Raw genomic sequence first — 144179 nt, 5'->3', positions numbered from 1 at the left:
GGATTCCTGTTTCTCCAGGAGCTTAACCAAACCCATGACTGTTTTCCTGGTGTCTGGAGACCTTCAGTAGGCAACACAGCTCAAGAGGAAATAACCTTTCTGGCATGAAGTTAACAACCTAAAAATATGGCATAATGGTATGTTATACTCCCACTCTCAGACATCTTTGCTCTTCCTGTTATTCTGGCAACTTCTTTTTCTTCAATTCAGGTGGATAGCAGTGCGGGAAGCTGGCGTCTGGAATCACCATGGTGACTTTGATTTCTAGCTCTGAGGAAGAACATGCCCACGTGGCCATTTCTCTAGCACCATGATATCTATGGGCACAGAAGATATCTGCAGAGATCATGGGGGCAGGATCCGGGAGCATCCACACGGGATGCTGGACACTTCCTGCCAGTGCATTCTAGGGAGAGCTGGCCTCTAGCATCCTCTGTAGTGACCAACAGAAATGAGTTATGTCTCCTCTGAAGAACAATTACTTTTCAATTTGGAGAGGGGACAGGTTCACTGTTAAGTGAATGTGGGAGTTTTAAAGACTAAAATATCATAAATAAAAGCAGCAGAGCAGAGAGGGCATGAATAGGCTTTGGAATCAGACAGCCCTGAGCTTAAATCTAGGCTTCCTCAATCACTAGCAGAGTCACATATAACTTGTCACAAAATTATGAGACCCGAATTTGGAGACACAAAGTTCGCAATGAGTTAGATCCCTAAAAATTCAGTTTTTTTTTTTTTTTTTTTGCCAATTTCTAAAATCTTGTAGCTCTTCCTGCACACCCCAATCCATTGTAATAATATTTTCAACCTCTAAATCATTTTTGTATTTACCATCTATGCAAACCATTTGGTTATTAATATAAATTAGTGAGGATTTGCTAAGGACAGAACCAACCAGGTATATATAGGAAGAGATTTATTGTAAGGAAATTGGCTGAGAAGTCCCACAATCCACAATCTGCAAGCGAGAGACCCAGGAAAGCCAGTGGTGACATTCGGTCTGAGTACCACGGGGTACCAATGGCAGAACGAGATTAATATGGCAGCTCAAGCAATGGGGCGGGAGAAGCCAGATTCTTCCAGATTCTTCCTTCCTCGGCCTTTTTGTTCTATTCAGGTTCTCAGCAGATTGGGCGATGCCCTCCCACGTTGAGGAAGGGGCCCACTTACTGAGTCCACTGATTCGGATACTGATTTGATCTGGAAATACCCTCACAGACATACCCAGAAATGATGTTTAGCCAAATACTCCCGGCCTCCCTGTGATCCAATCAAATTGACCATAAAATTAATCATCACATAATATATATCCTGTTGGTACACTTTCATATTTAGTACTTTCCCCTTTTCCAGGATTAAACAATAAACTCCATAAGGGCAGATAGAGAAGACTGTATCTTATATCTCGTTATGTTCTCTTCAGCAAAGAAGATCCCTCCACTTTTGGGACTCTTTTGATTAGTCCTGGATGTGTAACATCTCTGAACCTCAACACCAAATACTAATTACTATTAGTCATGGTGACCACAAAAATGCTGTTGCAGGGGTGCCTGGGTGGCTCAGTCAGTTAAGTGTCCAACTCTTGGTTTTGGCTCAGATCAGAATCTCAGAGTTCATGGACTGGGAACCCACATTGGGCTCTGCACTAACAGCATAGGGCCTGCTTGAGATTCTCTCTCTCCCTCTATCTCTGCCCCTTCCCAGCTCACACTCTGAGTCTCTCTCTCAAAATAATTTTTAAAAAATTATATTAAAAAATGCTGTTACCAATTCCCAAAGCTCCTCATAAGGATGGTACAACCTTTGACTGAAAAGCACTACAGTGTCAAATATATTGTAAATATGTGTCCGGCAAACTTAAGTTTATTTGCTCAGCATTTTGATTGTTTCATTAGTGGCAGTAGGGGGATTTCAGTAAAAAATCCATTACTTTTACAGCAAAAAAAAAGAAAAAAAAAAGAAAAAAAAAAGAACCCAAGAAATCAGTTCATTCAATATTCTTTCAATTGTGGTTCTACCCACTAATCTTTGTGTATGAAGAGACCTGTGATTGTGTGTTGCAGCTTACATTCTCTGAAACGCAGATCTGAGGAAGACACTGCATAGCGTGTGTGTGTGTGTGTGTGTGTGTGTGTGTGTGTGTGTGTGTTTAAATTAGGGAGTTCTTTTGGGATCGGTTGTAGAGGGAAAGGAAGAAAGTAGGATTAAGCAGAGGGAGAAGTTAGCAGATGTGATTCAGATTCAAGAAAGGCCTGAGCCAACTTCACAGGGGGCTCTGCAACTGAGATAGCCCTTCCCAGTGGTCCCAAGCTGGAGCAAGGGAGCCAGACTCTGTCTCCTATGCCAACCTGTGCTCCGGTGTAGAAGGGACACGAGCTGGGTTATGGCAGCTCTTTTCAAATTTTATTTTATTTTATTTTATTTTATTTTTTAGAAAGAGCAAGCGAGAGGGAAGGAAGGAGGGAGACAGAGACTCCTAAGCAGGCTCCGTGCTCAGCACAGTAGTATTGCTCATAGTATTGAGCCAACGTGGGGCTCATGACCTGAGCCGAAATCGAGAGTCGGACACTTAACTGACTGAGCCACCCAGGCGCCCCAAGGTAGCTCTTTTCAGCAGAAGGCTAGTCTCAAAGACTGCTGAGAGCTCAGGGCTCTTTGTGGGCCTTCATGGTGCTGGAGACCAAAAGTCCAACATCAAGGTGTCAGCAAGGCTCTGTTTCCTCTCAAAGCTTTAAGGTTGAAGCTTCTGATGGCTCTTCTCATTCCTTGGCTTATTGGGAGCAGAACTCCAATCTCTGCCTGTTGTTACATGGCCTTCTCTTCTTATTTGTGTCTTCTCTTCTATAAGGGCATTCGTCATTGGATTTAGGGCCCCACTTTTATGATCCAGAATGGTCTCGGCTCAAATTCTTTAATTACATCTGTCAAGATCCTTTTTCCAAATAAGTTCACATTCACAGGTTCCAGAAGGTAGAACATTCACGTACCTTTTTGGGAGCCACCATTAACCCCTTACAAATGGTTAACCGTAAATGTTCCAGCTTTCTCATATACGGCAAATAGACTAATTATCAAAGGGAAAGAACTTTGACGTGGAATGTAATGTCACATAGGGGGGAGTTTAGGAAATTGGGAATTAGGACGATTGGAGACACTACTGGTACAGTGGGTGAGGGTTTGGGACGCTCATCACTTTGCCCTGTGTGGGAACCTCTTGAATGAAAAAGGGCTGACCCATGTGCTATATACAACTTTGCAAAATCCTACCCAACTTGCATATGTCCCCTAGGACATTGATGTAGGTGAAAAACCTGTGTATCATTATCTGGGGCTAGAACTTATCTCCATTTTACAAACCACCAGGAGGTTATATCATCTGTAAATTTTATTTCGGAGTAGTGAGAGGGACATTATGAAATATTTATTATAAAAGGGGACTATAGGGTCCGATAAGGTACAAAATCACTTACAAAAAAAAAAAAAATTCCCCTAAGGTGTTTTTCTCGAATCTTTTAAGTGCATTTTCCAGCTGGTAGTATTTTATTGTCATTTCCTAAAGTAATTACAACTGTCAGCTCTCCCTGAGTGATGTGTACTTGGATCCAACCGCTCATGCAGCTCATACTTTGAAACCATCTAGAGCTCCTAGTGTGGGAAGCAGAGTTCTCTGTATTGAGACCTCTTCCACAGTCCTGTTGGGTGACACTGGAATGGTAACCAGCCCTCCCCGAAACTTAATTTTATTATCTTTCAAATAGAAATGTCATACATCAAGTGATTGTTGTCTGAAGATTAATCTAATGAATCTGACTAATCAAATTATCCGCAAATAGTTTTTAGAACGTACCTAAAAACTAATGAGGACCTGAGAAGTAGGAACCCTCTGAACAGAAGTACAGCTCATCAAGGCTGATGTCTCTCTCTGTTCCATGAACTACCAGTGCAGGCATTTGGAGATAAGAAAGTGGGAGAGGATAATAATCCATACCTCAAAATCAAACTCTCCAGTGGCGCTCCTATAATTGACTCCATTAATGGTAGACTATGACCTGTTTTTAACATCTGTTCTCCTGCTCTCAGATTGAAGATCAAAACAATACCTGTTGAAAGAATTGGCAAAGGAATACAAGAGGACCTGACACCCGGATGATGCAGCTCCTGGTGGACAGAGGTCTTCAGATGGAATCCCTACCATGACCTAAAAAACTCTACAAAATCTGGCTTCGGCTCTACACGCATTCCCCTCTGTCCTCAGTGTCTTTGTTCTGGCTCTTGAAATGTCAGCCATGGTTTATGGTCTGTGTATCCCCTTGAGACTGTCTTCTCCCAGATATTTTTTCATGCTTTGTGCTTTGTACACCGCGTACCCTTTTCTGATTTCTTTTTATAAAATAGCATCCCCTAACCAATAATGTTTCTTGACCTTACTTAATTTTTCATCTTAACCTCTGACATCGTATTACATAATTATTTGATCATTTATTTCTTGCTCTTGTCTCCACTGAAATGGAAGACCCACCAGGGCAGGGACATTACCTACTTCGTTGCTTTATCCTTCATGCCTAGAACAGAATGGCATATAGTCCTAGAATTCTAAATTGATGCTCATTCATGTGTTCCTCCTGCATGTTTTCTTTGTGATTTAAATTATGTCTTTCTGCTGGGACAAGAGCTTTGCCTTCTATTTTTGTTTTATTTCCTGAATTTCCTTTGGATAATTAATAAATAGCTTTGATCCGCCTTTATTATTTCCATTCAACCAATTTGTTTGTCATGGCTTAAAGAACTAGTTAGAAATTTGGCTATGGAGAGGTAAGCCAGATTTTGAAGGCCTCTAAACATGACTCAGCCGATTCATTATGTAAACTTTGCAACCATAGACCGTTGAACGTGGGCAAGACTAAGAGAATTTTGTAAGGGGATTTAGAGCAGATGATGGGAGGGTGGACTCCCTGATTTGTTTATTATTTATGCTGTACTAGGAAAAACAATGGTTACTGGTTATCATAGTCTAATTACTGGTTATTAGACTATAGACTATAAGTCCATGAGGGTAGAGATCTTGCTCTCTTGCTCACCTGTATTCAGGACCTAGAATAGTGTCTAGTATATAGTTGGGGTTCAACAGATGTTTTGAATGAATAACCAAATGAAAGAAGGAGTATTGCCATTGGGGGAGGGGGCAGGAGGATACTCTGAAAAGTAATACCGGTAGTATTTCTTATGCATATGCCTTTTTTTCACACTTCTGTTATCAGCAGAATAAATCAGAGTCCTATCACCACATTCTTAGAGTCACTGATGTATTTTATCCTATATTTAGTAAACTTAGGTATGAGTACCAATCATCAACTAAAAACAAGGATGAACTCTTCAAATGTTGCTTTTGAAATTCTTTCCTCACAAGATTTTGTGCTAGAACAATAAACGTATTCTTTGTTGTGTCATCAAGTTTTGTAACATGATCACTGTAAGAGGTTGAATGGTGGACCCCAAGATATGTTTCTATGTCTTAATCCCTAGAACCTATAGATTTTTTTTAAGTTTATGTATTTATTTTGAGAGAGAGCAAGTGGGGGAGGGGCAGAGAATGAGAGAGAGAGAGAGAGAGAGAGAGAGAATCCCAAGGAGGATCCTCGATGTCAGCATGGAGCCCAATGCGGGGCTTGAACCCACGAACTGTGAGATCATGACCTGAGCCAAAAACAAGAGTCAGGCACTCAATGGACTGAGCTACTCAGGCACCCCTGGTGCCCCCTTTCATGGCAGGGAATGGCTTACTTACTCATGAAGGGGACTTCAGATATGTATTTTTTGCAAAAAAACCCCTGAAGTATGACAGTGGCTTCGGAAAACCTATAAAGGCAGATGAGAAAATCCCTTCCTGGGGAAAAAGAATATACATCCACAAAACACCCAGGGACCCATGAGGATGTACAGCACAGTTTCCAAGATGTAATGGCGATCGGCCTGATCTAAGTGGGAGAGGGAGAGTAACCATTTTAGACATGAAAAACCAAGACTCGAGAAAGTTACGAGTCACATATCTAGAAAATGAAATTGACCAGGACTTGACCTAGATTTTTGACTCTGGCATCCAATGCTGTGTCCAAATGTGGGGAAATCAGGTTCAATTTATATCAACTTAACTGACAGGCTATCCTAGGAATGCACCTACAAAATAGATGAAAGGGCTATGCTATCAATTTGTTATGTTGGGTCAGGACCCTGGTGCCTGCTTCCGGTGGCAGAGCACAGCTGAGTTCAGTAGGTGGAGGGAACAGAACATGCCATTTAGCCTGCCTGCAGATCAAAACTGGGTTTGCCCTTGTCACTTCCTTTCTGGGAAGGCAATTAAGTGGCGCCCATCTGCCACCCTGCAGGTGCTCAGAAAGAGATGGGTAAACAGAGTGAAAATGTGGGCTGGAAGCTCCTCCCAGACCTGCTTCTTCTGCTTTTGATTCTGTCTGCATCACCAAAGCCCAAGTGAGCCTCCTACCCTTAGCCATAGCTTGATTGAGTAAGGCATTTCATGGCAACCTACCAAGTAAAGTTGGCAAGGGAAGTGGCTCAGATCTTAAACCACTTACGGCCTAGAATGCCCTTTTTCAATTCCCTCTCTCCCTAATGCAACCCCTGGCCCATCATTTAGGACACAGGCCAAGTATTTCTTTGTGGACGTTTCTGATTATTCTACGGAGCCCACGTTGATCTTTCCTTACAAGATAAGTCCTCTATTCCGAGTCTCCATTTATGAGTTGGGCCAGGAGAGCAAAAGTGGTCATAATTTGGCAGTATTTACTAAAGAGTGGATCATTCTATAAATATATATCGTTATATAAAATTAATCTCCACCTAATCACCCACCTCACTGATAGGAAAGTGCTTACATCATAAGCGAAGCCCTTGGTAAACAGGATCTGGCAGGGCGCCACTGGTTTACAATGGAAGAAAGAAAGATCAACATTAATGACAGGATTAAACTGTCAAGAAATGGATCAGAATGCCAAAGGATTAGGAAAGGCCCTTAGGAAAATTGACGGCAACTCAATTACTTCTTATTTTTATTTATTTTTAAATTAAGAAAAATTTGTAAATGTTTGTTTATATTTTGAGAGAGAGAGAGAGAGAGAGAGAGAGAGACAGAGTGCGAGCAGGGGAGGGGCAGAGAGAGAGGGAGACACAGAATCCAAAGCAGGCTCCAGGCTCTGAGCTGTCAGCACAGAGCCCAACACAGGGCTCGAACTCATAAGCCATGAGATCATGACCTGAGCCGAAGTCAGAGGCTCAACCAGCTGAGCCACCCAGGCCTTCCTACAGCTGCTGTAATAAATCACCACAAGGGAGGTGGCTTAACTACAGAAATTTATTTTCCTACAGTTCTATAGGCAAAAACCCCGAATCAAGATCTCAGCAAGGCCACACTCCCTCCAGTGTTTCGAGGAGAGAATTCCTTTTTTGCCTCTTCCAGTTTTGAGTAGGTTGTTGGCATTTCTTGTCACTTGTTGCCACCTGCTCTCCTGGATATCTCCTGCTCTGTGTTTCTCTCTTATGAGGTATGCATGTGACTGCATTCAGGGTGCACTTGGAAAATGCAAGATAAGCTCCCCTCTTAAGGCCCTTAACTTAATCACATATTTTGCGGTAAAAGATAATAATCTACACGCTCCAGGGGTGCCTGGGTGGCTCAGTGGGTTGAGCGTCCAACTCTTGATTTCAGCTCAGGTCATGACCTCACAGTTCATGAGTTTGAGCCCCGCATGGGGCTCTGTGCTGACAGCGTGGAGTCTGCTTGGGGTTCCTCCCCTCTTGCTCTCTATCTTTCTCTCAAAATAAATAAAAATAAACTTTGTAAAAGAAAAAAAAAAAAGAAAGAAAGAAAGGGAGCGCTGAATCACATTAGCTACATCTTGGACAGTCCGGGTAGAAAACATTCATGTAGCCTAGATAATTTGTCCCTCTGGAAAGTTGTGAAATGTACCTCTAGATGTCACGTTTTGGAGTGCTGACATTATCTCAAAAATAATCTATGCGAACAGGTGCTAATGATGAGGCAATGGGAAAAACCACTAGGCTTTTTCCCACCTATTTGTTTTGAGTGCGTCTGGTTCTTTCTCTAGTCCTCTGTTTGTCCAATCTATGAAATGGGTGTGTGAACGCCACACCTTCCCGAAGGACTATAACTTTGACGTCAGCTTCATTAAGCTGCTGTTTGCCTAACCAAAGAGAACATAGGAGAGGTGGAAAGTGTTTTTTAATTAGCTGTCTGCTCACATGCCAGGTGCCAGTCACCCAGTGTTCAAACTGAGATTGGCATCAAATGGCCCAGCTAAGCAACGAAGCATGGAACCGGGGAAACAAAAAAGCAGGAAAGGAGCCCAAGAGAGGCTGCTGAGTAGCAGAGCTTTGGTCTGGGTCCTGTGTTTCAGGATGGTGTGATCGAGCCATCACATGTTTGGAGGCTAGGCAGGCTCAGATTGAAATCCCAGATGAGGGTCTTTCTGTAAGTTACTTAAATGATCAAGCCTTATTTCCAAGACTAAAATAGGGATCGCCATACAAACAGTCTAGAACTAGAATTGGAAACCTGTATGTAAACCAAAACTCTGTCGTACCGCTCAGTAATTACTAGCTGATACTGTTTCTGACACTCTGGGGAGAGAGCAGGTTAAGTGTGATAAGTCCTGTTGTACGTTCAGGTGGAAGAAAGTTGCCAATTTTTTCTCTTATGTGCTGGGAGAAACTATTATCCACCAGTTAAACTGGGAAATAGATTTTGAAGATGAAATTTTGCTTCAAAAATAGTCCCTTGCCTATCGGTTTCATTTGGTTTTGCTTTTCTCCTGAAACATCTTTCATGTCGACTCACCCTTGGTTACAGTTGAGCTTACTGGAAATGCATTAAAAATGAAATGTAGGGGCGCCTGGGTGGCGCAGTCGGTTAAGCGTCCGACTTCAGCTCAGGTCACGATCCTGCGGTCCATGAGTTTGAGCCCCGCGTCAGGCTCTGGGCTGATGGCTCAGAGCCTGGAGCCTGCTTCCGATTCTGTGTCTCCTTCTCTCTCTGCCCCTCCCCCCTTCATGCTCTGTCTCTCTCTGTCTCAAAAATAAATAAACGTTAAAAAAAAAAATGAAATGTAAGCTTGTGTCCTCCTGAGGGGTTTCTCTTCTCATGCCATGCACATTGGTGATGTTGTCTTATTCCACACGTCTCCTGCTCACATGGGCATTGATTATGGACGCAAGCCTACAGAAGGATGTTCTAGAACCAGAATGACCACACAGGTACTTTTATTTGCCGGCCTTGAGAGCTTCTCACCTCAGCCTCCCTGAGCCTTCTGTTCAGTGGAATCCCTAGAATATTTTAGAAGAACATCTAAAGTTCCTCGGAGCAAGACTGCTGCTGCTATCAGAATCTTCTGCGAGACAAGCTGGTCTTGGGCAGCTGGCATAGAAGTGAAGTCCACGTAAAAATAAAATTCTTCCAAAGGCCAGGAATGGAGAACCCAAAATATGTATGGAGAGAGTTGAGAAGTAAAGGAGAAGGAGGGGGGTTCGCCATTGGCTTGGCTAAGATACCATCCCATACATTAGCAAGCAACCTTGGGCATGTTACTTCACCAAAGTCTTATTTTCCACAGCTTTGACGTGGGGGGATAATGAGTATCGGCCTCAAATGTTTATTGCCACGATTAAGCAAGATAATGTTGGTGAAGCACCTTGGAGATGGCCCAGTATTTAGCAGGTACTAAAAAAGCATCAGCTGCCACATCCTTCCCACAAATCCTCTGTCTCATATAGTGATGTGTTGGGAGTCGACTCACACCGGAGCTGGGGTGAGTTGCATGCGTCGCTTCCCCTTTATGTTGAGGGACGTACTGTTGGTGGCTTGGAATTTGCTGCGGTGGGATTATTTACACCGTGGAAACTGACAAATGCTCTCAGTCAGGGCTTTCTCATCTACTTCTCTCCCTAGAAAGTTTGTTGCTAAATAATGTGTCAGCACAACACTGGGTATTGATCGGGGAACTTGACATCTTTGAGCCTCAGTTTCTTCACCTTTAGGGGAGGGAGCATAAACACATTCTACCCATGTCACAGGGACTTTGTGTCACATAACATAATGAAAAACTGAAAGTGGCTGAGAGTAGTGATGATTAATATTAATGTTAGCCAGAGAAGGTGCTAATGGCATTTCTTCCAGGGAAGGACTCCCCAGTCCCGATTTTCTGAGTACCCTGAGGCAGTGAAGACCACACAGGTGAAAATCTCAAGTAGAATGAGACTTGCTTTTCCTTATGACCGTCCACACCCTCCATCCTTGATTCCCTAGTTCCTTGCTCAGTTCTTTTTTTTTTTATGTTTTTTTTTCTTTTTTTAAAGTTTATTTTTGAAAGAGAGAGAGACACAGAAGCTCCCGCTAGAGAGGGAGACACGGAATCTGAAGCAGGCTCCAGGCTCTGAGTTCTCAGTGCATTACTTACTTATGCTTAGGAAGTACACTTACTTTCTAGCCAAATACACTCAACAAACACATAGGCTCCGTACCAAACGCCAAAGATATAACAGCCCTGAGATGGTCTCTGCCTTCAGAGGGCTATAGCCCAAGAGGGGATAGGCTAGGAGAGCAGAATAACAATCCTGCGTGATAGGTGGTATGAGGAGGGTGAGCGTAGGTTGCTCTAGAAATACGTAGTCTCATGTAGCAGCCACTAACCACATGTGGCTAGTGAGTATTTGAATTGTGGTTATCCAAACTGAGATGTGCTATGAATATAACCCACACCCAATTTTTTTAAATTTTTTTTTAACGTTTATTTATTTTTGAGACAGAGAGAGAGAGAGAGAGAAAGAGAATGAATGGGGGAGGGTCAGAGAGAGAGGGAGACACAGAATCTGAAACAGGCTCCAGGCTCTGAGCGGTCAGCACAGAGCCCGACGCAGGGCTCGAACTCACAGACCGTGAGATCATGTCCTGAGCTGAAGTCGGCCGCTTAACTGAGCCACCCAGGCGCCCCTAGCCCACACCCAATTTTGAAGACTTAGTAGAAAAAACAGAAAACAAAAAAACAGTAAGCTAACTCATAAATAACTGTATTATATTAATTACATGTCAAAATATTAATATTTTGGACATATGGACTTAAATGAAATATATTATTAAAGTTAACCTCAAATAGTTTCTTTTTATCTATTTTACTGTATTTATTATTGTTGTTATTATTTCAATTTAAATCCAAGCTAGTTAACATAGTGTAATAATGGTTTCAGGAATAGAATTTAGTGATTCATCCCTTACACGCCCAGAGCTCATCCCAACAAGTGCCCTCCTTAATGCCCATCACCCATCCTCCCCCCCAATACCCCCCCCACCGCCCCAGCAACCCTCAGTTTGTTCTCTGTATTTAAGAAACTCTTATGGTTTGCCTCCCTCTCTGTTTTTATCTTATTTTTCCTTCCCTTCCCCTATGTTCATCTGCTTTCTTTCTTAAGTTCCACATATGAGTGAAATCATGATGTCTGTCTTTCTCTGACTGGCTTATTTCACTTTCTTTTTACCTTTTTTAATGTTACTGTTAAGAAATTTAAAATTACATCTGCGTTCATATATTAAAAAAATTGTTTAATGTTTATTTTTGAGAGACAGAGAGGCACAGTGTCTCTTGGCCATCCGTATATCTTTGGAGAAATGTCTATTCAAATTGTTTGCCCATGTTTAAATTGTGTTGTTTGTCTTTTTGTTGTTAAATTATAAGTGTTCTTTATTATTCTGGATATAGACTTTTATCAGATCCAATGATTTGAAAATATTTTCTCTGTGCCTTTGCACTTTTTCAGTAGTTTCCTTTTCTTTAAAAAAATTTTTTTTAATGTTTATTTTTGAGAGAGAGAGGGAGACAGAGTGTGAGTGGGGGAGGGGCAAAGGGAGAGGGAGACACAGAATCTGAAGCAGACTTCAGGCCGAATTCTCAGCACAGAGCCCAATGTGGGGCTGGAACTCACAAACCATGAATGAGATCATGACCTGAGCCAAAGTCGGACACTTAACTGACTGAGCCACCCAGGCGCCCCGTAGTCTCCTTTTCAAGATTATTTTTAGCTGTTCTGGGTCCTTTGCATTTCCATGTGAGGTTTTTGGTTTTATTTTTCCATTTTTTTAAAGTAATCTCTACACACAACGTGGGGCTCAAACTCATGACCCCAAGATCAAGAGTTGCATGCTCTTCTAACTGAGCCAACCAGGTGAATTTTAAGATCAACTTGTCCATTTCTACAAAAAAGGCAGCTGAAATTGTAGGGCTTGCATTGGTCTACAGATCAGACTATTGGTCAATATTGCTGTCTTAACAATAGCAAGTCTTCCAATCCATGAAGATTTATTTAGGGCTTCTTTAATTTAATTCTGTAATGTTTTGTACCTTTCACTGTACACAAAAAGTTGGTTAAACATTTTCCTAAGAACTTTATTTTATTGATACTATTGTAAATGAAATTGTCACACCTGGGATGATAGTGATTTCATTGGGACTCGCTTTGAACCCTCCCCCTGATCTCCCTGTTAAGCTGTCTGCCTCTGGGGGGTTCACACCCAGATTTCCCACTCCTCTCATTGCTGGTTGATTGCTCTATTGCTTAGACACCCTGGTTGCTAACTTGCTGTCTTTCAGAGCCAGCTAAATTTGAATCCTTCACAGAGATAGTTTTTGAGGCAATTCTTCGAGGTTTGTTTTGACCCCTGGAGGGCTCTCCTTAACTCTATGCTTTCCTGGTTCTCTTTGATGGACTAGCTGATCTGTGGTTTAAGATGTTACTCCAATGGAATTACCAACTTCCCTCTTAACTGCTACCCCCAAAATCTCTAATGTTTTGAAGAGTGAATGTAAGCCTAAGCTTCCCCATAATCTGTTTTAAATAAAATCGGTTCCTTTGGGAGTAGCCTTGGAACTTTCTGTTCTTAGGAACTGCCTCTCCCCCTTTTCAAAATCTCTGAGCTCCTGCTTTTGATATAGAAACAGTGGCTCATGTCTCTTGTAACGATATTGCTCCCTAACAAGCAAGGCACTGGATGGAGGTAATAGCTTCTGGTCTTCTCCATTTGCTTTTCCCAGCATGGAATCTCTGCCCTATGAGTGAGGTGGAGCAAGGGTGGTCAGGGCCTCAATATTGTCCACCTGACACATCTTGGGCCAAGTCTGTGCCCTTGTAAGTGTGAGATGGATGGAGGAAGGGACTCCCCTATGTTTTGGTCACACTCACCAAGAATTTAAGTTCAGCAACTTGTAGCTGGAGGGAAATGAGAAATGATGATGTTTTGCTCCTTCTGGTAAGGTACTGTATTCCTTGATGGGAAGCTGGGAGGAAAGGGAGCTTTGTTTTCTTGGCCACACCCATCCGGACTGAAGCCTCTGTCTTTGCACAGAGCTACAGCTGAGGGTAGAAAGGAGCCGTGTTGGTTCAAGTGCCACAGATCCTTGGTGTTACGACTGAGATTACTTAGTAAATTTTCTTGAATAAATGCTTCTTCATTTGTTGTATGCCATTAGGACAATTTTCAGAAACTCGAAATGGCCATTTTTACATATTTTTCACCAAATTCTAATTATTTCCTGTTGAGTCTCTTCCACAGAGCTCCTCATGCTGCCATTCTGGAACTGGAAGCAGTAATGATTTTTTTTTTAAAACAAAACTAAAACCATAAAGGGGGGAATTCACTGGTGTTTACTCTATTAGAATGAAAGGTTTTTGTTCAAGAATGGATGACGTTTAAGTAGTTAACTGGTGACTACCAGATGGCAGATTATGATAGAAAAAATTTCAGAAGACATGAATAATAAAATATGGTGTATTTTTAATGGAATATACAGAATACATAGGAATTCCTGTAAATCTGCTAGAAAATGATGTGGAACCTCATAGAAAAATGGGCAATGGATGAGAATAAGTGGCTCAGAGATGGAGGAAACTCTTACAGCTAGTAAGTTCAGAACGAGAGACTTAGCCTCATTCGCAGTCCTAAAAATGCAATTAAAAATATTTACTTTAATCCAAATAATAGGGCAAATTAAGTTATTTTCTGTCAAATACTGATGAAAAATGGGGAACAGAAGCCTCACGGACTCTTGGTGAGATTAAGCTTTTGGAGAGCAATTTGGTGGTATTTAATACAATCAATTATGCATTTAGCTTATAACCCAGGAAATTTCATGCCTGGTAAATACGTTGGAAAATCTTCACAAGGAAGCTAGAAGAAGGTGATTCATGGCAGCGTTGTTATTAATATGTGTTAGAGTGAAGATTTGAAATCTGCCAAAAGTGCATCAACAGAGAATGGATGAACCCATGTGGTATATGCATGTTATCAAATAAGTGTATCAACGAAAGAGAAGGAAGTAGATATATCAGTAAAGATGGTTTACAGACGTGATATTGAGTATGAAAACTGAAAAACAAAATGAAATGTTTGGCATCATATAATTGACGTAGAACATAAAAAGATACTTTATGTTGTTCATTGTTACACAGATTTGTGAATAAAGATATGGATGGTGAAATAATATCCATGAGGCTATGTGTGGTGGAGATCAGATGGTGAATGGCAGTGGGTAAGGGAAAGGGAAGATGACAAAAAAAAAAATAATAAATAAACTCATTAAAATTAAATTAAAAATGGATTAGGCAAAGGCACAGAGGAATAAAAAAATAGACTGCTGGTAGTGCTCCAAATTATATGCTCCAAACTAAGGAGTATGATTGGCCCTATTTTTTCTTAATTTTATTTTTTTTAAATTTTGGTGGGGGAGGGGCAGAGAGCGAGAGGGAGAGAGGATCTTAAGCAGGCTCCACACTCAGGATGGAGCCTGATGTGGGGCTTGACCTCATGACTCTGAGACAACGACCTGAGCTGAAATCAAGAGTCAGTTGCTACTGACTGAGCCACCCAGGAGCCCCTGATTGGTCCTATTAGTTGGTCCTATGCAATTCTGTGTGCCCACGAGTCCCATAATATTTTTGATGATGATAAAATGAGATAATGTATGTATAAGTGATTAGATAAACATTCGAGAAACATTCGTGAAGATTCCCACGAAAACTATAGTTTGAATTACCTTTGTAAAAATTAGACATGAATTACTATTATAAAAATTACTAATGATTCGTTTTAACTGGCCTGTGGCTTAGTCAGGTAGAGAGCAACTGGGAGGGCAGAGTTTATCTTTTTTATTTTTATTTTTTAAATATGTATTTATTTTGGGGAGAGCGCAAGTGGGGGAGGGGCAGAGAGATGGGGACAGAGGATATGAAGCTGGCTCTGCACTGACAGGCTGACAGCAGTGAGCCCGATGTGGGTCTTGAACTCATGAACCGTGAGGTCATGATCTGAGCCAAAGTCGGACGCTCAACCGACTGAGCCACCCAAGTGTCCCTGGGAGGGTAGAGTTTAAAAAAAGAAAATATTTCAGTAAGGCAAGCTGTCAAGGTGCCTATGAATTATACACAGAAAATGAAACAAATTCCTGGACAAAATCTGTTAAGTCTTGGTCCAAAGGGTGCCATCTGCTCATAAAATCATGGAGAAGCTGTTGGAACTTTCCAGCACTGGGTTGAACTGTCTCCACAAAATTCTGTGGCACCAGATCATCAGGAGCATTTCTAAGGGGAGAAGGCCACTAGGATACTTTCACTCTTCTTGTCTTGTTTCTGCACAGTAATTCCCAAAGTAGAGAAAATGAGCATTTTCCTTCATAAAACACTGGTCCAAACTAAACTTACTTCTACTGAACTAAATCCAGGAGTGCCCCTGCTTGATCAACACCACCCATCCAATTCATGATCACTCTTCGAATTTCATCTCAAGTCCAAGAGAGAGTGGAACGAGCAAGGGCATTAGATACAGACAAACTTGGGTTCAAATCTAGATTCAACTTCTTATTGGCTGCGTGAACTTGGGCATAGTTTTAAATTTCACGGTGCTGCAATTTCCCGAGTAAAATGGCGGGGGTGTGGGGAATACCTAACTTTCAAGTTGTGGCAATGAAAGAATCCGAGCAGATGCTCAAATCAATACTTACACATTATTTCCCCTTCACAGGCCTTGACTACTCTTGTCCCCGTCCACCTCTCCCTTCTTGGAGTTTCCCCAACACATGTAGGTGCAACTCAATAACCTCCTGTCTTGATGGTAATCTCATTTCATGGTGTAAGTCTCATCTCACCAGGAAGAGCTTGGCATGACGGTCTTTTCCTTCTTCTCACTTTGTCCCCTGCCTCTTCTCCCTGTTTCCCGCCTCCTGTGCCTAGCAGACCTGGCACTTAGTAAACCCTTGTGGGCATGATGACGAGGATGCCTCCAGCTTTCCCAGAGGCCTCCAGGAAAACATCTCAGTCAGGGGCAACATGTCTGGACAGGTGTGAAGGGAAAGTTTATTATCAGAAAGTGAAGCAAAATGTCACTGTTGGGCACACGATCTCAATGCAGCGGGTGGTGTCAAGTACTTCTGTGTGTGCCCACAGTTAGTCCTTATAATGCCAACCTCGGGCAACCAGAGGCCTTTTCCAACTGGTTCCTCCTTTCTCCTCCCTGACGATCCCTCCCAACCTTTCCTTGCTTTGTGCTCTGCTGGACTCCCAGAGAAGCACTTTCTGGGTCTCTGTGCCCTGGGAATCATTAGTGGCTCCATCCAGAGTATCTGTAGACGTTCCCTGGGTGTGGCTGAAAGAGGCTTTACGTCCTTCGGATTCTTCAGAAGGGGGTACTTCAGAGCCATAAACAAACCTTTCTTTTGTCAGTGTAAAATGCTGCTCAGGGGATAATTTTGTCGCCCCACTCTGCTGGCAAAGCCTCCATTTCTATATTGTCTTGTAACAAAAATACCTCCCATTTACGGACCATTTATGCTTAAGCCCATGAGATATGAACTGTCATTACCTCTATTTTACAATTGAGGAAACTGAGGCACAGAGAGCTTGCATAACTTGCATAAGGTCTATCTCTACTGCCTAATCTAATCCATTGCTCCACCACCACTCATAGTTAAATAAGGAAGAAAAAATCTTATCTCGTGAGTCTTAATGCATGGGAATGCTTCCCTTAGAAGCTTCCTTCCCTCAGACTTCTAAATGGGTAAAATGGAATCTCATTCTCCATCCAGTCCTCGAAACCGGATTTGATGGGGCCAGGGATTGGCTGGCAAGGACACTTCTCCAGGGCCTGGCCCCACATGGCCTCACATGGTCAGAGGGGACCCCAGGGAATCTTAGGGGGGCGGGGTGGGGGGAGATGAGCATTTCCATAAGAGCACGTCTCAGGAAGCTTCCTAATCAGGTGAACTGGATACACCAGCCCGTGAAGGCAGGATCACAAAACTGCAACAGGCATTAAAGAGAGACGTATCTTGTCAGGGGCGCCTGGGTGGCTCAGTCGGTCAAGCGTCTGACTTCGGCTCAGATCATGATCTTGCAGTTCGTGGGTTCAAGCCCCATGTCGGGCTCTGTCCAGCTCAGGAGTCTGGAGGCTGCTTTGGATGCTGGGTCTTCCTTTCTCTCTGCCCCTCCCCCACTCACACTCTGTGTGTCTCTATCACAAAAATAAATACACATTAAAAAAGAAAAAGAAAAACCCACCTTGCCAGAAGGAAGAGGGATAGAGGAGGACTGTGTACAATCCAGCCTGTGCAAACTGCTAGGGAGTGAACCCGTTAGAATAGGAACCTGGCTGCATGTTATTATCATGAATAGATACAAACTGAGGGGGCTTTGCATTTGACTTAACATACCCCACTGGTGATCAGTGGTAGGGGAAAAAAGAGAGAGAGAAGAGGGGGGCACCAGGTGGCTCAGTTGGTTGAGTGTCTGACTCTTGATTTCAGCTCAGGTCATGATCCCAGGGTCGTGGGATCGAGCCCCCTGTCAGTCTCCTCACTGAGCGTGGAGCCTGCTTGACATTCTCATTCCCTCTGCCCCTGTCCCACTTGTGTGCTTTCTTTCTCTCTCTAAAATAAAAAATTGCGTCTTTCTTTCACCTCCACACACATAGTGGTGACTCAACTTCTCCTTATCTGCAGCCACAAAGGAAGGTGGACAATTTATTTTTTCTATGATAAATTTAAAGTAGATAATCATTCTTTTCTCCAGATAATAAGGCAGTACTCACAGTCAAAAGGCTTCTCTTTTCCTAGTTCATTTAAACTCACAATTTCCCATGGGCCTATGATATGCCAAAGCACAAAAATAGGTCACTGTCATCCCTACTGCTCCCAATCAGAAAAAAATACAGTTTAACTGGTAAGGGAAGGGAGTGATAGCTGAATTTCTTATAAAATCTTTAAGCTTTATGGATGCTTTCATGGCTATATAGTCGACGCATTTCCTCGAGATTCACCGGGAAAAGAGATGCTCCCCATTTTCCTGGGTGCAGAAAGCCAGGTGCCCTGGCTGGTGGGAATGTGCATGGGCCGCCTTTTCGGTTTCCATGTTACAGCGGTTCCCAGGAAGCCAATCACTCGGCCAGCTCCGGGCTGTCCAATTACCCAGGCTCTCCAATCAAAGGGCTTTTCTCCTCCTCACGTAGTACAGATTTCTATGAAGCACTTTGAACCCTCAAAGGAACGTAAAGTAATTCTATTTTGGCTTTAACATACAGGCCACTTATCCCATACATTTACATCAGTCCAGTTACATTTCAATTAACAACATTCATGTTTGCTGAGTGGGTACCATGAACAAAGCATTATGTAAATGCACCTGGATAGAAGTTCTCACTCACGGAGGGAATAGAAGAAGACCTGGTGAGCTTTTCTTTTCCTTGTTTCAAAACAGTTTTGTGGGGGTTTAATTCACATACTCCTAAATGTTACCCATTTTGAGCGTACGACTCAATGGCTTGTAGTACATTTGCAGAGTTGTGTGAACATTGTGGCAATTCTATTTTGGAACGTTTCCATCATGTCAGGAGCTTTGAAAAAAAAGTATGGATGCCCAGGCCACCCAGACCCAGGTAGTCAGACTTTTCGGGGTGATTTAGGCAGCTTCCCAAGTGGTTGTGAAAGGCAGCGTGTTGAGAAGGACTATTGTGGAGGATACAAACACAAGTGGTTCCTAGCACCTGCTCGTAGGGGACTCACAGTCTACAGTGTCCCACTGGGCACTACTGATGTTTTGAGCTGGATAATTCTTTCTTGGGAAGGGCTGTCCTGTGCATTGTAGGGTGTTTTTTTTTTTAAGCTTATTTATTTATTTTGAGAGAAAGAGAGAAGAGAGGGAGAGAGAGAATCCCAAGCAGGCTCTGCACTGTCAGCTCAGAGCCCGACGTGGGGATTAAGAGAAAGCTGTATAAGTAGTCATCCATCCATCCACACATCCATCCATCCACCCATCCATCCATCCATCCATCCACCCATCCACCCACTCATCCATCCATCCACCCACTCATCCATCCATCCACCCACTCATCCATCCATCCATCCATCCATCCATCTACCCATCCACCCACTCATCCATCCATCCACCCACTCATCCATCCATCCATCCATCTACCCATCCACCCACTCATCCATCCATCCACCCACTCATCCATCCATCCATCCATCTACCCATCCACCCACTCATCCATCCATCCACCCACTCATCCATCCATCCATCCATCCATCCATCCATCCATCCATCCAACATGGACTGAGAATCATCTATGTGCCAGATTCTATTCTAGCCATTGGACATACAGTCATGAATAAGACAGCAAGAGCAGTGCCCTACCAAGGTTTATATTCCAGTAGGGGAATATGACTTTTGATTCATATCTTGCAGGAAGGATAGGAGTCCACTGTGCAGGTAAGGGAGTCAAGACTTTTCCAGTAGAGAGAATAGGACATACAAAGGCACAAAGGCAAGAAATAGCAAGAGATATAATTAAAGCACTCAAAATGCTTAATATGGTTGGCTCATAGGATGCTCGGTTGGATGGCAAAGATGGAGGGAGATGAGGCGGGGCCAGTCAGGCACACAGCTGGGAGCTTGGGTATTATCCTGTGGAGAGGGGAAGGTTTGATTAATTGTGTAATGTCTCTGCCTTCCTTTTTCCCCACTGCTGTGCCCTCTCTTCCTCTCTATTCCAGTCAGCATGTGTGCTTGTCAGTCCCACCAAATGAGTCAGTGGAGATGGGAGCATTAATTTATTTGAGCAGACATGTGTCAACATCATTTGGAGAAAAGGCACCAGACCCATTACACACACTCATATAACATGATTAAGACTAGTTTGAGAGCAGCGAAACTCAGACCTTCCTAATTCAGTCCTGATCGGCTCAGCTCACTCTGCTCCTCAGCCTGTCTCCCTAGGGAATTTCTCCTTCCCTATCTCCACACCCCTCAGCCCCTTCCCCTACTACACACACACACACACACACACACACACACACACACACACTTCGTATAAGTGGGTCTCTTTCCTGTTGTCTGGTCTTGATTCTTGTTAGGGCAAGCCATAATATTCATTGGATTGCCCTAACAAGGAAGGGGTAAATTCTTAGAACCTATCTCCCTTAATGTAGGGGAAGGTACTGTAATAAAAACATGGTCTGATCCTAATCTCCTCACATCTTTATTAGATTCATGAAATTGTAAGGATCTGGACAGGATCTTAGAGGCTGTGTAATGAAATCCACCTCCTTCATTTTAGAAAAAAAAAAAGTCTCAGAGAAATTTATCTAAAGTTAACAAGGCTCTGCAGTTGAAAACAACATGAGCACTTTCTGGTTCCTTAATCAGTGGGGGATATGTGTGAGCGTGTGTGTGTGTGAGTGAGTGTGAGAGAGTGTGACTGTGGGAGTGTGTTTGTGGGAGTGTGTGTGTGTGTGTGTGTGTGTGTGTGTGTGTTGTAGAGGAGTGTGGGGTAGGAAGCCCAGGGGCTATGTGGGAAAGTGGAAAAGGTGACATGCAATCCCAACAGCCATACAGGCAGGCTTATGGCTGCTGGAACATTCTTTAGGCTCTGCAGAAGTTGAATCAGCACCGAATCCAGGCCAGCTGGCCATGCCCTCAGCATCAGGAACTCTAAGTTCCTACTTAAGGGTATGCCTTGCCATATCCCCATTCCTCCTGATCTCTGCTTTGACTATTCCAGCTGCTTCTATCACCTCATGTTAATAACTTGAAAAAAACCTCATCTGTCTTCTTTAGAGCTTATGCTGACTCTTGGCGTCTCCTGATTGTGGTTTCTGCTTGTTGGTTCCCTCTGTGGAACCTTCAGCTTGTCTGTTGCTAACTCTCTCTCCTTCTGTCTAGCCTTCAGTCTCCCTGAGAGGCACTGACTGGTTCATTTAGTCTCATAGTTATTCCTTGTGGACAAAATTCTTGTGGCAGCCCTTCTTGGAGACTGCCACCTGGCCTGTGGATCAGCTGTCCGTGGGCCTTTCCCTTGTGGCCAGGATGGCAGGAGTTTTCTTTCGTAAGACAGGATTGTGCAGGTGGCCGTGTTGAACCAACCTCCTCTCCAAGCGGACTCTCCATAAGTATTAGTGACTAAGATAGGGCTTAAATCCAGGTTCAGACTCCTAGTTCAGTGCCCTTTCTATTATGCCACGCTCGCCTGGGCTCCCAATGGTTCGTGTATTTCTTCCTTACTACCTGCCTGCCCCTTAACTTCTCATGCTGTGCATGGCCTCCTGGTGCATTCGCTCTCCCACAGAGCAAGGCCCACGGTCAGAGCCTGGAATTATTGAAAAGGACCCGATCAAGTAATTATAACTAAGAGTGGCTTAGTCTACTTCCCTGGGTATTTACATTTTAACAATGCCTTAAGCTGAGCAAATTACCCTCTAATGTGGCATTTTAGACTGCTCAAGAAGGAAAGAAGAATCTGGGAGGAAGCAAATTTTCCAGGGCGCTCCAATTACCATATAAACCGCGACTTATTTTGTATGCCGGTAAGTAGAGCTTCCAGCCTCTTCTACATCCATCATCTCCTCTGTCACCACCACCTTTATTTCACAGATGAAGATTAAGAAGTTAATAAATTTTCTGGGCACAACCCAGATTAGGGATGTTGAGACTGGCACATGTAACCACTTCTTATGCTCCAGAAGAAGCTCATGCAATACAAGGTGAAGGGAAAATGTTTCTAATTTAAAGAATTCTTGAACATTCTATTACCCATCGCACTCTCCTGCAAGGCAGAGGTACACTATCTTTCACAGACCTGGAATGAGTTCACTTGTATTCCTGGAGAGTTGTGAACCCACAATATTATCCTAATGCCTACTACGGAGTGGGTAGTATTTAAGAAATGCCAATTAGTGCACAGAACTGAGTAAGGAGCCCCCATGGAGATATCCACTGTGAGTATTTTTATTTTTACATTTATTTCATTCATGTTTCAAATAAAATTGAGAATATGTGTGTATATGCATATGTATGTATTAATATTCTATTTGTCTTAATTTCACTTTATAAGAATTTTTATGTAACTGAACATGTAGAAAGATATTATTCTCAAAAGATGTTATCCTAATAAACTACATAATATTCCACCACTTCAGTATAGCGTATAAATTAAATATTTCCCTTCTGGTGGATGTTTAAGTTGTTTTCTAGTTTTCGCTATGGCAATGATGATGCAAATATTCTTTTACGTAAATCCTTATTTGCATTAATTATTATTCCCTAAGGTAGATCCCCAGATCTAGGAATAGTGAGCCAAAAAGCATGATGATGTTTCCAGCAAAGAAAGTTCTCTTTGAGACGGAGTGGTAAAGAAGATGTGGGACCCTCTTCCCAAGTACGGGGTAAACTTGATGAGTCCACATTCAGTTTCCTCTCTCATGGGAAAGGAGCCCACTTGAGGGCCGACTTCCATTTTGTCCATCTTTTTTTTTGGAGAAATGTGTAACCAGAGTTAGGAGGACAGGTTGGTCCTTTAATATCATCGGCCACTTCTCATTCTCTGCTTGAACCGTATTCTCCTTTCAACGGACTTCTTTCTCTTAAATATTTTTTAATCTTTCATTTATTTTTGAGAGAGAGAGAGAGAGAGAGAGCATGAGTAGGCAGAGAGAGAGGGAGACACAGAATCCAAAGCGGGCTCCAGGCTCTGAGGGGTCAGCACAGAGCCCAACACGGGGCTTGAACCCATGAACTGCAAGATCATGACCTGAGCCGAAGTCGGATGCTTAACCGACTGAGCCACCCAGGTGCCCCACGATGGACTTCTGACTACTCTTAGAATGGTATCCAGGGCCTACGCTATCCACACCCTCTGTCCCCAGACTGCTTTTGCAGCCATCTTGTGACACTCTTCCCTTGCTTAACGTCCTTCTGTGGCTCAACCATGCCAGACTCTCTAAAAAGTCTTAATTAGGCCTTTTCCCTATGTCTAGAATATTCCTCTCCACACTCTTTTTGAGACGGAGAGGGGGTGGTAAGAAAACATGCAGGGGAGAGGCAGAGAGGGGGAGAGAGAGAGAATCCCAAACATTCCAGGCTCTGAGAGGGCAGAGTCCAACTCAGGGCTCAACCCACGAACCTGTGAGATCATAACCTGAGCTGAAATCAAGAGTCAGATGTTTAACTGACTGAGCCATCCCGGTGCCCCTTTTCCACACTCTTTCCATGACCTAGCTCTTTCTTTTCCTTTAGGATTCAGTTTTAAACGTTCCTCAGAGATTTCTTACCTGACCATGTCACAAAATGTTGCTACTTTTTAGAACTTGCTAAAATTTGCAAATTTTTTTTTTACTTATTGCTCTGTTACTGTTACTTGTTTTTTTTCCTCTGCTTCCCATCCATGACGGGAGAGCAGGTTCTGGGTGTACCACATGTGATCTGGAATTCCTGGAGCTTAACGCGGTGACTGGCTCGTGTTAGGGCATTGCATAACTACTTATTGTTGAATTTCTCGTGAATTTGGCCAATTGCAGCAGTGGTACAGGGTGGATAGTGAGACAAGATGTGGAATCTAAAGCCAGGTTTGAAAGGAGGGACTCGGGCTATCGGTCTGAGGTTGGGTTGATCTGCATTTCCCGATGTGGTGGTTGAATAATGGCCCCCAAACACGTGCCTGTCTTCATCTCTGGAAACTGAATGTCTCAGGATGAAATACCTTAGTTTGCTTGGCTAAACAGCTGACAAAACCATCCCAAGGTTGGGGTAGCTGTGATCCAGGTTCAAGGTCAGGGTTCTATTTATTAAGTTCCCAGCTCAGCAGAAATCCAAACTGCAACAGTCACAGCCTCCAATGAAGCCCAAATAAAATTAAGGGTGATTAAGGTACCTTCCATATAGGGCTATCATAAATATGGCATTAGATAATGCATGTAAAATAGTTATCGAAGAACCTGGTATAAGGTCAGTTGCTCAGTAAACCTGAGCATGTTGCCATGGGGGGTAGCAATGTTGAGCCCAAAGAAGCTAATGATATGGATGGTGATGGAGATTCAAGAAGACTGGCTTCCTGACTGAACTCAGGGAACACCCTGGGAGTTATCAGTGTTCAAGCAGCCCTAAGGCAGAATTCTCTTTCTCTTTCTTTCTTTCTTTCTTTCTTTCTTTCTTTCTTTCTTTCTTTTTCTTTCTTCCTTTCTTCCTTTCTTCCTTCCGGAGGTGGGGTTCAAACAACGCACATTTATTCTCTTACACTTCTGAAGTCAGAATGTTGAAATCAAATGTCAACAGTACTGGTTCCTCATGGAGGTGGTGGTGGGGCAGGGACAATCTGTTCCCCTGGCCTTTTCAGCTTCTAGAAGCAATCTTCGTTCCTGGGCTCATGGCCTTGCTCCATCTTCCGAGTGCATCACTCCAATCTCTGCTTCTGTCATCACATCGCCTTTCTTGTTTCTTTGACCTCTTGCTTCCCTCTTATAAGAATGCTAGTGATTACATTTATGACCCACTGGATAACCCAGGATAATATCCCCATCTAAAGATGCCTAACTTCTGTCTGCAGAGTCTCTTTTGCAATATAAGGCAATAGTCACAGGTCCTGGGACTTAGGATGTGGATATTTTGGTGGGGGGGAGGGGGAGATTATTCGGCCCACCACAACCATCCATCATCTGTCTCCATCTCCCCACTTCCCCAGTGTAGATTCCTGGATGGTCTGTGAGGCTCCATTGTATACTCTCTCAACACCCTTGCTCTCATTTCTGTTGTAAGCCTCATCCCTGGTTAACTCAACTTCTCCAAGCAGCAAAATGAGTCTGGAGGAAAATGCAATTTTGCCAGCAGGTCCTGCCTAATATTTTTTACCCCAAATCTGAAGTGGGCCCTCGGCATTATGGCAGAGCTCTTGACATACCCCGGGGCACAGACTGGGGTAGAGGGAGAGGTAGAATGATTCAGTTTGAGATAATTAGTAAAGGAGAGGGGAAAAAAGGTAGATGATGTTAAATAGAGATAAAACAATGCAACTGGATTAAAAAGTGAATTGTGAGGAACATTTGCCCTGACAGTGAAGAGTTTATATGTGACGCCCTCTCGGTGATGGAATTCTACAGCAGAGGGAAAGTTGTGTGGCTAACTCAAAAGAAGGGAATCTTTCCAGGTCTGCTAAGAAGCTTGGGGAAAAGGTCATGTAAGTACAGGGCTTACATTCTTATGGGGGAGACAGGAAATGAGATAGAGATAAGCATACAAATAAAGATACACATAAAGATAAAAAATAATGCCAGTTGGAGAAAAATGCTGATAAAAATAAAACAGGGAAGAGGATGGGGAATAACAGGGCTTGCTATTTTAAGTTCTTTTTTAAATTATTATTTGAGAGAGAGAGAGAGAGAGAGAGAAACAGCATGAGCAGGAGAGGAGCAGAGGGAGAGAGAGAATCCCAAGCCAGCTCTGCACTCAGCACAGAGTACCACGTGGGGCTTGATCCCAAGACCCTGGGGTCATGACATGAGCCCAAGCGAAAAGTCAGATGCTCAACAGACTGAGCCACCCAGGCACTCCAAGGGATTGCTATTTCAGAAAGAGGAATTAGAACTTCTCTGAGGTGGTGGCCTGTGAGCCCAGGATGCAGCCAGGGAGTTCACAAAGAGATGGGCAGGCAAGGAGAACAGCAAGTGTAAAACCCCTGAGGCAGGATTTGCTTGGTGAGTTTGAGGAACAGCATGAAAGTGAGTGTGGCATGGACAGGAGTGGTGGATGAAGCTGGGACGGTCTCCAGGGAGGGTCTTCTCGGAGGATTTTATGTCTTCAGCCTCTCCTCTGGTCAGGGAGACAGGTGCCCCTCTCCTCCTCTCAACTGAAGAGCTGTGCTGCCTTCAGCAGAGCCCTGTTGTCTGTCACTTCTGCTGGAAAGTCCTCTTGGATGCCCTGGAGGCATACCTGATCACAGCCTCCAGTATTCGCCCTTGACTCTTGCGTACCTCCCCTCGGGCAAGTCACTGCTTCTCAAGATCTCCGCCTCTGCATTGGACCAGCTCTACCTTTCTGTGAGAGTCGAAGTGACACATCTCTTCCCAAACTCCAACATATGAGTCACCACCACATGTCAAGATTTTTTAGAGGATTTTCTTCTTCCTGCTATATTTGAAAAGAAATGTTGCTTTCTCCTCCATTGTCTAGTTTTGTTGACCTCTCCTATGATTTCCTTTGTTACGTGATTTGCACGTTTGGCCTACGGGGTGAAGAGGGTCCCGAAAGCGTAGAAGGTGCCAGGGGGAGGTCAGAGAGGAGGTGGGAGCTTAGAAGGACAAGTTGAGAGCATACTGAAGCAAGGGTAAAGAAACAAAATAGAGCAAGGGAGAGAAGTCTGATCCCCCCTGAGAAATCAACTTCCACACCATTGCTGTTAATGCTTTCTTCCCAATCCAGGGGCTAGAGTGGATGTCCTTGACTGTTCCCACCAGCGGTGGCACAGTCCTGTCTGCCTCCTGCAGCTGAAACTTCCGAGGGCTGAGGAGCTCACCTTTGAGGATGTGGAGGAGGAAAAATGGGCGTTAGGCTTTTGCTTTGCACTTGTTTGCTTGAAGAATCATCACGGTTTTATTGATTTTATGTCGTTCCATAGGTTATCATAGGAACTAGGACCATAGCTATGTAAAGGCAGACATTCTGAACAGTGTTGCTGTAAGAAATTTAAAAAAGGAGAACAGCCAAAGGAACATTCATTTTAAATCCTTGATCTAATCTCAAATCTCTTCCAATGTTAAAACAATCTGTAAATGATATGGGAGCAAAGAGTTAGACACCATGACCTTGTCCCTTATGTTTTCTTAACACCTTTGGTACCTTGTGACATAAGTCTATTTTCAATATTTTGAGGAGCTCCATATTGGCTTTTCCACAGTGGCTGCATCAACTTACATTCCCACCAACAGTGCACGACGGTTCCCTTTTTTCCACATCCTGACCAACTCTTGTTCCCTCTTGTCTTTTTTTTTTTTATCTAATTTTTTAATGTTTATTTATTTTTGAGAGAGAGAGAGAGAGAGAGAGAGAGAGAGAGAGAGAGACTGTGTGAGTGAGGGAGGGGCAGGGATAGAGGGAGACACAGAATCCAAAGCAAGCTCCAGGCTCCGGGCTGTTAGCACAGAGCCTGAAGTGGGGCTCGAACCCACAAACCGTGAGATCATGACCCGAGTGGAAGTTGGACAGTTAACCAACTGAGCCACCTAGGAGCCCTCCTCTGCCCGTCTTCTAATTGGATTGTTTTTTGTTTTTGTTACTGAGTTGTAGGAGTTCTTTATGTATTTTTGGATGTTAGCCCCTTATTAGATATATCATTTGCAAATATTTTCCATTTGGTAGGTTGCCTTTGTGTTGGTGTCACATCCAAAAAGTCATTGCCAAAAGCAACATCAAGGAGCTTTGTGCCTGTTTGGTTCAAGATGTTTCCTGGTTTCACGTCTTGCATTCGAGTCTTCGATCCACTTTTATGGAGCTAATTTTTGCGTATGGGTAAGGTAGGGGTCCAGTTTTATTCTTTTGCCTGTGGCTATTCAGTTTTCCAAAACCCATTTACTGAAGAGACTGTCCTTTCCCCGTTGTACGTTCTTGCCTTCTCTATCGTAAATTAGTTGACCATACATGCATGGGTGTATTTCTGACCCTCTATTCTCTTCCATTGATCTATGTATCTGTTTTTGTTTCAATCACTAGAGTTTTGTAATAGCGTTTGCAATCAGGGATGTAATGCTTCCAGCTTTGTTCCTGTCTTCCAAGACTGCTTTGGCTAGTCAGGGTCTTTCGTGATTCCATACAAACTTTAGGATTGTTCTATTTTTGTGATAATGTTGTTGGAATTTTGAGAGCAATTGCACTGAATCTGTAGATTGCTTTCAGTAGTGTAAACATTTTAACAACATTAATTCTTCTAATCCATGAGCATGAATATCTTCCTATTTATTTGTGTCTTCGGTTTCTTTCATCGATGTCTTACAGCTTCCAGTATTTCTAAGTATTTTATTCTTTTTTTTTAAATTTTTTTTTTAACGTTTATTTATTTTTGAGATAGAGAGAGACAGAGCATGAATGGGGAGGGGCAGAGAGAAGGAGACACAGAGTCTGAAACAGGCTCCAGGCTCTGAGCTGTCAGCCCGGAGCCCGACGTGGGGCTCAAACTCACGGACCGTGAGATCATGACCTGAGCCGAAGCCGGCCGCTCAACCGACTGAGCCACCCAGGCGCCCCGTATTTTATTCTTTTTGATACCATTATAAATGGAATTTTTTCCTTAATTTCTCTCTCTGATAGTTTGTTACAGAAATGCAATAGATGCCTGTATATATTTGTGCCCCAGGTTTTAAAATTGTAATTTAAAATTACACTGGTCAAAATTGAGGACTGAAAAGGTGAAATCAAATATTCACAATAACAATTATAACAAAAACAAAATGGAACTTTTTTGTTTTTGACAGATCTCATGACTCTGGTACATATATATTTTTAAGTTTCGTTTTGAAAGAGAGAGAGAGAGAGAGAGAGTGTGAGGGGCAGAGAGAGAGGGAGACACAGAATCTGAAACAGGCTTCAGGCTCTGAGCTGTTAGCACAGAGCCTAATGCAGGGCTTGAACTCTGAACGGTGAGATGATGAGCTGAGCCGAAGTCGGACGCTTAACTGACTGAGCCATCCAGGCACCTGGAATCTGATATATTTCTAAAAAGAGTTCAAAGAGTAGGTTTGCAGGCCTGGGTTCAAGTCTTAATTCTGGAACTTAACAACTGTATAACTTTAGGTACATGGTTACATCTCTTCCTACAGGAGTTTTTCTTGTGTAAATGTGGATAAGAATATGTGGCTTACAAACGCATGGATTAACTACTAGCATATGTCTAGCAAGTTGCCTAACGTGTAGGTAAGGCCCACTCTCACTTCTTTTTAACTTTCCTTCCTCCCTTCCTCTCTCCACCTTTTCTTTCTGATTCTTTAAGGAGCTGTATGACATTCCAAAGATACTTAGAAAGTACAAACATACCAAAGAATTTAATAAAAATGCTGACATTTTTCTAAGGAAACGTGTCAGCGTTTATAATGGGTGTCATACCAAACTCAAAGCAATAACAAGGAGAGGGAGGAGGAGAAGAAGAAAAGGAAGGAAGGAAGAAAACAAGGCAGGAAAAGCCTACATAATTTTTCCTCTTTCCTTCCCCACCACTTCCTTTCTCTCTCCTCCCCTCTCCCCCTTTCAGAATATAAATTCCTGAAGGGCAAGTTTTGCAAACATATTTTTATATCAAGTCAAGTAATGTGGTCCAGAAAATAGATTAGATATACTGCTAATCTTGAGTTGGTTAAATAAGCAAAAGTTTTTCAAGCTTCTGTACAGAAAGCATTGTTCCAGGTGCCACGAGATGATACGAAGATGAGCAAAGAAAGGCTCTACTTTCAAGTGGTTTGCACTCTAGCTACATTCACATATAATCTTACGGGAATACAATGACCATAATGCAGTGCAGACATTCATGCATAAAAAGAGACTGAGTTAGAACCAAATCACCTAACTGTCCTTTCTCCCTGTGCTTGAGGTTTTTATAGCTACAGAAGATATGAGGATGTGGGACACAGTTGGCACTTTTGATGCCAGCCCGGGTCCGAGCTACTGCCCTTTCTAGTCTGGTTATTTCAGTAACCTCCTAGCTGGTATCCCAGCTCCCCCACGGTCTGTCCTCAACACAACATCCAGGCCGATTTGGACAAACACACATCAGATCATGAAACTCTGCTCATGGCTTCTTGATTCGCTGGGAAAAAGCCAATGTTTTATCACGGTCCTGTCCCTCTTTTCTCTCTGAGCTCTCTCTAGCAGCTCTGCAACACTTGGCTTTCTCGGGATTCCTCCAGAACAATGGGGACATTCCTGCCAGGGCTACCGTGGGTGTTGCTTCTCCCAGACACCTGCTTGGCTCCCTCCCTCCCTCCCTCCCTTTGTGTCAGATCTTTATGCAAGTATGGTCTTCCTTGATCACCTCGTTTAGAGATTGCAATCTTTCTCCGCTCTGCCTTGTCACTATCATACCGTGTAACTATATCAGTATGTTGGAGCTGCCGTAACAAAGTACCACAGACTGGCTTAACAATAGAAATTTATTTTCTCACAGTTCTGGAGGCCGGAAGTAAGAGGTCAGGGTGTCCACAGGGTCGGTCGATTCTGAGCTCTCTCTCTCTCTCTCTTTGGCTTTAAATGGCGGCCGTCTCCCTGCGTTTACACACAGTCTTCCCTCTGTACGTGTCGTGTCCTCATCTCCTTTTCTTATGAAGACGTTAGTCATGTGGGAGTAGGGCTCACTCCAATGCTTTCATTTTACCTTACATGCCTCTTAAAATACCCCATCTCCAAATATAGTCATGTTCTGAGATACTGGGGATTAGGACTTTAACATATAAGTTGGGGGGAGGGTGGGAGGGACACAATTCAGCCCCTAAAAATAACTTAAGTATTTATTTTTATCTGCTTCTTGGTAAGTTCCAAGAAGGCACGGGTAAGTGTCTGTTTTGTTTGCTGTCGGTTACCCAGAACTTAGAAAAATGGCTGGCCCATAGTGGACGATTAATCAATGTTTGAAATGAATAGATAGTAAAGGTATTGACGAGAAAGTAAAAATCTGAATACTTTGGATATATAATGGCTGGGGGCAATGTACATTGTGAATCTGGAGACCTGTCTTCAGCAAGGGGTCAACCAGTGAGGGAGAGACAGAGCTCAGATTCTTCTCTGATCTCAGCTGATCCTTAGCTGGATAGCACTGCATTTCTCAAACTGTGTCTTTGCCCCTGCCACCAACAGGTGTCCTCCCCAAGGGGCTGGGAAGGACTGTAGCGTCATCACTTGGCTATGTGAGCTTGGACCAGTTGCTTGTCTCTCTGGTAATTTGTTTCTTCATCTATAAAATATGGTTAAGGATTTTTACCTCATAGGATTCATACGAGATGATATCTGCGAAAATATCTGGCATACAGTATTCCCTCAAGCTAAAGTTGCTGACCCATGACATTTCGAGTTATAACCTTCTCAGAGCTCTACAGAGATAACACTCCATCCCTGAACCCTGCCTCTCCATCCTTCAGTTCCGTCCTCTGCCTTCCATATCCTTCCGTCACAGCTCACTGACAGAAGAATTTGAAAAAGAAGCAAGAGAAATGAGGGTGCGGTTATTTTTTTCATGGCTCGTAAACAGATAAATTATTTTTTTTTTAGGGAAACAATAATTTAATGCCTTAACATGAAACTCATTTTTACAATCACTTCAAAGAGAAAAATTGTGTAAGACAGCAACTTAGCAACCAATACAGTCATTTGCAACCCCTTTATTTTTTTTGTTTATTTTTGAGAGAGACAGAGAGAGAGAGAGACAGAGAGAGAGCATGAGTGGGGAAGGGGCAGACAGAGAGAGAGGGAGACACAGAATCCGAAGCAGGCTCCAGGCTCTGGAGCTGTCAGCACAGAGCCCGACTCGGGGCTGGAATCCACAAACCATGAGATCATGACCTGAGCCGAAGTCCGACACTCCACCAACTGAGCCACCCAGGCGCCCCTACAACCCTTTACTTTTTAAAATAGCAAACAGCTCTGTGTTAAAGACAGAGTTTAACTGATTCGTGGACGTGTAAGGAGGATGGGTTTTCAAGTAACACTGTTCATAAATCATTTGTAGAAATAAACTACTTTACAATACAAATGTCCCTTGTGCTCATCATTATGAATTCTTTATGTAGCATTAGTTTTAGTGCTGTGCAGATGGATGGCTGAAAACTGTGCAGTGACAACATTTTTGGTTCAACTAAGCTCTTTAAGTACTTTAGATATTTCAGTGAAATGATTATTTTTCCAAGCACATTCTGGTTGTCCACGTTGCTTGGGAAATGATTTCGGATTCAAGCAAATGACTTCAACTGAGCCTAACGCATAATATGTATAGGATGTCCCCATACCTTACTGTGGTTTTAAGATTTAATTGCTGGAAAAATGTATGTGTTACGAACAATAACGAATTGGTTGAAAGTGTTATTTCAATGATTTTACCTTTATGCAATTTGGTGAATTCCGAATAATCACTGCTTTATTTTAATTTTTGTGTGTGTGTCGTGGTCAATCTTTGCCATTTTCAGTTAGGTCCAAAATTCAAATTAAATGTGTATTATTCCAAAGACTAAAAAATGTAGTCGCAGTAGAAAGTTTAAAAAAATGAAGCTTTGGAATTTTTTTTGGTTACGTTTGCAACATAGACTTCTGCAAGCGTTGAAGTTTGAAACCGCACTAAGACCTGGGGGGGGCACTCTCTGTAAGAACCCTCTACCTAGTAAGTGCTGTGAGGAATAAAAGCAAAAAAGATTTAATCAGAAGGGGAAGTTTCCTCTCAAGAAAAAAAAAAAAAAAAATCCCTTTCCCTGAGATCAGTTGCTGCATGCAGGGCAGCAAAGACCAATCATCCAGAAAACCCCAAAGGCCTTTGAAGGGGTGAGGCAGGATGTGTGGGGTGGTGAATTGGAACGTGAGATCATATTACCTAAATTTCCATTGCTTAAATGACTCTGGATCCAGTTTTCTCTTGCTGATGGAGTTGTCTGTCCATTTGTCAGAGGCTTTTAATGCTGCCTTTACCATTTATAAAAGCTGAGAGAATGGCTTAAGAGAGGTGCTCCTTTTCCAAGGGATCGTCTACAACCAACAACCTACTGTTGTGAGAGAATCTGTATATTGGCTGGGCAGGTGAGCTAGGAAGCCACAAGACTTGGGTTCAAATCCTGTCTCCGCCAATGACTGGGTGTGTGACCACAGGCAAATTACAAAACCTCGGGAAGACTCCGTTTGCCCACCTGTGCAAGGGAGATGATGATTCTAATAATACGTACCCTGTTGTATGGATCAAACAAAATAATATACGTGAACGGCTTATATGGTGCCTGGTATATGGTAAATGTTCAATACATGCTGCTGACAGTTAGTGTTATTCTGATTACAGTGCCCCAAACCCTCTCTTTGCTCTCATCATAAATGGAATCAGGTTTCTTCATTTGAAGTTGGCAAAAGGGGAAAGCTGCTGTTTGCTTTGCAAAATGCCTAATTGCAAGGCAAGGTTCTCCGTGTCAAGACACAGGAAGCCAAAGGGCTGGATGTGAAAAGCAAAATATTTCTTCCCTATGATGTGTAGGTTTTTCCATGCAAAATAACGTGGGGTTCTCTTGGGAGAGACCTTAGAAAGGTTTGGGGAAGCGCAGGGAAGCTGAGAAAAGATGCTGGAAAGGACTCTGTAGAGAGGGCCGGCCCAGAAGCAAGGTGGGAATCTTCAGGACAGAGAAGGCTGCTGGCCTCCTTCTGACTCCCTTGGCTCCCTTTGACAAGCAAGCAGACTTCAGAACAACAGCATCGAATCCAACTTTGCGTGGTGCCGATGATCTTAACCACTACACTGCAGGGCCTCCCTCTCCTGGAAATCTCGCTCTTGAGGTCTTCTCAGATGTGCTCCCAGTTGAAATGAATCTTTGCTTCCTATACTCTACTACTGCACTATGTTTGCATCTCACAGAACGCTTAATCATTTAGTCATTCAGCAAACATGCATCACATCATCTGGGTGCCAGGCCCTAGCTAGGCATTTAAGGCAGAGTGTGAAACTCTGAATGCCATTTGTATGTTTCCAACATCATGTCTCTCAATGATATTGCCAGCCCCTAAAGGCAGAAGTCACCTTCATTCACCATTGTATGACTTACATTGCCTAGCCTAGCGCATTGAACATAGTCCTCAGTAAATGTTTGCTGAATTGAATGGAACTAAATAAGAGAGGTGAAATATTAAGGTGAGTCTTGACTGAGATTTCAACTGGTAGAGACTGCATGCAGAGAAAACGGACGACACAAAATCACTTAGGAAAATGCACGGTGTGTGCTAGGAATGATGAAAAGTTTTTACTCTCTATAGCTAAGGGAGTGGCAGAAGATGATGCAGAAAAGGGAGGATGAAGCCATACTGTAGAGACTTTGAAGTCCAAAACGAAATTTTCATGCTTAACTTTTCAATCAGTGGGGAACGATTGAGTGTTCTTCGGCAGGAATGATCAAACCTGTGATTTAGGAAGCAAATTTGGCCTTGGTGTGTCAGAGTGTTAGGGGAGATGAGCTAAAGACCAGGAGCCCAGTCATCAAACTAATGAATTCAGCTAAGCAGAGATGTTAACAACTTCAATGAGATTGATTATAGAGAGAAATGGAAAGACATACAAAGACACGCGAGACTTTGCTAAAGCACAGGTCTTAGCGGCAAAGTAGACGCAAGGGTTGGGAGGTGGGAGAGAGAACGCAAAGAAAAGGAGGACTCAGGGATGGTTTGGGAATCCAGAGCTGTGGATGAGAAAAATGTGGTGCCACTAAAACAAAACAAAACAAACCAACAAAAAACAGCCCCCCCCCCCCACCTCCCAGTCCTTGCAAAAAAGAGGTGTTGGTTGATTTATTTATTTTTTTTTTTTTAATTTTTTTTTTCAACGTTTATTTATTTTTGGGACAGAGAGAGACAGAGCATGAACGGGGGAGGGGCAGAGAGAGAGGGAGACACAGAATCGGAAACAGGCTCCAGGCTCTGAGCCATCAGCCCAGAGCCTGATGCGGGGCTCGAACTCACGGAGTGCGAGATCGTGACCTGGCTGAGGTCGGACGCTTAACCGACTGCGCCACCCAGGCGCCCCGGTGTTGGTTGATTTAAGAAAGAAATGGAGGGGCGCCTGGGTGGCTCAGTCGGTTAAGCGTCCAACTTCAGCTTGGGTCACGATCTCGCAGTCCGTGAGTTCGAGCCCCGCGTCGGGCTCTGGGCTGATGGCTCGGAGCCTGGAGCCTGCTTCCGATTCTGTGTCTCCCTCTCTCTCTGCCCCTCCCCCATTCATGCTCTGTCTCTCTCTGTCTCAAAAATAAATAAAACCTTAAAAAAAATAAAAAAAAAAAAGAAAGAAATGGAGAAGTGTATGGGTTTTCTTTATTTGTTTATATGTTTATTTACTTGTTCGTTTATATATTTAAGGATGAAGGTCTTTGGATATTATAGGGATGGGAAAACCAGAAAAGAGAGATTTTCTAGAGGCAGGGCGAGAAGGAGTTGTGATTTTAGAGGCAGAAGCAGTGAAGTCAAGATCCTAAAAGGAAGCGTCAGCCTAGCCAAGGACAGGTGCTTCAAGCACTGAAATGGAAGTAAAGAAAGAAAAGGAAGGGAGGGTAGAGAATGATTCAGGCTTGGGAAGAAGGGAGCAGAGGAAGCTCACAGTACATCAAGGTGATCCGATGAGGGCCAAGGGGCCCAGGTGGGAAAGAGAAGATTGGAGGGAAACAGAAGTAAAAGAAAAAAGGCTGACTGCCACCGAGTGGTGAGGACCAAGCCAGAGAATGTCCACCGTAACTACTGAGTCACTGAGCGGATGAAAGGTCCATCAGAGGAAGCAAGTGAGGAAAGGGGAGAAGCCAATGACTTGAAAATTGCCAACTTGGACGAGCATGTTGAACGTGAACCCTGAACAGAAGCTAGTTGGGCTCCACGCTTCTCGCACCCCTCCCTGCATCTGCTTCGACTTCCTCCTCCCCCAATCCTCTCTTCGTCAATCTTCTCTGCCTTCTGATTTTAAAGAACTTGAACCCCTCTCGGCCAGGAGAAAGTATGCTACGGGAGCCAATTAGAATCCTAGTAGTAGAAAGAATCATAAATGATTACTTAGTTCATATTTACCATTTTGCACACCAGGAAGCTTAAACAAACCCAAACAGATGCAGAGGAATGCAGTGAATTGTCCAAATTCGCACAACTGGCTACTGCCAGAGCCAAGACCAGAAATCAGAAGTCCCGTTGCACCTTTCTTTTTTTTTTTTTTAATTTTTTTTTAACGTTTTATTTATTTTTGGGACAGAGAGAGACAGAGCATGAACAGGGGAGGGTGAGAGAGAGAGGGAGACACAGAATCCAAAACAGGCTCCAGGCTCTGAGCTGTCAGCACAGAGCCCGATGCGGGGCTTGAACTCACGGACCGCGGCGAGATCATGACCTGAGCCGAAGTCGACCACTTAACCGACTGAGCCACCCAGGCGTCCCCCGTTGCACCTTTCTTTTTTTTTTTTTTTAATTTTTTTTTTTTTTCAACGTTTATTTATTTTTGGGACAGAGAGAGACAGAGCATGAACGGGGGAGGGGCAGAGAGAGAGGGAGACACAGAATCGGAAACAGGCTCCAGGCTCTGAGCCATCAGCCCAGAGCCTGACGCGGGGCTCGAACTCACGGACCGCAAGATCGTGACCTGGCTGAAGTCGGACGTTTAACCGACTGCGCCACCCAGGCGTCCCCCGTTGCACCTTTCTTGACACCTTTTGCATCCTACCAGAGTAAGCAATTTTTCTATTTGTCCCAACCCCAAATTCTCATGTGTCTAGGAAGAAATATTACACTCTCCAGCTTTTCTGTAGTTAGAGTAGTTTATCAAATACTGTCCTCTCAAAAGGGAACTGGAGAAGAGGAGTGGATTGATTGAGTACAAACGAAAGGACAGGCACTGTGCTGGGAATTTTACATATTTGATTCCATTTATTCCTCATATCAGCACTGTGAGATAGGTCTCACGTCTTACACATGGAGAAGCTCACACAGGTTAAGGGACTTTCTCATACCCACCCAGTGAGTAAGTACCCACTGTCTTTCGATTAAACTATTAAATGTTAAATATAAAAATATAAATATACCACACATGAAATTATTATATAAAATTACATAATGATATACTTATAAATTAAACAATTAAGTATTATATATAAAATTATTAAACTTTCTCATCAACTCTCACATGAAGTGAAAAATTATTAAGGGCCCTGAGTGAAAAAGCTTATGGCAAAATGAAAACATTACAGGCGGGGAACCCTAAAGTGCATGGATGATGGGCATTTCAAGGTGAGCCCCACCATTCCCAGCTCTACAGATTCTCTCCTTCGGGGAAGGGAACTAATTTAGTCACCTCCCTGCTCTTCGGAGTGAGACAAAGGTGTCGTCCCTTCAAAGGGCTGTCTATTTTATTTTCCAAATCATCCCTCTCTTGTCCTCCAAGAGACAAGGAAGCTTCTGGAACTGTGCCTGCTTTGCAATTCTATTCCCATTTGATCTTATCCAAGAGTGCCTTCTTTGTAGAATGTCACCATGGAGACTTGATCAAACTCATGCTCATGCACTTAATCTTGCAATCTGTTGCTGAATGGCTGATATTCCTTCTTAGGCCAAAGCACAGCAAGTTCGTAAATGAATTTTTGAAGGAAACAGAGCCTGCGGACAATATGTTTAACCCAAGTGTGGGACGCGGCCCTTTAGTAATATACAAGATTAAACCTGTTGTTGAATAACACAACTCAAGATGTTTAAATTAAGGCTTGGAAAAAGGAAACGTACAATCTGGTATGTTAACTCCTCTGCTGCTTGTCAAATTTTTCCAAGTTTGTTTCGCTCAACACATATTTACTGAGGCAGGTAAATATCTTGAACCTTGACTATGGAGATACGAAGATGACTAAGATATCAACTTTGGTCCCAAAGAGCTCAATATCTGGCTGGGGACACGGAGAAGTAAGCTAACTATATAATGTCATACATGCTATAACAAAGCTGCCTGGGGGAAAAAAAAAAATGAAAGGAAGGAATAACTAAATCTTTCAAATGAGGGTAGAGAAGGTGAAAAGAGGACATTACAGAAGGCTTCTTAGATGAAGTACCGTTTGAGGTTGGTCTTAAAGAGTGGATTCACAGGAATTCAAAAGCGGAGGAGGGGAAATGAAAACACCACCTAACAAAGGTCTGGAAGAATCACAGGGACAAGGTAGTCAGGAAACACAATGATCTAATGGGATTAGTATGTAGACCTTGGGATTCGTAGGGACTGGTAGCATCGGGGATGGAAATCTGAGCTGGATACAGGACGTAAAGGCTCTGTGTGCCATATTTGTGCCTGTTTACTCAATCTTGTAGCAGTGGTGACAGTTGAATCATAAGCAGAGTTCAGAATATGAATGGTTTTATTAGGACTCTGAACTTCAAATTGAGCCTAATGAGGGTTCTTTGTTGGGCTTTCGGCAAGGGAAGGGCATGATCAGATTTGGGTTCTACCAAGCTCCTTTTCCTTAGGGTGTGAAGAAGAGATTTATTGCAGAACAGAGGGGGTCCAGGCAAAACTAGAGGCAGAAATGCAATCAGGAGGTTTGCATAACCCCCTAGGCAAGAGGCAGAAGCTTTACAGAGGAGGAGCAAGGGGGAAATTTTCCATGTGGAACCAGATCAGACTTGACTGAGATAGGATTAGCAGGTTTTAGTGAAGTTTGAAGGGGAGGGGTGATGAATAAGTTCTAGCCAATGGGAATGTTTTTCAGAAGACACACGGGACAATTCTGCTTCGCTGAAATGTGAGACACGTGCACGCTTAGGAGCGCTGTAGGCTGGGAAAGGTCGACTCTTACTGTGGGCAGCCGCGTGACCCCTGCAGTAGGTGTGCATCTGTAATGGGGGTACAAAGCAATCTTTACCACCCACACCTGCTATACTATTATTTCTGCTGGAGACTGTGAACGCCTCAGACAGGATCACTTAGTATTGTTTTTGCAGTACCCAACAGCGCCTAACACAGAACAGATACTCGATACATGTTGCAACGAAACAATCTTGCTGTTGCTTAGACAAGTTTCCTGCTTTCTCTGAGCCTGGCTTCCTTTGATTCTTGTACCTTCCACGTGCTCACACCTATTCCTGTCAATTCCTGCCTTTCCTTCAGGGAGGATCAGCTCAGGATATTGGCCATACACTCAGGATGCAGCCCACTTCTATTTTCATTATAAAAACTGGGTGCTCGCATTTTTGGGCATGCTCACCTTTTTGAAAACTGGAATTTTATTAGAACCGCCCCAAGTGTGCAGGATAAATAACAGTTTAAGGCAAAACTCAAGGCAAGATGGTAGTTTTGGTGATTTCTCCAGCGTCCAAAAATATAATCCGGATTTAGCTAGCAAGACAAAGAAAATGGAAAAAAATATATATAGGAGGATAGAAGAAGCAGATTGACTGGAAATGTGCTAACAGAGGGGAAAGAATCAACAATGATTTTGAAACTGGAAGCCTAGAAGAAATGTGTAGCAATGGCAGAAATGTGAAAAAAAGCCCAAAGCTGGGATGTGTATAAGGAGATGGGAGTTGGAGTGTGATGTGGCAGAAATATGACAAAGCTAATCCTTACGGGTTACTGGATTTCCATCCTTTCCCAGAAAATAAACATATCTGAGTGACCATACTGAAAATGTGGCAATGAGTTACTCAATAGTTGAAGAATTTTTACGAAGTGAAATAAGATCATTCATATATTTTAATTCAAAGTAACAGTTTCACACCCCACTTAGATTCAAATTATCCATAATCCACTTATGACTCCTATAGAGGGACATTTACTTAAATATTAGTAGAAAACAGGATTGAGTGAAGTTTTCATCCCTCAAAATGGATATTTAATTTCAACTTGATGTGATCAATACCACACCGGGAAATGATAAAATTTGTGAGTGGTGAAATCACAATTCAAACTTCTTTTAAGAAGAGAGACAGTTAAGACAGGACTCCTTACACCTGCATAGTAACCCAAAACCTAAACCCGAAATTTGCCCAAGTTCACGAAGCAAATCAATCAGCTCCGGCTTTGAGCAAAGTAGGTTTAGTTGTGAGGAGTTAAATGAACTAGCTAACAAACAAGGGCTGTCACTCTCACCCATCCACCCCCATTTTTTTACACCCATGTAACTTTTTAAAAAAACATGATGATATTGACCAGTCCTTTGAGTTTTTAAATTTTTTTTTTTCAACGTTTATTTATTTTTGGGACAGAGAGAGACAGAGCATGAACGGGGGAGGGGCAGAGAGAGAGGGAGACACAGAATCGGAAACAGGCTCCAGGCTCTGAGCCATCAGCCCAGAGCCCGACGCGGGGCTCGAACTCACGGACCGCGAGATCGTGACCTGGCTGAAGTCGGACGCTTAACCGACTGCGCCACCCAGGCACCCTGAGTCCTTTGAGTTTTTAAAGAAATAGTTGAAACCGTTATATATAGAGACACAATAAATAACCCTCACTCTCTTGAACTTCTGGAAATAGCTAGAGACATTCAAATCCAAACATTACCTTCTCCCCAAACTACATATTGAGTGGTAATATTTTCTACACGTTCTTTTAATTTCACCAGAGGTTACACATTATGGTCCCCCCCTTTAATATTTATGGATAATCCTTTTCTTTACGAACAGATGTCTGAAATAAGAGATTGGAATGAATCTATCTATCATCTATCTATCTATCTATCTATCTATTTTATCATTTTCCAAGCAAGCACAGAACAATGGGCAAAGCACAAATATGTCAATCAAAAAATGAATAGTTCACACCTCTGTTTTAATAGGTTATCTTCAGGGGTACTGGGAGTCTTGAAGCAGGTGACTGAGAAAGTGTGTACCTTGAACTAGAAGGGGTCAAGGAAAGCTAGAACAAGCCCAGCACCACAGGGCTCACAAATGAGGACGACAGAGTGAAAGTGGCAGGTTCAATACAGTATTCTATGAGCAGTCAGTATCTAGACGATGGACACCATGGTACCAGACAAGGTGGTCACAGTCAGGGGACGAACTCCCTCCAAAGAAAGGGATGCTGGGTCGTATCTCACATTCAGAAATGTAGATGTTAACTATCCAAGATAACGTTCTGGCTGTTCCTACTTCTGAAGCACTGTGCTAACTAACTTCCTTTCTACCCGCCCACAACGGCATTTGAAACTCAACTACAAAATGTTAACACTTTTTTTGGGGGGGGGTGGGGCAGGGGGAAGAAATGTTTTTCATCTCGGTGATAATCTGATTCAAAACACTGGATCCTTTAATTAAAAAGATGCACCTGCCCACACATCTCAAGGATTTCCAAGGCCTCACAAAGACCACCCACGGACCCAACTCCACAGACTCTGAGTCTGGAACCCTTAGTCTGGGTTTCCTTAACTGTGCTCATCAGCCCAGAGGTTTTCGGAGTTTGCTCCAGAGTAAAATGACCTGGCGAACCTATAAAAACCCCAATGCTCGGGCCACACCCCATTTTCGATTAAATCAGAATCTCTGGGGTGGGATCAGGCATGCATACGTGTGTTTTCAACTCTTCAGGTGATTCGAAAACGCAGCCAGGTTTGAGAACCAACTCACTGGTATATTTTTGGCACGCAGTTCATCTACGTGTTCTAGGGTGCTTGGCTGTTGTTAATCACTGCGTCAAAAACCACAGATAGGCGCCTGTCGCAGAAATAATTTACTTAGAATCGTCTTAGAAAAAACAAGTAAATTTGGGCCAGGGGTGGGCATACCTTCGCCGCGGTTTCCCCGGGGTCAAAAAGCAGCTGCAGTTCCTTCAGCCAACGCCAAGGGGCACCCTCTCCCTCCCCGCTCGACCTGGAACGCCTTCCCGGTGCTGATCGCACAAAGAGCCCGGCCTCCTCCCGGGTGACATCACAAAGGGCCGATCCCCCGCCCCTTCGGCGCCACCACGTGTGTCCCCGCGCCCGGCGGCCACCCGACTCAGTCCCTCACCGGCCGGTCTGGGCAGCGGTGGAGGGTGGTTGGCAGTGGCTGGAGGCTTCGCTATGGGAAGTTGTTCCTTTGCTCTCTCGCGCCCAGCCCTCCTCCCTGGTTCTCCGCAGCCGCTGTCGGAGGAGAGCACGGGGAGGCGCGGGCTGCAGCCGCCGCTGCCTCTCCCCGCCCGGGCGGCCGCGCGGCTGGGCAGGTGCTGAGCGCCCCCGGAGCCTCCCTCGCCGCCTCCCTCCTCTGCCCGGCTGCCCGGCTGCCGCAGTGCACATGGGGTGTTGGAGGTAGATGGGCTCCCGGCCCGGGAGGCGGCGGTGGATGCGGCGCTGGGCAGAAGCAGCCGCCGACTCCAGCTGCCAGGGGGCCACGCGCCCCGGGCGCCTCTGCGAGCCCCGGGCTCAGCCATGGGGACCTCCGCGAACAGCAGCACCGCCCTCGCCTCCTGCGGCCGCGTCGCTAGAGCTACGATGATCGCGGGCTCCTTTCTCCTGGTGAGCGCGCGGGGGGACCGGGGGCGGCGGGCGCGCGGAAGCCCAAGGCGCCGCGCTCCGGGAGCGGGGCGGGTCCCCGGGCCGGGGCTGCGGGGGGCGCGGGGTCCGCCCGGCTGGGTGGGGGTGGGGGTGGGGGTGGCGGAGCGTGCAGGCCGAGGGGAAGGTACCCGGGTCGTCTGGGGGAGCCACCGGGCTCAGCCGGGACTCTGGAATGAAGGCGAACTGTTTTCCTCGCGGTCTGGCTGCGCTGGAGGAGGCGCTAGAGGTGGCCCCCCGGCTTCCTGCGCATTTCGGGGCTTTTCCCGCACCTCGGGCCCCCTGTGCCCCCTACCCCCTCCACACACCGGCACTGGCACCGGCCGCTGCGCCCTCCGCGTGGCGTGGGGCGGGGGCTACGGGGCGGGGCGCCGGGGGCGGCGGCCGCCGCTGTGCTGCAGCTGCAGTGTCGTGTCGGGATGCTACCGCAGTGGGAGAGCGGTTCCGGTGCGCCCCGGCCGCCGGAGACCTAGGTGCGTCCGCGCGGTGCCTTCCCGAGCGGCGCGCCGGCCGCCCCTCCCCCACCTCTCCTCCGCGCCTCGGGTGGGTCGCAGTTTCTGCGTGCCAAAAAAAGGACCCTTAGACCCGCTGTCGGGCGCCTCCGAAGCGCCGGCTCCCAGCCAGCCAGCGCGCTGCCACTTGAGTGGGGGGAGGGGGAGAGACCCACATAAAGGAAGATGAATTGCTCCAGCCTTTCCTATCGCTCGCTCACCTGCGGCCAGGCAGGTGACCCTGCAAAGGGGAGCAGGTTCGTTCTTCACCCGAGCCGCATTCAGCCTCCAGGGCGTGCCCTGGACCTAGTCCTCCTTCGCTTACCTGGTCAAAGCCTGAAACCACCCCTTGACCTAAAACTTATCCTCAACTTCCCCAGATCCCTTCCCCTTTCCAAATGTTGGAAGGGACGGGGCGAGTCAGGTGGAAGAAAAATTGAGATCAAGCCCTTGAGCCACCATAAGCTTCCCATGCCTGTCTTTTTGTCTCTGGAGGGAGGACAGAGATTCTTAGCTGAAACCCAAACAAAAACAAAAGACAAGAGCCTATTTTCATGGCTGGGCTGTGTAAGGGAAAGGCAGGCTCGCTGTCTCCTTCCCGAAAAGGGCTTAATGGCTGGTTAGCCAAGATCTCTTAGATCCCAGGGCATTGCAGTTGCTATGGCCTGGGAATTCATCCTACAGACGCTCTGGTTCCCTGTGTGAGTGTAGGTTTTAAGGGGAAAAGAGAGGCTAAAGAAAAGTTTGGTGCTGTCAGCATTTATAATGAGGCAAGTCCCAGTCTCCTTTCAGCGTCTTTTCTGCCCATTAATAGTAATGGCAAAGTCAAGATCTGTATCCTTGAAACAAGTGGGAGGGATGCTGAGCCTAAGGGGGTGGGGATGGGCGTCTCTTCAAGCCGTGGACCTGGGTTGACCGTGTTGGTGTGGAGAGAAACCCATCTCGGCCCATGGGAACACTGACCCTCACATCAGTGGAGTTACATCAGTCCTTGAATTTCTCCATGCTCCTCTACCCACCACATGCCTGTTGGTCCCTCTGACATATCTGATTATTACATGCCGCACACAGTCCTTGCCTCGGTTAAATCCTGAGTCCGTGTGATATTTCATTCATTTTACATTTGAGCATGAGATAGGTGTTTAAAGGAAGGTCTCCACATAACGAAAGTGTCTCCACTGCTTTGACCATCAGAGAAAGAACCATGCTCCTTTTCTGAAATCGTTAAACTCGGTTTATCTAAAAATCGTGCCCTGGATTTGTAACGAAAGACCTGAGAATTTAAGTGTAGCTGTCTTTTTTAAAAATGAGATTTATAGGGGGGCTTAGAGGCTATCTCAGGCTGTTAACTCAAGTGAGAGTCCTTATTCTCCTGGCAACTAATTTCAGTCCATGAAATGGCTTGGGGTTGACCCAGTTGTCCTGAGGGTGACCGAGAGGGTGTACCAGGGGTCACCAGGGATTTTGCTCTAACACCCAACGAGGTGATGTCTTTTATTTTTTTCCCATCCCCACTCTGCAAGCCCCAGTCCTCAGGGTAGGCATTGCTAATGTGTAAAATGATGATCTCATGATATTGGTATAGGATTATTTATCCCTTTGGAGTTCTTAGCCATGTGAAAATGGCAGACACCAGACACTGGAGCCCAGCGAACCATGGCAGGTGCTCAGAACACTCGTGGGGGAAGTGGGGAAGTTAGTGTTCTACCCACATATTTCACTTAGATTAAAAAAGAGTGAACTCGGGGCGCCTGGGTGGCTCGGTCGGTTGGGTGTCCGACTTCGGCCCAGGTCATGATCTCACAGTCCGTGAGTTCAAGCCCCGCATCGGGCTCTGTGCTGACAGCTCAGAGCCTGAAGCCTGTTTCAGACTCTGTGTCTCCCTCTCTCTCTGCCCCTCCCCTGTTCATGCTCTGTTTCTCTCTGTCTCAAAAATAAATAAGCGTTAAAAAAAAATTAAAAAAAAAAAGTGAACTCAATAAAATATTCTTTTTATTATGGCTTTCAGTTACTCTAGTTTTTCAAATATCTTCTTTTTATGACTATAATTGTTATTGTCATCATTTAAAAAATTTTTTCTAATGTTTATTTTTGAGAGAGAGACAGCGTGAGTGTGGGAGGGGTAGAGAGAGAGGGAGACAGAATTCTGAAGCAGGCTCCAGGCTCTGAGCTGTCAGCACAGAGCCCGACGCGGGGCTCGAACTCACGAGCTGTGAGATCATGACCTGAGCTGAAGTCAGCAGCCCAAATGACTGAGCCACCCAGGCACCCCATTATTGTCATCATTTTTGACACTGTTTTTTCGGGATGACAGGCTAACTGTATGAAAATCTCATATCTCTTTAATAAGCTTTAAAAAAATTTGTGATACCTACATAACATACAATATCATATATATATATATATATATATATATATATATATATATATATATATAAATCACTGTGTCCGGTGCTTTATATACCGTATCTCATTTACTCCCAACATCTCTGCAAAGCAGTGGTGTTATGCCCATTTTACAGATGAGGAAACCTAGGGCTGCAAAAACTTCATTGGTTTGTGCTGGGCCACACAGCTCGTTAGTGATGGCACTCGGGCCGGGACCCAGCAGCGCCTGACTCCTCGGCTCGTACTCTTGCTCACTCCTGTGCCACTTTACCCATTTCACAACTCCAAATTGCTAGACGATGAAGTGTAGCAACCGAAGGCTCACTGGAGGAAAGTTGAGACTGGTGGTTTGGTTTGTTGCAGAGTATTAATGAGAGTTACACGAGGGCCTTTGGAAGAAAGTGTTCCTGCTCCTTGCACTTCTGTTTCTGATGGGTTGAGGAGTCTGCATGATATTGGAAAGTAAACCAGAAACTGAGAGATGAAATGTTATGTGTTCCAGGCCGAAAGTCTGGAGAGAAGTGAGGCCTTGAAGTTTGTGCCATTGTTAAGGAATGCCCTACAAGGCTTGCCCAGTAGCAAGGACACACTCACAGGGGTCTCCTGCTCTCAGGGAGCTTGCTTTGACTGGACAGATAGAATGTTGGCAGGGAGGCAGTCAGAAGAGAAGGGAACCATAATGGATAAGGGAATGAGGTCTGAAGTTTTGGAAACTGCTATTCTGCATGTATTACGAATTCCAGATAGAGGGGCGTTCGTTCTAGGAGCCTGTTCAGCCGTGTGCCGGCCTAGAAAGTACCAAGTAATGCCAGGGTCATTGAGACTGGATGTCTAGCTTCGTGTCACCTCCTGCCCTTCGCTTATTGAAGTTAATCATCTAGCTTCTTGGCACTTGACTTTGGCTATTGGGCTAGGCATGCCTGGAGTGGTCTGGTGGGGCCTGAAGCCCTGAAGCACTTGATGGCAGGTTCAAGTAGAACTCCGAATCAGAGCTGGTATTATATCCAAAAGATTGTCTCCTTTCTTTAATATAACTTCCAAATCGTAGAGTGGGAAAGTGGCAAGGGAAAGCTGGAGGGAAGACAAGAGCCTAGATTAGGGGCATTGATTTCCTTTCCATGTTAGCAAACCTACTCTGAGCACCTGCTCTGAGAGAGGCGCTGTACTAGGCAGTGGGAACCCAGGGATGAGTTAGGATTTGGATCTTGCTCCTCAGGCACGGTTTCTGTGGTATGTAAAATGCACATGGCTATCAGTAGGGCTGATATGGAGTCCATGGATGAATGTGCTCAAAGTAATACACAACGTGTGGTTGGTGTTAAAATCTTTAGACTACTTTAAGTGACTTCGGCTTGTTTAGTTTGAAAGCCAGCAGAAGAAAAACCTTCCCAGGTCTCAGAATAACCTACATTAGCACTGGTAGGGGAAGTGACTTATAATCAGAAGAATAGGGAAGGCCGACTTGTACTGGAACGCAGGATTTCTGACTTACCCCGTGAATCTCCCATCCCCCTTGTCAAAATGTGTAGAATAGGATCGAGCTTTCTCAATCTGCACCGTTTCCAGAGGCGTATGGCTGAATCTGCCTCAGGTTCAGTCCAAAACAAACAGACAAAAATCCACTGTAAAATAAAACACACGGGCAAACCAGATCAGCAAGAAAAAAATTCCTTGTGGAAAGTACACTACCTTAAGTTAAAGGAAAAAAACCCGAGACTAAATAGACACAGATCACCAACTGGCGAAATTGTACGTGTTTTGGTGTGGCTAAATTTGCACAAAGCCTACCGAGCTGGATGTGGTCCAAACAAGTTAATGCCCTCTTTTCCAGCACAGGTTGAAGAAGGTGACTTTCTCCAGGTATGTCTTATTGGATACAGGCAAGTAGGCGTGGCTTAAGGGGCTCTCTAACAGGTGGTCTGTGTACTTTCTGCACTGTAGATCAGAATGTGGAGACATCCCACTTCAACTCTGCCTTTGAGTCCATCTGTGAAAGTGAGGGGTGAAAGTGAGTCTTTGGTGACTCCATTGACAAGCTGCGAATTGGTTTTGTACTCCACCCGCTCTTTATAACGCATAATTGGCTTGGGTAAACCTGATCGATTGATCGATTGATTGATTGATGCCAGGAAATAGATCGCCAGACTATTTAGGAGCCAATATGAATTGAGTGACTTATCACTGCATAAATGGCAACGTCTATTTTCCAGTAAGCACTAAACGCTGTTGACCCTCTTCCCCCCAAACAGGCCTGGCAAATTCTGCTGAGGCCAAGTCACTGGCAACTTCCTGGAAAACTCAGATGCTTCTGCTCTGTGACTGGAGGAGCCTAGGGTATGTCATCGCCTTTGGGCATGTGCCCGATGACCATTTGAAGCAGATTCAGTCCGGGCCATCAGGCACGGATATGTGTGTTTGATGGAATGAAAACAGAAGCCTTAATAGGGGTCAACTTGTTCCCCCAAATTGGATCCGTGTTTAGCATTAGCAGGACACTGGGCTTTGTTGCTGCCGGGGTAGCAGCTGCTGAGCTTTGATTCTTTAGGAACTGGGGAGGGGTGCTAGATCATGAATAAATACTGGCTTTGTCCGAGTGTTTGTATTTGTCAAGTACCAAAAAATAAACAAGAGTCTGAAATTGGCTTCTCTGCTGCCACCTGGCTTTCCTACCACCTCCCGTTTCCTGGCCTGAGTCCAGGGGAGAGGAGCCCAGGCAGAGGTATAACCAGGGAGGAGCTTGGCAGGTGTCAGTGAGTGTGTCCTAACCTTGGGGCTGCAGACAGGTGAGGCTCACTGATATTCAGGCTGTTGATTCAAACCCGTGGCTTCACGGATATTTACGCTTTTGACCTCACTCTTCCTGAGGGGTGGAGAGTCCTCCTGGAATGGTCCATTCTCCCTGGATTCTGGCTGTCCCCCCCCCTCCCCCCCCCCACCCCGATCAGCATCCCGGCCTTGTAGAGACCGATGCTTGCAGTGGAGGGAAAGTTTGCTCCAAGGGAGCTCAAGCAGGGTGAGAGTGGGCCGGGTGTAGGTGGGTAGTCAGGACACTGACCTCTATAGCCCCATCTCCTCTTTAGAAGATTTGGAAATTATGGGGGTGCCTCCGTGGCTCAGTTAAGCATCCAGCTTCGGCTTAGTTCACGATCTCACGTGGTTCGTGAGTTTGGGCCCCACGTTGGGCTCTGTGCTGACAGCTCAGAGCCTGAAGCCTTCTTTGGATTCTGTATCTCCTTCTCCCTCTGTCCCTCCCCCATTCATTCCCTTTCTCTCTCTCTCAAAAATAAATAAACATTAAACAAAATTTAGGAGATTTGGAAATTCTAAGGCTTTGTTGCAAAGTAAAGAACAAAACGAAAACAACAGAGAAGTAAGGGGGCTTTGTAAGCTACGTCATAGCAGGGGCTCATTCCCCGATCTTATATCATTTTCCATTTGCCTTTTCACCACCAGAACTGCTTGGTGGGTCATCTGCTTGGAGCTGTATGCAGATCTGTTTTGGGAGAAGGAACCTGAGTTTAATGAATTTAGGAGGCAGGAAAGGCTTGCATCCGTGAGTCCCGGAATCAAATGAGAGTAGCTGTGGATTCAAGAAGGCTTCTGCACCGAAAGCCCAGAGAGGAGGAATATTAATGGCTGTTCATATTAATCATTGATGTGGATATTACTAAGCTCCTATTTATTGACATTACCATTGACATCGTGTTGAATACCTTCTACAAATGATCTCAGTATATCTTACAAGTCCGTGATGTAGTAGCATTAGCCCCATATTATAAGTAAGGGATTGAGGTGTGAGAGAAGTTAATGGTCAAGCAATTGGCAAGTCGCAGAGAGAGGATTCCCATCTAGGCCATTGTGGCTTCGTACACAATGCTTTCTCGGCCAAGTTGTGGGTAGGGAACAAGTAACCTTCAGTTATTGGAATTTTGTTTCTCGTTAAGGGAATGATTTTACCTGAGAGTCGAACATTTCCCTTTCTCCCTGGCAAGCCATTCTGCCCTGTGATGGCACTAGGAAGTTTAGCCAGAACAGCTGATTATAAAGTAAGAGCACCCTGTGTGTGTGTGTGTGTGTGTGTGTGTGTGGACTGAAAGTGGACGGACGATGGTGCCGTGGTTAGGATGGAAAGATATTCTTGCAGATTGAAATGTTATAACTAGGGAATGGATGCTTTGCTTTCCTACGCCTTGGGTCATTTTGACAAATATTTGCTTAGTGAGTAACGGTGTGACAGGGGTTCTGCTTAGCAAGTAGTTTTCACTCACTTTTCCGGAGAACTTGAGGACCTGGTAGGATTTTCTTCGCTGCCAGCCTGGTTATTTGTGTAGGATTAGTGCATGGGTTTGCCTCATCTGTTACTTCAGTAACTTTGCAGGTCTCTTAGAAACTGGTTGAACTCCATGGTCTGCACGGTCCTGTAAGTCATGTGTTTGTGTGTGGTTTCTGACACTCACTTTTAGCATTCTCTTAAGCGGGCTTTTAAACATATCTCTTCCTAGATTGTAGATGCTGAGTAGACTAAAGAAAGGCCAAGGATGAGAAGAAGTTTAACCATTGGTTCTGGGAAAGAGGTTGGAATTCTGGTTTCTCAAAGAACTCTTGAGACAAGACCATTATTTGATTTCATCCTAGGTATGGCCAAGTTGGCTTCACCAGGATTAAGAGAAATGGGCCGGGGAGGGAGGAAAAGATTCAAAGGCAAATGGTAACAGGTTTCCAGAATAATTTAACTGGTTATCATTCACTTTTTGCTCTTCCTTTACTTCTAGGAGTCTAGGAACTCGCTCTAAACTAACCATTCATTCTAGACAGGCTGGAGGGTAGTTGGGTCTTGAGCTGCATCTCAACACTTTGAGCTACAACTGGAGGGTATTTGAGTTATTAACAAAGGACATTTTAAACTTAGGCGAATCGGCAGACTTGAGGAACCTAGTGGGTATGCATTTCTCTTCCCAATTCATTTTTATTCTTTGATATACACACATTTACGAGTAGTTAAAACTAATGTATACATACTTGCTTGTATTCTGCTTTCCTTCATGCATCTATCTTATCTGACAGAGATATTTTCCTTCATTTAATAAATATTTACGGCGCCTTGCTAAATTGCACTGCAAAATGTCAGGCATTGCTAGACTTTGGGTGTGACAGTAAAAGGCCTTTCGCGGCCTTTTGCTCCTTCCCTTTTGGAGTTCATAGTTTATTAGGGAAGACAGGAAGGGCGATGTCCTGAAAGAGCACAAGGAAGAGGATGCCAGTGAGAGGGAACAGCATGTGGAAGGGTCCAGAGGTAGGAAGGAGTCGACATGTTCAGAGTGTAGGCAGAACGCCATTGCAGTTGGTGCTCAGCGAGTAGGGGCAAAGGGAGTGTGGGCTGAGGTTGAAGAGGCAGGCAGGGGTCAGGTTGGACAAGCCCTTTAAAGATGTGAACGTGTCAGGGTGTCGCTGGGCATACAGTTGTAAGCAACTTTATAATATGATTTTAATGAGATTTCTTAAAAAATTTTTTAATGTTTATTTTTGAGAGAGAGAGAGAGAGAGAGAATAAGTGGAGGAGGGGCAGAGAGAGAGGGAGACACAATCTGAAGCAGGCTCCAGGCTCTGTGCTGTCAGCGCAGAGCCCGATGAGAGGCTTGAACTCACGAGCCATGAGATCATGACCTGAGCTGAAGTCAATTGCTAAACCGACTGAGCCACCCAGGCGCCCCTTAATGAGATTTCTTTTAAAGATCACTCTGGCGGTTCTGTGGAGTAAGGCTTAGGAAGGGGACCTGTAAGGGCGCCTGAGTGGCTCAGTTGGTTGGGTGTCCGACTTCGGCTCAGGTCATGATCTCACAGCTCGTGGGTTCAAGCCCCGTGTTGGGCTCTGTGCTGACAGCTGGGAGCCTGGAGCCTGCTTCGGATTCTGTGTCTCCCTCTCTCTCTGCCCCTCCCCTGCTCATGCTCTGTCTCTCTCTCTCTCTCTCTCTCAAAAATAAATAAACATAAGAAAGAAAGAAAGAAAGAAAGAAAGAAAGAAAGAAAGAGGACTTGGAGATACGGGAGGTCCAGTTGGATTCTTTTGCAGTTAGTTCAGGGGAAAGACTATGGTTTTGGGGTCGTGGCAGGGAAGATGGGGATTACTAGCTAGATTTGAAAGATTTTGGAGAGGGTTTACTGACCATGAGATGTGAGGGGGCAGGAGCTGAAGGAAAGCATGACAGCTTTCACTCGGTCATCAAGCCGGACTCCCTGGTTCCTGAGTGGAGTCTTTGTGGTCTGATTACTTTGAAGGGGAAAGCTGGGGGAGGGGTGGGTGGGCTCGGGAACCCAAAGTTTGGATGTGTGTTGGTCAGTTTGAGGTGCCTGTGGTTCATGCAGTTCAAGCCTTCCCGCCTGCCATTTTTAAATAGCCGCCTCTCCTCCAGTTGGCCATGTGTTGAGCCACCCTGCCATTGGTGGACGCTTGGGTTATTGGCATTGCTCTGCAAGCGAGCAGCACTGATGAAGTTGTCTCTGTACAGACCAACTGCTCTTTTTCCTTTTGGGTTGTTCCCAAAAGTGAGGTATATTTGGGGTGTAATCTCCAAAGTGGATTGCTGGGTCACGGGAAATGAATGAACCGTTTTATGGCTCTAGCTGCATACTGCCAGATTGTCTTTAGAAAGACTGAATTAATTTAAAGTGCCACCAGGAACTATAAATGTGCCTTCTAGCCCACAAGGCTGCCAACATTGGAGTTTATCATTTTAATTTATTTATGCGGCTTTAATATAGATATGTAAGGGTCCTTGGTTGCCCACGTTTACATTTCGGTGATTGCTAGGGTGTCATAAGTTTATCCATGTGACAGTTACCTTTGTAATTAATTACTCATGTTGTCCTCTGTCTCAGCTGTTGGGTGGAATTTATGTTAACCTCATTTGCATTCATTAGTTACATTTTTGGTTATAAGCTTTTGTTAGCTGTGTGCGGCACACATTTTTATGTTCTACTTTTAACGTTATATTTAATAACAAAAATTGAGGTGAGTAAATTCTTAAACCCCCTCTTTTTTGTGTCCGAGAGTGTCTTTGGTTGTCATTGGTTTTGTTTTAACAGTCAGAAATGGATCTCTTTACAGTCAGGCTCAACCGACTATTCTGATGGCTTTGAATTTTATGCTTGATCTTTTTAACGTCAGGTTAGCTGACTTTTTCTGGTCTCGAGCAGCACGTTGGTGGTGGAAACTGCATCAACGTGTTCTGCGGGGTGTTCATCCATCTTGCGTGAGTAAAGGATTGTATGGCCAGTTCCCAAAAAAGTTTGGGAAATGCCGGATTCAGCGAAGTCACTATTTTCTGCAGCCCTCCTGCGGAGCCTCCTGGAGCCACAGCAGGCTAATATGAATTGTGCCTCTGGGAGGGCTGCCATCAGGAGTATTTCCTAAACTTTTAGGCCAGGGGTTGGTACACTTTATCTGTAAAGAGCTAGATAGTGTTTTTTTGGCTTTGAGGGGCATGTGGTCTCTGTGGAAACCGCTCAACTCTGCTTTTGTGCTTTGAAAGCAGCTCTGGGCAATACCTAAAAGAATGGGCGTGGCTGTGTTCCAATAAACCTGGATTTGTGGACACTGAAATTTGAATTTCAAATTTTCATGTGTCACAAAATTTTATTCGTCTTTTGATTCTCACCCCAGCCACCCACCCCCACCCCCACGCCCCTACGCCCGCAACTATTTAAAATGTAAAAATCATTCTTAGCTCGTGGGCTATAAAAAAGCAGGGGACTGGCGGGAGTTTCTTCCCCCGTGTTTCAGACCCGAGAGCATGAGCATCCTGTTGGACCAGGTCAGGGAAACTCATTCTGGAACATGCTTGCTGAAATTCTGCTGCTCCGTTTGTCTGAAGTACACTTTATTGAAAGTAAATCCTTTCTCCTGTCTTGTGTTGTCTCGTTTGCTATGTATTGTTTACATGTTAAACCTTTTTTGAAGTGTCAGTTGGCCCTTGTTTGTCTCTTAACTCCTCACCGTGCACTCTGTATTTTGTTTTCTGGTTTTTGTTTTTTGTAGCATGCTCCAAGGCTAGTAGGGAATGTTTTAGGATTACAGCTTTCTAAAATCTGGTATCTTTTTAAAATTAAAAAAAATTTTTTTTGTTACATTTTATTTATTTATTTTGAGAGAGAGAGAGAGAGAGAGAGAGAGAGAGAGAGCATGAGCAGGGCAGGGGCAGAGAGGGAGAGAGAGAATCCCAAGGAGGCTCCATGCTGTCAGTGTGGAGCCCAATGTGGGATTCAAACTCCCGAACCTTGAGATCTTGACTTGAGCCGAAATCAAGAGTCGGACGCTTAACCGACTGAGCCACCCAGGCGCCTCTAAAATCTGGTGTCTTTGATGCATTTCTCAGGAACTGAACATTTGCATTTTAATTGGGGTGTTTTAGGAGACTGTCTAATCCCAAGGGAATGAAGCTACCATATAGTAATGTGATAAGCAGAAGGAGTGATGATTAAAATAACTAAAATATCCGGGGGGCTGACTTGTGTCTCGCGTGTTACACCCGCTTTATCTGTATTAACAATGAATCCTGAAAACAGTCTTGGGAGAGTAGTTCTCGCCATTATACTGATGGGGACACGGAGACACAGGTTGGGTCACTCGCCAAGATCCTACAGCCGGGACCTGGTGGAGCCAGCCTGCAGGGCACACGCCAGGCTAAAATAGGTCTTGTTTATGCTCTCCTGCCGGGACCGTTGCCCTGGCTGGTGTTGTTAGTGTTGCCTTGGTTTATATGAGGATTCTATAAATGCTCAGGGAGCGCAGAAAAGTGTTTCCCCTAAACCTTTACCACTGTCTTGTTTATAATGTGGCTTCCCCATGTAGGCGGGGGTCCTGGCCCACGGAATTAACCACTGGCCTAGATGGAAGGAGCTGAAATCTGTGGTCCAAGGACTCAGTGCTGGGTGCGGGCACTCCTCTGCATTGCAGGTTCCAGGCCAGACAGCATCTGGGTTAAGTTGTGCCTGTGTTTTTCCTTTTCCCAGTATGCCCTGAGCTCGCCTCCTTCCAGCCCTGGAGTCAGCACATTCTAGCCTCGGTGTTTCTTTATATTCGCCGACGTTAACAGCAGTCCCTGCTTTTGCCCTAGCAACAGAAGACCTTTTTAAGGCAGCGTAGATAATAGGGAATGCAAGAAGCTGACCAAATTTATATAACATACCTGGGAACAGATCTGTGTTTTGTGGAAGCTTTGTCCTTGCAGCTTTCCTCTTCATACCGTTCTTTTTCCCCTTCAAATTTGGAGAATTCCCAGCAATGTCTGCTTCTTATAAATTTGATGTGACTCTCATAATAAAACGGTCAGAAATTCTGGGGGTGCCTAGCTCTGCCTGGCTTTTGCCTTTTGAGCATCAGTTGGCAGGCTTTATGGTCACCATCTCAGGAATAACTTGCTTCCCTTGCTTGCCTTAGAATATCACAGTAACTGAGATCCCTCTTAAAATAATAGTTTGACGTGCCATTAAACATTTTCTCTAGCAAACTCAAAAGCAGTCTTCCTGCTTGCCCATTGTGAATAGGCAGAAGTCTGTCACTGCCTTGAGCTTACTCATTTTCCATGAAAAATTACTGGAATTTGATCCAGAGCAAGAATGGCATAAATACATTGTACAGGTAAACCGCAGGGAATTTTCTTTCCCGTTTGTTTGAAGGATGAGGTCATGGGATAAGACTTGTTCAAGATTTATAAACATCAGCAATCTGACCTATGTTTGCACATCTGGGTGCTTCTGGTCCTCAGTCTCATCCCAGTGCCCTAGAGGAGAAGTGGCAACAGGACCGGTGTGATGTGGGCCGCCAAGGTGAGTGTGGCAGCCTTGGGGGCCTTTACAGCTGGTCATTTTGGAGCTGCCTCTTTCCTCTTTTGCAATTTGGTTTATCCCGGGGTTTGCCTTTTGGCTACTCATTAAGCATTTATAGCACTCCCACATCCTGTACGGTGAGGGTTGGTACACTGACATTTGGTTATTTATCCATTATGGCCGGTGAAATCAGCATCCCGGATAAATGAAAATTTCCCAAGAACTGAAGTTTCGACTAGGATGGAACATAAATAGTTTCTGAAGAATAATCTCATTATACCTCTCACAAGTCCAAGTCTCACATTAGTGTGATTTTTTTTTTTTTTTTTTTTTTATAAAAGGAAGAGGGATGTTTTAAATTCTTCATGACATCTGGTTGTCATCGCAAGCGCCCCGCCCAACGTAATTCTTGTACATCAGGCATGGTTCTGTTAAAACGGTGATGTGTCCTTAGTGTCTTTGGAGGTGAAACAGACTGTGTGCCCGCCCACCGAAGGCTGCCAGACTTGGATTCTGATGGCTACATTGTGGAGGCCTTTTGGTTTTCTCACGTTGGCTCTCATACCTGTGCTCCAGCAGCCGCTTCTGTACCATCACACTGTAATTTGTTGCTTCTAATTGTTGATGGTCTGCACATCCACTCATTGAGTCAATAAACACTCGTCAGGTATGTCATGAATCGGGTACATGCCTTGAGGGCTTGCGTTAGCATCGGTATGTGAAACAGACTCTATCCTTGTCCTCATGGAGCTTGTCCAGGTGGGAAGGCACACCTAAACTTGACAGATGTACCACTGCAAAATTATGGGTTTCATAGGAAAAAAGGGGAGGGGACAACGTGAAACCTGATTTAAGTTAGGAAGAGAAGGGCAGGGATGATATTGCAGAGGAAGTCCGATCTCTGTGAAAGATTTTGCATTTCATCCTAAGTCGTATGTGAAGCCACTGAGGTTTTTTTTTTTTTTTTTTTTAAGTTTGTATATATCTGAGAGAGAGAGAGAGAGAGAGAGCATGAGCAGGGGAGGGGCAGAGAGAGAGAGGGAGACAGAGAATCCCAAGCAGGCTCTGCACTGTCATCGCAGAGCCTGATGCGGGGCTCGATCTCACAAACTGTGAGATCGTGACCTGAGCCAAAACCAAGAGTTGGCTGCTTAACTGACTGAGCTGCCAGGCGTCCCTCGAAACTATTGTTTTAAGCAGGGGATAAATGGATCAGATTTGGTGTGTGTCAACAAAGGAAGGCAAGAACTCAATACTGATTGTTAGACTGAGAAAAGGCCTGAGGGTTCCTATGAGTGGGCTCCTGGTCCCTGCGTTTTTTGACATTTCCTTTGACTTCTCAGACCAGGTATTAGTTGGCTTTTTTCCTGTAAAAGGCCAGATAGTAAATGTTTTTAAGTTTGTGGGCCATCTGGTCTCTTTTGGAATTAGCCGGCTCTGCTGTTGTAGTTGAAAGCTGCTACAGGCAATACCTCAATGAATGGCTGCATTGCAGTAAAACTTATTTACAAAAATAAGTAGCATGTGCGATTTAGTTCGCTGACCCCTGGCTCAGAGGTTGCTTTGTTTGTGATTTCCATGGTCGTTATTATTGAAGTGGTTCAGCAAGGAAGGAAATGCAATCCATGTGGTTGTCCCTGGCCTTGAGCTGCTTATAATCATTATGGGAAGATAAATATATACACTTATGAGGCCATCAACAAACATTACCAGCAAGATGTAATTAGTCACCGAAATGAAGACTAGAAACAGGAAATGTGATGAAGAGCTTGCTCATCTGCTTGGAATCCTAGACATAGGAGTAATTGTAAAGCCTTCGTGGAGGAGGTGGAACTTGACCTATAGCCGCAGACAGAGTTGAATATGATCTTGAAGGTTAGAGTTGAATAGGATCTAGTACAACGTACCTAATTTGACACACACGTGAGGCAAGGTGCAACTGATCTTAAGACAGAACCCGGACAAAAACACGTCTTCTGTTTTCTAAACCTTAGTGCACATATCCTTTCTTATTCAGGTCTGGTCTTCCCACAGGCTGACAATCCTTATATAGTAGATTCATTTTAATAGGGAATGTGAGTGGGGGGAGGGGCAGGGGAGAGACAGAGAGGGAAAGAGAATCTCAAGCAGGTTCCACACCTGCACGGAGCCTGGCTCCGGGCTCGATCTCACGACCCCGAGATCATGACCCCCCCAAAATCAGGAGTCAGACACTCAACGGACTGTCCTCCAGCTTTGTAGCTCAGATGGGTTTTTGCCATTGACTTTGGAATTGGAGGAGATCTTAGAGGTCCCTCAAGTGCAGTGATTTGCAAACTTGTTTTAGGAGTAATCCTTCCTTCAAATGAGTTCTTACTTGGAGCCCCAGCCCCCTTAGCAAATTGGTAAATGAGAGCTGCTGTGTTTGGGGCAGAAATGGGGAGCTCGGAGCCCTACCTCCTGACCTTGCCATGGCCCACAGGTGCACCCTCCTGGCTTCAGGGGCAGCCTCGAGAACGGTGCTCTCAAGTCTGATATGAAGATGATTGATTTTTTTGTCTCTCCTTCCATAGGTAATTGTTCACCAAATCTAGCTGCTCTGACCTCTCGAATCCATTGCCTTCTTCTCTTTCCATGGCCACCCCCTTAATCCCGGCCACCCCCTTAATCCCAGCCACCCCTGACTTTCACTTTGGCTTTCACCTTTTTTCATCCATTCTCCCCCCAGCCACTTTCCCCCTCTACTCTGCTGCCAGTTAACTTTTTTATTCACAAATGTGATTATATGTCCCCCCCCCCCATATGAATGCAGAGTGACTTCTCATTGCGTTTTGGATTACGATCAAAATTCAGAGCCTCTCCAAATTTGACTATGGCCACTGTGTTGCATTTGAGGTAGAGCCACCTAAACTTTTTTCGTTCTTGAGCTAAGCTTTATTCTGCTTCAGGTTTTTTTTTTAAGTTTATTTATTTATTTTGAGAGAGAGAGAGAAAGCATGCAAGCAGGGGAAGGGCAGAGAGGGAGGGAGAGAGAATCCCAAGGAGGCTCTGCACTGTCAGTGCAGAGCCCGATGTAGGGCTCGATCCCACAAACTGTGAGATCATGACCTGAGCCGAAACCGAGAGTCAGACGCTTAACCGATGGAGCCACCCAGGCGCCCCTCTGCTTCAGAATTTTGCTGTGGGGCTCGCTCTGCCTAATCCGCCCTCCCTTCCCCCTGCGCAGAATTAAATTCTGCTTCTCTGTCCTTCGGAACGACTCCAAACACTTCCATAACATCCCTGAGCTAGGAAGCATGTGATAACCTCCCCCTCACGGGACTCTGTGTTTCTCCTTAGCAGTAATCTCAATTGGAATTAAGTAATACCTGATGTAATTCGTTGTTTCTGTCCACCTTGCTTTAGAAGGTGCACTGCATGGGGCTGGAATGGAGTTCACAGGGCTCCGTTGTCAGCCGGTGGCATGGTGCCTCGTATACACATAGTAGGTCTTCACTACACGTTTGTCCAGTGCGTTCAAGATGCCTAGTTCTGCACAAATCTCATTTCTAGCGTTCAGTCCGGGTGAGATGCTGAGGCATCATTGTTAACTCCGTGTGTAGGAGCCAGAATTGCCTCCTGTAACATGAGGTAATTGAAAGGTCCATTTTTAGAGCCCCATTGTCTATAAAGTGGGTTACTTAGTATGATGCAGTTAAAGAGCCCCGAGCTTTGCTTCAGTTAGAAATCGGACAAATTATTCTAAAGAAACAGAGAACTGAAACATCTACTTAATGAGTGGCGAAGAGCGGGGGTGCAGTGGGATTTGGAAGTGGGTTTTGTGTGCCGCCGCGGGGCGGGGGAGGGGACCTCTGGTAATTCGGTAGTCAGGGGCTGATGCATCCCTGAGAAGTGTGCACCCTGGGGAGTGAAGTGAAGCTATAGAAGACAAGCTCCAACCCCATGCCTGGACACACACACACACACACACACACACACACACACACTGCTATTCACCACTATGCTTGTTCTGCAGAGCCACCCTGGAGTAGATGCCTGGCTGACTCTCTAGCCTTGCACAGGTAGGGGCCAGACTCAGAGCCCGTACGTTGCACAGCAAGGTGGTGGTTGTCCTGACCACCACTCTCTGGCCAGATCTCCTGTATGTTCTCTGATTTATCTCCTTTACAAAAGTGTAATAACCTGCCATTTGGGTTGTTTATACATCTTTCAAGCTTCCAGAACATTGTGTCCATCTAGAAGCGCTTTTGCACTTAGAAGCTTCATATAAAGGAACTTGGAGCGGGGCGCCTGGGTGGCGCAGTCGGTCAAGCGTCCGACTTCAGCCAGGTCACGATCTCGCGGTCCGTGAGTTCGAGCCCCGCATCAGGCTCTGGGCTGATGGCTCAGAGCCTGGAGCCTGTTTCCGATTCTGTGTCTCCCTCTCTCTCTGACCCTCCCCCGTTCATACTCTGTCTCTCTCTGTCCCAAAAATAAATAAACGTTGAAAAAAAAAATTAAAAAAAAAAATAAATAAAGGAACTTGGAGCAACACAGAGCAGGGCCACTTTTGCGACCTCTTGGGTCGGTCCTTAGTGTCAAGGAGATGGGGACAAGATTTGTCCTCATGTGCTTGACAAATGGAACTTGGGCTCCACACGATGGTGATGGGCTTTCTTCCCTCAATCTAATACGTCTGCAATGCTCAGAAGAGTGTGGCTGGGGCTGATTTTGCAAACAGAAAGACCAAGGAAAGGAAAGAAAGCCAGAAGCAAAAAGGGGATGATAGTAGAGAATTTATCATTATTAAGCAGGAGATTCTTTTTCTTCACAGTCCAACCTGCAGTTAAGTTTCTTACCAAGAAAAATCAACCACTAGCTCTTTTTTGTGTGTCTCAGATTAAAGAAACGATGACTAGATTCTCACAAGCTAAAAATTTGTTTTCAGTATTGTTGTTTAACTGGAGGCGGCCCTGGGAGAGAGTAAGGGATGATACTTTTGATTCAATTAGTTAAATTTTGCGGTGGAGGGGAATTGAATCTTGGGTTAAGTTGCAGGGTGCTAAGGAGACGGGAACTCTGATCAATTTTTGAAAAAATTCTGCTTTTATTCTCCTAGTTATTGGTTCTAATTTAGAAGGAAATTGCCCTGATGGGTATCTGGTAGTTTGAGGCAGCCATTATTTTCTTGACACTTGACCTTTCTCCATTTTGAGGAGGGCAGTGGGAACTTTCTTGTTGGACCCTCTCAACCTTCATTCATGCAGAAAAGCTCTCTCTTAATATTCATTCTTAAATATTTTTCTCCCCTCTCGGAAGGACCTCAAGATTTAGTACCACAAATATAATTTACTTTCTCTGAAGTTTTCAGTTTGGAAGCTAGTGTAAAATCTAGCTGGGTGAAGTTTCCGTCCTATGAATTAAATTTACATCTGTTGAGTCCCTGCTGGACCCAGCTTTGTGTTTGGACCCCCTAGGTGTCTGTAGGTCCATGCTCCCGCAACCATGGTCTTCAGAGGCTGAGCAGAACAGGATGTACATCTAAAAGCATCGACTCTATTGTTGAAAGCAAATTAAGAATGCCAAGGGCCTGCCTCTGTTTTGCAAATAAAACAAAACCAAAAAATGTCTGGCGTTGCATAGAGAAAAGCTTTGAAAAAATCATGGATTATCAGTTAACCCCATGTGGGTAATCTGGTGCCATCAGCAGAAGTAGCTTAAATAGACGCCGTCATACTTCTCAGTTGCTTTGTCCTGGTACCAAGCAATGGCAACTTAACATTTGGGCCACGAGAAGGAAGACAACTATTCAGGAAGTTAGTTTCTTCTTGCATTAGGACTTTTCACTTCTACACAGCATTTAAAAACAGTTTTTTTTTAAATTTGAAAAAAAAAGAAAATTAGGTAAGCTCTCTGCCCACCATGGGGGTTGAACTCACGACCTTGAGGTGAAGGGTTGCAAGCTCCACCAACTGAGCCAGCCCAGCGCCCCTATATAGCATTTTGAATATGAACTACAAAGTGTTTTCATGTTCATATTCTCAGTTGATTTTTTGTAATCGATTTGAGTGGTATTATCAACTTCATGTCACTACAGACAGAAAAAGAAGGAAGTTGAGGCACAGGTTACACAACAAAACCAAATCAGGCCTCAGGATGGAATCAGAGTCTTGGTCTCTTCCTACTGTGTTAAGAGGCTATGGGACTGGTTGGACCTCTAATGGGAGCGATGGTGGTTGTGGTGTTCTTTTCTTTCTTCTCCTCTGTTCCCATCTAACACCTTCTTGGTTTTTATCCCTTCTCCCTCCCCTTTTATTTCTTTCAGCTTGGATTCCTTAGCACCACCACAGCTCAGCCAGAACAGAAGGCCCCAAATCTCATTGGCAAATACCACCATGTGGACCGTGCCACTGGCCAGGTGCTAACCTGTGACAAATGTCCGGCAGGAACGTATGTGTCCGAGCACTGTACCAACACAAGCCTGCGTGTCTGTAGTAGCTGCCCTGTGGGGACCTTTACCAGGCATGAGAATGGCATAGAGAAATGCCATGACTGTAGTCAGCCATGCCCATGGCCGATGGTTGAGAAATTACCCTGTGCTGCCTTGACTGACCGAGAATGCACTTGCCCACCTGGCATGTTCCAGTTTAATGGTACCTGCACCCCCCATACGGTGTGTCCTGTGGGTTGGGGCGTGCGGAAGAAAGGGACAGAGACCGAGGACGTGCGGTGTAAGCAGTGTGCTCGGGGTACCTTCTCTGATGTGCCTTCTAGTGTGATGAAATGCAAAGCATACACAGACTGTCTGAGTCAGAACCTGGTGGTGATCAAGCCGGGGACCAAGGAAGCAGACAACGTCTGTGGCACACTTTCGTCCTCCAGCACGACCTCACCTTCCCCTGGCACAGCCATCTTTTCATACCCGGAGCACATGGAATCCCATGAAGTCCCTTCCTCCACCTATATTCCCAAAGGTAACTTAACCTCATGAGTTACTTATTTGAAAAAGGCTTTCTTTGAGCCCAGTGGAACTACCGAAAATGGGCTTGTCCGGAGGATGTTTTCTCCATTTTGTATATTCCAAAGTCACCCTTTGAGGAAGGGGCCTCCATTTCGTGGCTAATTTAATCTGGCTTCTTTGCATGTATTAGAAACATTTAGACTCAGGTTTTCTGTTGGGGGGGGGGATCAAATATCTAAAAACTAGGTCACATCAAGTTTAAAATAAGAACGAGAGAAATAAAGATAGTGTGTGGCCTTATGTAAGTCACTTCTTCAGGCCTTGGTTTCAAACTTGTTAAATACATGATGTTCAAGGTTCCATCCAGACTCAAAGTTTTCCAACATGGAATCAATCCTGGATAGACACAGCCAGAAGGAAAGAAGGAGGGATAAGGGGAGAAAATACCACGATGCCTGGAAGGGAAGGATGAATATTAGAAACAAGTTGGGGCATAAAAGGAGAAAGAAAGAAGTTTCAGGAAGCAAGCACATTTGTAGCATGTTGAACATAACTGGCATTCACATTTGGAAAATAATAAGTTTAATTTTTTTTCTTTAAAAAAAGTTTTTTAATGTTTATTTTTAAGAGAGAGCCACTGGGGGAGGGGCAGAGAGAGAGAGGGAGACAGAGAATCTGAAGCAGGCTCCACACCGTCAGCACAAAGCCTGACATGGGGCTTCAGCCCACAAACTGTGAGGTCATGACCTAAGCCAAAGTCAGACGCTCAACCAACTGAGCCACCCAGGTGTGCCTATAAGTTTAATTTTTCCAATTATTTTAACTTTATGCCCTTCATCAAGTATCCTAGTTGTTAGGACTTGGACGTCAGGCAGAATATAAAATTTATTATTTATTTCCAAGTCCTTTTTGATTAATTTTCATGAGATGATAGCCAACTTGAGTTGTGCTTTCTAGCATACTCTTTGTGTGTGATTACACTGGACCTTCATGATAACTCTGTAAGGAGGGCCTTCTCACAACCGCCATTTTGAAATGAAGAAATGGGCTCAAAGAGCTCAAATGAACTGTCCAGGTTTTCTCAGTGAAGGATGCAGTCTAGGTTCTGTCTCTTGGGACTCGAAATCCTTGGCTCTCACACCAGGAGTATGTGCAAGCTTCTCTGAAAGAAGTCCACTAAGCTGCCCAAAATTTACTAATCTGTTAATAGCCGATGCTAAGTCCTGCTTTGTTTTATTCACTGACTTTTCTCACCAGAGCTTTCCCTGGTTGGATTTGGAACTGAGTTTGAGCTCTTTTTCCCTACCTTAGTTATAGTCTCAATTTTACCATTGTATCCTGAAATGGTCAAAAGGAGGAGGAGTAAAGGAATTAGATTAGTTTTGTGAATAATCAGCACAATTAAGAGTTGACTAGAACCCTGAACATTCATGGGTCTGCTCTGCACGTGAAGCGTAGGAGAAACTGCCCTGAAGCTCAGATGTTGGGTCCCTGAGGATGCTGTTGGTTTTGCCATGAGGACGTGAGTTTAGCTGTTAGGTTTAGTTTTTACCTTCCACGTAAAAGTGCCGTTAGAGTCCTCACGAAAACGTGCGGTATAAATGACTCTTAAGCTCCAACAGTTCACATCTTGCGTTATCTGGCCTGGTTTGAAGATGAACAGGAAGAAGAGGAATATACAGATCCCCAAATATAGAAAAGCTCTCCCCCCCTCCTCTTTTCTAGGCATGAACTCAACAGCATCCAGCTCTTCTGCCTCTGTTAGACCAAAGGTACCGAGTGGCATCCAGGAAGGGACAGTCCCCAACAACACAAGCTCAGCGAGGGGTGAGGAAGGCGTGAACCAGACCTTCCCAAACCTCCAGGTAGTCAACCACCAGCAAGGCCCCCACCACAGACACATCCTGAAGCTGCTGCCATCCATGGAGGCCACTGGGGGGGAGAAGTCCAGCACGCCCATCAAAGGCCTCAAGAGGGGTCACCCCAGACAGAATTTACACAAGCATTTTGACATCAATGAACATTTGCCCTGGATGATTGTGCTTTTCCTGCTGCTGGTGCTTGTGGTGATAGTGGTATGCAGTATCCGGAAAAGCTCAAGGACTCTGAAAAAGGGGCCCCGGCAGGATCCGAGCGCCATTGTGGAAAAGGCAGGGCTGAAGAAATCCATGACCCCAACCCAGAACCGGGAGAAGTGGATCTACTACTGCAATGGCCATGGTGAGCCTTCTTTTCTCCTTGCTCACAGATCCCCATGCCTGTCCTTTCTTAGTCCTTGCTGCCTGAAGGAGTGGGAAATGCAAAGTTTCTGGAAGCTACTGTATACCATGTGCTGTTGGATCTAGTTGTGCTATGAAAAATGAGGTGGTCCGCATTTGACGTAATACATTCACAGACAATAACCACTCTGCCCTTTTCTCCCCGGCACATTTAAAGGAGAATGTTGACAAATCAGAAACCTGAGAATGACCCTTAGGGACTTTGTTCAACCGTGTCATTTAACAAGCGGGGAGATAGAGTTCAGGGAAGTTTGGCCGTGTCCTTGACCCAGGCTGGTTGTTTGTTCAGCCCAGATGGGACTGACTCCGTATCTCCTGACTGTTAGGTCCCTTGCTTCTACAATATGAGGCTGCTGGGGAAATAGAGGGCGAAAAACCCATCTTGTCTTCATTAAGTTTGCCTTTTTGAATCTGAACCTTGCTTTTAGATTCCTGTCACTTTCTCACAAGTGCTTTTCCCCTCCTTGTGTTTTGAGGATCCCATTTCTATCAGGAGGCTAGGAAAGTCTTTTAGATTATAGACACCCAAAGCTTACTCTACTGGTTATCATCCGAAGCTGGACCCTGTGTCTTCTACCGAGCGGTCAGTGTGTGCTGATACAGGCTAGAATATTTCAGTTTTTCCTTTTTTCAAAGGCTAAAAACAGCCAACAGGATGTATCCCAGCAGCTAAGTTTGATGTGACGAGTGCAGTTTTTAACTTGTGGTAGTAACTTCCCTTTCTCTGAATCCTCGGGGGCTCAATCCAGTGGGATCACAACCTGAGCCGAAATCAAGAGTCAGACGCTCAACCGACTGAGCCACCCGGGCACCCCTGTGTTGAGTCTTAAAAATGTTTATGCCCTTGGTCCCAGTAATTCAGTTTTTGTGAATCTCTCATAAAGGCATAAAGCGGAAATAGTAAAAAAAAAGATTTGAGCCCAAAGACCTTAAACTTTTAACTCAGCATGTTGTGTAATAAATAAAAATTAAAAATAATCGAAGGCCTAGTTTGAGGGAAATGAATAAGTAAATTATGGCATATCCGTGTAGTGGAATATGGTGTTGACATTGACGATTTAATGAGGTGTTGTTCTTTTTACCCGCGACATAGGGAAACGTTTACACTAGCTTAAAAGAAAAACAACAAAGCCAACCCAGGCTACGCACTTTACACAATAAAATCCTGGTTCTCTTAAAATGTTGGGAAAAGACTGAAAAGAAATACGCCAGAATAAAAATAATGTTTCTTCCAGTTTGGTGGGGTATAGTGGAATTTTTGAGTGCTGTTTTCCCCTTCTTTATTAGTTTTCTGTTCTTTTCCCCAAATTTTCTATAATAAGCTCATGCAATTTTTATAATCAGAAATTTAGGGAAAGTTAAAAAAAAAAAAAAACAAAACTCATTTTGCTTCCTTCTGCTAGTCTGAGTGAAAATCAGACTGGGGGGAACATCCTGTTTGGGATAGAGCCTGCATAGATTTGAATAAGATGTCTCTTTGCAGGCAACCCAGCTGGGGAAGGAAGGCTTCAATTAATTCTCCCCTCCTTTTTCATAAAACGTAGTTTTATTTGGACATAATTTCAGACTTATGGAAATATTGGCCATAGTACAAAGAATACCGATATACCTGTGCCCAGATCGACCGGTGGTTAACTTTTGTCCTTTTGCTTTATTATTTGCTCTTTTTATATAAAATTACATACAGACTTTGTGTTGTGACATGCGTAATAACATAGACGAGTTTGTTACATATAGCATAATGTTATATAATATATATAAAATAGTGTTACATAATACGTAGTGTATATATGCAGACTGTCCCTGACTTAATGATGGTTCAACTTCAGGTGTTTTGACATTACGACGTTGCCAAAGTGATATATACATACATTCACTCCGAATTGTACTTCAGATTGTGAATTCTGGTCTTTCTGGGCCAGTGATGTGCAGAATGATACTCTGTCATGATGCTGGGTGACAGGCATCTCTCAGACAGCCACGGGGGTGGGTCACAGGGGTGAACAACCAATACACTTATAACCCTGATGTACCCAAATAACCATGGTTTTCACTTTCAGTACAGTACAGTATGCAGTAAATTACACAAGGTACTCAACACTTTATTATAAACTAGGCTTTGTGTGAGATGATTTTGCCCAACTGTATGCTAATGTAAGTGTTCTGAGTATGTCTAAGGTAGGCTAGGCTTAGCCGTGATGTTTGATAGGTGAGGTGTATTTTTCTCTTAATTGAGAATAATGAGTTAGGTGTATTACATGCATTTTCAACTTAGTGTATTAAATGATACTTTCAACCTGCGATGGGTTTATCAGGATGTTACCCCATCACAAGTTAAGGAAGACCTATATACGTATGTACATGCATACAATAATTTTTCTGAGTCATTTCATGGCCCTTTAAGCCTAGGTACATTAGTATACATTTCTTAACAGTAAGGATAGTCTCTATATTTTTTTAATTTTTTTAAATTAACTTTTTAAATGTTTATTTTTGAGAGACAGAGAGAGACAGAGTGCGAGCAGGGGAGGGGCAGAGAGAGAGGGAGACACAGAATCTGAAGCGGTCTCCAGGCTCCGAGCTGTCAGCACAGAGCCCGATGTGGGGCTCGAACCCACAAAGGGTGAGATCGTGACCTGAGCTGAAGTTGGACGCTTAACTGACTGAGCCACCGAGGCGCCCCAAGGGTACTGTCTTTAAAAAACGTAGTCATTTTCAAACTTAATAAATTTAACATGGATACAGTATTTTTATTTTATTTAATTTATTTATTTATTTATTTTAACGTTATCAAGAGCTCCTGGGTTTATTTATTTATTTTTTTTGGATACAGTATTTTAATTCACTGCCCTTTTTCCAGTGTTGTCAGTTGACCCAGTAAAGCCCTCGATGGATAGCGTACCTTTTTCCTCTGGTCCAGGATCGGTCTAGGATCAGCTATTTCATTGAATTGCCCTTTAAATGGCCGGTCAGGACACCTGTTCTGATATATCTAATTAGGAGAACACGAGCAAAGAACATCTTGCTGGATTCCGTAAATGTCCGGAACCCTCCTCCTACTTTATTAAAAAAGTGACTCCATTCTTTAGTAGTCGCACTTACTGATTAGGTCACGGTCATAGCTGTCAGAATTCTTGAGAACACTGTGAGTTGAAGAAGTAAAACTGGTTCGGCGGTAGAAAGCAGCTTAATTCAGTGACCTTTAGGCATTCTTAGGACCACCTTGTGTCCCGTGCCCTTGTGTCCCATGCCTGTGTCCTTGAAACAATCTCCTGTCTCGTAAAAACAATGGAAGTGCCAAGTCAAATAAAACCATAACTCCTGCGTTCAAATCAGTACTTCGGGATTATGCTTTTCCAGCTAAATCACAGTAGTCTCATTCGGGTACAATGATCTCTTCCCGTATTTAAACTTTTCCCCCAGGTTTTTGCATTGCAATGTTTATATTGCAAAAAGTGTGAAGACCTAAGGAAGGTCTCTTCTTTCCAAATTGCTATTCTCAAAGGTCCAACCAGGTAAAATCCCATTACAAAGCGAGGTTCTGTTTAATAACCGTCCCAGGGGCTCAGAGAGGCCTCTAGAAACAATACCTTGTTGATCTGATTGCAGTGAGTTCTGGGCAGCAGATAATCCTGTATAATAAGATCTTTTTGTGATCCTCACCCATTTCACACTGAGTTGTTCATGAGGATGAGAGGGGATAAAATCACCTAGCCCTGGGGCGTGCTCTATAAGAGATCATGTACATGTAGGACGTCACTTATCTCTCCCTACCTTAGCAACCCTGGCTGTGATCCTGAGTGCCTCATAGACCTTTAGCACTCTGATGTGGGGCCATTGGTTCCCATCCGTTTTCCCAACAAGAGCCTCTCCTTTATTTGGCCCCACTCACCCCTCTTTACCTACTATGGACTTAGGTTAGGGGTTTTAATTTTTTTTTTTTTTAACGTTTATTTATTTTTGAAACAGAGAGAGACAGAGCATGAATGGGGGACGTCAGAGAGAGAGGGAGACACAGAATCTGAAACAGGCTCCAGGCTCTGAGCCATCAGCACAGAGCCTGACGCGGGACTTGAACTCACGAACTGTGAGATCATGACCTGAGCCGAAGTCGGACGCTTAACCGACTGAGCCACCCAGGCGCCCCAGGTTAGGGGTTTTAAAGTTGATGGGGCGCTTGGGTGGCGCAGTCGGTTGAGCGTCCGACTTCAGCCAGGTCCCGATCTCGCGGTCCGTGAGTTCGAGCCCCGCGTCGGGCTCTGGGCTGATGGCTCAGAGCCTGGAGCCTGTTTCCGATTCTGTGTCTCCCTCTCTCTCTGCCCCTCCCCCGTTCATGCTCTGTCTCTCTCTGTCCCAAAAATAAATAAACGTTGAAAAAAAAAAAAAATGAAAGTTGAATTCCTGCAAACTGCAATCCTGCTTTCACGGAATCCTAGCGTTGGAAACACCAGATGAGACGTTATATGGCCAAGAGGTTCGAAGACCGAAGGTGCTGTGGTACTCGTATACTTCCTTTTTGAAGTCGTAGCAATTTTATGTCTGGTTAATTGGGTCTGGACTGTGGTTTCCTGTAATGCATCTATTGCAGCAACAGAATTAGAAGTCCCTTCAGAATTTTAAAAAATTTATTTATTTATTTTGAGAGAGAGAGAGAACACACACGTGGGAGCGGGAGCGGGAGAGGGGCAGAGAGAGAGGGAGAGAGAGAGAGTCCCAGACAGCAGTTCACCATCAGTGCAGAGCCTGATGTGGGGCACAGTCTCACGAGCCGTGAGATCATGACCCAAGTTGAAATCAAGAGTAGGCTGCTTAACGGACTGAACCACCCAGATGCCCCAGAAGTTTTATACATAAAAATCTATGTCACTCTTTATTACTGCGTCATGAGTGTCCTCAAGATGTATGTCTGTTGTTAAAGGTCCATTTGTCATCGTTTTGTCACTTTTAAAAACGTTCCTTCTTTCTGTAGTATAACCCCAACATAATGGGTCAATGGTGGGACCAAAATGTTCCATTTAATTTAAAATGAAGAGAGGTGTGGGTTCACATTCACTGGGAGGTCACATGGGAAACAGTAGTTTTTGTTTGATCTGCTTTGTCACAAAAAGCACAAAAGCAAAGATAGTGAAATTTAGCCTGTGCACAACTGGCCATACATTGCAACGCGAGAGGCTCAAATGGTCTCAAAATAGTCTCTCTATTCCCTTCCTGGTAACCATGGAAGAGAGAGAACTGTAGCTGAGGGGATGGCTGACGACGGGAATCTGTTGCCGCTCTCTCATGGCTGTTCCTTTGTGGGCCATTTCTAGTTACCTTTCCTTCCTTTCTTCCCCTTCTCTCTCCATTCCCACTTCTCTCTCTTCTTCCTTCCTTTATTCCCCCTTCTCTTTAGCTATTTGCAAAAAGTGTGAAGTTGCGATCCCGAGCAACCTATTGTCCGAGGGATTTGGAAGGGGAAGTTTGAAAGGCAGGGCGAGGAGTGGAAGTCACCCCGAAAAATGCTTCTATGGATAAGAGAGGAGAATACAGACAAGAGGCTCTGCAAGGTGATAAAGGGAACAAAAAACGGACAGTATTTCTCCTCGATCGTATTTCCTTTCTCTCTCAGACTTCAGGATATGGAGAAAAATGAGGAATAAAAGAGTGAGAGACCAAGGAAGTGGATTTATCTCATTTAAACTGAACTTGGTTCCTGACTAGCACCTTCTGAGTTCTGTGTCTCGGGGAGACAGTAAGCATTGGCCAGGGACGGTGAGCCCTTCTGGTGTGGCTACTTCAAGCACATGACATATAAGGACAGCGGCATCTCCTAGAAATTGACTGCAAAAACAGTAGTACACGCGGCTGGTGCACTCTTTCTCAAGCAACTCTTTCGCAGCAAAAGGGGAAAGGACTCATTCTGTAGAACTAGATTCTAAGATGCTATTTCTTAACTCCTTTTGCTCTTATCGTCTGGCACTGTTTAACTGTTTGTGTCTATGTGGTTTGTCTCCCCACATTGTTTCTAAGTTCTTAGACAGCAGACACTGGGTTTTATTGTGTGTCCCCAGGCCTGGGCAATAGCCCAGGGCCCTCAGAGGGGTGGTCCGGAGTCCAGCTGGCCCATGTGGTAGCCACCTGAGCTATTTCACGTAAAGGTAAAAGTAACTAAAATAAAAAAAAAAAATCAGTACCTCGGTTGTGCCAGCCACCGTTCAGGGACTCAATAGCCACATGTAGCTAGTAATTGCCAGATTGGACAGGACAGCTCTGAAACATTTCCATCATAGAAAGTTCTTGGATAACACTGGTCGAGAGCAACCATGAACTAATTAATCTACCTAATCCTTTTCCAGGTTGCATTGTTTTCCATTCAAATATTGGATTTTTTTCCTTTGGCTTATAATCATATTTGGTGTGAGGGATTTCACATAAAGATCTTAAGGTGGCTTCTTTACACGAAATTGCCGTAGATACCAAGGGTTATTATTCGGAGCTAAAGGAAGCTTTCATGACAGTAGTGCTTTAAAATATGCAAAAACCAGCTACAAGATTTGCTGATATTCCTCCATCTGATGTGCTTCTTCAATGTGGAACACTTGGGCTCTTGGACACTGGAGAGCTGGGTGAGGTGAAGAGAGGGAATTAATTCGTGAATGCTTCGGTGCTTGTGTTTAAGCAGAATGCAAATGGCTTAGTCTTGTGGGTGCCCTCAAGCAAGGAAGCCAGTGGGAGGCGGCCCTTGGTTGGGTCGGAGGTGAGAGCAGCAGAGGCAGTGGAGGCCAGGGGTTTGGGGAGGAGAGCAACACTACACTACACCCTGGAAATGACAGCGATAAAGCTGGGTTCTAAAATTCTAGAATTGCCATTCCCTGTCCATTTCAGTGAAGACCTTTCACTTCTCTGGGCCTCTGTTTAGAAGGTTAGAAAGAAGTTGTTCTCATATGCACTTCAGAGCAAGGTCTCTGGAGTCTGGTTCCACTTAGTGGCTATGTGATCAAGATCAAGGTCCAGTTATTTAGCCCCTCGGTGCCTCATTTTCCATGTGTATAGAATCAGAATCATACTAACAGATCGTGTGTTGTGGGAGTGAAGGGAGTGTGTGCCCAGCGCTCAGTACGTGGCTGGCCATGTGGTCCGTGGTTTATAAGTAGAGATGGTAGAGAAGTGACTCGTCATCGTCACTTCTGTCCTCTCTGGTAGTCTCTCGGTTTGTTTCCTGATTCAGTCACAGAAATAATGACCACGAGTCTCCTTTATAGTGCGTGCAGCTGTGCTTACATAGCGTCAAAACTGCTACGTTAAAAGAGCTTACTGGAAATGTGGTTTTCCCTCCATGCAGGGTATGGTTCCTTCTTGGTTTACTTAATCTGCTGCTGGAGGCAGTGCTCTCTGAAATGGCAGAAAGCCTCATAGACAATCAAACAAGACTCCTTATTGGCTTTATATTTAGATATGGACTTATCCTTTCCATGGTAATATTTTCTCTACGCTCTACCGGGGTCGGCAAGCTAAGACGTATTTCAGCATTCGAAGGTTATACAGTCTATGTTGCTATACTCGGCTCTGCTTTTATGGGATGAAAACAGCCTTATAGGCAACATGTAAATGATGGACGTGGCTGAGTTCCAGGAAAACCTTATTTGTAGAAACAGGGGGCTTGTCCTACACGTTCTAGTCGGCCAGCCCCTGATGTATACCATAGCGTTGTCTTTTAGCAGCTTTTTTAAAATATTTTTTTTTAATGTTTGTTTATTTACTTTTATTTATTATTTATTTTTGAGAGACAGAGAGAGACAGAGCACAAGTGGGGGAGGGGCAGAGAGAGAAGGAGACACCGAATCCGAAGCAGGCTCTGGGCTCTGAGCTGACAGCACAGAGCCCCACGCGGGGCTCGAACTCACAAACCATGAGATCATGACCTGAGCCGAAGTCAGACGCTTAACCCACTGAGCCACCCAGGAGTCCCAAATGTTCATTTATTTTTGAGAGAGAGCGTGAGAAGGGGAGGAGCAGAGAGAGAGGGAGACACAGAATCTGAAGCAGACTCCAGGCTCTGAGCTGTCAGCACAGAGCCCCACGCGGGGCTCAAACTCACCAGCCGTGAGATCAGGACCTGAGCCGAAGTCAGACGCTCAACCAACTGAGCCACCCAGGCACCCCTCTTAGCACTTCTTTTTGTATCTTGCTTCCCGGTGCCTTGTACGGCTTGGAGAAGCAGTCTGGTTCTTCTTGGACAGCTGCTTGAATTCTAGCCTCCGTGTTCCACCTTATATTTAGCAGCAACTGTTTCCCAGTCTGATTGCTGAAGGGCTGAGTTATAAAACAGGACCATCGGATATGGGGGGGGGGGCGAGGAAAAGGTGGCAGTTACCCTGTATTTTGCTGAAAAATTACTCCAGGGTTTCTCCACCTCCTCCTGATAGATACCAGTTTTTGCCAAGAGACCTTAGTCTCACCTCGTGGGTCCACCTCACGGGGGGTACCTGCCATGCACCTGCTATATCTTGCCTCTTAGGCAAACCAGAGCCATAAAGGGAGGAGGCAGTGGTTTGGGGTGCAGTCTGGTTGCCTACATTTCGTCGTTCGCTCAGGGGACCGATGTGCTTTGCGTGGAGAGAGGGACCGAGCGAGGCAGTGGACACGCACAACCAACTATACGCTGCAGTGCGCCCCTTCTTTCCTCAGAAGCTGAGAGCGTGCACGGCTGCATTGAATATTTTCTTCGTTCAGTGTCCGAATAGTGGTGTTGAGGAGAGCTGGAAGGGAGGCATGCCGGATTGCTGCACAGAGTAAGAATATCTGAAATGCAGTCCCTTCAACAAGCATGAGCTGGTTGAGTGGAGCCATGGGCTTGTTCTTCAGAGGCTGGATCGCGGTGCCCAGAAGGCGCCACGGCAGCAGAAATGACACTGGACTGTGACACCTAAGGTCCAGATCTGGGTCTTCTACTAAAAGGCTGCTTGATCCTGGGAGGAAGACTTGCTCTCTTTGAATCTCAACTTTGAAGAATGAGGAAACTTGAACCCAACACAGCAGGGTCATCAGATTTTGGTCTGCATGATCATTTTACTGTAACTGAGGACACTGCCGTCACACTGTTGTCTGTCCCAGTGTGATCTGCCCTCATGGATCCTGCAGCGGGCTGTAGAGTGGAGTACAGGGGCTTCCGGGCCGAGATAAGAGGCCAGGCTTAACCCCAAACTGATGCCAAAGAAGGACCGCGTGCTCACTGCCACGCAGTAAAGCTTTCCCTTGCGCTTACCCTAGAGTAAGGTCAGGGCAGCGGAAATTTCCACCTAAGTCAGGACACGTGGCTGGGGAGGACCAGGGGAACGTGCGATAATCGTGCATGCTTTTGGCGAGAATGTGAGACATTTTTGTAGCATGGTTGGGACTGGCGGGGGGGAGCTACTTTTGAGTCTTTCAGTCCCTTCAGATGTGTCACCTTGATTGCCTAAGGTGAAGCTGTGTCCAAGGCTCTCATCCATTTCTGAATTATTATGCTGAGGAAGGCCTTGGTCTCCTCATATGGGCGAGGGACTCCATTCCCAAGAGAACTCCTGAGAACAGCTTTACCCTGGTGACACAGAGAGCATACCTGGTAAGTGCTTTCCTGCCTTGGAAAAGTTAGTCGATTCTCGTCCTGGCTGGAGGGTGGCCAGCAGCTCATATCCACCTGTCATATCCACCTGTCAAGGCAGCTTCCAGGATACACGTGTTGGGGCAGCACCCCCTGGCAGTCTAGCTGAGGATCAATGAATAAGTTCAGACTTCTGCTGAAACTCTCTGTAACTTTCATATATATTTTTACGAGTTCTTATTAGTTCTCAGGGAGGATTACTCTCCCTGTCAAGGGGTTCTTAAATTACACATTTAGCACAGATCCGTGCAGCTTTGTAATTTGTTGGGACTATGCTTAAAATGTTCCAGGATAATCCAAAAATAATCCTTGAGAATGAGGGAAAAAATGTCACTCATAGATCAGTGGAAGGCTGGGGTTATAGAAAGAATTTATCTCGCTTCCAGAAAGGCAATGTCCAAGTCTGGTTTCACCTGCAGGGAATAGGCGAGGCGCCCTGCCGGGTACTTCAGAGGCCCAGGCAGAGCTCTTGTCCACAGGTTTTGCCCTTCGCCTCGACAGCCAGGAATTTCTTATTTCTTCAGGGGAAAGTGCTATGAGAGACATCAGACTGGAGAGGAGCTAGTCTCCATCTCAGTTACGTATTTCTCCCTCTTTGTTGAGTCTTTTGCCGTATTATCTCCCGTGTCAGTTGTCATCCAGATGTTGACTTGTTTTCCTGAAAAGGAACTCAATGGTCAATCTGCCTGATTCTGAATTAGCTGTACTTTGGCTGAAGTAGGGGACCATAGTGTCTGAAGTCAACTCTTCCTGTTTGTAACCAGGGTCACCTTTAAGGAATCCCAAGGCAAAAAAAAAAAAAAAAAAGAGGAAATTTCAAACGTGACTCGTTATTAAACTGCTTGACTTCTGTTATTTTTCATTTAATTATGTGTGTGTGAACACCAAGGTTAAGGTACGGTCCAAGGACTAGGCTTTAGTAACGTAGAAGGTATTTGGTTTAGTTTTATTTGGGGAGAGCTTCAAGTTGGAGATCGTGGAGACGTGTGTGTGTGTGTGTGTGTGTGTGTGTGTTTGTCTAATCTACCATTTTACAGAAGCTGAAACTGAGTGCCAGACGAGAACAGTGACTTGCCCAACGTCATGTGGCCAGTAGGCTTAGAGAAGAAACTAAGGCTGAGTCTCTTGGCTCCTGGGACAGTGCTTTTTATATTTCACGTGTTGCTTCTCTGGTCAAAGGACTGCAGGGTCCTGCTCAGTTCAGAGGCTATCGGGGTTTGAAAGCAATTACTCCTGTTTCTTAAATGACAGCATGGAGAGGCTGTTTGCCTGTGAGGATACCGAAGGCTGAGGCTGGGGGAGCAAAAGAACTTAGCCCTTTGGCCACAGGGACTCAGAAGTGGACGGGGGGGGGGGGGGGGGGGAGAGACGAAGGCATGTAGGCATGTTTCAGAAGGGGACGTCTCCCTGGATTGCCTTCATGGGGATGGTGATGGTCCCTAGGTGGTCATTCATTTGGGGGGGGCTGCAGGTGGTGGCGGTGTTCCGCTACCTTTGCTGAGCCTCTTAATTGGATGATTTCCGGCTGCAGGAGGTGAAGAAGCTGGGAGCTGAAGATGAATTAGATCTTGGCTGCAGGTGAAAGTAAAGAAGTTCTTAAAGCTCTTGCAATATACACGGAACTTTCCCACCTTGACCTTGAAGAGGCAGAGGCATTCTCCTTTCATTGATCCTTTCCTTACACCCTCATGGCCTGCTTCTCAGGCACTCAAGCACCTTTCTGGCTGCTCTTGACATCCTCTCACTTTAACTCGGTTTTACTCAAAAATGTCCTTGTCTAGGATTATTCTATAAGCAAATTGCTCTAAGGGAGCCTACGTCAGGCCTTGGCATTGACACACTGGTTTGGAGGAAGGGAGAGAAAGAATACACCAGGGTTATCGGATGCTTACTGTGTGCCAGGTACTGTTCTGTGGGATTTATATGTACTTTCTCATTTAATTCTCAGAACAACCTTATAATGGCAGGACCGTGCCCATTCTACAGCATATTAAGAACGGAGGCACAGAGGATTACATGACTTGACAAAGGTCCACACGTCAGGCCAGTGGTGAGCCAGGACTGGCACTCACGCAGCTGGCCTTGGATTCCGAGCTGGTCACTAGCATGTGCCGCTGCCTCTCACACATCTCTCCATTGTTTGGAAGAGGAAGAGTGGGCAGAAGGTTGAAACCTGGGCTATCGTAAATCTATCATTGTAACCGATTTCTCCTTTATTTCCACTTGTCTCCTTTCCTGTGACCCCATGAAGGGGAGTCGGGGTTGGCGGGAGACATATTCAAAAGATTTATGTTCAGGGAAGCAACCAAGACTCAAGAAGGACAGGGTGGGTAACACTTGGCTTGGTCCCGGGAGGCGTCATGGTGCAGTGAGAGATGTGGGCTGATGGGTGGATTCACCTGCGGTTTTGACTCTCTGTTCTGACCGTGCAACTATGCCAAGCTACCGAACCTCTCCTCAGTTTTCTCATCTGTAATGTGGACATAGCTCCTATCTCATGGGGTTGTTGATGAAGACTAAATTATGAGATCATATGTAAATATTGATAAAGCTGCCAGCTCGGCTTGCTTCTCTTTCTCTCTTTCCTCACAGGAAGGTCAGGAAGTTGAGCTGTACTAAGCATTCGTGGAGAGCTGAGGCCAGGGTGGAGGGACAGTTGTATCCGATGTTCAAGACAAGTAGAACTCCATTGAGGGTGAGATTTAATGAGTCCAGTGGGTCAGAAGAAATGGCTGTAGGGAAAAAAAAAAATCTACACTAAGAACGGTGGCCATAACGTGCCTCAAAGCCCGACTGACCAGAACAAAAAGAGCTGGAAAGAAACTGACAGTGTGGCACATAGTCTGTGACTCTCAGCATTCTCGAGGGCGAGAGGAAGGAATTTTGCTCACCCAGCCTGCTCCCGTGGTCGCCTCGACAGTGCAGCCTGGGGCAAGGGGGAGGAGGGAGGAACCCACCATGCTCAGGGGACATGGGCAGTAGGACAGCATTGGCTTGGAGGGAGGCTATGCAGAGGGAAGGACCTTGTGACCTTGTGGAGCCCGGTTTTGCTCATTGGTAGGATGAAGGGCTTGGCTTCAAGTATCTCTAACATCTTCCATTCCAAAATCGTGTCCTTTGGCGCTGCAAAAACTGACCAGTGAAGTTCAGAACGACCCACGACCAAACACCAAACTGCTTCCGTGTCTCAGGCTTGAAACCTGAAGATGAAGTTCAAGTTCAAGTACAGCTCAGCTGGCTTGGTCGTTAAACCTCTTATTTGCATAACTTGATTGCATAACTTTATTTGTCTAAGATTGATATCCCAGTCTGTCTGTAAAGACTGTTCTTTGGGAAAACAGTGCTGCCTGAGAACCCGGATGTAATTTGCCAATGCACTTATTTAAAAAGTTCAGACACTGTCCTGGAACGAAGCTGTATTTTAGGAGTTGAGTTTCTGGTAATACGTGTTTTGTTTCTTCCATCCTGTTCTCTATCCTTACCCCGCTGCTCAAGCAAAGCACTACCCAGCAAATAAGTAAAACCTATCTCTTCTTTAAGTGTTACTTACGAGCATCATTCTTGATTCTAGGTCCTTATGAATCCCAACAGTAGGCTTAGGAAATGTGTTTCCTTTCTTTCCAAATTGTGGTTCCTCCTTCAGGATGGGTCAGGTATGGGAGAATGGGTCTCTACGGGGGTGGTGAAGGAAACCTGTCTCTTGGATTCCCAGCTCTCATAGCCTTCATCCTCTTTCCAGGGAAAGCAGCCAGATGCGGTCCAGTTGGGACTGTGTTTCTGGCATAAATCTTTCCCCAAGGTTGCAGTGGTTGGTAGGGGACAGAGGTTGAGTAACCGGAAGCCGTGCCCTGGATATATTTGAACAATATCAATAGACTTCTTCAGTCAGGTTTCAGGGAGCACTTAAAACATTGCAATCGAATTATGGAAACTACCATATGCAGCATTCAGAAATGATGAACAAGTGAAGTGTGTTAGGAATTTGATAATAAGTACTCGACTCATTTTTTTTTTCCCCCTAAAGTGATGTTACGGGATGTTCGTTAGTGCTGACATAGGCAAGATCGTGAAAGTAATTCTGGGGTACAACTGTGACTAGTAAATATATTTTTCTAGCCTTATAAGAAAGGCTTCTGTTACCATTAAGTTTCCATTGTTTACTTTGCTTCAACAAAGACTTACCTCATTGCTTACTGAGTGGCATATCCTGTTCTACGAATTTTGTATTTGATTTTTATTTTTTGAGAGATTTTTTGAAATTTCCCATGAATCACCTGAGGCTAGAAACTTCTAAATTTCTATGCTTGATTTTTTTTTTTATCATGCTCTATTAAGAAAATTTTATTTCCCTTAGCAAAACCCAACTTGTCTGAAATAAAACAACTACAAAATTGTCATCAATAATGAGTTTTCCTCTGTACAAGTTACACCGATTTCCTACTTTTCACTTTTCTCTTAAGCTTAGGCTTGGAGGGCTCTCATAAAAAAATAAATAAATAAGGGCCATTACAGATAAGTCAGAGGTGATGGAGTCCTGCTAATCTGAAGTCACATCTGTTGAACTTGGTGATGTTCTCAGCCCCAGACAGCAGACAGCTGCAACCAAAGAAACCTTCCTTCTTTGCCTCAAGCCTCCTTGACTAAAAATTCCAGACGGTCACCTCTCTGTCAGCCCAAATTTCCTATGGGAAGTAGACTTGAAATGTAAACACCGGGAAGCTGGGCTGAAGGGAGCAGATTGTTCCATTTTAAGAGGCCACTGTGTCCTTTGCTCCTTCCCTGGGCTGCCCCACCACAGTTATTTTACAGTGGCAGGAAGAGACGTTTTTTCCACCTCCCCCCCCTTACCCCGCTGCCTTTCCCACCTCTGCCTCCACTAATGCCATTTCCCGCCGACAGCACCTATCTGTTTAACCTCTGAGGATGTCTGAGGATTATGCAGCAGAAAGAACTGTTGCCGGAGAAAAGCCTCTTATCACTGGAGCCTAAAAAGCATTATCTCGTGCACAAAGTGGCCAGGGATGGGCTTTTGCCCTTGGGAATCCCAGGCTGCTGTCCTCCCCAGGCCCACCCGCTGATGATGCTTCCTCTGGGCTTTAAGGGGATGGTATTTAGTTTTAAGTGTATATTTTATTTTGTAATTTATCTAACTAACAGCTTTTGCATTTAAGCTCTTTGGAAAACAAATTAGTGTTTTCCCCCACAGAGGGCTAAAATCCAAATAGAAACCAAACAAAAAAAAAAAAACCAAACAAAAAAAATCCTTAAAAATCAGTGCCCTTGAATCAACCTGGTCAGGTGTTATGTAAGCAGATTTTGCAGAGGAGGAGGAATTTCTAGATTTCTGTTGGTTGTTCTTGAGTAATTGGTTTTTAACATTGCAGGGTATGCACAGAATTTGACATATTAAGTGTGGATGCTGTGTCGTATTTTAAAAAATAGGCGGGTTCAAGTTTATAAGTTAAAAAGATAATGACTCTATATTTTATCAAATCTAAGACACCATTGATGGTGACATAACATTTTTTAAAATACCACTAAGAGGGGCGCCTGGGTGGCCCAGTTGGTTAAACGGCCGACTTTGTCCCAGGTCATGATCTCGTGGTTTCTGAGTTCAAGCCCCACGTCAGGCTCTGTGCTGACAGCTCGGAGCCTGGAGCCTGCTTCAGATTCTGTCTGTCTGTCTGTCTGTCTCTCTCTCTCTCTCAAAATTAAATAAACATTAAAAATATAATACCACTAAGGAAGAAAATCCACTGTAACCAAGATATGAAAAGGCATTGACTGAAATAGGCATTCAGATGTCTTAGAATCAGTGAAATATGGCAGTATTTTAGCTACAATCTTGCATCTTTTCTGTAGAGTCTGACAACATGATTTTGTCTGTTCAGTTCAGTTTCCTCTGAATCTGCATGGCCTATTGGCAGCATTTAACATTCTTGATCCCCTTCTCCTTGAAACATTTCTTTACCTTGGCCTCTGGGACACTGTTCTCTCCTGGTTCTTCTCGCACCTTTCTGGTTATTCCTTCTCCATCTCCTTGGCTAGTTCCTCCTCTTTAACTTGACCTATAAACAGTGGACAGCCCCAGAACTCAGGACTTGCACCTCTTTCCTACCTGTACACTCTCCCTTCCTTGGTGGCTAAGGTCTTTAAATACCGTCTATCTGCTGGTGATTCCCAAGAGCATCTCGGTTCTTGAACCTGAATGTAATATACAGATATCCTCTCCCTTGCCCGATAGACCCAGATGTCTAGACGTTCGACACCTAAGACGTTTAAACTGAATCCCAAACCACACCTCCACATCAGTTACCCATTGCAGAAAGAGGCCCCTCCAGCCTTCCAGGCTGCAGCCCTCAGGCCAAAATGTTAGAGTGACTCCTTCTATCTCCCCCCGTATTCAGCAAACCCAGTAGCAAATCTCATCAGCCTCCCCTTCAAAATATATTCAGAAGTTGACCCTTTCCTATCATTTTGCCCCTCAGGCCCAAATGACTGTCCCTTCCCTGGGGAGATCGCTGTGACCTCTGACTGGTGGCTTCTATTCTAACTGTACCCCTTCCATGTATTCTTGACGGCAGCCAAAATGACACTGCTCAAATGGAAGTCAGATGGTGCCATTCCTTGGTTCAAACGTCTCCAGTGACTTTTTGTTACATTTTTCTCCCCAGCATGCCTCGCTGTCTATCACGCTAAATATCTTACTACTTTCCATGTCTCCCAGTGGAATGCAGGAAAGGCTTTTGTTATGCCCTGTACACCATAGTGTCCCCAGTGCCTATGACAGTGGCAGTTGCAGAATAAGGGCTCGATATGTTTTTGTCGAATGAATAAATGAACAGCTTCAAACACAGACTACGACCAGGAGAAAGGAGGCATCTTGGGCCTTGTGCTTTTTGTTTTCCTCCACGGAGTGAAATACAAGGTTATTAGTTTTCCCCACAGCATCAGTGGTATCTATTTCTTCCATCTGGAAAATTGTCTACTGTTTTGATAGAACTTGTCTTTGGTAGATGGCCCATCGTTAGCTTTATGAGACCTTTGCACAGTGGTTTTTTTTTTAGTAGCTTTTGAGATTCATCTGAGCTTATAGTGATTGTCCATTGAGCCTTCAACAAGATAGTGATTAATTCTGCTTCGGAAGTCACTTTTCGAGTCAAAATGAAGTTTAAGCAGTTCTTTCAACTTTTGTACTTCAACTAGAGGAAAGGAGTATTTTTAACTTGGGGCGTACTAAGCTCCCAAGTGCTGATAAAGTAGTTTCCTGTGTGATGCGTTGAGAGTGATTCCTGTTGGTATCCCATTTTTAAAACCATGCCATGACCATACTAGTTACTACCAAACACAGGTGCATGTTTTTGGTGTGTGGCTTTTATTTTATTTATTTATTTATTTATTTATTTATTTATTTATTTTTTTATTATATTTTATTATATTTTATTTTAATTTTTTGTTTTAGTTTTATTTTTGAGAGAGAGAGAGAGAGAGTATGAGTGGGGCAGGGACAGAGAGAAAGAGGGAGACACAGAATCCGAAGCAGGCTCCAGGCTCCGAGCTGTCAGCACAGAGCCCGACTCAGGGCTCGAGGTCTCGAACCACGAGATCATGACCTGAACTGCAGTCGGACACTTAACCTACTGAGTGACCCGGGCGCCCCGGGTATGTTGCTTTTAGAAGCACTTACTGTGTAATTGGGCCAGACAGACCTTGGTCTAGACAGCTTCTCTCCGCAGGAGGATTTGGCTGCAGGGGCACACAGTCTGGGAGACTTTTTCCTCTGGTGCCTGACGTGGCTGTGGCGGACCACCCTCACTGGGAAGAGGGCACTGCCAGAGGGAGAGGCTCTTGCACAAGAACTGGGTCCCCGTGCCAGGAAGCCCAGGTTCCACCCATTGTTGACCACATGAGATCTGGCACGGTTACATGACGAGGCTGTGTCAGCATGTGGCCCCTCAGGTTCTCGATGGCTGCAGTTATAGAGATTAATGAGATGATAAAAGGTGGGGGGGGGGTGTTCAGGCAAGAGGGGAAAGCTCAGAAAAAAAGGCTCCCATTCATTCATTCAAGATGTTCGTTGTAATTCCCGTTATGTGCTAGGCTCTGGCAGGTGCTGGGGATAATGGTAGTCACAGCCAACGTGAGGCTCAGGCAGAAGAAGGAGGTCAGAAAAGGCACCAATGAGGACATGACCATTGGATAGGGAAGAACATCAATTCTAGGAATGCTAAAGCCAGGCTTTTATTGAGATTTCCAACTTGCTGTACATTGCTCTGTACATACGTTGAAACATGCTGCATCCATCTTTGTCCCCGTACCTGCAGTTTGTAAGCTTGAGGTCACAGCATGTGTTGATAAAGAGTAATGTCGGGGGTGGGGGGGCAGGAATTAGGATGATCGTAGAAGGGGGATAATCTTGAGCTCATTTCTCCTGCTCGTCCTTCCTTCCTTCCTTCCTTCCTTCCTTCCTTCCTTCCTTCCTTTCCTTCTTTCTTTCCTTCTTTCTTTCATGTGTCTACATCTGTGACTGCTGTGTGTAGAGAAACCAGCATAGAGATAATTATGGCGTTATCTGTCCAGGGAGGAGGAAGTTGTGTATTAATTGCCTCTATGGGAATTTTCTCATTATTCGTCGCTCTACCTCTCTTTCTAAGAAGAATTATGAGAACAGACATTACATTTCACAAGTATGGGAGATGCAGTGGGAATGCTCGAATCTTTTAAATGATGAGAATTTGGTACCATCACAAAGCTTATAACCTACTCATCTTTTCCACGCACCCGTTCTGTTGAAGCCGGGTGCACGGCATGAAACCAGGTGCTGTGTTGTGGGTTACAGATGGCCTTTGTTTCCAACATCACTGTCCTTCATACCTCGTCCGGGGAGGCTTTAATGTGGGTTCTTAATGATGGCACTCATATCAGATATTTATCTCTAAAAGGAAAGAGCTTTAATACCTTCTCTGATTATAAAGGTCAGTTCAGGTTTTTATGAAAAGAGGTGGAACTCTTTTTTTTTTTTTTTTTGCATATTGGAGCTGACATTGGGCTTAACAAAATGAGCCTCAAATTAATGTTGTCACCCAGATGATATCTAATTCAGGATTTTAGGATGCACTAGAAAAATGCCATTGCTTCCACAATAGCTCAGTCAATGACCTCCTTCATGCCTCTGTTCTTGAGTTCCCTGGTGGCCAATCTGGGCAAGGTCAGCAGTGAGTACTGATAGGATGCCCTGCATGTTGCAGGGGCAGAAACATTTTTCTTTCACATCTGCCTTTCTGTGGATGCTGCCCTTCTGTGTGGCGGTGCCCCTTCTGGTATGTGCCAGTGAGGTTCCAAAAAGCACAGGAAGCCAGGATGCTGGTGCTCGCCTTCATTGTCAAGTAGCTATAATCCCTAGGTCTCTGCAAAACCCCTGCCATCTTTCAGGTCCTTTGTCCCGACGACCTGTCTGTGCAGAGGTGGAGGGGACAGAGGAAGCGAAACCGATGTGCACTCAGGCTCTCGGCTTGACGGTTTTACTACCCGATCCCATAAATCTCCTTACCTACCCTATGAGATCAGAGGTGGCATTGTCATTTTACTGACGTGGACCCTGAAATCTTAGGGGTGGTCATTTTGAGCCCAAGGTCACACAACTAACAAGTCATGGCATTTGAAACCGTATCTTGTGATGATGACTAAGTTCATGATCTTTCTGCTATCTGCTCCTCAAAATTCAAAAGCCGTGTCCTGGGGCCAGGGCCATCTTCTCACACACAGCCCCTAGCAACTATCTGGCAGATAAGGGCTTGTTTGACTCCGATGCTGATTTCTTTAGAAGCTTCATTCTCAGAGCTCCGGGACCTGACATCACAGGAAGAGCAAAGTTAAGCTTCACACCCTTGTCAGCACTTCCGTGGGTGGAGGGATGTGTTATTTTTCAACCTAAGGAATGAGATGTGGCATCCCTTTCAGCTAAATGAGTCCCATCTATTCAGCTCCTCTGTCTCCGGGATACATAAAAACTTGGGACTTGGATAGGACAGGTGACCAGGACCAGGGTTGGTCTCTCTTTCAGTTACCCCCATTTCACATTAATGATTGGGGCGAGAACTCTCATTGTCTTGTGTGTGTGTCGGCAGGGTGTTTCTTTTAACAAGATGTTTTTCTAAATCTTTATGCCATTTGATAATCTAGCTATGTTCCCTTTATTTTTTTTTTTAATGTTTGTTTATTTTTGAGAACGAGAGGGAGAGAGAGAAAAAGTCGGGGAGGGGCGGGGGGTTACAGAGGATCCGAAGCAGGCTCAATCATGACAGCAGAGAACCCGATGCGGGGCTCAAACTCATGAACTGTGAGATCATGACTGGAGCTGAAGTCGGACGCTTAACCGATTGAGCCACCCAGGTGCCCCCAGCTATGGTCCCTTTTAAGTGCATCTGCTTCAGGGGGTGGCAAAGTACAGTGTGTGGGCCATACATAGGCCACCCCCAGTTTTTGTAAATAAAGGTTCTAATAGGCACACTCATGTGTATCATCTATGGCTGTTTTCACGTTACAACAGAGTCGCGGAAGAGACCTCGGCCAGAGATCATGGCGGTACTCAAAACCTAATATATTTACTGTTGCCCTTTACGGAAAACCTGTGCTGACCTCCCTTTTTTAACCCTCTAAGGGCACCATAATTTTTTTTTTTTTTTAATTTTTTTTTTTTCAACATTTATTCATTTTTGGGACAGAGAGAGACAGAGTATGAACGGGGGAGGGGCAGAGAGAGAGGGAGACACAGAATCGGAAACAGGCTCCAGGCTCTGAGCCATCAGCCCAGAGCCCGACGCGGGGCTCGAACTCACGGACCGCGAGATCGTGACCTGGCTGAAGTCGGACGCTTAACCGACTGCGCCACCCAGGCGCCCCAAGGGCACCATAATTTTTAAAGAAAAGAAATAAATTTACTAGCCCCACAGAAAACTTTCCCAGCATCTGCTTGGTCAGTAATAACAGGCCAGGAAGAAGCACACACACTGTATCCAACCCCAAGTGCATTCACAATTTCAGCATATAAGGCTCCTGTCCTACACCACGTTCTCTATTAACTGCAGTAGAGGTACTACTAACTGGCTAGCTGATCTCGAACCAATAATAAAGTAACAAGATAAAAAGAGGACCCATTTCCCCGGCATCCAGTTTGACAAAGAGAACCTTGTGACTACCTCTGAAGTCCCTTCTGTTTCGTTACCCGGTAACCTCCGCCTCGCTCCCCCAGCCCCCACGTAACTATCTCAATGTGGTTTAGTTATCCTACTGCTTCTCTCTATAGTTGTATGGCTTAGTTTTGCCTGAAACTTCTTTCTAAGTAAAGAGCACTTCCAGAGCCCATCACACTTTCCATTTCATTGGCATTACTTCACTTTCTTGGCGATATCATTCTTTCTGCATTAAAATTCTGTAGGGGTCATCAGTCCAGCAAACACAGTAAGCCGCAGTGGCCGCTCAGCAAATATTCTTGAAATACTCCACAGGTTTTTCTTTCCCCTTTGTGGGGGTGGGGACCAGGGGCCGTAGGCTCTTGGGCCAGTTCAGACTGGCCCGTCTCCTGCTGTGTTGTGATCCCCTGTGGTGTGGAAAGGCTGCTCTCTCCAGTAGCTCTCTGCCATCTTTAGATCTATCCCCTGTGCAATGGGAGGGGTGGTGGTGGGGAAGAACATTGCTGACCCAGAGCAGCTCATGTGCATTGACTCTCCTTTTTTTCTCACGGTAAAAAAAAAAAAAAAAAAAAAAAAAAAAAAATGAGGGGCGCCTGCGTGGCTCAGTCCGCTAGGCGTCCGACTTGGCTCAGGTCATGATCTCACCGCTTGTGAGTTTGAGCCCTGTGTTGGGCTCTGTGCTGACATCTTGGAGCCTGGAGCCTGCTTCTGATTCTGTGTCTCCCTCTCTCTCTCCCCTTATTCACGCTCTCTCTCTCTCTCTCTCTCTTTCAAAAATAAACAAACATTAAAAAAATAATAAAGAAAGAAAAAATGAGACCTGATCTGTGGGCCTTAAATTTAGCTTCCAGTCAGTTAGTTGAAGGAAACTTTCAGTGTATCCATTCTTTGTGTTTTTCTTTTTTTCCTCCTTTTTCTTTATTTTGTGACTGAAAGTATAAATACTGGGTTTGGGGAGAGGGAACTGTTGTTAGGTTTGAGCCTTTTAGACTCTATCATTACTCTATAAAGGCTGTGTATTTGCATCAGAAATGCATTTAGTCTTAAGTTTTAGTGTTTAGTATATGGAGCATTTATAATGACAGGGTGCTTCCAAAAATAAATCAACTCTATAGAAAATGTTAATCAGCCCATCCCCAGGGACTCTAGTGAGTATCTCCATTGTACAAATGAGGAAATGGACATGACAGTTAGTGGTTTGCCCAAAGCCACACTGTCACGGGCATTATGAAGATTTAGGCAAAAGTCCCATGTACAAGAAAATGCAGTCATGTTTTCATGTAAGACACTGTGGGCCTTAGTCAAATTAACCTAAATTAAGATTCAGGGATGAACGAGCCTCTTGGTATTTGGAAGAACCTACCGCGTCAATCACAAAGAGCTGGCTGTCTTCTTAAAGTTACCTGCAGGGTTTTAAATAGGACATAGACTTTTTTTTTTTTAGGTGTCTGTTACTTGAAATCAAAAGCTCTGTATCTGGCTAAACATTGCCATGAAAATTGAAAAGCAACTAGTTCAAGTGTATTTCACACTGCCCAGGGAAAATCGCGTGGAAAGTACAGTAATGCCTCGATTTGTGGCATTCTACTCTTAGAGTTGACAAGAAAGCAACCTTCTACCAGGAACTTATTTTTAAAAGCCAGTTGCGGGTGGTTGGTTCAGGATATGTATGCAATCTTGCAGATAAATCTGCCTCTATAGGTTTGCATGGCAGAGTAAGGATTGACATCGAGGAAACACAAAGCTCTCCATTTTCAAAGAAACTTCTGGAATTAGTGTTGCTCTTTTCTTAGGCAAACATTGAGAGCTAGTTTTATAATTATTTTCCCCAAGAACTGACTGAAGCAAAAAAAAAAAAAAAAAAGACTTTTTCCCCTTGGTTAACCTCTAGTTAATTAAAAAATTCAGTTCTCGATCCCAGGAATCTTCCCTCTCTTCTCTTCTTTTCTTTTTTTTCTCCTAAGCTTCATGTGGGAGCTTGACTCCTTTTTTTTTTTTTTGAGTAGTTAGTGTTTTAAAGACATAACAGTTGACTATAATACCTCCGGTATCTGGGCATGGGAGCACGGCCTCATTCAAAGACATGGTACTGGCTGAGAGGGCTCACCCCCTGTTATGGTAAACTGCCTGCCAGGTCCCCAACTGTGAGGTTCTCTGTAATGCCGTGTATCAATTTGGGCAAAGCCAACATGTAAATGCCGAGAGAAGGTGCTGTGTACAGGAAGACACCAAAGCGTGTTGCTAAGGGAGAGCCACGCCTCACAGAGGGTCAATGTCAGGCACTCACCTCGAGCTTGCAGCTGCCGGGATTTGACTCAGCATTTCACCCTGCGTTCATCAGATCTGGGTCCCGTAGACCCACACTGACGGAGTTTACAAGTGACTGATCCGCCAGAGTGACCGTATAATACGTGATCCAGTGAGTGAGGTTCAGTTCCGACCCAGCTGCCTTTGTGCTGTTGGGCAGATTGTCTAACTTTTCTAGGTGCTGTGGTCTTATCCGTGTGGTTGGAATGTTAACGTTTTATAAAGATGTTCCAAGAGCTAGTGCCTGAGACATAAAACCGGGGAGATAATAGCTATTGTTATTATAGTCTCACTTTGGTTGTTGTCTCCCTTTTAACTGTGCAAGTCAGCTTCGGAGACTGAATAATAGATGAAAAAATTGCTTGCTGAGCATAGGATTAGAGCACAAGGAGCCAGAGGTTCTTAAGGAGTGCCTCCATCGGGCTGGAATGGCTGGGCATACCGTCAGTTGACATAAAGGACATTATTTCCAGAATCTGAACCCTGTACCCAGATGGTGCTGGATAAAGTCCACTGCGCTTTTAATCCATGGCTTACTTTTTTCTTAATTTCATGAATTTCTTAATTTCTTAATTTCACCACTTTTTTAGTCCTGGGGCCTCTGGTTACACTTTTTTTTTTTTTTAAGTTTTATTTATTTATTTTGAGAGAGAGAGAAAGGGTGTGCGGTGGAGGGGGAGAGAAAGAATCTCAAGCAGGCTTGGCACGCTCAATACGGAGCCTGATGTGGGGCTCAAACCCGTAAACCCACGCAAGATCGTGATGACCTGAGCCGAAATCAAGAGTCAGACGCGTAAGCAGCTGAGCCACTCAGGAGCCATGGATGCACTTGTTTTTAGCAGTAACAAAGGAGTCCCTGGTTCTTTTGTTTGGATTTGGCTTTCAAAACATCGTTTTGGGGGCTATTTATTGTACTTCCAGGATTGTGCCTTCTTCTGGTTCCATATTCAGGAAGTGAAATTTATAGGAGGGTACCTGGCTAGTCCCTAGGAGGGGTTGTGTATGTTAAGTGCTTATAGAAGGCACGCCACTCCCTTGGATGTTATTACAAGGGGAGAGCATGCTTCTTTTAGGTCACTAAAACAGTCGCCATATATAAAGACCTTCCCTCATGTGCCTGTGTCTGTTTTTCATTTTATTTTCTCTCTGGTTTAGGGATTGACATCCTGAAGCTCGTAGCAGCCCAAGTGGGAAGCCAGTGGAAGGATATCTATCAGTTTCTGTGCAATGCCAGTGAGCGGGAGGTGGCCGCTTTCTCGAACGGGTACACGGCCGACCACGAGCGGGCCTACGCAGCTCTGCAGCACTGGACCATCCGGGGGCCTGAGGCCAGCCTCGCCCAGCTCATCAGTGCCCTGCGCCAGCACCGGCGCAACGATGTCGTGGAGAAGATTCGGGGACTGATGGAAGATACGGCCCAGGTAATGTCCCTGGGTTGTTGGTCTTTCCAACTAACCTGTGGGTCCCTGTGTTCAGATTTTACCAGGTGTATATAATAAGGAAAAATACAGATATTGGGTGTTTGGATCACACACACTCCCCTTCTGGGACAGTGTGGTTCTCGGTGGTTGTCCGTTATGATCATCTAGAGAACTTTAAAAAATGTCTGGTACTTGGATTCCACTGTAGACTAGTCAGATCAGAATCTGTAGGTGGAGCACCACAGATCAGTATTTAAAAAAAAATTTTTTTTTTTAATTTTTTTTTTTTTTTTTTGAGAGAGAGAGAGTGTGTGAGCGGCGGAGGGGCAGAGAGAGAGGGAGACAGAATCCGAAGCAGGCTCCGGGCTCTGAGCCATCAGCACAGAGCTGACGCAGGGCTTAAACTCACAAGCCATGAGATCATGACCTGAGCTGAAGTTGGATGCTTAACCGACTGAGCTACCCAGGTGTCCCAGAAATCAGTATTTTAAAAAGCTCTCAAAATGGTGTTAATTTGGAGGCGCAGAGGTGAGAATCATCGTGTTTGGGGTATGTTCTGTCTTCAGACTATGCAGCCAGATCTCGTTATCCCATGTACGGTCTCGTTTTGCATAACACACCTGAACAAATCCAAGAAGGAGGACTTTTTTTTTCCCCCCTATTCTCCCCTTTCCCAACCCTCCCCCAGGATATTTTTTGTGATGTAGTTTAGGAGGACTCAATCTTACCTTCTGAGGTTGCACGTGGTGCTGACAGCAGTAGGTAACAGGATTGATCAAGCCTTCTTCTTGTGCTTGTTCAACCTGTACATCAGATGGGAACAGAGGGGACCCAGGAGTGTGACTTATTTATAGTCACTGGTCACTGAGTTCTGGCTTTGGAGCCAGGAAGCTCTGGATTTGAATCCTGGCTGTGACACTTATTATCTGGGTGACCAAGGGCAAGTTACTTCACCTTTCTCTATTTCTATTTTCTCATTTGTAAGCCAGCCTTATAGGGCTAATTGAGATTAGAAATAAAGTATATGGAAGTCCTGATATGTTGAAGATGTTCTACAAATGGTAGCTATGATCATAACATACCTGATTTTACTTAGCCTTTCCTTTAATCATAATATGCTTCCCTGAAAGGCCGTGAATTAAGTACAAACTTGAGTATTGACTTCTGTTTCTCACAAACTTCGATTAAAGTTTCTGAATGTATTCCCAAAGTAAAGAAAATGTTGCCACCGAGACCTGATAAAACCCACTTAAAATTTAAAAGGCCATTCTGTCGATGTTATTTTCCAGTGCTCCAAACTCATTACCTAAAGAGCTGGAGAGAGTTTTTCCCCCATCAACTCTAATTCACTACTGTTCTGTACCAAATTTTGTGTATCAAGGGACTCAATTTTATATATCCAAGAGCCCAAGTGCTTTTATTTTTTTGTACTAACAGTGTAGTCTTTCTTCACTATTGAAGGAAACAGTCAAGAGGTGGCTCTTTTATCTAAGCGAGTGGATAAAATTTATAGGTGCTAATTGGTACTGAAGGTGGTCTTTAAACTCCTGGTATATTTTTGGCTTCTTTGAAGTGTGGAATTTCAGGAAAAGTATATATTTATTTAGTGTTATTTATTTGTTTATTTTGAGAGAGAGAGTGTGTGAGTGAGCAGAGGAGGGGTAGAGAGAGGGAGAGAGAGGGAATATCCGAAGCAGGCTCTGTGCTGTCACACAGAGGCAGTACGGGACTCGAAGCCATGAACCAACCATGAGATCATGACCTGAGCTGAAATCAAGTCAGATGCTTAACTGACTGAGCCAGCGAGGTGCCCCCAGAAAAAAATATTATGAACAGATGCAGTGGTAAACATTCAAAGGCACGCAGTAATGTCTTGTGACTTCCTGAGAATGATACCAAAAGTATGGCTCACAACTAAAGCTGGCTTCGAGTTAGCTGGATCTGGGGGAAAGGAAAGGAAGATGTTTAATCTCTAGTTGGATGAAATGACTGCCGTTCGAGTAAGGGACTTGAGAGGCAAACATGAATGGGCTTCCTTGGAATATTGACTCAGGGAAAGAGCTGGCAGGGCAAGCAGGAGACTTGAGGGTTTAGATGTTGGAGAATAAGCCGCTAGGTCTTTTCGATGATTCCCTACAAGAAACGTAAATTGTGATCGATGCAATGTTAGCATTTGGTTGAGTGGAATCTTTGGTAAAGTAGAAAGATGATCATGATGAATTTTTAAGGGAAAAGAAGGTGTCTTATTAGAAAAAAAAAAAAAATGCAAGCGTAGGAAAATATAAACATAGGGAAATGAGAAAGCATTAATGTTATGTCATTAAATCCAGGTGGTACAGTGAGAAGTGAATTTTCTTGTTTATTTTTTTCTGTAATGAAAACACATTACTTTGGTGATTTAAAGTTTATTTATTTATTTAAATGGCAAATAGAATGTGACTTATTTAAGTTTTTAAAATTATATTTACTTATTTTGAGAGAGAGAGAGAGACAGTGCAAGTGGGGGAGAGGCAGAGAGAGAGGGAGACACAGAGTCTGAAGCAGACTCCAGGCTCCGAGCTGTCAGTACAGAACCTGACGCGGGGCTTGAACTCACGAGTGTGAGATCATGACCTGAGCCGAAGTTGAACGCTCAACCTACTGAGCCACCCAGGCACCCCAAATGTGACTTATTTATATTCAAGTTACCTCACATACTGATTTCATAAATCAAGTGATACCCGCTCTTCACCCCCAATCATACAATTGAAAGATGTGTCGCTGGTATAGATTTGAAGAAAGTACGTTCTGGAATCAGTCTGTGTAGAGTCCAAATTCTGGATCCTCAATTTACCCGCTGTGTGATCTGGGACAAATTACTAAACCTCTCTGGTCTCAGGTTCCCCATTAAAATATTTTTTTTTTTAATTTTTTTTCAACGTTTATTTATTTTTGGGACAGAGAGAGAGACAGAGCATGAACGGGGGAGGGGCAGAGAGAGAGGGAGACACAGAATCGGAAACAGGCTCGAGGCTCTGAGCCATCAGCCCAGAGCCTGACGCGGGGCTCGAACTCACGGACCGCGAGATTGTGACCTGGCTGAAGTCGGACGCTTAACCGACTGCGCCACCCAGGCGCCCCTAAAATATTTTTTAAATGACTGAGCTGAAAGGGCACAAGCAAAAGGGTAGGTAGGGCTTTGTTTGACTGCTGAATTGAGAGAGGGAGGCCCATCCTGTTTCAGTTTAGGGAGAGTAGACAGTGTGACCATATCTGTGTGACAGTCTTCCTTGTAAATGTTTACAAGGACTGACTTGAGGTTTGTGATGTTGGGTCAGATTTGCCAAAAAAATCGCCGAGACTTATTTCGCTTTTTGATTTCTGCAAGTCTGTCTCATTTCTCGGTGCATACTCAGCAATCACTTAGAAAACTCAGTCCTAATCTTCAGGGTAATTCTCTTTTGGGGGTGGTGGTGATGGTGGTAGGGTGTTGACTATAAAAAATGACCTTTGGATGTTTCTCTGATGATTCCGTTGAGGTCCATAAATGTTTCTTGAGCACCTACTTTATTCCAGGCACTGTCACAGGTGTTGTGAGAGGTAGGCCCCAAAGTTTCTGTGGAGGCGACCGTGTTTGTGTACCAAGGAGAGTGATTCGTAACAAAAATCACTGAGTCAGTGAATCCGAAAACAAAACAAAATACTGAATCCCAAAGTGCCAGACTCATACCCTTGAGTGCTTTTCTTCTGTCTCCTCTATATCCAACAAGATTCTAATATCTATTTTGTTATTTATTTTTTAAGGAACAGTGGCATCACGCATCCTCGCTTTCTCTGTAGTTCTGGGGTAGCCTATGTGTGAAGCCAATATGAAGCTTCTTGTTCCGTATTTTCATAATGACCATCATTGTCTAGCAACCCTGTGGACCCAGCTCTGACTCTCATTTTAAGAGCCAATGAGCATGGATTTCTGGCTGCCAGCTTTTATTAATCACACAGTATGTAATTGTCTGCAGCTTATCTCTGAGATTAGTTGAGTCAAACAAGACACAGAGTGTAGGGGGCATAATTGAGACTTATTCTTCCCACTTTATGATGGATTTGTATTCTTGCTGTATTGTGGTAACTGCTGGGGACTTGAGACTTTGCCCTAGGAGTTAATGGAAGCTTAATGTGTAAAAATGACTATGCGTGCGTATGTTGAAAAATGGTTAATAGTTTTTCCTATTCATGAACCCGAGAGCACCCACATTAGCTTCCACTCAAAGGATTAGCCTGGTGTACCTTTTAGTTACCTCTGGCAAGGACAGCTGGGCCATTATTAACCATGGTGGCCTATTAGCCATGTTTTAGTTAAACACATCCAGAGTCTGACCTAAAAAAAATTTTTTTTATGTACTAAAAAAATTACATAATAAAATTCACTTTTTGGCGTGTTCTTTTTTTTTTTTTTTTTTTAAGACTTAAGTGTTTAAGAGCAGTTGTAGGTTTAAAAGAAAATCAAGAGGGAGGTACAGAGATTTCTCATATACCTTCTCCTCCGACATATACATAGCCTCTCCCATTGTCAATATCACTCACCAGAATGCCACATTTTTTACCAAGGAGGAACCTACATTGACATACAATAATCAGCCAAAGTCCATAGTTTACCTTAGGGTTCACTAAGTGTCTATTCTACAGGTTTGGACAAGTGTATAATGATACAATACCATCATGTGGAGTATTTAGACTGCCCCTAAAATCCTCTATGCTGTGCCCGTTTATCTCTCTCTCCTACCCCACCCACCCTGGCAACCACTTTTTTTTTTTTTTTTTTTTTTTTTACTGTCTCCATGGTTTTTCCTTTTCTAGAATGTTATATAGTTGGAATCATGCAGTATGTAGCCTTCTCAGATTGGCTTCTTTGACTTAGTAATATACAGTTAAGATTCCATCGTGTCTTTCCATGACTTGATAGCTCATTTGTTTTTAGCCCGGAATAATACTCCAGTGTTTAGTTGTACCAGTTTATTAATCCATTCAGCTACCTGACTCTTTCTTTATCTAAGGTGTGAGTTGTTTTTCAGTACTCTCTTCTTGGAGTTCAACATCTAAAGCCTTCTAGAATCGGATCTATTTTTCCCTTCCAGGGCATCAGCGTTTGGTAGAAGCAGCAGTGGGGCCGTAGTTGGAAGTTATTGGGACTTTGCCAAAGCTATTTAAAAACTCCAATACAGCATTCCAAATTGTATGTTATCTCTTTTTTCCCAACCTTTTACTTTGATTTTTCCCCCCCGTGGTATTATTTAAAGAAAGTCTTATGTAAGTAGCATATATTTAAGGTTTCAAAAAATTTAGTCCGACAGCTTTTTGTCATTTAATTAGAGAATTCTAGTGTGGTTACATTTCTAATGTAATTACTCATATATTTGGGTTTAAATCTAACCATCTGATTATTTGTTTTGTATTTGTCTTGTCTCTTTTTCTCCCCCTCTTTCTTGCCTTCTTTGGGATTAATCAAGTATTTTTTATGATTCAACTTCTCTTCCTTTTTTAGCTTGCTAGTTACACATGTTTTACTGTACTTTTAATGGTAGAGATCACAACTTAAATTATGAGAGATGTTTCATAAGTGCGTACTTCTTACTATTTCTAAACAGCACAACGGCCTTAGGAGACCTTAATTCTATTTATCCTTCTCTTGCATTATGTTTTTTTATTGTCTTGAATTTTAACACCACACATTTCTTAGCCCCCAAAAGGCACAATTATTACGATTTTTCACGTCAGGATTCCCATGGGTAACACCTGCATCTTGATCTTTTCTGTTGTTCCTTGTTCCTTTCTGCAGCTTCTGCTTCTACCCGAGATCATTTTTCTTTGACCCCAAGAATACTTGGGGTAGGTTTCCGGCAATAAATTCTGTTTTTCTGTGTCTGGAAAATGCCAACTCAATAAATAAATTGCATTAGTTGCCCTTTGGTTTTGAAGGATAGCTGGAAAACAGAATTTAGTGGGACCGTTGTTTCTTTCCAGTGCTCTCATGTCTGTATGTAAGTTTCCTCTGCTAAAGAGCAAAGGAGATGATGTGATTTTGTGTTCAAATCTCTATTACCTAACAGACTAGATGTGCAGTATTATACCGGACATTTGGGGCAAATGCAAAGACCAGTCTAAGACAGAGTCAGTGCGGTCAAGGAAGCTTACGGTTGAATGGGAGAAACTTCTATATACTTAGGGAGTGTGAGGGAATAAATCCACAAGGGTGGGAGGAGGGGTTGCTGGATATACAGCTAATCAGCCGGTAAGGCTCCAGATCGGAGCCTCAGTGTGGAGATGTGTGCCAGGTGAAGTTCCTGCCCTGGCAGCACGTCGCGGGGAACCCTGGCCTCTCTGCCTCAGTTTGTTCCTGAGGAAATGGGAGCGTCATTAGTGCCTGTCCTATGAGGTGTTGTGAGAGCTAGGTGAGTGTGCCCCCACAGTAAGCACTTGGTGAATGTTTACTGTGCATGGCTGCCATTATTCCCCGGGCTCTAGAGGCAAGAGAGATGGAAAAAGTGTTCCTAAGTAGCTCCAACTCATACACATAATGGATCCTTTAAATCCATCCACTTGGTGTCGGGTGGGGAGGTACTTCCCATTCCAACACTGGTTAAAGTGGGCGGTTGAGCATCAGTTTGCCGTCTGGGTTCAGTGCCCAAGAACTGGAAATTCCACTAATGGTAAATATTTATTCCTTGCTGCCTGAGCGAATGTTCCTAGGCTGGGGATGTTTTCTCTAGCGAAGAAACAAAGGTGATGGTATGTGTGAAGATAACGGTCTGCTTTCTCAGTGGCTGTCAGAAAAAGGGAAACAAAATTGAGCAACTGAATCTCTAGATTTACTCTCACCCCTCCTCACCCCTCCCCTCCCTTCAACTTCTCTCTCTGTCCTCCCCTCTCAGACTTTTCTTTTTTTTTTTTAACTTTTATTTGCTTTTAAGAGACAGAGCATGAGTGGGGGAGGGGTGCGTGCACTTGAGCGTGCACACACGCACGCGCACACACACACACACACACACACACACAGAATCCGAAGCAGGCTCCAGGCTCTGAGTTGTCAGCACAGAGCCCAACACGGGGCTCAAACCCATGAACCATGAGATCATGACCTGAGCCAAAGTCGGATGCTTAATAGACTGAGCCACCCAAGGCCCCAGATTTTTCTATTTAAAATGGAAGATCAAGTGGTTATCAAAATTGAATGAGGTACTGTTTATTTAAACTGCAGGATGTAAGAAAGTGACATAGTAAAGCAATGCTTACTGGCTGGGTTCGACAGTAATTGTGATTGGAATTTCAGTATTCCTTTATTGTCTCAGTTTGATAAAGGATAGAAAAAGGGATTTTATGCACCTTTTACAGAATGATAATATTAAGAAGACCTGCAACAATTGAAAATAATGTAAAGTGTTACTTCAGCTGTCTGCTTTGACCAGCGATCCTCAGATGTAAAGAACTGGTGCTAATCCAGCAGGGGAGTTGGGTACCTTACCCCTCCTGCCCACCTTCCATTAGATAAGACCGATCAAAACTATGCTGTAATGTAACGAGCGGACTTGAAGCCAGTGCTGTTGTTGTGGACTGCTGGGTAATAGAATGACTCTTTGTTAGACATTCTCGATCCCTTCCAGAAACCATGCAGGAGACCTACGTCCCAGAGACAGAGTCCCCCCCTCCCCCCCACCGGCCCCCAACTATAGTCGACGCTGTTTGGACACTGGATGGCTTTGCTTTGTATAATCAACTGGGACAGTCTCTGCATTGGGGACAGCACTGGGCATTCTGATTTTGCCACTGTTTCTGTGGCGGAGGGAACTACCGTTGCTGATTTTTTTTTTTTTTTTTTGTTAACCAGCTGCAGGATGCAGCTGTCCTTACCTAAGGTCTGACTGAGACCAGCTCTTTTCAGACACTTAACATAGTCAGGGCGAGTCAAGGCGAATACCAGCTGTATGTTCAACTGTTGGCTTTTTGGCCATTCAGATTTGTCTTCGTCTTTAATTTACCAGTTGGTCATCTCTGAGAAGATAGGGATTATTATCCCAAGGCCCTAAGACGCTAGCTGAACTCAGCCTGTATCTCGCGCCTGCCCTCGGCCGGCCGTGTTACCACAGCATAGAGGGTCATTTAAGGTCAAGTCACTTAATTTGCAGGGTGTGACTGTGGAATCTGGGGAACTCCCCTGTGTGGTGACAAGGGGACTTTATAAAAGGATTGTTGCCACACGATAGGCTTAGGTACATTTCGTGGTGCTTATGTTTAGGGTGGCCATCGTGTATAAAGAAGCAAGCTCTGTGAATAAGCTTTTAGGTTTTTAATGTCATTTCAGGCCATTCTACTTATTATCACATTCCAGGGTTTCATTCAGTTGGTCAACAACCTTTTGTGGAGCACCAGCTGTGTGTCTGGTACTCTGTAAAGAAGAAAGGTGGTCTCTAGGCCTTTCAGCAGCTCGGTCACCGAGAGGGAGACTCTTGTGCAAATAATGTGCAATTCAGTGTGATAAGCAAATGTTATAACAGAAGGGTACACAGGAAATTATAAGGTTGTAGCAGAAGGCAGGGGTACTGACCTACCCCAAAATACAGAAAACAATAGTAGACGTATACTTGTCCATTTGAAAAAGTCATTTTTAGGGGCGCCTGGGTGGCTTTGTCAGTTAAGCATCTGACTCTTGATTTTGGCTCAGGTCATGATCTCATCGTTCGTGGGTTTGAGCCCCACGTTGGGCCCTGCGCTGACAGTGTGAAACCTGCTTGGGATTCTCTTTCTCTCTCTTTCTGCCCCTCCCCCACTCACACTGTCTCTTTCTCTCTCAAAATAAATAAGGAAAAAAAGGTACTCTTTTTTTTTTTTTTAATGTTTATTTATTTTGAGAGACAGAATGAGCAGGGGAGGGGCAGAGAGAGAGGGAGACAGAATCCCAAACAGGCTCTGCGAAGTCAGCACAGAGCTTGACATGGGGCTCGAACCCACCAACTGCAAGATCATGACCTGAGCTGAAATCAAGAGTCGGACGCTTAACTGACTGAGCCACCCAGGTGCCCCCCAAAAAAGGCACTCTTAAAAAAACAGACTGTAGTTTCTTTCAAGACTGGATTTTGGTCCTCTTCCCCGAGATTTTCTGTCTGGTTTCTGCTGAGGAAGCCCTATCTAATCACACTTAGGGCTTCTCACGCTTTTGACTCTGCAAAGAACACTTGCTTTACTGAGAACCTTGTTTCGTTTTGCTCCGTCGCAAGCTGTTCAGAAAGCTTTCACTGTTGCAAAATATTAAAGGTACATAAATAAGTTTCCAATGCCCCACTTCATGGAAGTGCTGAAGTTCGAACTTTGCATCTTTAAGAACTAATAGAACTAATTGGCGGATCCAACAAATTGACTTTCAGCTTCGTGAATTCATGGCTGTCTTCTAAGGATCTGGGGAAGATTGGAACCAGGGTGTGTATACTAGAGATCAGGAGTGTAAATACCCAGTCCTGCACTTGCCATTGAGTGGGGGCTCAATACAGTTTTGCTACTATCTTCTACGTTGAAATTAAATTCTGCCTTCTTCCGTTTTTAACTCAAGAGCAAATGATACCACTCTACTTTCAATAAATGCACATTAAGGAGAAAGGGAGCCAGCATTTGCTGAGTATCTGTTGTGTCCCAAATGTTGTCTGGGTGCTTTACATCTGTGATTATCTAGCAAGCTTCATCGTTCTGCAGGGTATAGGTAGGTATGAGAATTAAGACATCATTTTGTATTTAGTTCAAGGCCATGTCCATTGTAAGATGCACCATTATTGTATGTACTACCAAGGTAGCAATTAAAACACTGCCAATTATAGTTGTAAGATTTATCCCTATTTGAGAGATGTTAAAATGTGAAAAAATACATATCGTAGGATTAATCCAGTATGGTAGTTGAGCTTGAGGTGTATAGTTTATAAGGAGTTTCTTGGGGATCTTGAGATTGATACATTTTCTCTCCCAACACATGTATTTGCACATGCTTTTTCTTTTCCTTTTTAAAATTGCTTTTGAGGATAGATGGATTAACATAAACAACTTATTTAGTAAACATTAATGGAATGCCCATTATGTTTTGAGCCCTGTGTCCAACACTGGAGATACTAGATGGAAACATTTACGTAGAAGACACACATAAAACACAAAACCTGGGAATCCTCCCTCAAGTTGCTGACAGTTTTACAGGAGGGGTAGGTATTTGAGCCCCACGTTAAACGATATTCTGTAGACTTGAAGTGGGCTTTTATTTTTTTCCTGAGACACGGTGTCTCCATGTTCAGAAAAGGCAGTCTATTAGTTGATGACATTTTCCATTGCTTAATCCACACCTTCACTGGCTTTCTCAAAGAATCCACTGAAATGAAATCAGAATCAATATAGTGAAAAGAAGCTTATTTTCTCCATCAATTACCAGTGCTGGATATCATATTTTTAACTTATTTTTAAAGCCAAAACTCATATCTTGATAAAGCTTAGTAGCTTCCAATTCGGGCCCAGTTTCTCCATTTTATGTTTATGAGACTATCTCTTGCTCTGTTATAACACATGTACCAATCGCAGGTACACGTGCTGGTGAGGAATTGCATCATGGCCAGCAGTAGGTTTTATTGTATACCAGTTAATTTCAGTTCAACACTTTCAATGCTTAATTCTTCATATTTCTTTGGGAGAGGTAGCTTTCACTCCTGACGTTCCCATTAAAATTTTTTTTTTTTTTCACAGAGAAACTTTTGATTTACCCACAGTTGGACTTTGTCAGGGGACAGCCTGCAGTGAACAACCATGAACATGACTTGTCACCAAAAAAGTACTAGAAAAAAACATGGGGAAATTTTTCTTTGTTCTTATTATCCCAACAGTAGGTCAGTCTCTTTTGAGAAGGATAGAAAACACTGAAGTCACATGAGTAAGATTCAACTACTTTACAATAAATGGATAAGCCAGAAAACATCATAGGCAAATCAAAAGAATAATAACTGGGAGAAGTTGTTTGCAACATAGGGTTAACAACCTTAAAAAAAATCAAGAGCTTTTACAAATTAATGAAGAGACCAAGGACCCAAAAGAAAATTGGGCAGTCTGTGAACAAGACAGTTCACAAAAAAGGAAATCGTGAGGGTTCCTAAAGGTATACAGGTTTTTTAGCCTTGCTCGGAACAAGAAAAATTAAGATGGAAACCTGCACAGATACACAATTTTAACTTCTTAGATTGGTAAGGAGGAAAAGGTGTGACGCCATTTTTTGTGTTGTGAGAGTACAGAGAAAAAGGGATACTGTCTGTTGCCGATGTGTGTGTACGTGAGCCCAACCCTTATGGAGAGCCATCTGGTATTATCTACCAAAGTATATGGCAGTTGATGATTGACCTGGTACCTCCAGGACTATGTCCTGCGAATAGTCCCACGTGCCTCTGCCATGTGTGTAGAATGTCCCAAGTAAAGTATTCCTTGTTAACGTCATCTGTAATAAAGGAGTGGAGGCAGCATAAATGACCTTCAACAGAGAACTGGTTATAGAAGTTGTGGAACGCCCGGACAGTGGAACAGCATGCATTTGTCGAAAGGAGCGAGTATTGTGTTAAAAAAAAAAAAAAAGTAAAATAAGAAAAATAGTAACAACTAAAGAAGAGGTGGGGAAGGGTAGAGACTATATAATACCTCTTTATTGGTGTAAGTATCGACTGGGAGGAAGAACACGCGAGGAATGGGTAAGAATCACCACCCGCAGGGGAACCGAGTAGATGAGAACTGTGAGTCAGAGATTAATAAGGGAGAAGTATTTTTCACAGTAGCTCCTTTTGGAATTATGTACCAGGTATATTCCAATTCTAATGGCATGCATCCAACTAATGATTTTATTAAATAATACTAATTTAATCAAACTTAGCAAGTTCAAAACAGTTGAGTCACTGAGATGCTTGAGCCTTCTTAGCTCAAGATCATGAGTTTCCTGTGAAATTACTTTCTGTCTTCCACAATGCCTTAAGGCAAGCTTTGTCAGATTCATGCACCTCCTTCTCATGGTTAGAATTGGTCAAAGACTTTTTTGTGGGAAAGGCTTCCTCATGGGTTCTCAGTGAGTGAAATGTAGGGAAACCCACGTCATTCCCGGCAGCGTGACCTCCTCATGTGTCCACGGGGCCGAGCTCTTGTAAGGCTCAGCAGTATGTTTGGATGTGAGTGGGCTCCAGCTTGGAACCAAGAGAACCCATTTACTCTCTCTGTCGTCGCTTCCTTTTTCGAGAAAGCTAGTCAGTGAGTCAGCTCAGGGCTGCAATGTTACCGTTGATGTCAGCAGGCTGGACAGCTTGCAGACACAGCGCCAGCAGCTGGGCGGGGCTCACCCTCCCTTCCTTCTCCTTCCAGAGCCAGCTGGTTCTTCCCAGCTCTGGCAGCTTCATACAGCACTACTTGTGGCTTCCTGTGGCTTTTCCCCTCTGCCTTCAGGAGAGGAACAGTTCTCTTGCTTAGGGCAGGGATTAGCCACCTTCACTTAAATGTGGGTGGATTTGTAGCCTTTGGGATTCCCTTTTGAAATTAACTCTTAGAAATGACACATACACACAAGACTGTAGCAATTGCCTTGACTTGGGCTTGGCGTAGTTAAGGGAGAAACACACTATGGCCAGCTAACCTGGGATGCAGTTTCAATACAGCCTTAACTGAGGTTGCAGTCGATACAAAATCCTTTCATGATGCTATGCTTGGACACATCTAGGGTGGGTGTGAGGTGTCTTTTAAAATAATTTCCCGGTGGCTTTGCCATTCTTGGGCCAAGTTAATCCTATGAGCCTCCCGAGAATGAGTACTGTAGGTCCTGCTATTGGTCCCAAGACCACTCTCGGGGACAGTGCACACCTCTGTGTCCACTGAGCTCTGCTACTGCTGTGGGCTGACATCAGGCTTTCCAGGGAAGACGAGCAGGGCTTTTTGGCATCGCACTCTTGTTCCTGCTTCCATCCCATGACCTCCGGTGGCCCTAGGGGGATCTAGACAGCATGAGGCCAGCAATGCCCACTTGCCAACTGATGATTTAGATTTAAGTGTTAGCCCTGTTCCCTGCTTATGCAACGGAAGCCCCCTTTTGTCTCCCTTTCCTGGGACAGGGGCTGGGCAAGAGAAGAAAGATGGAATGACAACAGACTAAAGAATCAGAAGCCTAGGAAAAGTTTGGGGAATTTTTGTCTTATAGTTACTTGGCTCTTAGCCCTTGTTTAAAATTTATTTTCCCAATTAAGAAAATAAGGCTTATGAAACAGAGAAGTTGAAAACACAGTACAACAAATACCCATAAGCTTAACCACCTAGATTTAACAATTAACTCACATTTTAACGTCTTTGCTTTATCTATATACGTGAATGTATATTTCCAGGTCATATTCCCATTCTAAGACTTCCCTCCAAATTTCTTAACAACTGATAACACTTCTTTTAAAGGCTGAGGAATCAGCGTCTTCCCATTTCCTTTTTTTTCTTTTTGTTTGTGAAAAAAAAATTTTATAATTTTACTAGGTGTAAATTTGGATTATTCCTGCCAACACCTTTTACTCTGAGTGAATTTAATAAGAACTCACACTCACAAGAATAAAGCCATTGTCTCCCATCCATTTTTTCTCTTTTTCGTTGTTGGGATCACCACCGTATTTCATTTATTAAAGAGAGAAATTGTTGTATTTCTCAGGTTTTCTTCAGTATCTGAACTTAGGAATTGAATAGATTCAGATAAGTTTTTTGAGAGACAGCTGGTAACCATCATTGTCTGAACCTTATTTATATATGAAATCCTGGAACCACATAGATTTAGATGACAAAGGTTTCCTTATCATCTGGATTCCTGTTCTCTAAACAAAGGGACTGCATAAGATTCAGATATCTAGATGCTTATATGGGCAGGGAATATAACACTTGCTTTTATCAGAGCCCCGGCTTACATATCTACCAGACCTATAGGACGTCATGAAATCTAATTTGATTTTGATTACACGAGCAGCTGGGAGAGCAGGGGGAACAAGCTTCAGATAATATCATAATCCTCAAATAATTTTAGTTATGTATTTATTTGTGACTGTAATTCTTTTGAGATAAAACTTTAGTGGAAATTACGTGTGTTTTTTGTTTTTTTTTTAAACAGTCCCTGGTCTGTCGGATTGGAAATATTTTCAAATACAAATGCAAGTCATTGGTCCACCATTGAGGTGTCTGATATTTACAGAATCTCTCTCTCATCTTTATCTCAGGGCCGTCATCCAGCCGGAGTCTAAGCTCTGCCACTGAGTTACAGCTCCTTGCAGACCCCGCCTTTTGCTTCTTCCTTCTGGCTCAGCAGCCAGGGCACCTCCTTGTGGTCATGTGGTTGCTCATACTGAGGTTACGGGGTTTGTCATTTTTCTGTAAACGTAGTGGGTCCAGACAGAGAAGTGACATGGCTCAGCAAAGAGGGTTGCTTTGAAACTGGACAGACCTGATCTTGAATCCTGGCTCCGTGACCTTGGGCAGGGTAGTCAAACCTCTTAGAGCCTCCATTTTTTCATGTGTAAAATGAAGCCCCTAAGAGCTACCTTCACAGCAAATGGAATATGTGTATTTCACACTGAATCATTTAAGCACAGTACCGGTAATGGTTTATTTCTTAAAGTCTCTGTTGTTTGCTGGATCTGAGTGACAAGCTGGTCAACTCAGATGGAATAGCAATTAGTTTTCATTGAATTTAGCAAATGGGCTTTTAAACACCATTATTAAAGTGATGGAAAATGTCGCAAATGTGACATAAGATTCTCTCATCTTTCTAAGTGTTGGAGGAGGCCTGGAGGGAAAGTTCAGCTGAAAGGGTAGCTTTTGATTGTGAGGAGTTCTCTTCTTGAGGCTGTCGGGCATATCGGTGGGATATGAAATCTTGTGGAATCCCAACTGGCTAGTGCCAGGAGCCAAGGGGTTAAGTTGAACCATTTTAGCAGATTGGCAAGGAGCATCTAGGCTGGGTAATTAGTGCTTCATTTCAGGGGGTCATTGATGCATCAAAGTTGTGAATTTGTTTTATGACAACAGATTGTGCAACCACAGGGAGATTATAATTGGGTAGTAATTGAAAATAACTCAGTGGTAAACTTTCGTTGAGTGAACCAGTTAGGGGTAACTTGGAAGGAGAAAGGGAGTTGGGGGTGGGTGGGTTGAGGGGAGAGAAGGAAATAGCCATAGTGTGGCAAACAATAAATAAGACATAATTTCAACAGAGATGACCTAGTCTAATCTTTTTTGTTCAGAAATGAGGAAATAGGTCTAAGGAGGGAAGTGATTTCTCCAAGACCACACAGCTAGTTGGAAGTCGATTTCCTTTCCTCTCTTTCAGTGGAATTTCCAGGATGTTAATGATTTTGATGTTGAGGAGTTGACTGTGGGGCACATGAAATGCATGCTGGAAAGACAGCCTCTGAGGCTGGCGTTCTCTGGCCGATTCCTGTTGGTAGACTATATTTGGGAGTAGTCTTAGAACCTTATTTCATTTATAAACCACTTTTGCCATGACCGAGGCTTGGAAGGATTTTCCTTTACCATCCCTGGCTACGCCATCCCCAAGGCTAGTCAACAAGGAAAGCGATTTGGGGTTTGATGCTAAAACAGAAGAATTACTTCTGAGCTTCAGTTTCAGGTCGTAGTTGAGCTGAGCACCCAGAGTGGGTGCTCATTTGGATGCCATAGGATGGACGGTCTCAAAGACACAGCTGGAAATGAATGGCTCATCTCGGTGTTGCCCAAATACAAGTTGAATCACTGTTCTTACAAGGACTGCTACAAACCTCTACAGCCCTGGGATGGTCAAGCCCACCAATTTCAATCAATACCTTGGTTCCCTCATCCATTTGGATGGTACCTTGTACTCGGTGGTTCTGCTAATCAGAAAGGAAAGCAGTCAGGTCAGCAGTGGACCTTTAGGTGTGACTCAGCTGTTGAGTAGGTGAATCATTTATCTATCTCCCTTCCCCTATCACTTGGGACTAATAAACACAGTATCTGGCAGGACTAAGTGTACTTGCATAGAAACTCATCAGGAGGACATTTGGGGCTCATTTGGCGAAAGTAAATTGCACGCTCTTGAAGTTTGCACAATAGAACCGTTCTGGTTTTGGCTGCTTGGGGAGCTCTCCCCTCATTATCCCTGCTGCCTCCCCCTTCCGTGTGTCTTACCGTCTCTACCTCATTTCTCAAGTGAGTCTTCTAAGTTAGCATGGTTTGTCTCCTGGCTGTAAGGCAAAAAGAATTGTATTTTTAAAGTTTCTGCAAAAGGACTTCAAATATCTGGTGGATATATTGCCTTCATTGGCCAGATTTCTCCAGAGGCCCTTGTTTTAAGTCAAGTGTCTACCTCACTGCAGTGAATTGGAGGGTAATGTTACCCTTTTGTGCCTGTGGACACTTAACGGAAGTATAGCGAGGTGCTCAGCCAAGTAGGTGATCTTCCAAGGTGATCCTGTTCCTCGGCTACCAATATAAATAAATAAGAGCTACTGTAGCCATAATATTTCCAAGTTAGCAAATAGAAAATATACTTATCAGTGGTGACTGCTTTTATTTTATTTATTAAAATTTTTAAAAAATATTTTATTTATCTGAAAAAAAAATTTTTAACGTTTATTCATTTTTGAGAGACAGAGAGAGACAGAGCATGAGCAGGGAAGGGGCAGAGAGAGAGGGAGACACAGAATCTGAAGCAGGCTCCAGGCTCCGAGCTGTCAGCACAGAGCCTGATGCAGGGCTCGAACTCATGAACTGCGAGATCATGACCTGAGCCTAAGTTGGACCGCTCGACCGACTGAGCCACCCAGGCACCCCAGTATTTTATTTATTTTTGAGAGAGAGAGAGAGAATGGGGGAGGGGCAGAGAGAGAGGGAGACGCAGAATCCAAAGCAGACTCCAGGCTCTGAGCTGTTAGCACAGAGCGCAATGTGGGGCTTGAACCCACACACCGTGAGATCATGACCCGAGCCAAAATTGGTTGCTTAACCAACTGAGCCACCCAGGCCCCCCATTGTGGTAACTTCTTTTAAAAATAACTTGTATTGTTTTTATAGTTATAAAAGTTGATATGTCCCTGTAGAGAATTTGGAAGGCCCAAAGATGCATAAGGAAAAAATTAAGTCCCTCATAATCTATTTTGTGAATATTTGGCTAAGTGTATGCTTAAAGATTTAACAAGAGGACCCTTTTCTGGCTTTCTTGTTTACAGTGTTTGTCTTTTAGTATCTAAATCTTATTAATAAGTATTCTTTATTTGCTATCAACTCAACAATGAACATGAACTTGCTGAATTAATAAAGAATTAATTTATTCCACATATCCCGATGACTTAATTTTCTTTTTAAAAAATTTTTAAGTATTTTATTTATTTTTGAGAGAGAGAGTGAGTACGAGCAGGGGAGGGGAAGAGAGAGAGGGAGACACAGAATCTGAAGCAGGCTCCAGGCTCCGAGCTATCAGCACAGAGCCGGATGTGGGGCTCAAAGTCATGAACCGCTAGATTATGACCTGAGCTGAAGTCAGATGCTTAATTGACTAAACCGCCCAGGTGACCCCCAATGACTTAATTTCCATTTAGAGCTATCTAATAGGTATCATAGGTAATACAATGCTTGAGTTGCTGTGTTGTAACCCAGTGTTGATGGATATTGTAAATAGTAAGGTAAAGGGGCGCCTGGGTGGCGCAGTCGGTTAAGCGTCCGACTTCAGCCAGGTCACTATCTCGCGGTCCGGGAGTTCGAGCCCCGCGTCAGGCTCTGGGCTGATGGCTCAGAGCCTGGAGCCTGTTTCCGATTCTGTGTCTCCCTCTCTCTCTGCCCCTCCCCCGTTCATGCTCTGTCTCTCTCTGTCCCAAAAATAAATAAACGTTGTAAATAGTAAGGTAAAGGGAGGAAAGAAGTTAACTTTCTATGAGCAGGGTTTTTTTTTTTTTTTTTTCCTTATAGGAAAAGTGCAAATAATTTTAGAGAAATCTGGAAATCAACCAGCTGCTGTGTATCCTGCATAAAGGGAGAGATACCTATATTTAGTAGCTGAATAGATTTTCTAGAAAGATGATTGTCACATGAGCTCTGGCTTTGGCTGTGATTGTTAGCCCTACAGTGATGACGCTAAAACCACTCTTAGGGACATTTTCTTATTCGCTGGACTCATCGTTGATTATAAGAGAGCATCACTGCAGCATTCTGTCTCACTGAATTGTGTTGGAAATCACGTACTTAATTTCCACTGATAGGATCCTTTGGCAAAGGTGGGGGAAAAATAAAATATTTAAAGTTTTGAGCTAAGTTCAGGAAATAGGTGGGTGGACTCCTTAGTCTGTTGGCATATGATTTGTGGGCAGGAATTTCTTTTTTTAAGCAAGAACAGTGCACTATATTGACTGACCATGTCGTCCAATGTAATGTGGTCCCTGAGAACCAGAGTGTAGACAAGTGCTCTTTGTCTAATTGAGTGAATAAAAAATGTGTATTGGCATGAATGGCCATGTGCATTTCAGAGAGGAGGGGCACATGCCAAGGCCTATTGAATTAAAAGTGTAAAAGCAGAAACATAAAATTTTGTCTGTGGATCAGAAAGGGGGCAGCTGGGAATGCGTTATGCAAGTCTTCAGCTTGTACTGGGAAGCAGAAGCAGGGTGTGGGTGGTTGTGCAGAGGAAAACTGCTGTTGGAACAGTGGGCAGGTGCAGTAATCGGTGGTCTTTGGAATCTCCAGTCAGTTGTGAGAATTCCTCAGGCCTTACAGGTTGTAGAAGAAGCAGCTGTGTTTGCCTTGTGCGTTTTACAGCCCTTGAGCACAATACTTTGAAATGAGGGTCAGTGTCTTCCTGATTGAGGAACTTGACAGTGTTTTGCTTGTCGTGTCTGAGTGAAGTCATGAGGGTTCTAATAAGTGGTGATTAGCACTCCCTGAACCCTGCCCTGTGCGATCTGGCCACCTGGCCCCCAGATTTTCATCCATGCCAGAAGAGCCAATAAAAAGATTCAAGTCAATGGACTAAGAGATGCCACAAATGCCTGCCAGAGTTCTAAAGCAGAGTGTCAGATGACAAGCTAAGTAGAGGTATTAAGCAGACCTGAGTTGAGCACCGGCCTTCTCCCAAGGGCTGTGTGCCCTCTCTGGACCTTGGTCATTTCATCTGTAAAATGGGGTGATATCGCCTATCATTTCCCCACTGCACACCTAGGTACAAACCATGCTTTTACCTGACCCGGCCACTGTAGCAGCATCCTAACTGGGCTCTCTCTTTTGTTTCTTGCCCGCCCTCCCCCGCGCCCCCCAAAATCCATTCTCTGCATACCAGCCAATGGGCATGAAACCATCTTGTTTGTTTGCTTCCTTGTTTTCGTCCTTCTGACCCTCCCCTCCAGAATGCAAGCTTCACTGTCTCCATTAAGTCCTTAGGAGCTCTATACTGGCTCCAGTGGGGTGGTCCTCACTCTCTTCCAGCTGCTTTGGCCTCTGGTGTTCTCCTGAGCTGCTTTGAAATGGGAATGAGTCTTAGCTCTGCCCCTTACTCTTTGGGAGCCCATAATTAAGAAAGTCATGTCATTTCTCTAGACCTCAGTTTCCTTACTTGTAAAAAAAGGATGTGTTCGTTTGCTAGGGCTACCGTAATAAAGTATCGCAGACTGGAAGCTTAAACAGCAGACGCTTATCTTGTCACAGTTCTGGAGGCTAGAAGTTTGAGGTGTCCTCAGGCTTCTCGACTTGGAGAAGATGGTAACCATCACCCTGTGTCTTACATGGTCTTTCTGCTGCGTGCCTCTTCTAAAGGCTTCTTCTAAGGATACCAGTCATATTGGATTAGAACCCAATTATACCTTAATCACCTCTTTTTAAACTTACTTAGTTGGCCCCATCTTCAAATACAGTCATATTCTGAGGTACAGGAAGTTACAACTTCAACATGAATTTTGGGGGACATAATTCAGCTCATACAGAGGGGAAGGTACTAGATGTTATCTAAGACCTGCACCAGCTCAGTCAATGTTTTTCTAAGTCGGAGATCTTCCTGTTCACTCCAATTCCGTTCCTGTGAGGTAACAGCTTCGTGCACATGCTTCCTAATTTTTAATGCTTAATGCTTAGCCAGCGCCACGTATATTCTTGAGGGTTTAAAAAGCGTGTGTGTATGTGTGTCTAGCAATAATGTGAGTTACAGACTGCCAGAATGGCAGAATTCATCTATAAAATAGTAAATGGAACAAAAATAGCATCTGAGAGGGTGTTTTGATTTCATTGTTTTCCTCTACAATTTTTGAAGTATATAATAAGAGACATTTTTATTTGTTTGTTTCCCCTCACAGCTGGAAACTGACAAACTGGCCCTCCCGATGAGCCCCAGCCCACTTAGCCCGAGCCCCATCCCCAGCCCCAACACGAAACTTGAGAATTCCACCCTGCTGACGGTGGAGCCTTCCCCGCTGGACAAGAACAAGGGCTTCTTCGTGGATGAGTCGGAGCCTCTTCTTCGCTGTGACTCCACATCCAGCGGCTCCTCGGCTCTGAGCAGGACGGGCTCCTTTATTACCAAAGGTACAGACGTTGGCAGAACGGCAGCAGGGCATATTCATTGTTTAAGCCTCCCCCAGAGGAGCCCCCGGGGTTTCTCCCTGGCCAGCCTCACAGCCAGGTAGTTGCCTCATGGGAGTGATCTGCCCAGGAAAACCTATGACAGACCCCAAGGTGAGGCTGGCCCCAGAGGAACCGCGGCATCAGACAGCGGGGACCCACCCAGGAAGTCTTTACAGCTCTTTTGATCTGGCCGAGAGCCTGCATTGGTCGCCCTTTATCCTCATGATGCTATCGAAGGTGTTTCGGGGAAGGTCCGATAAAATGTTGTCTGGCAGGTTTTTTTGAAAATTATTTACCAGACCGGGGTTGCAGAATCCAAGGATTTAGAGTCTAACCTATCTTGGGGGTCAGAAGTGTAAGTTTCAGTGACTCAAATTAAAATGCACTCTCTTCAGAATCATTGCAGAGAACAAGGTTTTAAACATTGAGGATTGGTACTTTTGGTAAATAATTTCCCACTTTCGGATATTTCATGGCAGGCTAGGGAATTAGCAGGCACACTATATCTGCAATGGGTTTTTGTTCGAAATTTCCCCGTTTGGGTAATTCCAGTTAGATTTTAAAGAAAGGGTTATATTTCATGTTACGTTGTAGTTTATGTTTATAAAATATGTTCTCTCTTATATACCTTACCTATTTACATTGATCCATTTTATATTTATAGGAAGGATTTATATTTTAGTTTGTATTTTATGCTACATATTATATTTTACAGAAGGCTTTTTAGAGGAGTAATAAATACGTTACAGTCCCTTGTCTCATTGTAAGGTGTGATCCAAGAAGCAGTATTTTCTTATTTGTGTGCTTTTGCCCTTGTAGTTTAGTTTTGAAATGTGGCAATGTAATTTGAAAGTCAGATAAGCAGATTACATGGACTTGGAATTTTTGAGGGGAAAAGGGCGGACTGATCTTTGTTTAGTAAACACATTGCAGATGGAAAAGTGGTTTTTTTGTTTTGTTTCCTTAAGTGTCTCTAAGTACTTCAGCATTCTGCTGAGTTTTAGAAGAATCCCGAAGTCTTTTAGGTCTAGACAAAAGTCACGCTAAGGACAGTCAACAACCCATGCAAGTGGTTCCTTGTCTGCTCTCTGTTAGGCAGATCTTATTATCTTAAGCGCAATGCAAGTAAAAACTATTGTATCGTTTCAAATGTGCCAGGGGTTCACTCACACACCTTGGGGTGGGGGTGGGGACGGCCTGGGAGAGGGGAACTGCCCCTCCTAGCGCTGTTCTGTTTCCCCAGTCCAGTCCCTTGACCGCCCCTTACCTTCCCTGTCCTCCCTGCAGAAAAGAAGGACACGGTGTTGCGGCAGGTACGCCTGGACCCCTGTGACTTACAGCCTATTTTTGACGACATGCTCCACATTCTGAATCCTGAGGAGCTGCGGGTGATTGAAGAGATTCCTCAGGCTGAGGACAAGCTGGACCGGCTATTTGAGATTATTGGAGTCAAGAGTCAGGAAGCCAGCCAGACCCTCTTGGACTCTGTGTATAGCCATCTTCCCGATCTATTGTAGACCATGAGGGATACCGCACTCTGGAAATTACTCAATTTAGTGGCAGGGTGGTTTTTTGTTTGTTTTGCTTCTGTTTTTCTAGTTGCGTGTGTGTGCATGTGCCCGCGCACGTGCGTGTGCGTGTGTGTGTGTGTGTGTGTGTGTAACAGAGTATATGGCCAGTGTTTTGAGTTCTTTCTTTCTTTTTTTAACCCTTCTAGGAAGTTAGTTTATAAGCCTTACTCAAGGTGTAACTGTTGAAAAATACCCACCACTAAACTTTTTTAGGTTCCATATTTTCTGTTTCGACTTCTTATGTGTTTTCAAAATTGTTCTGTGCACTTTAAATTCACTTAATGTACCACAAATGCAGTGTGGCTTTTCCTGCACACTGGATTGTGAGGCTCTGAACTTCTTAAAAGTGTAATGGCATCTTGTGAATTCTATACGCAGTCTTCATGTCTCAACATCCACATCAGCTTTTTATTTTTTAATTGTAACTTTTTTTATTATTATTTGTAATTTACAAATTTTCTTAAGGGTTAAAGAAGTGTAATACCCCGTTGCGTTACTGTAATGCAATAGATTTTGAGTTATCGTTTTAATATGCCTTGTTGTATAGTTCATATTCATGGCTGAAACTTGACCACACTGTTGCTGATTGTATGATTTTCACTTGGGCACCGTGTAGAATGCCTGATTACTTGTGCCCCTCTTATGCTAATGATGCTCTGGGCTGGAGACATGAAATCCTCAAGCCATCAGACCTTGCTATTTAAGTGGCTTGACACCTGGGCCACCAAAGAACTTGAACTTCATCTTTTAGGAATTGAGCTATTCTGGAACGTATTGCTGCACTTTGGAAAGTCACAACTGAGTGCCCGTGACACCTTTTTCCATAGGGGATTTGCTCAGTTTTGCTTTAAAAGATGTCTTGTTTTTTTATACACACGTAGTCGGTAGGTCCAGTCTGCCCTCGAGGCCTTGGTCTTGGTGGGTGTCCTTTGTCATTCAATCACTTTAATTAAAAGTGGCTGCAGCTGTAAGAGCTCTTGTCTGATATATTTGCAACTCTGCTCCCGTTTATAAACATGCTCTCTAATAACGCTCAGTTGCCAGACTCTAATGCAAAGGTGGCGTGGACTCCCTTTGTGTGGGCGGGGTTTGTGGGTCATGGGGAGGGACTGATAGCAGAAAAAATGCCTTCAAGTGTACTAATTTATTAATAAATATTAGGTGTTTGTTACTTGAGTAGTTTGAGTGTATTTACTACTTGCCTTGTACATGTGCTCAAATTACAACTCTTTGGTTAGCCTCTTGGAAAAAAATGTGTGTATTCTAAAAATCTCTGCATTTCTGACCTGTGAATCATGCAGATTCGCAAAGCTTTGTGTCTGGAAGAGTATTTGGAAATTCAGAGAGAAGGATGACCAAGTGTTAGAGATGACCAAGCATTCCCTAGTCTTTTGGGGGTAAATCTTAGGCTCCTATTTTGTCTCTATTTTAAGAAAAGAGGATTTGGAGGTGGAGAGGTATAAATGATGACATAGGTCCTGGAGTGTATTCTTACTCATTTCCATCTAGGAATTTTACCACTCGTGGGGGGCGGGGGGGTGGAGGGGGTCTGTACAAGTTCACAGGCTTCTGTGTGAAACGTCATTGCCCCTGAGTAACGTCAAGCGGCTTTCTTGGCAATAGGGCAAAGTCTCATGATGATGGATGTATTACATCATATTATATATATTATTTTTTTATTATGTGTCATCATATCTCCTTAGCTTGGGAACCCTGGCTCTATAGAATTCCAGTGGCCAGGACATCAGCAATTTTGAGTTCCTCTTTCGGTGAGAAACTGGAAGTGGGTGCCCTGTCTGGACACTTTGACACCCATGTCAGGGACATTGAAGGGGTCTTCTGCTTTCATCCACTCCCATGTGGCTGGTTTCTAGAGAACAATTCTGGTATTTGGTTTTATGGTTCTCAGGCCAGGTTTCCCTTCCTCTTTTGTGAACAGAAGACAGAAACTCTTCAAAAGGGAAACAAACTAGGATAGGTCGGTGATGGGAGGGAAGGAGACAGATGGGTTTTTCAGAGGATTTGGAGACTGCGACTTATTTTTTGTGGGGCTTGAAAACAAATCAGTGTTATAGTTATTAAGTTTGTAAGTTACTTCTAGCTTGAAGATCATTATTTTCTTAACGTTTACAGCTTTGTACTTTACAAAGTGACTTTTACAATATCTCATTGAAACCTCATAACCACCTTTTAAGATAGGTACTATTATTGTACCCATTTTATAGATGAAGAATAGGCTTATAAAGGCTAAGGAACTTGCTTAAGGCTCTACAACAGAGTGGTAGAGATCAGACTTGAATCTGAATCCAAAAGTGTTTATTCAGGACTGATAACCAGAAATATTGTCAGGCTGAAGCCGTGGATACAGAGATCACAGTGATGAAATGTATGTGGCTTATAAAGAAAGCCTTATACTTAAGTTCAATGAATAATTGTGGAAGTGTGAGAAGGGGGTAGCATCTTTTGATGATACAAGGGGAAGGGACATGGAAGTTAGGGTTAAACAGAAGCTTAATATTGAGTTAATATAATACATAGCTTTCCACCTACCCCCAAAAGTAACCCCAAGCTGCGTTATTAAAAAAATATATATAATGTTCTGGTCAGAGTTGATGACAATCCGATTTATATATTATGTGGCTCACTTTGGAGGTTTTCTCTGGTGTGAACTAGCTTACTTTGAGGGCTGTGCTAAACTAGGTTTCCAATGCAGGGTTGGAGGGATAACCAGAAGCGTAGGAAACAGAAACAGGAGCATTTGTTGAGAAATCTAAACTTGACTACGAAGATCATCTGGGTAGGGGAAAGACTATCTTCAGCTATTTGCAGGGCTAAGGAAGAGACTATTTATTTTTCTTTAGAGAGTAATACTGTTTCCTCTAAGCCAATTTAGGTGAAATGCAGAAGAGCTCTTCAACAATTAGATCTGGCTGCTTTTCCAAGGAGAAAATATCTCCTACTCTGGGAAAAAGTTGGATGTGCTTCACTGGGTTATCAACCTTTCCTGTAAATAATCACCTGGGAATGAGCAGGCTGTTCTAAAGGCAGGTTCCCAGAGAGTGCAATTCAGAAGGTTTGCCGTGAAGTACAGAACAAGTGTCTCCCATATTTTTTTTTTCTGAAAAATCTTGGGCTCAGTGCTTGAGATCCTTGCCACTGTGGGCTGTCACCGCACCCGGGAGGTTGTTAGAATGCATCCTTGGAGGCCACTTTGTTGTGCTCCTTAAACTTTAATGAGCACATGAAACACTTGGGGATCTTGTTAAAATGCAGATTCTGTTTCAGTTGGTGAGGGGATAGGTACCTAGGTGATGTGGATGCTGCTGGTCTCTAGATCGACGTTGAGTAGCCTGCAACTGGGCCTCGTTTTCATGCAAAGAGTAGTGCTGAGGTGGGAGAAGACGACACCATTTCCAAAGGAGAGAAGTAAACGATTTCCGATGATCCAAAGAGATTTCCAGAATCAGGCAGTCCTGGTCAAGATCTACAGCAGTGGTTCTTGATCCTGGCGGCACATCGAAATCAGCAGGGCGGCTCTGGGAAATCCAGTGCCCGGGCCAACCTCCATACCGGTGATGTCAGAATCTAAGGGCCTGGAACCCAGGAATCAGCATTTTTAAAGCTCCCCAAGAGATGCCAATGTGTAGTCAGTCAGCTTGGGCAGCCACTGATTTAAGAGTTTGTGAAGAGAGAGTGCTTCTCAATCCTCACCCCAGATCTGATGGATAAATCTTACAGGGAGCGAACTCGGAAATCTGCAGTTGTGAGTTTGCTATAGATCGTCCCACTCAACTCTGCAGGCTTGCTTTAGAACCCATAACCGTCCTGTAAAACTACATGTAACTGTCAAGAACTGATACGCTCCGTAGCAAGGATGGGCAACATCTTAAGGCTTAATTGCACTGCTGAACAATTACTTGATTCAACTGACCAGTTCTTCATGACTTTGAGCATAATGTATAAGGTATGATTAATCAAGAATATTTGGGATGTGATGTTGTTCTGATTTATGTTTCTATATCTATTTGATTGAAGGTTTGCCAATTTTCAAAAAATAAAGTAAGATCTGATGAGTCATAACTGCACTGACTATGTCATAGAATCTCAGACTGTGGGTCACACCTGGGCTATGGGAGTGTCAGTTTCGATGTATGGTCCTGTAGATGTATCGGGTACCTATCTTACACTTCGATTTGAGAAAAGGAGATGTGATCAGTCTCTTGTTTAGCAGACTTGTGGCCCTTACCTTTGTAAGGAAACTTGGACATTGTCTAGAAATCTTGCGGTTTTCAGGTGGGAAGCTAGGCTCATTTCTGCTACTTCATGGCAGACCCCAGTTACCTTAGTCCCTGCCAATACTCGTCCACTATTCCGAGATACTTCTTTGGCCTCTTTTCTTGAAAGCAGGTGGAAAATGAAGTTAGCGATTTGACCAAGAGTTACTTGCATTAGAAATCTAAAACAGTTTTTATGCTATTTGACTTCAAGTAGCCGAATATGTGAAGCATGTTGGATGCCAGAGCCTCACTATTTCCAAAATAACAGCTTTTCATAAAGTACCTCACAAGGATATAAAAAATATGGCAATGGATACGTCTGGGGAAAGGAACGAGCTATCCAGGGGACAGGAAGAGGAAAGGAAGGACACGTTCTTTCCACGGTTTGTTCTTTGGAGACTTTTGAGTTTTGCACCATGTGTGTGTATTGTGTGTGGAATTTGAAAAATTATAAATAAAAACTATTTTTAGAATATTTCTAAGGCATCCAGGGAATGTACACCCGTGAAGAGCAAGGTAAGAGTCCCATGAACCAGGCTTAAAATGTTAGTAATAGTTCTGTGAGGGGCGTTTTTGTAAAATCTGCAAAAGGGAGACAGGGTCTCGTTCTGCCCACCGCCAACCCCAACCTCTGTGATTTTAGATTCTTTTCCCGGACTTGGCTCCCAACAAACTTAGTTAATGCAAAACTTAGAGGGAGGGACTTCAAACCGAGAAATTCAGAGAGGTGGAACATAGCAGCTATTTTCTGGCCCATCTTTTTATATTTCTCAATACAGGAATCACTCGTAATTAAGATCTTCAGGAGGAAAAAGGTCAAAGATTTCTTGAGAGCCTTTTGATAGTTGTTCATCTCTCCAAAGGAGGTGCTTCTGTTCTGCTCTGGCATTGTCTTGTTTTCACTCACCTAGTGCTTTGTCCATAGGAAAATGCCAAACTAGAAATCCCAAGAAGAGGGACACAGGTAGCTCGTTTCCAAAAGTCCTGTGACAATTGTGTCTCATTCTCTTTAGAAGTTAGAACAATTTCATGCTAGGTTTTGGCCCCTTTTGTTTAAACATAGGGTACCCATCAACAGAAATATTCATTTTGTCACTCCATTCATCCATCCATGAAACATGTGAGCACCTACTATGGGTGAGGCACTAAGCCAAGAGCCAAGAATACAAAGAATTCTATACAAGCCAGTAACGACCGTTGACACCAGGGCATTTGCCTGTTCATCGCTGTATCCTCAGCATCTAGAACAATGCCTGGAACATGGTAGGCGCTCAGTTACTCTATGTTGAGTAAATGAAAGCATGCAGGCCCTGACCTCAAGCTCACATCTCAGAAAGGAAACAGACATGGACATTATAATCAAATCAAATTATAATCAAATGTATCTAAATGAAATGATAGAAATACAAAGAGGGTATTAGGAGAGTTAGAAATGAAATATGAATCAAGGAAAAAATATCACAAAATCCTTTAGTGGAAGTCTTCCTTCTAATTTTAAAGAAAATTGCGCTAAAAGAAAGGGCAGACAGTTACAGTTCCATACATTCCAAATCTCTGGGGAGAGAGATAGTTTGTAAAGAGAAAGTTTTCCAAAAGGAAAACGTAGGTATTGTAGACATTATTATGCAAGCAAGGAGTTGATATTGTTTAAATATTGGCTAACCATCATGATAAGACACGAGGCCCAGTCATGTGACTGCTTTGCATACATCACATATTGGGAGTCCAGAATGTATATGTCCCTTCATGAAACAACTCCTCCTCCTATAAAGTATCCAAAGCACTTGGTATTATTCACTCTAATCCTAACCTGCATTTTATGATGCAGGAGCTGTTTGAATTTCTCTTCTGCTGATGAGGAAACTGGTGCACAGATAATGACTTCCCCAAGTCACACAGCTAGTAAATGGTGGAGCCAGGAAGACCATTGTAGAACTGGGTGAGCCAAGCATGGTCCTAAATGACAAATTAGGTGGACTGGATTGCTGCCCTTCTAGAGCATCTCATCTGGAATCGACCGAAGTTGAATTGCTTTTTTATTTGGCTTTCACATTGTTCATTTTTTTTTTTTTTTTACTTTGAAATAATTTAAGATACACAAGAAGTTTCAAAAGTAGTATAGAGAGTTCCTATCCACCCTTTGCCCAGTTTCCCCAGGATAACGTCTTGCATAACCATGATATTACCAAAACCAGGAAATTGACATTCATATAATATTACTAGCTAAGGCTCCAGACCTTACTCAGCTCACACCAGTGTTTACATGCACTTCTTTAAAAAATGTTTGTTTATTTAGAGAGAGAGAGAGAGAGAGAGCAGGGGAGGGGGGGTAGAGAGAGGGAGAGAGAATCCCAACCAGGCTCTGCGCTGTCAGCACAGAGTCTGACTCAGGGCTTGATCCCATGAACCGGGAGATCATAACCTGAGCCGAAATCAAGAGTCAGACACTGAACTGACTGAGCCACCCAGACCCAGGCGCCCCTGTTTTTTTGGTGTGTGTGTGTGTGTGTGTGTAGTGCTATGAAATTTTATCACATATGTAGATTCATGAAGGCACTACCATAATCAGAATACATAACTGCTTTATCACCACAAAGAAACTCTCCCCCGTGTCCTCTTTATAGTGACACCTTCCCCTCCACCCTAAACCCTGACAGCTGTTTTCTGTCACTAGTTTGTCATTTAGAAAGTGTTATATAAATGGCACCATGCAGGATGTAGCCTGAGATTGGCTTGTTTTCCTTCAGCATAATTCCATTGTGATCTAACCAAATTGTTGCACATACGAACACGTTCTTTTTCACTGCTGAGTAGTATTCCACGGTAGGGATGTACCACAGTTCGTTAACTATTCATGAATACGTTTGGGCTGTTTCTAGTGTTTGACTATTATGGATAAAACTTCTATGACCATTTGTGCACAGACTTTTATGTGGAAATAAATTTCATTTCCTTAGGGTAAATACTCAGGTATAAGATTGTTAGATAATATGCTAAGTGCTTTTTCAACTTTATAGTAAACTGACCGTTTTCATAGTGGTGGGACCATTGTATATTCCCAGCATTATGCATAAGAGACCAAGTTGTTCTGCATCCTTGCTAGTCCTCAATATTGTCAGTATTTTTATGTTAGTTATGCTAGTATGTATGTGGTAGTACAAACCTGAATTTATAAAATCGTGGAAACATACAAATGAGTAAGAATTTAAAATTAAAAAGTGCTACCTCTCTGATGCTCACTTCTGTTTAATTGTCGTATTTCATTCTTTTTAAAATTTCATTTATTGGGGTAAGAATATTTAATATGAGATTGACTCTCATGACAAATTTTTAAGTATATGGTACAGTATAATTTACAGGTGCAATGTATACAGTAGACCTCTAGAACTTACTCATTTTGCTTCATTAAAATTTATGCCCCCTTGATTAGTAACTCCTAATTTTCTCTCTACTCTCAACCCCTGGCCACCACTATTCCACTCTTTGATTCTACGAATTCGAGTATTTCAGATACCTCACCTAAGTGAAATCATATAATGTTTGTCTTTCTGAGATCGGCTTATTTAATTTAGCATCATGTCTTCAAGGTTCATCCATGTTGTCATGCATTGCAGAATTTCCTTCTTTTTTAAAGTCTAAATAATATTCCATTGTGTGTATATATCAGATTTTCCTTATCCATTCATATCTCAATGGAAATTTAGTCTGTTTCTCTATTTTGGCTATTGTGAATAAGGCTGTTGTAAGCATGAAGGTGCTAATACCTTTTTGAGATCCTGATTTCAATTATTTTGGATAGATTCCTAGAAGTAGGATTGCGGGATCATAAAGTTGTCTATTTTTTATTTTTTGAGAAATATCCATACTGTTTTCCATAAGGGCTGTAACCAATTTACATTCTTAGTAATACTATACCAGAATTCCCTTTTCTCCACATCCTCGCCCACATGTTATCTTTTTTTTTTTCCAGCAAGGATTTTTTTTTTTAATATGAAATTTATTGTCAAATTGGTTTCCATACAACACCCAGTGCTCATCCCAATAGGTGCCCTCCTCAATGCCCATCACCCACTTTCCCTTCCCTCCCACCCCCCATTAACCCTTAGTTCATTCTCAGTTTTTAAGAGTCTCTTATGGTTTGCCTCCCTGCCTCTCTAACTTTTTCCCCCCCTTTCCCTCCCCCATGGTCTTCTGTTAAGTTTCTCAGGATCCACATAAGAGTGAAAACATATGGTATCTGTCTTTCTCTGCCTGACTTATTTCACTTAGCATAACACTCTCCAGTTCCATCCACGCTGCCACAAAAGGCCAGATTTCATTCTTTCTCATTGCCACGTAGTATTCCATTGTGTATATAAACCACAACTTCTTTATCCATTCATCAGTTGATGAACATTTAGGCTCTTCCCATAATTTGGCTATTGTTGAAAGTGTTGCTATAAACACTGGGGTACAAGTGCCCCTATGCATCAGTACTCCTGTGTCCCTTGGGGAAATGCCTAGCAGTGCTACTGCTGGGTCATAGGGTAGATCTATTTTTAATGTTTTGAGGAACTTCCACACTGTTTTCCAGAGCGGCTGCACCAGTTTGCATTCCCACCAACAGTACAAGAGGGTTCCCGTTTCTCCACATCGTCTTCAACATCTATAGTCTCCTGATTTGTTCATTTTAGCCACTCTGACTGGCGTGAGGTGGTATCTGAGTGTGGTTTTGATTTGTATTTCCCTGATGAGGAGTGACATTGAGCATCTTTTCATGTGTCTGTTGGCCATCGGATGTCTTCTTTAGAGAAATGTCTATTCATGTCTTCTGCCCATTTCTTCACTGGATTATTTGTTTTTTGGGTGTGGAGTTTGGTGAGTTCTTTATAGATTTTGGATACTAGCCCTTTGTCTGATATGTCATTTGCAAATATCTTTTCCCGTTCTGTCGGTTGCCTTTGAGTTTTGTTGATTGTTTCCTTTGCAGTGCAGAAGCTTTTTATCTTGATGAAGTCCAATAGTTCATTTTTGCTTTTAATTCCCTTGCCTTTGGAGGTGTGTCAAGTAAGAAATTGTTGCGGCTGAGGTCAGAGAGGTTTTTTCCTTCTTTCTCCTCTAAGGTTTTGTTGGTTTCCTGTCTCACATTCAGGCCCTTCATCCATTTTGAGTTTATTTTTGTGAGTGGTGTAAGAAAGTGGTCTAGTTTCATTCTTCTGCACAACATGTTATCTCTTGACTGTTTTTTTTTTTTTTATTGAGGTGTAATTGACATACAACATTATGTTAGTTTTGGATATACAACATAATGATTTGATATTTGTGTATATATTGCAAAATGATCACCACAATAAGTCTAGTTAACATTTATCTTTTTTGACTTTTTGATAATAACCATCCTAACAGGTATGAGGTGTTATCTCACTGTGATTTTGGTTTGCATTTCCCTGATGAGTGGTGACATTGAACATCTTTTTATGTACCTCTTAGCCATTTGTATGTCTCCTTTGGAGAAATGTTTATTCATGTCTTTAGCCCATTTTAGGGTGTTTTTTTTGTTTTTGTTTTGTTTTGTTTTGTTTTGCTATTGAGTTGCAGGAATTCTTTATATATTTTCAAAACATGGTTTGCAAATATTTTCTTCCATCACATTGATTGTCTTTTCACTCCATTGGCTGTTTCCTTTGCTGTGCAGAAGGTTTTTAGTTTGATACAGTTCCACTTGTCTATCTTTTGTTTTTGTTATCTGTGATTTTGTTGTCATACCCATGGAATCATTGCCAAGACCAATGTCAAGCTGTCCCCTGTGTTTTCTTCTGGGAGTTCTATAGTTTCAGGTCACGTATTTAAGTCTTAACTCCATTTTGAATTGGGTTTTGTGAATGGTGTATGATAAGGGTCGAGTTTTAGTCTAATTTTTAGGGAAGTCTTGACTTCCTTGCTCCTTTTACATTCTGTCAGGGAGAATTTTGTTCAGGTGACTTCAGGTCAGTGTCAAAGAATGGAGCTTAAGTCACTTAGCATTTCCCACACGATGTTCTGAGGAACTTCTGGTGACATGTTTAGAGTGTTCCACAGAAAAAAAACTCTATAGGCCAATAAATTTGAAAAAGCTACATACTCCATTTTTCTCCCTCCCACTCCCTGAATTAATATTACAATGGTCATTAGTAGCATACTAAAGGGCCTGAAAAGTCTTGCAATGAAGTAACACACTTAGCTTTGTTTAACACAGCATTTTCCAAATTCACATGATTATGAAATATACATAGACATACTCGTATAGTGAATTTGTCTGCTTGTTTTACAAATGCTTATTGTCTCATGGAATACAAATTTTCTGCAGAACAGAGTGTAGAAAATGCTGAGATAGATCAGAACATTGTGGCACCTGGAAAGAACACGGATTTAGGAACAGAAGATCTGTGCCCATTGCTGCTGTTGGTTAATGCTGGGAATATCTGAGCACATCTGAGCCAGCTGTTGGAATAAGGTAATAACCCCATGGCTAAAGAGGCCCTGAGACTTCTAGGGAAGCAAGAGGCATAAAACGGCCACTGTTACCATGGTCAGGTCAAGCTCTGGGTCCAAGACCAGCGTTAGGACATATAAACGAGAAAATTCATATGAGGCGAAGCCAGTTAGAAAGTGATAATGTGGTGCTGATAACTGAGGCAAAGCTTTGGTAGAGCCAGAGATCTTACTTTGACTTTCTTTTTGGTCAGAAGCCGAGTCTGGGATCATAAGTGGGGCCTCTGGCCTGACAAGGGCTGGGACAGACATGGGAACTATGTGGGGTGATGAGCCTGAGCTGAAATGTCAAGTCAGGCCTGAAGGTCCTCATGGGAGCCCAGCTGGGAGATGTAAGGCGGCATGGTTCTAGGTAGGATGTGTCCCAGGGATCTAAAATTTGTAGGTCACAGGGACAATTTTAAAGGCCTCACGGTTTAAAATCCACTGGTGGCTTTGAGCGGGAGTAGGGTGGGAGATCAGCCAAGGCCCAGAGAGCAGGTTTCTAGAAGGCTAGCAACATGTGTCAGGTCAGCGGCTCTCCAAAGATTGGAAATAGGGGTAAAATCCACACCTAGTGATGGTCTGGTGGTGATTGAGGAGGATTTTAGTCTCCAAGTACCCCCCAAATAGCCCTTCACCTCCAAGACTAGATGTATTCCTGGAGGTCGAGAGTGCAATTGAGCTTATAGATGAGGGTGAGAGGCAGGTGAGTGGAAGGCAAGCAAGATAATCCAGTCAGGGCATAGAAAATCATAGGCCACAAATGAGGAAAATAGGCGAGTGAGCCCCTGACTCAAATGGCGAAGAAATGAGTGGCAGGGAAGTCACGTCTGGACGCAGGGGACCTGGCATCACGTGGAACAAGGTTCTAAATCTCATAAAATGTGAAACTAGATCTCAACATGGTCAAACTCTCCCCTCCACCATTCAAACTGGTCACTGAGTCATCTTTCCAAAGTCTGGTTAACTTAATTTTACGATAAAATGATTATCAATGTAGTAGCTCCAGATATCTGTGTTCCAAGGATGGGGGAGTTATGTAAATGCAAGGAACATTAGAGGTCACTTAATCACCCTTCTCACTCCCAAACTCTCTCTTGCATACTTCATTGCAATTCAAATGCGTGATCCCTGGAACCTACAAACATCCCTCCAGTCTTTGAGCTCTGAAACCAGTCAAGTGCAACCGCTTAAGTGCAAAGTGTGGGATTTTCAACTGCCAAGCAAATTGGGGCAGTGACGATAGCCCGAGTAGATAATTCCATGGCAATGATCATCTACACACTCCAACTCAGCTGCCAAATGGCAACTCTGGATTGCATTTTGAGTTCTGCAAATCTAGCTCAAAGTCTCAGCTACGTGATTGAGCGGCTTTTGTGCTATGAAGTGAATATTTCCAAATATATTTGCACAGGTGCAATTGCAGATACTGTGAACCTAATACCAAGCCCAATAAAAACAATTTATGTACATTATCATCCTTTCATTCCAATTACATTTGTTTTGTTGCAGCAAGTGAAACAAATTGAGAAAAATAATGAGGTCTGGGCCGCTTTCTGTTTTGAAAACATTTTGAGAGAAAACAAATATTTGCACACTAAATGAACGTGTGTGCTTGAATAATATGCCTAGTCCGGCAGGTAGGTTCTATATCAAGGAAACCTCTTTGAGGGAGGCATCAGTCTTTAGTAAACTATCCAAGAGATATGCTAGCGCCGGGAGGGCATGTTCTTTGAAGTTTTTTTTTTTTTTTTTTAATGTTTATTTTGCGAGAGAGGGAGCGCGTGCAGATGTGCGCCTGGGCAAGAGCGGGGGAGCGGCAGACAGAGAGAGGGAAAGAGAGAATCCCAAGTAAGCTCTGCACTCTCAGTGCAGAGCTTGGTGGGGGGCTAGATTCCAGGAACCATGAGATCATGACCTGAGCTGAAATCAATAGTCAGACGCTTAAGCAACTGAACCACCCAGGCGCCCCTGATAAGGCCATGTTCTCACAGGAGATAGTGCAGAAGGTGAAAAGTGCCTTGGTGAGTCCAAGGGCATAAGATGCTTCATAGCTATGTGTTCAGCATTCAGGACTCCTCTCTCCTACCAGCCCTCCTCCAACCAGCTCCCATGCCAATCCAATCGGCCCTGTCCTCCAACGACTGGACATTGCTTAACTTTATGTTTTCACCTCTCATTATTCTCCCCTCTTTATCCACTCAGATTTATTGGTTCAGCCAAAAGATATATTTTGCAGTCCCCCCCCACACCCAAATTTCCTTCATAGACCCTTGTCAGGGTCTGCTTCCTCTGCCTAGAATGGCCTTCTTGCACCCTCAAAGGCCTCCCACCTCTACCTTTGTTTACTTTACTTTTTAAATCTTTTTCTTGTTTTGAGAGAGAAAGAGCGTGAAGAGGCGGGGACATAGGGACAGGGAGAGACAGAGAATCCTAGGCAGGTTCCACGCCCAGCGAGAGACTCCACAGGGGCTACTGTGAGATCATGACCTGAGCTGAAATCAACCCATGGAGCCACTCAGGCGCCCTCCCACCTCCTCCTCTGTTGGCGAACGCATCCCTACCCGGCAAGACTCAGCCGCACTCACCGGCTTCCCACTACCTCTCGGCCTCCCGTAGTCTGCTAGGTCCTCCCAGCTTACTTTTGTCCGCTGTATGGCAGGAGCCCTGCCATGTAAATGTTGACAGAATTAATAAAAGGAAGCTTTAGAGTCATGAGAAGGTTAGGAGGTTGGTTAGGGAGGAAGAGAGAACATTAAGAAGAAAAGGAGGAAGGCAGGCCAGATGTCATGTGGAGCACTAGAACATAGAATGTTAAATTCACGGAGAATGGGGCGCCTGGGTGGCGCAGTCGGTTAAGCGTCCGACTTCAGCCAGGTCACGATCTCGCGGTCCGTGAGTTCGAGCCCCGCGTCAGGCTCTGGGCTGATGGCTCAGAGCCTGGAGCCTGCTTCCGATTCTGTGTCTCCCTCTCTCTCTGCCCCTCCCCCGTTCATGCTCTGTCTCTCTCTGTCCCAAAAATAAATAAACGTTGAAAAAAAAAAAAAAATTAAAAAAAAAAAAAACAAAAAAAAACAAACAAAAAAAAAAAAACAAAGAAATTCACGGAGAAGAACACGTGGCTCTTGCTTCCCAGGTGTTTCCGATCCAATTGCAGCTGGTGAGGCAAAGCCACGTAAGACTATTAAATTACAAATTACAGGGAAACATATAGAACTACGAGGAGAAAGAATAGATGGAATAAATACATAGTGGAGAAGCGATTAAAATGGTGTAGAATTAGTCACTTGCTGCCCATCCTGGCAGCTGGATGTCTCAGAAAAGTAAAAGGTATGTAAAACGTATGTGTCCCTTCTCCCTTTCCTTTCTTTTAAAAATATCCTCATTTCGGGGCGCCTGGGTGGCTCAGTCGGTTAAGCGTTCGACTTCGACTCAGGTCATGATCTCATGGTCTGTGAGTTCAGGCCCCGTGTCGAGCTCTGTGCTGACAGCTCAGAGCCTGGAGCCTGCTTCGGATTCTGTGTCTCCCTTTCTCTCTGCCCCTCCCCTGCTCGTGCTCTGTCTCTCTCTCTCTCAAAAATAAATAAACATTTAAAAAAATTTTTTTAAATATCCTCATTTTATTAAATGATACCGTGTTTGGGATTTCCTTCAAAATAATTTGGGTTTGGGCAGGGAGAGAGTGGGATATATGAAAATGCCTGGCTATGAGTTGACTATTCTTGAAGCTGGGTGATGGGTACACCGGGACCTATTAAACTTTTCTACTTTCCTATAAATTATTCATAATAAAAAATACAAAATAAATTCTCCTCAGGAACTGGGAGTTCTGCCCTCGTTGAATAATTTACCAGGCTAAATGAAATACTAATTGGATGTTTTTACATGCCTTCAACAAAATTTAATGCACACACGAAATGTGTCAGATATTTGTGAGGTATAAGATATTTACTGTGATACATGCAAATATCCCTATGTTTCCTGCTTCCTCCTCAACCTGAATCCTGGTTTTCCTGGACCCTCAGTTCAGGGATGATATATTTTGGGGGAGATGGTAAGGGTTATCAATCGTCTCATGGCTGAGTAATGGGAATAGCTTTCTCTTGTCATTGGATGCCACTGAGGGCCTCTTACATGGTAAATATCCACAAAATATGGGGACATTTAGCACTAGCCATGCTATATCTCTTACGTGGTTTCATTCATCCACTATCCTTAGATAAGGAAACTAAGGCAGGGAGAGGTTAAGTAACTTGTCCAATTTCACACAGCAAGTAAGGGACAGATAGAAGATTTGAACTTTAGGGTGTCAGGTCCCAAAGCCAATTCATTTAATCGTTAAGAAATGCCCAAGTCAGCTTCTATGCACTGGTTTCCATATCAACTTCATTTGGTCTCATACCTTCCCACTCTCAAATACTGGCTTTAAGGAAAACTTTCTCACTCCCTTTCCCTCATTTTAGAGGATAACTAACCCCCCACCCCCTGCCCCTCACCTGATGCCTGGATTGCCTTAGGCTAAATATGTCTACTCTAACCCTCAGGTATAATTTTCCCGCTTGGCTAAATTATTTTTGGTACTGGGGTCTTTGAAACTTTCAGTTATAAGACATGGTGCTATGATGGCCAAAGACAAAGAGCAGAAGGAAGGAGATGTCAGTTGCTGTCTTAAGAAATTACTGACGCTCCTTCCTCTTTCTAGAGACAGCTCATTGAAGAGGTAGAGAAGGCTAATGACAGTAACAGCAAACATTTAGTGGCCACTCAATGGATTCTAATGCCCAGCACTTTGTAGTAGTTTCCTACTCAGCTCTTAGAACAACCCAGTAGGGTAGGCACAATGGGCTCCATTTTATAGATGAGGGACTGAGGCTGACAGAAGTTAAGGGCTTCCTGCAGGTCAAGCAGCTAGTGGGCACCAGGGGAGGGATTTATACCAGGGCTGCTGGGTACTTTTGTGCAGGTCTTTCTGATGGGCACATAGGTGCCATGCAGATTAGTGTGGGCCCTGTGTGAACCCGGGCCTAGCCGACTTGGGATTCGGAGCTTTGAGTCTCGATTCCCCTTGGACTAAGTCTGAACGTCCTACAGAAGACAGATTCAACATTCCATGGGGTCCAATGGACTTTACAATGACACTTTGAAAAGGGGGAGGTCAACGTGGATTGGTAGAGAAGAAGTATTCATGAATGAAGTGAGCCTAAGCCATACTTTGATGGATAGGCAGATCAGTTTTAGACAGGGGTGAAGACAAGATTTCTCAGGTAAGAGACGAGGGGAAGACAAGAAAGACAGTCAGCACAGGGAGGAATAAGGGGCGGTTCTGACTAAAGTGGGAGTGTGGGCGAGAGGGTTGCTGAGCATGGGGAGGGAGGCTGGGCTGGGCTGGGGGCAGAGCAGTTTAGACTTGAAGCAGGAGGCAGTATGGAGCCAGGGGAGTGTTCTGATCCAGGGAGGGGTGAGATGAAAGCATTTTCGAGAGGATTAGGTTGGCCAAGGCACAAGATGACTTGGTCTTAGGCAGGTTCAGACCGAGGGTTGACAAGAAGTCCCAAAGGAACTGCCATATCCTGAGGTTTGGCCCAGCTTCGGTCTCCCAGTTGTGGTAATGGCAGTCTTTGTACGAAGGGTGCAATTATCTAGGGGACCTCCCAGTGTGTCTCTGGGACCCATCCCGCCACCAGCTTTGCTTCTCTGTTATCCTCTCGCCTCTGTTATCCTCTCAGCAGGCTGGGGTTTTCAGAGGCAACTCCCCAAACTTGCCTGGTCTGGCTTTCCTCCCCTGCAGAGAGGAGAGAACACATTGCTCAACTTGACCAGGGCCTTGGCAATCACGTGTCCACAGCTGACCTGGGATTCTCTTGGGCTTACCTCGTATCCCCGTCTCCTCTCGGGTGGCCCTTCCTCCCACCTGTTCACTCATTGCGCTTGTTGAACCCTTCTCTAACTCCGCTGGCTTCTGGGAGTGGAGGCCCTGAGGGGAAATTCTGCTGCCAACTCCAGCAGCAAGCTTTGGGAAGACACCATGCACTGCCAAGCCAAGGATGGGGACTTAATGAGAGGTGAGCCTCATTTCTCCTACTCTCCCTACTGGCAGTGTTTTATGGGTGACAAAGAAGGCTCCCCACAGGCATGGGTGGCCCACCCCTAGGCAGGTCGAGGGTGGGCCTGAGTTACACCTCTTGCTCCGCCATAGCCTGGCCCAAGCCCGCCACTATCTCCAGGTCCCACTTTTCCACTGGTACGATGGCAGGCCTCAGGATACGCAGCCTTCAGGAGTCACTGAGCGTCTTCCCAGTCTCAGCGTGTTGGTCCCATAGAATCCTGGCTCCACCTGGGGCTGTGGCTGCCCAGTGTGGGCACGTGCAAGTGACCACCATGTAGAAACCACTCCTACAAGCAACAGTCACGTAAGGGCTTACCCTCCCAGACACACATACCAGCTTTGTTTCCGGTGACTCTGACACCTCTCTCTCTCGCCAGGAAGGATGAATTTGAATTCCGTTTTCCCCGAGAAGCTTTAGTGAACCAACTCCCTGGCCCTCGTCACTCATCCTCATGCGTTAAGGTCCTCGGCTGAGACAAAGCCGAGGAAAATTCTATGTTGAAGAGGCCTGTGTGCTCCCTAAGTCAGACCACTGCCTGGTCCCACCACTCTGCCCCATTCCCTTGAGTTGCCAGACTCGCTTCTCTGCTGCGCTGACCCCACAGCAACATTAGTCCACAGGAGATGGATGCCCACGGCGCTGCCTTGGATGTGCGCAGGACGGGGTTTCGGCTGGAAGGAAGATTTCAGTCTGGTTAAGGGAGATGGGTACCAACCCTCAACCCTGCAGAGGTTTATGTGGTAAATCCCCAGGAAGGAAAGGGGCCACAGGAGTCCTCCCTTCAGCTGAGGAACCGATCGGCACCGGGAAGGTTTCCCGAGGATGTAACTGCGGTGAAGATAGGACGGATTGGGAAGACTTGGTAAGTGGGGTATTCACAAGGAGGTTTCCCAGAAGAACGTGAGCCAGTGCTCATGTCAGAAAGAGGAGCTCTGGGGGCGCCTGGGAGGCTTAGTCGGTTAAGCGTCTGGCTTTGGCTCAGGTCATGATCTCAGGTTTGTGAGTTCGAGCCCTGCGTCGGGCTCTGTGTTGGCAGCTCGGAGCCTGGAGCCTGCTTCGGATCTGGGTCTCCTTCTCTCTCTGCTCCTCCCCATTATCGCTCTGTCTCTGTCTCTCCCTCTCAAAAATGAATAACATTAAAAAAAATTAAAAAAAAAAAAGAAAAGAAAGAGGAGCTCCATGACAAGCCTGGACTTGCTATTTAAAGCAGTTTCATGGGTAGTGGGAGATGATGTTGGGGAGAGAGGAGGCATCTGTCAAGGGCACTGGGGATGAGCCGAACAACCAGCCTGCAATCGGAAAAGTGAGTGTGCAGCTACTAAGGTTCTCACGGGATAGTAGGTCTATCGTAAAGACTTGGCTATGAGTTCACACTGCTAAGAAATCATAAGACGGCTTTGAGGAAATGAACATTGACAAGAGGTCCGTTCGTTTCTGCAGCCAGTCTCTTTCCTTGCAGTGAGATTGGCCATCCTCGGTCCATTCCACTCCCTATAGTTGCTTACGGTGCTGCCTCACAGACTTTGAATGTGGGTTTGATGCGGGCAGGACAAATTGCTAGGAATCTCAGGCGTGTGTGCATGCGTGGGTGTGTGTGCGAGAGCGAAAGAATGAGAGACAGAGAGAGACATGGAGAGGTAACACATTGAGGTTGAGCAGGGAGGAGAGAAAAGACAATGTGGTGTCTTACTGTTGATGCTCAGTAAAAGTTAGTGCTTAACAAATGCCACTGTGTTGAACTCCAGAACACAGCACAATTAATGATCTGTACTGGGACCACCATACATTCCCTTTCCTGTTTGCTGGACTCTTTCACCCATCAAGTCAGCATCACGCAGCTGGCGTGGCATGGTAACGCCCATGGCAACAGAAATGCTGGCAAAAGGAGGGAGCATCTTGGAAGCCAATGTCTTTGGAGATAGCTTTGCTCTTTCTTGCCCTTAGGTTCTATAGTTCTCCCCAGTCTTGGATTTATTAACTTTGCTTCACACCAAGGCTATTACTAGTACCCACAACCCCGGGCCAACCACCTTATACCTGCAGGGACCCTTGAGACTGCGATTGTTTCTGCATTAAACTGTCACTGCTACTGAAGTCCCGCGAGGGTCTCCTGAGGGTGGGCCAGCACTGCCGTGATCCGTGATGAATGGTAGGTGACATATGCCATCTTTCCCAAGGAGCACAAGCAATCAATTAATCTAATAAGTACTAATTGAATGTCTATTATGCCAGTCAGTATCTGGAGGCAGCCTCCTGGCCTTTGACACCTCAGAACTTCTAACTCTGGCTTGAGCTTGGACCTGCCCTTGCTCCAGAATCACTTGGTTTCTTTTAATTAATTTTTTTTTCCTTCCTCTGGAAACCGAAGAAATATCTCTGACCTAAGTATCCATGGGGCAGTAGAGAAATGGGATATTTATGAATCGGTACAAGAAATTCTTTCATGATTGAATTCTCCAGTAATTTTGGACTGCATAGATCTTTGTTCTCTTATCTTAATTGTATGGAATATTTCACACCAACAGAGAAAAATGGAGAGTAACATTGCAGTAACCCGGATAGCCACTATCCAGTTCTGTGAGGTTACTAACATTTTGCCATCGTTGGTTTTCAAAGAAATGAAGCTTTGTACTTAATCCCAATTCTGTGATGCGACCTAGGAACGGGTTGGTTATCTCTGTGCTTTGTTTTAAAAATGTAGCAAAAGGTTGGGCTTTGAGAGAGGGGAGGGGACTAAAGTTCCAGATTCTGTTGCAGAAGAATTATAAAATATACTTAATAGAAATTCTAAAATATTTTTCAATGTGGTTTATCAATTGTTTTCATCAAACAGGGTTTAAGTGGATGTTAATTTCCCTAACCACTAAAATTTTGGAAAGATTTTGAAAGTCTTTCTGTCTACAGCATAATAAATAAATTCATCTATGATTCTAATTATTGTCCTTGCCTTCCTCAAATTAGCATGTCTGAATAATCATCAGGCACTTGGAATTTAAGAACATGACTTATTCATTTGATTTCAGTTCTTGGAAACCCAAAAGTTCAATGTCACTTCTCTCTTTTGGCTTCGTTTAACAATTTCCTAGGTTGTTCTTTGAAAAGAGACATACGTGTGAATATTAACTCAACCTCGTTAATAAGTACCATGAGCTTAAAGGTTGGAGAGGCCTAGACTTATTTCACTTGAATCAGAAAGTTGGTTTGTATTCATTCATATAGAGAGCCAATCTGATAATTTTGTATAGCATTTGAAATATGAAAAACATGTGAGTAATAGTGGAAATATTTGGAGAGATCAAAGATAACCCTAGCAAATCCTAAGGTTTTCCATTCTCATTATAGGTACTATTAAAAATCACTGTCTCCAAGGACAAAGAGCATGTCATACATATAGCATGTGTTTACATCGATGCAAGAGAGAGAGCAATCAGTTGAGATAATTTAGGTGATAGCAATGCCCAATGCACTTAGTTGGGAACTCTGAGAAGTCCAAAGATGACTAACACACAGCTAGCTTGTCATCAAGTTATGTAGTCAGGGAAACAGGTGTGTGCAACTAAACAAACCACAAGTTAAGAAGAAGCAAGTGCTATGACAGATGTACAAGGGAAATTCCGTGTGATGAGTTAACACACTTTGCTAATTCAGCAAAGATTTATGTGGCAAGTTCTGAGTAATCCATTCGAACTGCCAGGAGTGCAGGGAAGCTCAAGATATGGTAATTGATTTGGGTCTTGATAAATAGCCACCATTTCAGTGGGAAAAGAATTGGGAATAACGGTATAGGTAAAATAGGGAAAGAAGTGGGACAGGAGGAATCTGGTACAGAATGAGGAAATGGAACAAAGATGTAGTGAGTTTTGAATTTCCATAACGATTTTTTAGAATTCTAGTCGTCAGTGTCTTACCCTCCATATCTCTCTCTCTCTATTGTAATCTAGCTTTGCCTGCATCAATTGCTTGAAGGACTCCTGGCCAGGTCATTAGTGATTTTTCTATTCTAAATCCAATGGACACTCTAGTCTCCATCTTATTTGACCTCTTGGCAGCATGGACCCTGTGGTCCGCTCTGGCTTTCTCATTCATCCCTTGGCATCTGCAACACTTTGTTTTGCTTCTTTTTCCTCTGATCTCTATTCTCATTTCTCTTTTGTCTGGCCATCCTTTCCTGCCCCAAGTCTTTATGCATACATTTCCTTCTATATTAAAACAGCCCTCTCCCCATATTATATCTGAACAATTCTTATTTAGCTTCAGTTCTCAGCTCAGTTATTACCTACTGCAGAAAACCTTTCCTATTTCTGCATTCCCTAGATCTTGCCCAATACAGTTAGGAACCTCCAGATGATTGCTCATAGTACCAAGCTGTGATCCTAGATTAGTACTCACCACGTTGTGTTTCCATTGATTGTATCATCTAAGTCTAAACACAGAAGTCCTGTCCCCCATTATATTTCCAACACTCAGGATAGTGTTGGGCTAATACAAAGTGCTTAATAAATACTTCTCAAGTGAATAATAGGTTTACTCAGGGGCCATCAAGAAATCTGGGTTGGTTAAAATAGGATGTATATATAGGAAAAGATGAGGGAAAAAATAGGTTGGGAGAGAGTCTTGGACTTTAAACTAAAACGTTTAAACTCCATTCGATAGACGAAATTGACATTTGCAAGGGTCTGGAGCCTGAAAATGACATGTTCTAGCATTAGCCTAGTAGTCTGTTTTGTTTGCCGGTGTAGTGTGACCCATGAGGTGAGGCATACAGGAGATTCTGGTTGAGCAACTGTAAGAACAGACAGATAGTGATTTATTGATGAGGCATGGCGACCAAAGGTATATTGGGATGATGAAAGAGAGAAAGCCATTAGAAGTAACTCTGAGCATTCTCTTCTACATGACCACCTTTCACTGAGAGAAGGCGTGCAGAGGGAGAGCCAGGAGAAGGAAGAGTGAGTTCATTTTTGGATAGTTTGTTGAACCTGGCGGTATATTATGGAGATAGTGCAGAGACATTTAGAAATTCCAGCCTGTAGTTCAGAGAAGTTTTAAGCAAGAGATCTGTATTGGAGAGACATTTAAAAAGAGGTCATGGTTGAAGCTGTGAAGTTTACCAGAGAGAGAGGACAAAAGGAAAAGAGTTAAGGGCTATGGGTGGGACCTTGAAGAAAATCCACCCTTTTGGTGGAGGGACACAAAACCAGCAAAGAACAAAGGAAGAGTTTTTCAAAAAGGAGAAGGTAGTCACACTCAAATATTGTTGCGATCAGAATCTTCAAAACGTAGAAAAATAACTTGAAAGTTGGCAGATAGCAGAACAATGATGGAGAGGAGGTGATAATCTGATGTGGATTTCAACAGAGGAGAGAGAGTTAAGTTTAGAACATGAACAGCAAAGATGATCCAGAGGCAACAGGAGGGTAGAGGGCAATGAGAATGTGCCCCTTCTTGACTTTGAGATAAAGGAGGAATGAGGAAGAAAGTGAATTCCACTCGAGAGGGTAAAAAGCCAGGTGAAAGAGAAAGTGAGGTTTTCAGTAAGGGTAGGAAGTGGAAGGAGGAAATGATGAAAGTGTTCAGGGCAAAGGTCCAAAGTGTAAAGGAATTTATTGACAATGGAATGAGAGCTCTTAAGGTTATAATAGCAAGGTTTAACCAGTCAAATTTCCATTGAGTCAAGTCAACCTGACATCGTAGTTCATCTCATTAGCGATCTGCCCAGCTATGTAAATAATGGGTCTGTTAACTTTTAACATAGTTAATTACGTGTTTCATAAAGATGATTCTTTGGTCATTAGCATTCCACCTTCCTGATTTTTGTTCTTTCGGAGAACCATCCTCCTGTTATTTTTCTTTAAAAGGACCCATTGTTTTCTTATACTTATTCTAAAAAATAATATCCATGAAATCGCTCGTTCATACGTACATTTTTATACACTGTAATATATAACTTAAATATCTCACTTAAAGTACAAAATGTTTATACAGGTAGAGCACGGGATCTGGCGCCTGACAACTTGAGCTACATCTTATCTACTAGCTGTGTTACCTTGGGTACCTCACTCACCCTTTCTGTGCCTCAGTTTTCTCTCACACAAAGTAAGAATGCTGGGTGCTCCAGCCTACTATGATCTCCTCCTTCTTTCAAACTTTTTAGTGGCTCTTTCTATCTTGTTTTCTGCACAACTTATTTGTCACTTATTAGAGAACAAAAATTCAACAAAGTAAACTTGATCTAATTGGCTTTATTAGGTGATTTATGAGTCAGGCAGCAAGTAGAGGAAGCTCCTAGGAGTTGTACAAACTGGAAGGTTTTTATAGGTACAAAGTTGGGGCAAAGAAATTATCAGCAGGAAAAAAAAAAAAAAAAAAAAAAAAAAGAATGAAAGGATGTTCCAGGCAAGGTCACCTCCTTTTAGGGGGAAAAGAAAGGGATCTAATTAGGCAGATTACCTCATCTTTCTTTCTTTGGGAGATGGAGAGGGCCCATATGACAGATGACCCTTGGTGCTGATCAGAAAATTCCTGACTGCCCAGTTAAGATTATATGTCTGGGAAGGTTGAAAGTGCAACTAGGTTAAATATTGCGCCCTAATCTGGTCACTTGGCCTAAGGACACCATTTTGGGTCTGTGGTCTTATTTTTAACACCCTTGTCATATACTGCCTTCACTCTTTTTCATTCAAAGAAAATTACTGAGCACTTACTATGTGCCAGTCACTGGGGGTACAAAATGATAAAGGCCCAGGCCTCTCTCAAGGAGCCCATAGCTTACTTTAGAAGGTAGAGACACCCTGGCAGACTGACCACTACAGTATAGATAAGACCTTTGGCATAAATCTCAGAGAATCGCTGTGCTCATGGAAGTCCTACCAGAGTGGTGAGGCTTGAATTCAGGCTCAGAGAATGAACAGGAATCAACTGCATAGGCACGGAGGGTAGGATTTAGGCAGAAGGAACGGATTATGAGACTGGAAGGCACTAAGGTTTGTGGCCTCACTGCATTCAGGAAACTTTTCTAAGTGGCTATCAAGGCTAGAGCATAGAGCAGGGTTGGACCATGAAGAGTTTTATAAGCTATATGAAATGCCCAGACTTTACAAACAAGATGAAGTTAAAAGCACAGATTCTAGAACCATATTTACAGAGTTGAAATCCTACTTAAGCTACTTAGTAGCTGGTATCATTGGGTAAGGAACAGAATTTCTAGATTTGAGTTTTACCGTTAGAATGGGGATAATATCGGTAGTTATACATTTATCCCATAACACTTACTATACGTAAAGTGCTTAACACAATGTTTAGCACATGGTAACTGCTGCAAAATGATTATTATTAGTTATGAAAGGATCACTGAAGAACCCAAATGAGGGAGGAGACATGGTCAGGTTTGAGTCTTAGAAAGACAACTTTAAGGGATGCCTGGGTGGCTCAGTTGGTTGAGCGCCTGGCCATTGATTTTGGCTCAGGTCATGATCCCAGGGTGGTGGGATCGAGCCCTGTTTTGGGCTCTGCGCTGAGTGTGGAGCCTGCTTGGGATTCTCTCTCCCTCTTTCTCTGCCCTTCTTTATCTCGATCAAAATAAATAAATAAACATTTGGGGCGCCTGGGTCGCTCAGTCGGTTAAGCGGCCGACTTCGGCTCAGGTCATGATCTCACGGTCCGTGAGTTCGAGCCCCACGTCAGGCTCTGTGCTGACAGCTCAGAGCCTGGAGTCTGTTTCAGATTCTGTGTCTCCCTCTCTCTGACCCTCCCCCGTTCATGCTCTGTCTCTCTCTGTCTCAAAAATAAACATTAAAAAAAAATTAAAATAAATAAATAAATAAATAAACATTAAAAATAGAAGCGGGGTGCCTGGGTGGCTCCATTTGGTTAAGCATCTGACTCTTGATTTTGGTTCAGGTCATGATCTCAAAGGTTTGTGAGTTTGACCCCTGACATGGGACTCTGCGCTGACAGTGTGGAGCCTGCTTGGGATTCTCTTTCTCTCCCTCTCTGTTCCTCCCCAGCTTGTGCTCTCCCTCTCTCAAAATAAATAAATGAACTTCAATTTTTTCAAAAAATAAATAAAAAGCAAAGATGACTCTAAGAGGAATGTAGAAAACTGGAGTCAGGAAAAGAAAAGGAGGAAAATGTAGTAATTTAGCAGTGAAGAATCAAATGAGGGAGGGAGCAGATATAAAATAAATGAAGGAGGCATTAAAAGATTTGATGGCCCATTAGATGGGAAGTGTGAGGGTGAAGGAGAATGAGGAGTTAATACTCAGGGTTCTGTTATGAACACTTGTGTTTCTATTTATGCCACTAACCAAAATAGGGGGAAGCCTGGGCTTTGGAGTCAGGTGAACCTGGGAGGGTTGGGGGAGTCTTCCTTTAACAAAAAAAAATTTTTTAATGTTTATTTATTTTTGAGAGAAATAGAGACAAGTGCAAGTGGGGGAGAGGCAGAGAGAGACCGAGATAGAATCCAAAGCAGGCTCCAGGCTCTGAGTTGTCCACACGGAGCCTGACACAGTGCTGGAACTCACGAACCATGAGATCATGATCTGGGCCAAAGTCAGATGCTTAACCGACTGAGCCACCTGGGTGCCCCAGGAGTCTCTCTTTTATTGAATGATCATGAAACCTCAGCTAAGTGATGCAGCCATACTGAGGTTTGATGTCTCCTTCTAGAAAATGGGGTTGATGAAATGAACCTTGCAGAGTCGTGAGGCTTGAAATGAGGTCAAGTGAGAAACGTGCCTCTCCTAGTGTCCGACCCACACATGGCAGACATTCAATGGAGTCCCGTGCTGTTGGTGGTTTAGGGTTTGAAGATGCTGAATCCCAGGCCCCTGAAGCTTATCTTTGTGGACAAAACATCTCCCCAAATAAACAAAAGGCATCCTTAGACTGTCGCTTACTGCACTTATCAAAAGCTATACTTTCAACATAGAAGACTCATGATCCCTTCTCACTTTGATTTACCTCACTTTGCAGGACCTGGGACTGTCATTGCGGTGTTAGACCTCCAAGGCTTACGTGAATTCATTGGTAAGTGAGAAGCCACTTAGACTTGGGCAAAGGGAGATTGGAGAGGGGTGAGGAGAAGTAGAGAAGCGTTAGGGCCTGAGGATTGATGATTCACTAAATAGAAGGAATGTCTCTACCTGTAGACAAAGCTCACAGTGACAGGTTGGCCTTCTTTTCTGGTTGGGACTTGTCAGACCCCTAAACTCTTGGCTCCCATTTCAAATCTCAGCCCAAAGAGTTTCAAGAAAAGCACTCTCTCCTTAGCTCTAGTGGATAAAGAAAAAGCAGACACAATGCTTCACGTCACCAGACTGGACTGCTACTCTCCTTCTCCCCATGTGTAAAAGACTTTTGAGCCCTGAGCAAGCCCTTTTGCTTGACGAAGGCACAAACGTTGAGAACAGCCCCCTGTGGTCTGTCAGAAATTCAATATTTGTTGAATTAAATTTGGGGAACCACAAGAAGCCCCATTCCCAGGCCAAGCTCAGGGCAGCTACTGGCTTTTACACAAAGAGGGGTAAAACTCTTCTGGAATCTGTAGACTGTCTGGTTAATCAGATAGAATCTTCTGAGATAGAATTAAAAGGGAAGTTTCCGAGGTGATATCAAGGTTTTCGCTTTGACTCCTGGCACTCGGGGTTGTCTTTGAATAAACACCAGATTTATCCCCAAAGTACAAAGAGCCTGTCGAGGGGCTTCATTGCCTGAATTCTGCAGAAGAGAATGCGAAAGTGATGAACAGACCTTATAGCATTCAGGATTTCTGCATGTCATGGATTGATCTGTTTTTTTTTTTTTTTTTAATTTTGCATATCAGCACCGTATGCCATAAAGCCAAATCAATACTAGTCAACAATACTTAATTATGAGCTGGCTTTAAGCTGCGACCTGACCAAGCATTCCTGGACATCTAGAACAAACTGTTATTTCATATATGTCATCACATTTAATCAGGTTAATCTTCACCACAAAACAGTGAGACAGGTATTATGAATCCTGCTCTGGAAATGAAGATGCTGAGACTCAAGGTCACTTAGCTAACATCTTGCTCTAACTGTGATCTGAAGAAAATCTTTTTTCTTTCTTTCTTTTTTTTTTTTTTTTTAATTTTTTTTTTTTTTAATTTTTTTTTTTTTTCAACATTTATTTATTTTTGGGACAGAGAGAGACAGAGCATGAACGGGGGAGGGGCAGAGAGAGAGGGAGACACAGAATCGGAAACAGGCTCCAGGCTCTGAGCCATCAGCCCAGAGCCCGACGCGGGGCTCGAACTCACGGACCGCGAGATCGTGACCTGGCTGAAGTCGGACGCTTAATCTTTTTTTTTTTTTTTTTTTAAGATACCATTTTCATGTAGTGAAACTCAGGTATCCTGAACGGATGCAGAAACATTTACCAAATTATATGTTTGAAGCGGTAAATTAAGGTTAGGGAGATGAACGGTCAACTTCTTGAGCCCACAGGCTGTTTCTCGTTTGGTTTTTTGTCTCTAGATTCCACTGTGAAGAGATGTTTGAGAAGTGTCTGTGGAATGATGTGAGTAAATACTAATGATTTCTTGGGGTCTTGGATAAATGCATACATTTGCAGGAAAGAAAAGAATTCCAGAATTGGAAGGGATCTTAGAACCACCTGCACCAGGGGTTCTCAAGCTTTGACATGTAGCATTAGAATCCTCTGGAGGGTTTGTTCAAACACAGATTGCTGTGCCCCAGCCCCTCCAGAATTTCTGGTTCGCAAGGTCTGGAATGGGACTGAAAATGTGCATTTCTTTTTTTTTTTTTTCAAGACTTCTTTTCTTTTCTTTAGTTTTTTAAGTATGAAATTTATTGTCAAATTGGTTTCCATACAACACCCAGTGCTCATCCCAACAGGTGCCCTCCTCAATACCCATCACCCACCCTCCCCTCCCTCCCACCCCCCATCAACCCTCAGTTCATTCTCAGTTTTTAAGAGTCTCTTATGGTTTGCCTCCCTCCCTCTCTAACTTTTTTTTCCCCCTTCCCCTCCCCCATGGTCTTCTGTTAAGTTTCTCAGGATCCACCTAAGAGTGAAAACATATGGTATCTGTCTTTCTCTGCCTGACTTATTTCACTTAGCATAACACTCTCCAGTTCCATCCACGTTGCTACAAAAGGCCAGATTTCATTCTTTCTCATTGTCAAGTAGTATTCCGTTGTATATATAAGCCACAACTTCTTTATCCATTCATCAGTTGATGGACATTTAGGCTCTTTCCATAATTTGGCTATTGTTGAAAGTGATGCCATAAACATGGGGATAAAAGTGCCCCTATGCATCAGCGCTCCTGTATCCCTTGGGGAAATGCCTAGCAGTGCTACTGCTGGGTCATAGGGTAGATCTATTTTTAATGTTTTGAGGAACCTCCACACTGTTTTCCAGAGCGGCTGCACCAGTTTGCATTCCCACCAACAGTGCAAGAGGGTTCCCGTTTCTCCACATCCTCTCCAGCATCTATAGTCTCCTGATTTGTTCATTTTAGCCACTCTGACTGGCGTGAGGTGGTATCTGAGTGTGGTTTTGATTTGTATTTCCCTGATGAGGAGCGACATTGAGCATTTTTTCGTGTGCCTGTTGGCCATCCGGATGTCTTCTTTGGAGAAGTGTCTATTCATGTTTTCTGCCCATTTCTTCACTGGATTATTTGTTTTTTGGGTGTGGAGTTTGGTGAGTTCTTTATAGACTTTGGATACTAGCCCTTTGTCTGATATGTCATTTGCAAATATCTTTTCCCGTTCTGTCGGTTGCCTTTGAGTTTTGTTGATTGTTTCCTTTGCAGTGCAGAAACACTGCACTCTTGATGAGCTCCCAATAGTTCATTTTTGCTTTTAATTCCCTTGCCTTTGGAGGTGTGTCAAGTAAGAAATTGTTGCGGCTGAGGTCAGAGAGGTTTTTTTCTTCTTTCTCCTCTAGGGTTTTGATGGTTTCCTGTCTCACACTCAGGTCCTTCATCCATTTTGAGTTTATTTTTGTGAATGGTGTAGCAAAGCGGTCTAGTTTCATTCTTCTGCATGTTGCTTTCCAGTTCTCCCAGCACCATTTGTTAAAGAAACTCTTTTTTCCATTGGCTATTCTTTCCTGCTTTGTCAAAGATTAGTTGGCCATACTTTTGTGGGTCCAATTCTGGAGTCTCTATTCTATTCCATTGGTCTGTGTGTCTGTCTTTGTGCCAATACCATGCTGTCTTGATGATGACAGCTTTGTAGTAGAGGCTAAAGTCTAGGATTGTGATGCTTCCCGCTTTGGTCTTCTTCTTCAATATTACTTTGGCTATTCGGGGTCTTTTGTGGTTCCATACCAATTTTAGGATTGCTTGTTCTAGCTTCAAGAAGAATGCTGGTGCAATTTTGATTGGGATTGCATTGACTGTGTAGATTGCTTTGGGTGGTATTGACATTTTAACAATGAAAATGTGCATTTCTTTTTTTTTTTTTTTTTCAACGTTAATTTATTTTTGGGACAGAGAGAGACAGAGCATGAACGGGGGAGGGGCAGAGAGAGAGGGAGACACAGAATCGGAAATAGGCTCCAGGCTCTGAGCCATCAGCCCAGAGCCTGACGCGGGGCTCGAACTCACGGACCACGAGATCGTGACCTGGCTGAAGTTGGACGCTTAACCGACTGCGCCACCCAGGCGCCTCGAAAATGTGTATTTCTAACAAGTTCCCAGATGGGGCTGATGTTGCTGGTTCGAGGGGCACACTTTGAGAATCACTTATCTGCTACAACAATAACATATATCAAGGGCTTATTATGTGCCAGGCACTGTGCTAAGTGCATTACTTTCCTCATGTCATTTAATCCTCACAGTAAGTCTAAGGATGGTGATGTTATTAGGATCCCCATTGCATTTATAAGAACAATGAAACACAGAGAAGTTAAGTCTTTTGCTCAACTTAACCCTTCCAACAAGTGTTGGGAGCAGGGTTTTGAACTTGGGCCGTCAGATGCTAAGTCCGGCACTATCAGTCACTTTATGGCATAGGACCTCACAGAGCGAACTGCCCCTTGCACCTGTCCAGATGAGGAAATGAAGGCTCACAAGAAGTGACCTGCCCAGAGTCATGCAATGAATTGGAACATGAGCGTGAATGAGGACACAAGTGTCCTAATCCAACATCTTTTTAGGCTACTTTCTTTTGACATAGAACACTAGGAGTGAGCAAGGTGGACACCTTCTAATTGGCATAGACGGCCTTATGATGTTCTGATACTCTAATCATTTTCCCCCACTTACCCACTATTTCATCTGACTGAGGGAGGTGGCGTTTGCCCTGGAGGAGAGAGTGGGGGGCAATGGTTAAGTCCTGAAGCTGCAAGCAAAGCCCCAGAAAGGAAAGGGGTTAACCAGATTGGTAAATAGATAGAGTGGGTGGAAGGAAATGTCTCCATGTGTCCGGGCACGTCTTCAGTTATGTCTCAACCAACACTTGGAAAATCCAGCTCTTAGGGACTTTAGGTCACCATACCTCGACCTCCAAGTCTCCCAGGGATGCTGGGAAGGAAAATTAAGAGTGTTTGGTTAGTGGAAGATTGGGCCCGGGAGGACTCATAAGATCCAAAAATCAGTCCCTCAGAGGCTCTACCCTCAGCTGTGCTCTACCCATTGTCCCCGAGCATGCCCTCTCCTGGGCCAGCCGTCGGACAAATATTTACAAAGAGAGGCAGCTCACTGCAGTGGACAGGGCACCGGCCTCGGCCCAAGTCCCTCCTTGCTGCTGACACCTTCGTGAACTTGAGCGGGACGGTTATCTTTCAGAGCTGGCTTCCTCTTCTGTAAAAGGGTGTGTAGTAAACAAAGTAAATGACTTCCTCCAATGTCCACGTCATAATTCCTGGAACCTGTAAATATGCTACTGTAAATAGCAAAGGGAGATCTTCAGATGTGATTAAGGGTCTTGACATGGGTAGATTGTCCTATATTATCTAGGTGAACCCAGCATGATCACAAGGGTCCTTATGAGTGAAAGAGAGGCAGAGGAAACAGAGCTACAAGAGATGTGACCACAGAAGCTGAGGTTGGAGTGATAGGTGTGCTGACTTTGAAGACGGAAGGGGACCACTAGCCTGGGAATGTAGGCAGCCTGGGAATACAAACTGGAAGAGGGAAGAATCTGATTTTCCCCTTCAAGCCTGCAGAAGGAGCATAGTCCTGCTGACACCTTGATTTTAGCTCCTCAGCACCCATTTCAGACTTCTGACCTACGGATACTGTAAGATAATACATAGTTCTGTTTTAAGCCACTATGGCTGTGATAATTTCTTTTTGTTTTTTAATTTTTTAATGTGTATTTTAGTTTTGAGAGACAGAGACAGAGACAGAGCGTGAGCAGGGGAGGGGCAGAGAGAGAGGGAGACACAGAATCTGAAGCAGGCTCCGGGCTCTGAGCTGTCAGCACAGAGCCCGACGCGGGGCTCGAACCCACAGACCACGAGATCATGACCTGAGCTGACGTCGGACGCTTAACCGATGGAGCCACCCAGGCACCCCTGTGATAATTTCTTATAGTAACAGTAGCATACTAATATAGGGGCAGATAATGCTTTTCTTGTCTGCCTCATAGGATTGCCTTGAGAGCCAAAAGAAATCATTTATGTGATGCCACTTTAAATATTGTAACCCACCGTCCAAATATAGCTATCCCCGTTACCCAAAACTAGAACGTTCCTATGAAAACTTTCATAATGCAAAATGGCATAAAGGGAAGAAGCGATCATCATTAATTTATGTGCAAACTTTTTTTTTTGAGGGTTTGTTCGAGGGTTCCTAGACCCCCAAGATAATCTGTAATGCATGGACAGTGTAAATTGAGATAAAGCACAGATGCTCCCAGACACAGTTCAAAGTTACGTTGGCTGGATGCTGGGATGCTGGGTGTAGCTCCCGCGGAAGAGGCTTGGCAAGGCCCCTCTTCCTGCGTGGGGTATGCTGTCTCCATAACAGCTTTGCTGCAAAAACAAATGCTGAGCGCTATTTTTGCTTTTCTTCTTTTTTGGTCAACGCAAAAATCCTCTGCGGGTTTCTTTCAGTTAGCAACACCAGGTAATAATGTAGGTCTTCTGTAAAAGCAAAGTGGCCTCATGCAAACTTTTGAAAAGTGTGGGGATGTCTATAGAAGGCCCTGTCATTCTCAGCATTAGAGCTCAAATTCTGCCCCTACCACAAAAAATTGCATGGAAAATGCTCATTCTGGTGGGTGGTCAAGGTAATCCTCACAGGAAGGCCATAACATGACAGTGAGCTCAGTGGTACCATCAGGGAAATAACCTTCTTTGAGAATCTGCACTTTGTGATTTTCTCAATTGGAGTATCTCTGCCTTGAATAAGGGAAGATGGAGAGGGACAGAAACTGCTAGTTATAAGATAAGTAAGTTCTGGGGATGTCACATACAACAAGGTGGCTGCAGTTGGCAATACTGTGGTCCAGTCTATTGAAACTTGCTAAGAGAGTAGATCTTAAAAATTCTCATCATAAGAAAAAAACTGTAACTCCGTGAGGTGATGGATGTTAACTAAACTTATGGTGGTGGTCATTTTGCAATATATACATTTATCAAATCGTTATATTGCATACCTTCGACTAATACAATGTTGTATGTCAATTATATCTCAAAAAATCTGGGGGAAAAGAGTGAATAGAATCTTTACATAGCCTCAGGAAGAATTCAAATTTAGATGAAGGAAAAGTCTTGTATTATGAACCCTACCAGGTCAGGTTCCTATAGAGAAAACAAATTTGGGGACCTCGATGGGTACTCTTGAAATGTGACTCCTTGCTTGGAGTTGTAGGGAGGTTCCATCCAGCAAATATAAATTAGACTTGTGCTGTGTTAAAGGTGTAATGATAATTAGACATGGTCCCTGTCCTCAAGGAGCTCACAGGTCTAGTATAATCATCATGCAGGTCTCACATAGATGTCATCACCTGGGTCTCATATTTATGACATCATCACAGTTAGAAGTCATCACTTGGATCTCATGCTTATGTTTTTTGCATTAATCATGGATCATCTATACTTACACTCATATTTTCAAGTTGAAAAAATTAAATATAAAGTACAGAATTGGATTTGGCTGGATATAAAAGAAA

The 144179-nt window shown here is 43.9% G+C and overlaps 1 protein-coding gene across 1 annotated transcript; it reads left to right on the top strand.

Moving 5' to 3' along the window:
• Positions 1-41952: 41952 nt before the first annotated feature.
• Positions 41953-118692, top strand: TNFRSF21 (TNF receptor superfamily member 21). The gene is made up of 6 exons (XM_045498473.1): positions 41953-42521; positions 61545-62193; positions 63906-64400; positions 88736-89001; positions 109344-109572; positions 110899-118692. Exons 1-6 carry the CDS (start codon positions 42435-42437, stop codon positions 111126-111128), a joined length of 1956 nt encoding a protein of 651 aa, XP_045354429.1. The 5' UTR covers positions 41953-42434; the 3' UTR covers positions 111129-118692.
• The last annotated feature ends 25487 nt before the right edge of the window (positions 118693-144179 follow it).

Source organism: Leopardus geoffroyi, chromosome B2 (genome assembly GCF_018350155.1).
Source record: "Leopardus geoffroyi isolate Oge1 chromosome B2, O.geoffroyi_Oge1_pat1.0, whole genome shotgun sequence".
Taxonomy (NCBI): Eukaryota; Metazoa; Chordata; class Mammalia; order Carnivora; family Felidae; genus Leopardus; species Leopardus geoffroyi.
The sequence above is the reverse complement of the archived record's forward strand: the minus strand, read 5'-3'. Positions and strand labels throughout refer to the sequence as shown.

Excerpts from the sequence above, each read along its gene's own strand:
- TNFRSF21 (XM_045498473.1), top strand. The coding sequence starts at position 42,435 with ATGGGGACCTCCGCGAACAGCAGCACCGCCCTCGCCTCCTGCGGCCGC. Across the intron at positions 62,194-63,905 it reads CTCCACCTATATTCCCAAAG|GCATGAACTCAACAGCATCC; the intron begins GTAACTTAACCT and ends CCTCTTTTCTAG. Across the intron at positions 89,002-109,343 it reads TGATGGAAGATACGGCCCAG|CTGGAAACTGACAAACTGGC; the intron begins GTAATGTCCCTG and ends TTCCCCTCACAG.